The sequence below is a fragment of the Carassius carassius genome, chromosome 13 (assembly GCF_963082965.1).
Source record: "Carassius carassius chromosome 13, fCarCar2.1, whole genome shotgun sequence".
Lineage (NCBI taxonomy): Eukaryota > Metazoa > Chordata > Actinopteri > Cypriniformes > Cyprinidae > Carassius > Carassius carassius.
The window spans coordinates 7,860,538-8,004,716 of record NC_081767.1 but is presented as its reverse complement, the minus strand read 5'-3'; the positions used below and the strand labels follow the sequence as shown (position 1 = coordinate 8,004,716).

The following is a 144,179-nucleotide window of genomic DNA, read 5'->3' as shown; positions in this document are numbered from 1 at the left end:
TTATTGATAGAAAAAACATATAATTAAACTTTATATGAGGAGTTTTTTTTTTTTTTGCAAAAACAGACAACAGGAGACAAAACTTGCTCTTTGATAAAAATAATGTTTTTTATAATGCCATCATGTTTTTATTGTGTTAGTTAGCTGCACTGTATTTGTAGAATATTAGCTGTTAGCTGTAAATGTGTGAATATTTAGCATGAAATAATTATATTTCAAATACATTTTAGTACATGTATTTTTCACTACCAAAGATAAAGATCATTAATATAAGTTTGCATGACTTGGCCAGCCAAAAAAAATTATATTGTATATAAACATAGTGCTCATTACTCTAAAAGTAGCTGAAATGACTATAAACTGTTTCATTAAATTACAGCTTTTTTACAGTCTTCTCACACTTGCAGTGAGAAAAACATATTAATGACATGGATAATTGATAAGAGTCCAAATATATCTGGATGGCACACGATTTTAATGGAACTAATCCCACTGGAATATTTAACATGTTTAGTCAGTCAGGTCAGATTTATGATGTCTGGAAGCAGTTATCTAGGGACTGATTCATCAACTATCCTGTTGAAGAGGTTTCCTATTCATATTCGTCACGTGCATACGATTTTGAACTTGTATTGTACTACCACTATGTATTTAGTGTGTTTATCCACTTAATTTTTGAGTATCTAAATTTAGTTTTCCTTTTTAGTGCCCTAGGGAAAATCTGCTTATTCTTACTTTCGCAGACTCCCATTTTTTATGATTATGGTTTATAGTCATGTGAGTGTTGTTAAAGTTGGAAAATGTTCATAAATATATTGGGGGGATAAATGCAGCTTTTGATCTGATAACCGTGAATCAGATTTATTTCAATTGATTGTGCACCCCCATTTGCTCATTTTAATGCTACATTGATTTAATTAATCAGTAGCTTCTCTTCACTTCACAATCCTCAGCAGCTCCTTCACAAACCCTCAGAAGTGTGTGAACCCTTTTTGGGAAACCTGATTACTTATATAAATAGTAAGTCAGGAGACAAATGTCCCCATTGCCTCAGAAAGTGACACAAATGTCTGCATAATATAACAAAATGAGTTACTTTGAGGAAATTAGTTTGGTGTATGTGTATATATCTACCCAGAGTAGGTACATGTGTGTGTCCTACACAGCCCTGTGTGACACTATGATATTTCCTGTTTCTCCTCCACATTCTCTCTGTGGATGTGCTGTGTTGTCAACTTGATGTAATAGGAGTGCTAAGTATATTTGCTCAGGTGGTTTCAATGGAGGTTTTGCGTAAGTGAGGGAAACCAAGAGCCCATAAGAGCTCCTAGTGATTGTAGTGATAACTGTGTGAATATGCACAAGCATATCAAAACATATAGGCTGTATGAATATGTGTCTGTTGTGGACATTGCTAATTAATCACGTGCACACACACACACACACACACACACACAGACACATAAACGTATTAGGTTTAGAAAAACAGAAAAGTCTTAAAGAAGTCCTGTCTTGACTTTTTTTGGATAAAACTAGTCCTTGAGGATAAAATGAGTCCCTGAGGCACAATTAATTCAGCAATGACCTGTTATTGATAGAATGAATTAGGTGAAAGTAGACAAACTCGCATACACACCTGTGATAGATGTCGACCTGTTTTGATTCGCTGCCAGTTTTTGGCTGTTTTCAGCAGCTCAATGGCACCCACATACTTCAGCTCATTGCCATTGATGAATACCTTCTTAAATATTTGGATTGACCAATGAATGCATTTAATTTAACATTAAACTATTCTGTTATATGTGACTTTTAAAGATCAGAATAAGATGTCAGTGGTCCTTGTTCAGTACACACAGACAACGAATTTGACCCCTATTTATCAGAAAATGTTGATGAAAAATACGTTTATTTTCTTCTTTTCTCAATCTTAATGATTTGCAAGTAGGACAGCATTAAGACAGATGTTTAAATTGTTTATCATTTTAAATTAAACTGGTTAATCATTCTTACAAACCATCAGATTCAGTATTGAAACACTAGACGAAATACCCGTGTTTATGTGAACTGAATGAAACAATTAATGCATCACCTTGTTTCAGATGTTTCCTGAGCTACAAAAGCCCTCAAACATATTAGCTCAATCTCTTTTTTTATTCTCAGTTGATGAAATAGATTCTTGACAATACCCTGTGCACTTTGCATCCGAAACAATCTTCACTTGAACATTTCTAAAGTGTATTTTTTTCTACAGAACCTGCAGTTTTAGAGGCATTTTTCCTCAGAAAGCGCTGTCTTATGAAAATTACATCTTACAATGTGCTGATTTATGAGCAGCTTGTTCTCCAAAAGGTGCACTCAGGATGTCCATGTACTTTGAGATGATGTCTAAATTTCTGGGTGCCTGCAAACATTTACTTTATGCACACTCAGACTGCTCTAAGGAGAGTATTGAAGCTCAATGTGGATACGGTTAGAAGATCCACATGCCACATTAGTGTGATGGACAGCATGGATGGAAATAATCCCTTCCTGCCTTCCTTTACGAAAAATAAGTTTATTCAAGTGTGCTATTAGTATACTTCTTTTAAACTATAAAATAGGCAAGTATACTTTCAGTCTACTTTCATGCACTTCTCAGAAATGTGCTTTATGTACTTGTCAGAAATATACTTAAAATGACATTTAAGTATACTCAAAAAAGTTTAAATATATTGGAGCTATACTTGTGCTCTGGCAATCCATGTTTTCATTGTTATAATGAAGGGGGCGCTATTACATATCTACTGTACAGAATTTCCAAAATGAAAACGAAGAAGTCCGAAATAACAGATGCTTCCACAAGTAATCTAACATGATCATCAGACATAAAACAGCATAAAACTGTGTAATGTTATGGAATAAAATTTTGACCCATGAAGATTTAATGACTGTCAAGCTTTGGGCTGTTGATCGACTCTACGTTTTGATTGACTGTAGACTGAAAGTATACTTTCCTATTTTTAGTTTTAAAAAAGTTTACTAAAAGCACTCTTGAATAAACATATTTTTTTGTAAGGGTAGTCCTAAACGCTCACATGACTCTTTCCCCAGGCCATTCTCCTCTTTCATCTCCAGTTGTTTCCTGTCTCTATCTCTCTGTCTCTTTCCTATTGCAGAAAGGCAAAAAATATAGCTTAAAACAGATACTTGGGTGTACTACACTCAACAAATCAAATTAATTAAACCTTCAGAGGTGGTGCAACTGATATGGCAGGACAGAGGCATTTCTAGTAATTCTTGGAATGTGCAGACGAACTCTCTCAAACAGAGTGGAGCCGTGTCTATGCACAGAGTGGTGGAAAGTGTGTGGATGATCAAGTGGCCTGTCAAAAAAGCATTTCTTTAAGCCTACATAAGAGAGATCCTTGTAACTCATGTCCACTCATAAAACCCCCGTGGACCAGAAAGATGTTGTCAGCTGTAAGCAGTCATCAGCTGAAGCTCATATTCATGAATATATGATGTGATGAAATGTTTCTGCAGAAGCTGATGGATCCCAGGAGTCGCAGAGATTCATAGGTTAATGAGAAACATAAGCATCAGTGGTTGGAACAATCCGTACCTCACAAAACTGTTGGTGAGGAGTGAAGCTAGCAGAGCTCTGCTCCATGAACCCAAACCAATAACACAAACTCTCGGAAGATATTTGACTGGCCCCCAAACCTCCAGTCAGCAAACCTTTCAACCCATCCTGTCCCATGCTGAGAGAAAAACAGACAAGACAGACAGAGAAGAGAGGTGATTATTAAACCTTCAAAACCACACTGAAGATGACTGAAAAAAAATATTTAAATGGGAAAAACATACTTGCTGAAACTAGTGAAACAAAGTGATAAATATTTTCCAAAGTATACTCTAACTCGGTCAGTAGAATGGTATTGTAAGGAGCCATTCACACAAAACACATTCTTGTGGAAAAAAGTGGAAAAAAAATTGCAAGGTCCGGAGACATTTCTTTTAGGAATTCCTTTAACTTCTTTTAAAGTGATGCATTTTTATACCAGTGTATCAGGCGTGAGATGAGAGTTCAATGGTCAAACACGTCGGTCTATTTAATTTTTACATGCAACCAATGGAACACCAACACACTGAAATGCAAAAATACAAACCAGATTCCAAAAAAGTTGGGAAACTGTACAAATTGTGAATAAAAACAGAATGCAATGATGTGGAAGTTTCAAATTTCAATATTTTATTCAGAATACAGCATGTGACATTTCAAATGTTTAAACTGAGTAAATGTATAATTTTAAGGGAAAAATAAGTTGATTTTAAATTTCATGGCATCAACACAACTCAAAAAAGTTGGGACAAGGCCATGTTTACCACTGTGTGGCATCCCCTCTTCTTTTTATAACAGTCTGCAAATGTCTGGGGACTGAGGAGACAAGTTGCTCAAGTTTAGGAATATGAATGTTGTCCCATTCTTGTCTAATACAGGCTTCTAGTTGCTCAACTGTCTTAGGTCTTCTTTGTCACATCTTCCGCTTTATGATGCGCCAAATGTTTTCTATGGGTGAAAGATCTGGACTGCAGGTTGGCCATTTGAGTAACCGGATCCTTCTTCTACGCAGCCATGATGTTATAATTGATGCAGTATGTGGTCTGGCATTGACTTGTAGAAAAATGCAAGGTCTTTCCTGAAAGAGACGACGCCTGGATGGGAGCATATGTTGTTCTAGAACTCGGATATACCTTTCAGCATTGATGGTGCCTTTCCAGATGTGTAAGCTGCCTATGCCACATGCAACCTCATACCATCAGAGATGCAGGCTTCTGAACTGAGCGCTGATAACAACTTGGGTTGTCCTTGTCCTCTTTAGTCCGGATGACATGGCATCCCAGTTTTCCAAAAAGAACTTCAAATTTTGATTCGTCAGACCACAAAACAGTTTTCCACTTTGCCACAGTCCATTTTAAACGAGCCTTGGCCAAGAGAAAACGGCTGTGCTACTGTATCATGTTTAGATATGGCTTTTTTTGACCTATAGAGTTTTAGCCAGCAACGGTGAATGGCACGGTGGATTGTGTTCACCAACAATTTTTTCTGGAAGTATTCCTGAGCCCATGTTGTGATTTTTCTTTACAGTAGCATTCCTGTATGTGATGCAGTGATGTCTAAGGGCCGAAGATTACGGGCATCCAGTATGGTTTTCTGGCCTTGAATTGGTGATCCTCTGCCCATCTTGACTTCTGAGAGACATTGCCACTCTGAGAGGCTCTTCTCATACCCAATCATGTTGCCAATTGACCTTATAAGTTGCAAATTGGTCCTCCAGCTGTTCCTTATATGTACATATAACTTTTCCGGCCTCTTATTGCTACCTGTTCCAACTTTTTTGGAATGTGTAGCTCTCATGAAATCCAAAATGAGCAATTTTTGGCATAACATTTCAAAATGTCTCACTTTCAACATTTGATATGTTATCTATATTCCATTGTGAATAAAATATAAGTTTATGTGATTTGCAAATTTTTCCATTCCTTTTTTACTCACAATTTGTACAGTGTCCCAACTTTTTTGGAATCGGGTTTGTAAATACACAGAGATCAAAGCTGCAGTTCATGACAAAGCTGCTGTGTGTGATCTCTTTATAAATGTGATAAAAATAATAATTGCATACAGTTATCTATTAAAGCCTATATGAAGCTCTCCTTGAACGTCATTCCATAGATTAGTGATGATCTACAATAGAAAAACCTCCCAGAATCTCATCAACATCTTAAAAATGACAGAGGACCCCTTATAGAACTCCTAGGCACTTACTGTTATAACCATCTGACCGGCACATATAAATCTGTGTATGTGCCAAATGTATATGTTAGGATTGTCCTAACAGCATTCATGTGCAGAACTTCAATTGCATGCTTATCCACCATATTGTTATCCTTACATTCATTGTCTCCAAGTCAGTAGCATATGGCAATGATTTCCACATCAAAGCTGTTCTAGAAGTAAATTTATCCTTTAAACTGGACATATTTTTTCCAATTTATAAGATCTGAAGTGTGAACATGTTGACCCTGGAAGGAAATGAAAATGGGTGTGGAATGCAGGATAATAAAAGTATGTCAGTAACCATAACATATAACCAGCAGAAGCATGCATTGCCTGAAGAGGGTCTTTTCAGTGGTGGTTTAGGAAATGTAAAACTATGATATTACAGCATAATTTTGCTAAATTGCACACAATTTTTGGATACAGAAACATGGCCACTTCTATATATTTCCTAGACGTGAACAATAGTTGCATCCATGGTTGATTTGTTGGTTTTAAACCTAAAGTCTACTTCTAAAATATACTTCTCCATCAACTTAGAGATGATTGATTTGATGGATTTTTTAGTGTAACTTATTTATTATGAAGTTTAAGTGTGCTATTTGTATGAATTTTAGTAATGCTGTGCATTTTTTTTTATATTATCAGCACAAATTCAAGTGATGTACATACATCTATCTACATCTACTGCAGAAATTAAAATCTGAGGACCACTGTCCTCCAACTATGATCCAACACCTGAACAATTTACACTAATTTTTCATGTCCCAATTTCCAAGTGAAAATCTACAGGACAGTGGCTCTCCTGGAGCAGAGTTGATCTATTACCTGCTTGGCCTTGGTACTCAAAGCCCCCATTGGCTCAAAACAAGGATGTAAAACTGTAAGACCATGCAAGTAGGCTTCAAATTAAATGTTTGTTGATAGGCCTACATTCCTTACTGTATGTATCAGTTTTAAATAAAATGTTATGTTTATGATGTGATTTCATCTCACATGTTTTTCTTACAGAATTTACAAGTCTTATAGTGCTGGAAACATAATCAAAAATGTTGGCAGTATAGCTGAGTAAATCTCCTGATTTTAGTCAGGTCCTCATGGGTTTAACAACTCTGCCATAGCCTCAGAGGTATTGCGGTTCTTGTTGAAAATACAGACCAGTGGTAGGCAGCCAATCGCCTCACAAACTAAAAAGCACCACCACAGTGATAACAAGTCTTCAACTACTTCTAAGCAAAATTTCATTGATTTGGTCATCATTTACTCCAATTCCTTGTGTTCCTCGGTCCGTACTTGTGTGATTTTTTTTTCATGCAACACAAAAGGAGACTTATATATCATACTGATTTCTCTTTGCCATGCAGCTACAGTGAAAAAGGATGCCATAAAAGTATCATGAGTACATAGACGTAAATTAACAGGGACTTGGGGCAAAAATGGCACCAAAATAAACAAAAATGCCCATTGAAACAAAGTCGTGTTTAAAGTGAAATTGTGAAAAATGATTGAAAAGTGTCACTTAACCAATCACAACATGTTTCTGTTGAGCTTTTGAATGCAAAGGACAAACAGAGGTGTAAATTTAAGCTATTTAAATTATGCAACTGTCAGGTTAATACATGTATGCACCTTTAAGCAGTTGGTTTATAACATTTTATTGGTAATAGTTCATAGTATCCTGACTGATTACAGTAATTAGATAAATGTATGTATTTGACAAAAGACAACACAGATATGTTTAATAAGGTAATTATAAAAAATTGCACTTATGAAGGTAAAAAATGCCCTTCAAACAAGAAATCAATTGCAGTATGCAAATATTGTCCCAAAAGTATAAAATATTGATAATGGAAAATTTTTTTTTTAAAGACATTTAATTCTTTATTTATTTTTATCGGCTTTAATTATGTAACATTATGTGGAAATACACAGACAAAAAGAATATGAATGATTGAAAGGGAGAGAGAGACAGCAGGTGCATTTAACATGTAAAGCCAAAATGTTTTGCAACAAAATTTTGAGATGATAAAAAAATAAATCAATCTGGAACCTGAAATTGTTGTTTAATGCAGGACTCTTTCCAAAGCTAAACTGATCCAGTTTTAAGATAAAATGTTAACAGTTATGCCTCATTACCATTTACTGATGAAATAAAGGACACATATCTTACTGTGAAGAATGTGACTGAACAAACTTTTTTTTTTTGTTTGCACAGGAGGAATGTTTGGTTTGTATTGCAGCAGACTTGGCTGTCCTGGTGTACCCTTTCTCTCTCTTTTGTGCTGGAACAAACATCCTGAGGATAAATGATTTCCATAACTGCCAATCACAAAACTAGGATATACAGTGAAGTGGGATTGGTCCTCACCAGCTCAACTATATCTTTTTGCTTGAGAGACTGACTCCAGATGTGGAATTGACTGCTGTCAAAAAGCATCTTATTTGTTTAAAGTGTTTGCAAACCAAATGTTATTGGACTTTTGTTCATATAGCAGTACTTTTAAATGAAAAAAGTGCACAATACACTACTTTTGAATGCATTCTTATTATTGTGCATAACAATGAGATTAATTGCTGACAATCATGCGATTAATCACGTAAAAAAAAAAAAAATCGTTGCCCAGCACTAATATATATGTATGTATGTATGTGTGTGAAATGTTTTGAATCAAAATATTCACAACTTAAAAAATCAACTATGTTAGATCTTAAAAATGCAAACCCTGAAAAAAACAATGCATGAAAATGCAAGCACTGTTAATGCAATTCATTCTTTTTTCAGTTTTCATGCTTTTTTGTTTTAGACATTTGTCATTATTTTTCTTCCATATTATTGGCTTTTGTTGCACAGAAGAGCAATATGTTTGATAAACTAAGTACAATAATCTTTTTGGTGAGCTGTTTTATATCTTTTTTTTATAGTCACAGTTTTAAAGTTCAGATAGCCCCCAAATAATCCAGGCTATAGTCTGATGTAATCCATGATTGTAATAATTTCCATAGAAGTATTACAAAACCAAGTCAAATAGTCAAAATAGTAAGAAAAATTAGATTTTGCCTCAAATTCTGAAAAATATTATCACCATGGGCATCGCTATGCCATTTTTAGGGGGGCTGTAGCCCCTTAACACATAAATAAATACATATAAAACGATCATGTTGCCATTTTTATTTGAAAAAATTACCTTTAATATAAACCATATTAATTACAGTGCATGTTGCAAATAGGTTTGCATGCTTGAGCTAGAAATGCAAACAGTAAAATTTTGTGTTTGTACCGTAGACAGGTGTGTGTGTGTGTGTGTGTGTGTATGTGAGTGAGTGAGTGAGAGAGAGAGAGAGAGAGAGAGAGAGAGAGAGAGAGAGAGAGAGAGAGAGAGAGAGAGAGATCAGGATTCAGAAAGACTTGTATGGCTTATTCAGTACTCAAATGTTATACCTATCCATGCAGTAAAGTGGAATACAATAAATTGTATATATATATAAAATTTTATTATTACCCTCATTGGGGGCTGAGCTCCCCTAAAACGAAAATCTTAGAATCGCCCCTTAACACTACCAGGTCAGACGAGTTTCAGCTGAACTGTTCAGGCTCTAATTTTACGACCCTGAAATTCCCGGAGGGCGCGGACACGTGTATAAAAGCTCGTGCAGTCGTGGTGGCGCGCACAATCTGGATTTATACAGTGAGTGAGGTCTGTTGGATTATAAATATTCGGGAAAATGACAAACGCACAGGAAACGAGCCGGCGCAACGAAACCCCTTCACACGCTGCTACAGGTAAGTGAGAGAGAGGGGTTTGAGAGAGAATAATATATATATGGTGGACTATATAAAATGGACTATATATATATTGTCCATTTAGCGTAAATATATTTTAAAAATTAGAAAATTATAAAGTATTTTTGTATTTAAAATCTTATTATAAAAAAGGAAATAGAATAGTCTGCATTAACCTGCACTTCTCATTTTTACATGCGACACTGATAGAGATTATATACCGAGCGGCTCAGCTCAGGTAATGTGACTTCAGGAAAAGTGGAAGGAATTATTTGAAATATCAGTACAGTCAAAGGTACCCGATATATATTTGTCTTTTTAAAAATGTTTTCATTTGTCTGATCCTCAAAGTGGAAATGATCAAGCTTCAAGATATGGATAGCCTACGTGTTTTTATGGTGTTAAATTTATTTATTGTACCTTAGTAAATTAGATTAAGTGAGTATTAATTTGATACATTTTTTTTAGATAATAACAATCAAAAATATTGTACTATAATTGAAAAATAAATAAAAATGCTTTAAATTAAGATAAAAACTCCTGTCTATAATTGTCAAAGACAATTATACTCAAAGGTTTAGAATAGTGCTTCTCAAAGTCCGGACCCGCTTTCATTACGTATCTCAAAGAGCACTAATTATTTACTAGGCTACTTTAATAAACTCATGTTTAAATTTATTAATATTTTTTTTAAACGTTTTTTTTCGGAGATAGTCCGACATGAAATCGAAAGCGAGATATTGAAACTTTCCTTCATGACATTTGTTGTCATAACATCCAGTGAGCGTAAGACGTTAGATAATTACTGGGCGACATTTTACCGCTAAAATGAGGATTTTTTTAATTTTATTTTTGTCACTTAGATTATGGCCATTTGACTTATAGCAGCGTCGAGTGTTTCCCATACATTGAGTTATTTGTGGCGGCCAATAACAACATCAAAACTGACCCACAATAGATTTTCCAAAAGGAAACTGAGCACTGAACGTCTTAAAACTTAAATGTTTTATATGAATGTATCACTGAAAAGTAATTGTCATTTCGTCTTTCTTAGCGTTTGTGTAGACTCGTTACGGGGGAAACCGGTCCAACAGCGCCTTCTGCTGTCAGATAATCTATTTATATTGGCGAGTCTGTGAAAAACACTGTGTCTGTTAACAAACATAAACAAAAAGCATGCTTTAGAACTGTTTTGAGAAGGTGCTTTGAGCCATGTTTTATTACTATGAATTAGGCTACTAACTACTACTATTATCATCTTGTGCCCTGCAACAATCATTTACTCAAACTTGCTTTTATGTGATAGTCTACAAGTTCAATGCAGAAACAGCCAAGTTTTTTTTTTTTGCTCCTGTGGCAGATAATGCTTTCATACGTAAAATGAGTTTTATCAGTCAAGAGGGGAAACCCACATAATTTATTTAAGCAGATTTAAACTGTATTTATATTATTGATTTGCAATCATTTAAAAGTAGTTAACTCCTAAACTCTCTCTCTCTCTCTCTCTCTCTCTCTCTGGTAGACGCAGTGAGGATGAGGAGAAGAAAGGCTCAATGGCTGGTTTCATGCATGTTAAGTCTGTCTTTGCTTATTGTAGTGATGGGTATCTACACCAGCACACGCACTGAGAGCGTCAGCATCACAGGATACATGTCAGGAATTATTGTAAGTGTCATAATCACATTATGATTTGAATTTGATGTAAATGCAGAAAAATTTGGATTAAATTGGGGGGGGGGCTAATTTGTTGGCTTGTTTGTTATTTGTTGCTATGTATGTGACTATGAGACCCACTGACATTCTTGATCTTTTTGTACATACCCTGAGGAACTAGAGTTTATTCTGATCTCAATGAAGATTCCATTCCATCCAGCCGGATGAAAATGTACTTATATGTCTCATTCAGTCAAACCATAATCTGACAAGAAAGTAGTCATTTGAAACTAATCGTATGTCAAGAAGAACACAAATTTTGTGAAAAAAGTAATTCCCCCCACCCAAGCCAAATCCACTGCTCTGACTGTTTTTAAAACTCATAGAAGTTGCCAAAATAGACAGAGACCAATCAAACCTTTCCAAGTGAAATTTTCATGAGAAAACCAATGTATATGTGTCCTTTTATAAATGTATATACATAGGTTTGGAACAACATCAGTAAATAATGACAGAATTTCCACCCATTTTTGTTAACTACTCCTAGAAGTGTCAGTGGTTGTATCTTAATAATACTCAAACTTGAATTATTCCAGTAAATGACTTGCATTAGTGATTTCACCTGTGAGCTCAAGGCTTCTCAGACATTAATTAACAAGAGGCTTCTTGTTAATAAAATTCCAAATATTTTCTGACAGTGAGAAGTAAACCGCATACTGTGTTACCAGAACATCTCTTTTCCATCTTACCACAACTCCAGCAAATACCCTGCTGGAGACTTGAACTGTTATTGCTCCTGTGGCTGAGTGATAAAGCATTGCTATAGCAGCACCAAAGGTTGTGGGTTTGATACCCAGAGAACACACAAACTGGGAAAAAAAAAACATGAAATAAAAACATGTATAGCCTGAATGCACTGTAAGTTGCTTAAGCATCTGCTAAATGCATGAAGGTAAATGTAATATAAATCTTCCAATCAACTATTAGCAGGATGTTGAGAAGAAGGAAGGTTATGTGTTCCGCAACAGGATGTAATCTCACGATCCTTTAAAAACATAGAGTCAATGCCATAAATCATTTAGTTTCCCAGTGCTTGTACAGGCATGCTTATGTTCTCTAGAGTATTTTGCATAATTTGTTTCTCTTTTTTTCTTCATGTCTGTCTACTGATTGCAGTTGGCGTTTGGATCATTCTTGGGAGTTCTTGGTCTATGCCTGGAGGAAAACCGCAAACAGCTGGTAGATATCATCATAATGTAACATTTTCAGTCTTCCATCATCAGTAGTGTTTTGTCGTCCTGTTTTATGATCCTGCTCTGCATGATACCTTCTCATCCTGCCATGGTCATTTCTTATTATACGCTTCACAAAATATGTACCCCTTTTTATTTTATTTTTCCTTTACTCTGGTTAAGAAAACATTCTAATCTCATGCTTCCAACATGTAAATATGTGAAGCACAAGCATTTAAAAAAACAAGATATCTGTTTTTATACCACAGCACTGCTGAATGCTTGACTCTGAATGGTTGAAATATGTTTCAAGATGTTCATATTTTTGTTACTGATTGAATTACATGAAATCCGTATCAGTTGACAACAGTCTTTACTATGTGTTAACATTTTTTAAATATGGTATTTCAAAAAGCCAAAACTAGTATGCAAAATGATCAGAAAAAGTCATAAATGTCATAGAAAGAGGCTACTGTGTTTGTCATGTATATGACTGAGACCACACACAATTGTTCAGAATTTCACAGTGGTTTCAAGGAAATAATACTTCAATCAGGACCACTTCCGTCAAGTATATTTATGACAATTATAATTGCGTACAGTTAGTGTTGGCGGTATGGTTATGTTCTGGGAAACACTACACACGCCTGTCCATGCAGCCATGCTTGGACAGAGCGGGGAGAGCAGCAAGACAAACCCCCCTGGGGTTCAGAACATAACCATTATAAGCATATATAATTACAATTCTCAATTACATGAGTTGTAAACAAAATGTGATAGAGACTGCTTCCAATGAAGACACTGTAAAGAAAGAACAAAGTTAGATCGGATTAAGGCCCGTTCACACCAAGCACGATAACTATAAAGATAACGATAAAGATATAGTTCTAAAAATCGTTCTCAATATTAAAGAATAGCGGAGTCCACACCACAACTATAACGATAAAGGCAAAGAGAAACGATATCGTTGGAATCACTTTCATAACTATTTATTTTTTTGATGAACGATAAAAACATTGCCAACCAATCAGAATCAATCCTGCTGTAATGAGCTCGAGAATTTAAAGCATCAGACGCGCGTCCGCTTAGAATATACAGACAATATCGTTCGCTGGTGTGGATGCTAATATCGTTATCTTTATAGTTATCTTTATAGTTATCGTTCTTGGTGTGAACGGGCCTTTACAGGTTCAGTTGGTGGAGTTGGGGTTGGAGGAGGGAGTTAATTGCAAGCAGCGATGCGATGGAAGAGACACTGAAGATTGGGAATTTAAATAGACCGCAGGTGATAGGTGTCAAGACTGGATTGGTACACATCAGGAACAACTGACTGTCAGCTGATGCAAGCGTGACTAACGTGGCCTGACTGAACTATCTCTGATGATAGTGACCCAGTGAAACACAGGGAGAGAGAGATCCAATAGCAGGTATGTTTATTAAGGTAATCCAAATCGTAATCCAAGCAAGCCAGGGTCAAAACCAGAAACAATCCAAACAAACAAAACAAAGGAGGAACAGGAAAGGGAACAGGAACAGGAACTCAGAATACGAGGAACTCGGGAGACATGAAGACTGGGTACGGCAGGAAACGGAAGGTAAGGACTCCATGCAGACAACAGGAAAAGACTGGTTAATATAGGGAGGCTAATGACTAGTAAGTGAAGGCACCTGGTGCAATTAACAGGAGTGCAATTACTGTGATGAAGGGACAAGGCTAGTGGGAATTGTAGTGCCTACGGTGAGGTGCCTAAGGGGAAGTGAGCCCACTAGTGGACACCCAGGGAAACAGAGACCAGACAGCGTGACACTAACGCGATGCTCGATTTATATGGAGATGATGATATTAGCTAAAGACCAAACCTACTTTTAAACCTAACCCTCACACAAGCGTGTTATTAGGTTAATAAAAACATAATTTGGCCGATTTGTGAGCCCATCAACTTGTGTGGGCACATTAAATGTCCTCACAGTTGTGTTTCTGAAAAGTTTCTCTATATTTGTAAGGGCATTTTGAAAAATTTTGCCCTACATGCACACACACACATCTGGTTTGTGGTGGGAACTTTCCATCGACTTTTATTGTCTTTACACTGAAAAAAATATATTTTCCATTGCTTATCTCAACTCCAAAACCTAACCTTAACACAAACTTTTTTTGCATTTTAATTAACACATTATTAAGCCAATTTCCTTACGAGGACTGTTGATTTCTTCCAGTAATGTAAGTGAATTCAGGGTTACTGCAATTACTGCTTAGAAACAGCTCAAGATGCTGCTTAGTCTGGCTGAATTAAACCTTGTTCAGCCTGTCAGTCTATATCCAAATCTGATTTAAATGTTTGCCGGTATCTGACATGTTTATGTCTTATGTGCCATGAGAAAGTGCCATAAGCAAAAAGCTACACAAAATCCATTCTGAGACTGAAACAGATTTTCAGAAATTTGATTTAAAGGCACAATATGTAAGATTTGTTTATTAAAATACCCCAAAACCACTAGAACAGTGTCATATATTTTGCTGACTTGTGTACTAGTTGTGGACCCTCTCCATAGTGTCATTGTGTCACCTGCCAATGATGTCATATCCCCTCGATTTCCGATTTATTATACAGGTGAGGACTGGACAAAGTGTCATTATAACAGAATTTTCAAATGTATTTAGTATGATGAAACAGTGCTGCTTTTCCCCCTGACAAATGCATGACCAGAAGAAGCAGAAGCGGTTGACTGTGGCATAATAAAAGCTCTGCTGCTTTCAAGCTGTGTGTCATGTTCTTTCAGCGGCTTCGCTTTGCTTTAACGGCTTTCAGCCTCACCCTGTTTGTTACATTTACATTTATATTCACATTTACGCATTTGGCAGACACTTTTATCCAAAGTGACTTACAGTGCATTCAGGCTATATATATTTTTTAGCCAGTATGTGTGTTCCCTGGGAATTGGACCCACAACCTTTTGCGCTGCTAACGCAATGCTCGGCCACTGAGCCACAAAAACAATTGTAGACCACAACACCCATGATTCCACACTCAGTCACGGTGTCATCAAACATCTTTGTTTGTTTTGAAAATGTCCTTTAGCGGTAAAAAATTGCATATTGTGCCTTTAAATATGATTTTGATTGCATGTGTGTTTTAGCCATCCACACTGGATAAATATGATCGGATTCCAATCGAATATACACAAAAATCAGATTTGGACTGACTGTCTGAACAAGGCTTTAGTGATTTAACAGTGATATATATATATATTGGCCTTCCAAGATGTAGATAAGTTTGTTTATTCATCTGAACTGATTTGGAGAAAATTAGTATTGCAGTGAATGTGTGCCATTAGATTCAGAGTCCAAACAGTGGATGAAAGCATGTCAATGACCAACAAATAATCCACTGTACTCTATTACTTAACATTTTGTGAAGTGAAAAGTGCATAATTCATAAAAATTCATCCTTCAGTGAAAAAAATACATCATCTGTTCTGAAAATTAAAATCCGCTAACATATATGTTTGAAACTGTTTTCATTTATAAATGTTGCTCAATCTGTGCATATTTCTCCTGATTCAAACGTGACAAGTTTTTCTCTAGAGAAAGTGATATTATGGATAGAAGACCTGTTATATATTTAGCTAGAAGCAATGGTTGAAGTTAAAACATCTCTAATGAATGAATTTGTTTCTTATGACCATGCAGCTTTTCACTTCACAAGACATTAATCGATGGACTCGAGTCGTATAGATTACTTGTGGATTATTGTGATGTTTTTATCAACTGTTTGGACTCTTAATCTCATTGAACCCAGTCACTGCAGAGGATCCATTTGTGAGCAAGTGGTGTAATGCTACATTTCCCAAAATCTATTCTGATAAAGAAACAAGTGCATCAACATCTTGGAAAGCCTGCTTGGAAAAGTTATTGGAAAGTTCAAGGCAAGTTAAACTTTATCAGATGTTAAATCATATTACTGTTATAGGTTAAATTATATTACTTATTATGGAAATAATATACTTATGTGAAAAGAATATAGCGCAGTGCTGTGAGTACATAATTCCATGATAACTGCTAATCACTGAAAATGTATTACAGTTTAAATTTATATTAATTACAGTAAGCTGAACTTTAAAATTGCTTTCTTTTAAATCTTTTTTATTTATTTATTTTTATTTAATTTTTACATAATATTAATTTTTTTCCTGTGCACTTCACAAAATTGTGTTAAGAAACAGTCATGAAAGTGTACTCTCTTTTGACACTTAAGTGTCCTTTTATTTCACTGATATTACATTAGACACAAGTACTTTTTTATCACGGGTAGTAACATACTTATAATGTAAGCCAAGGCAAGGCATTCTGGAAGATTCTGTTTAGAAATATGCAGCTTGCAATTTTGTTGGAGCCTATTACATTTTCCATTTTGTATTGTTTGTGCTAAAAAAGTTGTTCCAAATTTTCCCTTCACCAGCATGATGAATTTAGTTATGTGTTATAAGACTACTGCTGTGCATTACATGTTTTTGCTTGTTTTTACAAAATGATGGACACAATTATTGTCCGTGGTAATCAGCAGCATTTCAGAGTTACTGTTAAAAGAGCATAACCAGAATATAATGGGTTCCTTTAATAATTCACAGCTGTATATTGTTTTGCAATGTAATACAATCCATTTTATTCTTAACCAAAATATTTTTTCCCATGCATTAACAGAAAACAACTTTCTTTAATAAAATAATGATGTTCAGGAAAATTCTTCAAAGTAACCAGACCACCCATATTTTAATTGATGGTACATTTGCAACCACCCAGAACATTTTATCTTTGTAGCTGTTAGTTAGGTTGTATATTCCGCTATTACCACTTTTAGCAGAACTTTAAAATTTCTTACATAAAAAAGATTAAAAGGGGTATAGTGGGACAGATACATATCCAAGCCACATGATTTGCTCCAAATTGGTGTTTCAGACAAATTTTGCATGCTTTATTTATGTCATTGCCTCCAGAACGTGTACTTTTGGAAATGGCAGAACCGTTTCTTCATGTATTTGAAGGGTCACTGTACTAAAAGGAGTGCGCACACAGCATGAGCTGATTTCCTGCGCAGTGTTTATGGCCCTGGTGTCAGGTCAACTGTACTCAGCTCCAGCATAACCTACATTTTACATCATTGACAAGACTTGATGTGTACTACAATGTAACTAGATAATTAATGTAAGTGGTGCTTCCCATGTAAAATGGCACCATTGCAGGGCATTGATGTGTGGTTCTGAGGGCACTACTAGATGGTTGGTAGGTTGTTCTGGGTGAAAGAGGCATGAGAATTAGCTGGAAAATTATGAAGAGAGTCAAAGGTCTGTCTCTACTCATCATGATCCAGTTTCAGTATCAGGCTGAGCATATCTGGAAAAGATGCTACAAACATAAAAGTCTTAAACCAGATACAGATTGTAACATGTCTTTGAAAAGAGGAAAACATAAATAATTGATGAGGTGAAGAGAAAAAGAACATTTTGTACGGCATTAAGTGTCCAGACAATTGAGAAGAATGTTTCACACAGGGAATTTCATAGCCCACAATTCCAATGTATTGGCGAGAAAGAGTTCATAGACCAGAAAACATTTGTTATCCCAGGGAGATTGTATTTAATCACTCCTATTCCTATTAAACTCCTATTCCACAAGAGCTTGGCTAAAGTTGAGAATATAGTCGCTTAGCTGTAACCTGGCAGACTGGCAGAACTTGTGTTTTTTGTACAAGCTGTTGAAGTACTGCAGTTTATGAAGAACATTAATGGGTATAGTTCATGCCAAAATGAATATTCTGTCAAATTTACTCCCCCTCATGTTGTTTCAAATCTGTATGACTTGGAACACAGACAGAAAAAACATATATTGAAGAATGTTGGTAACTAAACAATTGTGGTGACTATTTGGTGCCATTAATTGAGAAAAGTCACATTTTCTTTTCTTCATTTTCATTTATATGATGAAAGTCGGGTCAACTAACCGCTGATGATGTCATTACTGAACAAATAAGCCTGAACCTTGAGCTGAGACTCAAACACCTAGTGCACAGCTACACAGCACTGCTCACATGGCTGTTGCTCCTGTAACAGCTCATTTTTATCAGTTCTTTTGTCTTTGGGTTCATTATATTTCTCAAAGAATTCTACTCATTCTGAATCAGATACAGATGAAGCAGCACAGTAAAGACCGCATTTATATGAATGCATTAGTGAGATGGTGATTGTGTACGTGAATTAATTCTACATGGCAGCGTCTCTCTACTGATAGTGAAGATGTGAATTTTTGGTGGGTTTTCCCGTGCTATTGAATGATTCTGTGTGTTATGTATGGGCATTTGATTTTATTTGGTTTTAATTCAAGATTTAAAAAAGAGAGAAAGTTTAAGATGGGTAAAATGGGACATTCCTGAGAAATGCTTCTTTCTCAAATCAACATTTCGTTGTTTCTTCAGCTTTAGGAACTCTTATGTTCCAGAATCTTATCAATGTATTCTCTCTCTCTCTCTGTCTCTCTCTCTCTCTATAAAAATATAGTGAAAATTATTTATATTTTAAAATATATGACTGTCCACATCTGTGCCATCATTTGTACTCCTCCCTACAACAATACTGTAAATTTTTTTTTTTTTTTAGTTTTAGAGAGAAATAAGATGCGTCTGAAATGTGTAGATATCATTATCACTTCTGATAGCAATTTTTCTATCAAGCAGTAAATTTATCATCATATGAGTTAAAATATTAATTATGTAGGATACATACGATTATGGCTATGAAATTAGCCATAGCAAGACAAATTAGTTTTTTTTTATTATTATTATTGCTAAAATGTAATGCAATTTCCACCACAGGTGAAAATGCAATTTAAAACTTAAATGTTTTCGGCACTACCATCACCAATTGGAATTATTGTTAGGAAATATACACTGAACAGGGGTTAGATGAATCTAGACATCACTTCACTGGAGCAGAGGGCAGGATCAGGAGAGAACAAGTGAGTAGAATGACACAAAATGAATGAGTAGTGGCAAGATGATGAAGATAGCCATCCTGATATGTTTACAGGAGGCGAATGGGATGGAGAAGTACACACCTCAGCAACTGGATCAATGGGTCAGTATAGCAGGTAAATATCTTCGGGAACAGACGAGGGGAACCAGTAATGTATTCATGGGAATACATGGAGAGCAAGATATCATTTCTAGGTACAGAGAATATTTTTTCTGGGCCGTAATCCTCCCAGTCTACCAGATATTCCAATCGGCAACCACAGTGTCAGAAATACAGAATCTCCTTGACTGTGTACATCAATGATCTGTGATGGGGGGTTCATTAGGTCCTAAGGAAGCAGCTGATCTCCTGCACCTTCCTCTCCATCTGCCTATTGGATTGTGGATGGTACCCGGATGTTAGGCTGACAGTCACCCCTAGGAGTGAGAAGAACGCTTTCCAAACGTGAAATAAACACGGTCAGAAATAGTGTCCAAATTCCAAACTGCAATTCCAAATTGCAAAAAACCTGGTTAACAGGACCTCTGCAGTCTCCATGACTGTGGGGAGTCCTTTCAGAGGAATCATTTTGGAATCAGATATTTCCATCAGAAACAGGTAGGTCGGTGATGAAATCCACCCCTAGGTGTGACCATGGGCAATTGAGGGTTGGGCAGAGGAAAAAAATTGCCAGATGGTAGATGGCCTGGAACTTTGGAGATTGCACGCTGTTGACATCCTTGCTCGAACCCTTGATGTCATTAGCCATGCCAGGCCACAAGTAATGACGTTGTAGGAGTGAGAGGTTTTGTTTTGTCCTCTGGTGGCCAGTACACATTGAGCCAACTCAGTGAGAGAAATACAGTGATTTCTGGAAATGTACAGTCGTGGCCAAAAGTTTTGAGAATTACATAAATATTAGTTTTCAAAAAGTTTGCTGTTAAACTGCTTTTAGATCTTTGTTTCAGTTGTTTCTGTGATGTACTGAAATATAATTACAAGCACTTCATACATTTCAAAGGCTTTATCGACAATTACATGACATTTATTGCAAAGAGTCAGTATTTGCAGTGTTGGCCCTTCTTTTTCAGGACCTCTGCAATTCGACTGGGTATGCTCTCAATCAACTTCTGGGCCAAATCCTGACTGATAGCAACCCATTCTTTCATAATCACTTCTTGGAGTTTGTCAGAATTAGTGGGTTTTTGTTTGTCCACCCGCCTCTTGAGGATTGACCACAAGTTCTCAATGGGATTAAGATCTGGGGAGTTTCCAGGCCATGGACCCAAAATTTCAACATTCTGGTCCCAGAGCCACTTAGTTATCACTTTTGCCTTATGGCACGGTGCTCCATCGTGCTGGAAAATGCATTGTTCTTCACCAAACTGTCCAAAAAAGGAAAAGCCTTTTTCCAGATGCCCCAAACAATCGGAAAGGGGCTTCATCGGAGAATATGACTTTGCCCCAGTCCTCAGCAGTCCATTCACTATACTTTCTGCAGAAGATCAATCTGTCCCTGATGTTTTTTTTGGAGAGAAGTGGCTTCTTTGCTGCCCTTCTTGACACCAGGCCATCTTCCAAAAGTCTTCGCCTCACTGTGCGTGCAGATGCGCTCACACCTGCCTGCTGCCATTCCTGAGCAAGCTCTGCACTGGTGGCACTCTGATCCCGCAGCTGAATCCTCTTTAGGAGACGATCCTGGCGCTTGCTGGACTTTCTTGGACGCCCTGAAGCCTTCTTTACAAGAATTGAACCTCTTTCCTTGAAGTTCTTGATGATCCTATAAATTGTTGATTTAAGTGCATTCTTAGTAGCCACAATATCCTTGCCTGTGAAGCCATTTTTATGAAACGCAATGATGGCTGCACGCGTTTCTTTGCAGGTCACCATGGTTAACAATGGAAGAACAATGATTTCAAGCATCACCCTCCTTTTAACATGTCAAGTCTGCCATTCTAACCCAATCAGCCTGACATAATGATCTCCAGCCTTGTGCTCATCAACATTCTCACCTGAGTTAACAAGATGATTACTGAAATGATCTCAGCAGGTCCTTTAATGACAGCAATGAAATGCAGTGGAAAGGTTTTTTGGGATTAAGTTAATTTTCATGGCAAAGAAGGACTATGCAATTCATCTGATCACTCTTCATAACATTCTGGAGTATATGCAAATTGCTATTATAAAAACTTAAGCAGCAACCTTTCCAATTTCCAATATTTTTGTAATTCTCAAAACTTTTGGCCACGACTGTAGGTGCAATCTAGAGGGCACCCCTGCAGAGCAGGTTAACTTTTGGAGGTCTAAGAGATTTGTTCATCGATACTCTACTGGATGGGGTTGACAAAAAGTGTGGAGGGAAGCACTGGTTCGAGTTCTTCGTTGATGTCAGAGGGGGCATGAAGTAGGGATAATGCATTAGCTTGGGTGTTTCAGGAGCCAGGTTGATAGGAGATGCTGCATTGGAAACTGGTAAAGAATAATGCCCATCTGGCTTGTCTGGGGTTTTGTCTTTTTGCTTCTCTTATATACCGTAGATCTTCCCCCTCATCGATTTTGACCCCGTTTTTTCTTACTATGTGACTAAGAAAGCAGATAGCTGTGATGAAAGCTGAGTTGTACTATATGAAGTTGTACTATATGTTGGTGCACTAACCACAAGGTCACCAGCGCCAACACATTATTCAGCTTTGAATTACAGTTACAAATCAATTCTGGAAGTCCTGGAGCACCTCATTCATAAAGTCCTGGAATACGGATGGGGTGTTGACCAAGCTATAGGGCATAATGTGGTACTCATAGTGCCCAGATGGAGTAATTAAGGCAGTCTTCCACTCGTCCCCCTCATATAACCGGATGAGGTTGTAAGCACTTCGAACCAACTTGGTGAAGATGAAAGCTCAAAAGAAGACACACAAAGAAGAAACTATATGCAGCAGGAAAAGTTGCTTTGCTTGGAGCCCCATCGCAGAACATCCCCTGTAGTCCATGATAATTTAGGTTGATGTTGTATGAGCCAAGAATGTACTAAAATGACCGTGGTGGTGGTCTCCTCCAGAACCAGGTGGGTGAATACTTCCTCATGCAGGCAGCCAACTCGCAGTGTCACAGGTCACACTTGATATCTCCCTCTTCATTTTAATGCACTTCCCATTACTGATTGGACCTTGTACGGGGTCGCAATGCAAGTTTTCTTGAGCTGGAGCTTCCTGCAGAAGTTACCGGAAATTAAATTGACAGCTGACCCAGATGTCGAAGAGGGCAGAAACTGAAATGACAATATTGTCAATAATCAATCTCACAGTATTATACAGCTATCATAAGTTGAGAGTTTTACTGGAAACAGAACTTACCATGGGCATGGAGGACGAATGGGACAAGTGGCAATATAGTAATAATTGACAAGCATTAACCTACTCTTGGGGGGGGGGGGGGTGTTGCCGCTTGTTTTATCATTGGTGTACATGTAAGCCAATCACATAATGTTTGGTTATGACGTGTGTTATGCATCGGCTAAGAACCGCCTCGTACTTCCGCTGTAAACACATGTATTCTGTGAAAACAAAACCGTCGAGCAAAATACTGGAGTGAACATGGCTGTGAATGACTTTTGCAGATTATGTGAAGTAAATCTATGCATCCACGGTACAATCAGTGCATGTAAACTAATATTTGACAGTAGAGACAAACAAGAAAATATTTGCAGCCAACTGTCAAAGTTAGGATTAGTTCTGTTAAACACAGCTCTTCGTTCATTTCGAGACTGTCGGAAATGCTGCAACTTAACTGCAAAATTACAGCAAGACATGGCAATATTCAAGGACTGGAAAAGAAAGGAGACACTGACCTGTCAAAAGGGTGCCAGTTCGCCAGCATGCCAAGCTGTGCAGCACACAGACCGAGTTTTGCTGCCACCTTAACTTGATCCTCCATGAGAGCAACACAATCACAATTATCGCCTTACCGGACTTTGGCCTCCCCAGTTTCTCGCTGACGATTGGTAACAGTTGATAAATTAAACTTTTTCCAAAACCTGTCAGGAGCAGGGCCACAACATCACCTCCATTCAAAATGTGAAACAAACACTCTTCTTGTTTGGTGTTCAGTTGGCAAATGCCGGAAATATTCTCCACAACAGAGCGAATAGTATCGCGTGTCTCCATGTCCGCTGTCATTTTCGATTTACCTAACCTAAACTATAATCTTTAATTCGGCGCTTAGCATTTATGTCACGGCTCTCATCCTGCTGAGATTGGACGGCTGGTGCAGATCCAGAGAAAATCTGTGAGCTGGTTTGCTATCTCAGACTAAGTACAGAAGTGAACTGAGATTGAACGGAAGTAAGAAGTCTGATGAAGTCTGGCTTATATTATAAATGATGTCTGGGAAGAAAGCATCGCATTTCTGGGGAAAACATAACTTGCTGCCATCAGTCTGTTCCTTACCCTCATCCAGAAACAGTGAGTACAACGCAACGGCAGTGTAGGCAAACGATTGCCATCACATTTCTATGGCACCAAAAAAGCATGGAATACAACCGTGCTTTGCATTAGTCGTAAATAAATTAAAACAGCAGCCAGTAATACACCTGCTCTTTCTGAGTCCATCATTTGTGCTGTGCAGTGGGGTATGTGAATAATGGCAGTAAAAAAAAAAAACACAATTCTTAGCGAATGTTAATAATGGAAACTGCATGTAAACGCGAGGGACAAGCTTTGCTCTTGGCATGTAAAGATCATATTGCGATTAAGTTCTTACTCTGATTATTGGAAATAATCACATTATTCGTGTGCATGTAAACGTAGTCATTGTCTCAACCCATTGCACCAGATAAATAAGAAATCATAAAGGCAAATTTAGACCGTTCTGTATAAAATTGATGAAGCTGCTTTTCAAAATAGCAGTCCAATATGTTTACAGGAGGAGAAGGGGATGGGGAAGCACACACCTCAGTGACTGGACCAGTGGGTCAGTATAACAGATAAATATCTTTAGGAATAGACGAGGAGAACCAGGAATCTTCACGGGAATATGCAGAGACCAGGTAAGTGAGTCTTCAAGCTAGACTGAGGCTGAAGTGTGTGCTTAAGTAGTGTGCTGATGAGGGATTGATCGCTGAAAGGTGCAGGTGGTTAGTACTCAGATGACAGGGAACACTGGATGGTGGAAGTGAGAGAGCCTGGCAGATCTGTGACAATTACCAAAATAACGTTTTTTAAACAGGTTTCTGAACATTCCCCCATCTGCCATTGGTCAGAGAAACAGATAATTATGGCCCAAAGTGGGAAGCATTATGCAGATTTATTTGTAAGCAAAACATACAGTCATAGCAAAAGGCTACATTTGGTCAAAAATGTATGCTTGTGTATGTCTTGTTTAATCATATATTTAATACGTCTTCCTAATTCCCATCTTTGAACTGTGATTCACATCTGGTATAGATTTCACTGAAGTCCAGCTGTCCTAAGTATGGACCTTGTCCTTTTATCTTCTTTCCTGTTACTCTCCTCTCTGTTCCTCCGTTGACCTTTATATACAGTTTGTCCATTTACTGTCTCTGTTCACTTCCTCTCTTCTAGGCTGTCCTTTTCTTTTCATGTGCATCTATCTCTCTGTTGGTGGGTTCAGATTGTTTTGGTTGTCTATCTTTGATCAGTTGAGAAGAGATGTGTCCCTGTGGATATCACATTGCATTTTGAAATAAATACACTATGACATTTGGTTGAGTTACTGTCAGTAATGTGTAATTTATGGTTTGTTTCAAAGCAAGATAAGTTTTTATTGTGCCCCCAGGAATCACATCAAATTTATCGGATTTTGGACAAGGGCAAAGATTGTGTGTATGTGCACATAGTATAGTACATTTATTAGGAAAGGTATTTACTACAGTAGATTTCTTGTCAAATAAAGCTGTTTTATGTAATATTAGGCCTGTCATGATTATTTAAGATGACTATGATCATTTCCATGTAATAATATATTTATTGTGGTGCAGTAGTGCCTTATGTGAGAGGTGCATATTAACTCATTTGATATTTTATTAAAGCAATAATGTATTATAAATGTGATATGTTACATATATTGTAAATGTATTATTATCATTGTATATTTTGTTATATTATCTATATAATATCTTATGTATAGTAACGTCCTTCGTATGAGACGTTAAACCGAGGTCCTGACTCTCTGTGGTCATTAAAAATCTCAGGATGTCTTTCGAAAAGAGTAGAGGTGTGACCTCGGCATCCTGGCTAAATTCGCACATTGGCCTCTGACCATCATGGTCTCCTAACAATCACCATATCTACTGATTGGCTTCATCACTCTGTCTCCTCTCCACCAGTAAGCTGGTGTGTGGTGGGCGTTCTGGCGCAATATGGCTGCCGTCACATCATCCAGGTGGATGCTGCACACTGGTGGTGGATGAGGAGATACCCCCTGTCTATGTAAAGCGCTTTGAGTGCCTAGAAAAGCGCTATATAAATTTAATGAATTATTATTAATTAAATTATTGTAAAATATTATTTATGCCCTTCTATCCAGTTTGTTTATAAGGGGTACACATTTAACTGTATGACAGAAATAGAAAGTGAATAAATGACTTCTTAAGGTGTATGTGTATTAAGCTTGTAAATGACATCAACTTTGGTTATGGTGCTTGATTATAGTTCTATAAATTTATAGCAATTATATGTAGGACATCAAGCTAAATGAAATGGCCTAGACAACATCTTGTGTTTTATTACCGTATATCACAACTGAATTAATTAGCATAGGGTCAGTAATGCTCTATCTCAAGCCTGTATTTGAATAATGAAGTCAAACAGAGGTGATGTAAACGTGAGACTTTTAATAAAATTGTATTTATATTTTTATTATTTATTATAGTGTTTTATTTTGTACTATTTATATTTTATTAATTATTATCACATTATTTGTTTTCTTTTTTTATCAAAAGGAAAAAAAATATTCCAGGTAATTAATATCATTACATATTTCGGAAAATAGACCACATCTCTTTCGGTTGTCAACGCAGTTGTATGTGTAATCCATTTTTCTTTTTCTGTCCAGCTGATTGCAGCCATTGTGTTCCTGAGTTTTGGTATAATTTCCAGTTTCCTGTGTCTTGTGATTGATGGCGTTTTCATCCTACTCAACATTGTGAGTACATTAACCATGAAACATTTTTTACATAGAAACAACCTTAGCAACTGCCTAACCACCATTCAGAGCTTCTTATACATGCAACAGCAACCAAACAGAATACCTGAGCAACCACTAGGATACTATATTGGAGATCTAGAATAGTCTTACAATTTAGTCCTTTTTTTTTTTTTTTTGCTTTAAGACTGGTTACATACATAATGTAGATTGGTCTAATTTGATACTGAAAAGTACGATACATTTTACCCCCTGGCTAACTGTTTTTTGGTCATACAAGTCAAGTCACCTTTATTTATATAGTGCTTTAAACAAAATACATTGCGTCAAAGCAACTGAACAACATTCATTAGGAAAACAGTGTGTCAATAATGCAAAATGATAGTTAAAGGCATTTCATCATTGAATTCAGTGATGTCATCTCTGTTCAGTTAAATAGTGTCTGTGCATTTATTTGCAATCAAGTCAACGATATCGCTGTAGATGAAGTGACCCCAAGTTCCTAAGACACATTGTTGTTAACCTAATGACTATGCTTATGCAGCTGGCTACATAACATGTTCAGTTTTCAGTGTCAAAATCCAAGAGCTGCATTTGAAGGGATGAGGAGGTCCCTCAACTGTGCATGCTGGCACTCTTAAGTATTTGTGTAAAAATTCAGTGGTCAGATCATCTATCTTGACAGCACAAATGCGACCCATGAAGTTTGAGGAAAAACAGGTGTCATCTGTCCTCTTTGAGCTTCTAATTTACATTTATGAACACCGTAGAGTCTAGAGCACCAAAAAGGAGCTCCGTCTTCACAAGATTGAGCTGGAGATGGTATTAGTTCGACCAAACAGAGGTGTGTAAAAGGCAGGCAGAGATACAAATTGAGACAGAGATACAGATTGAAATGACAGATGGTGAGAGAAGCCTCTCCAAACATAGGTATTCTACTGTATCTCTATCTTATGTAATAAAGAAAAAACGTTGCAACACAATTCCAAGGAAAAAGCAAAACTGAGGACATTCTTACACTCTGCCAACAGGATATGCGTCCAGTGAAGGCAGGAAGATGTCAGTTCTACACAAGTGGAAATAGTTACATCTATGAGAACTACTATGCTACAGTAAGTCAAGTCAGCTTTGTAAAATACATTTGTATGCCTACCAGTATTTATTTAAAACATGCACACTTTAATAGATTAAATAACAAGGATAGAAGTCCCAATTTTAGGCCGACTTAGGTCCTTGATGAATGAACTGATGCAGTTATTAAGGGACGGAAGAATTGATTGATTTATTTAGCATCGTCATTTGTTATTATAATAGTAATTAATGTAAAGACAGTTGAATGAAGAAGAGATAGGTGGATGAAAATGTATTCACAAAAGTTTGTTTTTATATAAAAAAAGAGAGAGTTTTCTACATAATGTTTTATTTCTAAAATATGCTCAATTGTTTTGTAGGTTCCCTGTCAAGGACTTACAGAGTCCTGTAATATGAAAGTTCGCAGTGGAACATGTTACTGTTGTGATTTGTATGATTGTGCCAAGTAAGTCATTTAGATTTGTTTTTGCAAGTAACTCTTACTATTATTCATACTTTGAATTAAGGGTTCAAATATTATAAATGAAAGTTTTACAAATAGCACAACTAATTTCATAAAATTTGCACTACAGTCAGTGAGCTTTACACAGGCATGAACCACATACACTTTTTTCAAAATGGCAATAAGTTATTATTACGAAATAGCACATAGCCACCCTGTAGACATAAACATGTAATACCATGACAATGATTTGCCTGCTTGCTTTCTTTTGCAGTGGAGGATATCTGAATAATTACTATGAGTTTGTTGGTGTGCAGAGCTGTCAGGAGGTCTTCTCTCTGTATGTTCTTCTCTGGGTCTTAACCACACTTAACCTGCTTGCCTTCGTGTGTGGAATCTTGACCACTGCTGTACTGGGCAGTATCAAAGACATGGTGAGTCACTGGGTGAATCAGAGAGAGAGAGAGAGAGAGAGAGAAATACTACTCTGCTCTAGCATTGTGAGCCATTCAGAATTTGTTTTCAAACTTCTGCACATATCTCATACTTGCCGGATGGTAGTGTATATGATATTTTGACAAATTTACACTTTCCAAAATCCAAAAAGATCACTACTGATTTAATAAGCTGTTTTCATCCTATAAAAACTAAAACACCCTGACGAAGGCTTGCTTGGGCTGATATATGCTGGTGTCTTTTTAATATGTAGCCCTGTCTTAGAATAAAAGCTTTTTTGCCTTGCTGACTATGTGAGATCCACCTATTATTTTGGACATTTTGTTCCCTTTCTGGAGCACCCATAGTTCCGCCTGCATGTACCTAATGCGCCCTTGGTCAAGATTTTTTCTTTGATTATAAATATCTGTTTGGCAGATATTGAGTTTAATTTTCAATTTTGATTTTGGCTTCCAAAAATTATGACAACAAGACAAATCATTGTTTCCCATTTGCAATGATGCTATTGTTTTATCTCGTGTAAACACATTTACCTGACGCTTTTATCCAAACCAACTTACAATTGCTATATGTGTCAGAGGTCGCACGCCTCTGGAGCAACTAGGGGTTAAGTGTCTTGCTCAGGGACACATTGGTGTCTCACAGTGGATTCGAACCCAGGTCTCTCACGCCAAAGGCGTGTGTCTTATCCACTGCGCCAACACCACCCCACATTTACACATTTAGCAGATGCTTTTATGGAAAGTGATTTACTACAGAAAAGGAACAAAACAATTTGTCAATGAGCCAAGTGTGTAAGTGCATTGTTTTAAGAAGTGAAGTGAAGTTCTTGCAGAAGAGATACTGATTTTTGAAAGATGTGATGGTCTCAGCAGTTCAGATGGAGGTTTGAAGGTTTTGCAAAGTGACTTTTTGCCTCATTATGAAGGGACAACAAGGTGTCACTTATTCTGTGACCTGAGCTGGAGGAGTGAATATAAACTTGTAGGAGTGAATTGATATACTGTAGGGAGGTGCTGTTCCAGTGGTAGTCATGAACTCAAGCTTCAAAGCCTTAAATTTGATTTTGGCCAGTGGAGTGGGATCAGGAGGGGTGTGATGTGTAGTAGTGTAGTCAAAACACCAAAATAACAGTACAGTTTTAGAATTCCCTATATCATAGCAAAAACTGTTGGTACATACTTAAACTAACTATGTTATATAATAATTTGAAATAAAATACTAAATAAAAAAGTTAATTATTACTGCCAAACACAAGTAATAATTACAAGTGTTAAAATAAAAGTCAGAAAAAATTACAAAGAACAAAGGGTGTTTTTAATAATTCAGCCGACAATTATAGGTTTTCGGTTTCAATATTGCTGTGGCAGATCTTGCATTAAATTTTTGCAGTTGTTCTATTTTGACATATTAGGTTTCTGTCCAATCTGTTGCTATGATTGTCACTGTCACATTTAATCGCATTTAAATGCAAAAACACTGCAAATAGACATCTTTGACTCTTTTCAGAGTGTGCAAACAATTTTAGAACAGCTGCTTTGTTCCATACTTATAGAAAACAATGATTGGAAGACCTGGCTAAAATCACCACTCCCAAACTGGGTTCTATATTCGCAGGTGTCTGCATGTACCAGCAACTGAAACACTGTTGGAAACACAGAATGAAAACACTACATGGTACCAGGTTCCAGGTACCAATACATTTGAGGAAGAAGTATTTAGAAGTTTGGTGTCTATACAAGAGCTTGCATAGTTTTCTGTACCATTTTTTGAGTGAAATACCAAATTATTACTTGCTGTTCTATTACTTTGGGTTTCATCATTTGTAGAATGACTTCTGGTGTCCTAAGTTGGTGGTTCTTGGCCTTAATAAATTTTATTTCACATCCTGAGAACATGACCTTCCGTAACACCCACATTCAGACACCTCCACCCTGTTACATGGATTCCAATACTTTCAGAATCTGTACATGAAATGACAGATGAACTCCTACTTTGTTTTAAAAGCTACTCCCATTGGATTAGTTGTGAAGACATAGATGTTCTTCTGGAAACACTTCTGAAAAAGAAAGGAAAACAGTTACCTTTACTGGTTACAGTTACTGGTCCAATTATTCACAAAGGTCAAAATAGTTTTGCTATGAAGACTATAAGTGTCGGGTCTCGGGGCTAATCACCTGCCTTTTGGGGTGTGTGTGTGTGTTTGAATGGTTTGATAGCTCACCGTGTCTGCAACTTCACCCTCTCGTACCGGCCGGGATCTAAGAACACCAAACCCGATGCCCTCTTTCACCTGTTCGGTGCCCCAGGGAGGGAGTTTGCAGCCAAGGCCATCCTTTCTGAGGGGGTGGTGGTCGGGGCTCTTTCGTGGGGTATCGAGCAGCGAGTTGAGGAGGCCGGTCGAGGTGTGCAGGTGCCAGGCAAGTGCCCGGCGGGCAGGTTGCCGGTGCCGGCTGCGCTGCGCTCTGAGGTCCTTGAGTGGGGTCACGCATCCAGGTTAGTCTGCCATCCAGGTATTCAGAGAACGTTGTCTGCCATCCGACAACACTTCTGGTGGCCTACTATGGCAGCAGATGTTAGACAGTTTGTGTTGGCCTGCCCCACATGTGCCCAAAGTAAGCCTGTCAATCGCCCTCCTGATGGTCTACTGAATCCTCTCCCTATCCCTTCCCACCCTTGGTTACACATTGCCCTTGATTTTGTCTCTGGGCTTCCCCCGTCGGAGGGTAACACTGTAATTCTCAAGGTGGTGGATCGCTTTTCCAAAGCGGTTCATTTTATCCCCCTGCCCAAGCTGCCCTCCACCCGGGAGACCGCCCAACTGGTGGTGGATCACGTCTTCCATCTCCACGGGTTACCGGTGGATGTGGTTTCAGATAGGGGTCCCCAGTTCGTCTCCCGGTTCTGGAGGGAATTTTGTAGACAGATTGGGGACTCTGCAAGTCTGTCTTCAGGTTTTCATTCCCATACCAATGGGCAGTGTGAGCGGGCCAACCAGGATCTAGGAAGAATGCTCCGCTGTCTAGCATCCAACAATCCGAGTTCCTGGTGCCAGCAGCTCTCCTGGGCAGAATACGCTCATAACACCCTTCCTGTGGCCGCGTCAGGTATGTCTCCTTTTGAGTGTGCTGTTGGTTATAACCCACTTCTGTTCCCGTCACAGGAAGCCGACGCAGTGGTTCCATCCGCCCTGGCTTTCGTCCAGCGCTGCCATCGCACCTGGGAGAAAGTCAGGAGGATTTTGGTCCAAACCTCTGGCCGAACCAAGACTGCAGCCGATCGTCGCCGGTCCTCTCCTCCTGCCTATGTCGGTGGTCAGCAGGTTTGGCTTTCTACCAAGGATCTGCCTCTCCGGGCGCCTTCTCGTAAGCTGGCACCCAGATTCATTGGGCCATTCCGCATCACCAAGGTGGTTAGTCCGGTGGCGATCAGGCTCAAGCTCCCTCCTACTCTTGGTCGGGTTCACCCGGTGTTTCATGTTTCCAGGGTCAAGCCAGTGTTCTCTTCCCCCCTTAATCCTGCTTGTAGTCGTCCCACCCCCCCACCCCCTCATCTTGTGGATGGATCTCCTACCTATAAGGTTAAGAGATGACTCGATGAGTGGCACCGCGGCAGGGGGTTTCACTATCTTGTGGACTGGGAGGGGTATGGTCCAGAGGAGAGGTGCTGGGTGCCATCCCGGGACATTCTGGACCGCTCGTTGATTGAGGACTTCCGTCGGCATCGAGGTAGGCCCCTTCCTAAAGCGTCAGGTGACGCTCCTGGGAGGTGGGGGTACTGTCGGGTCTCGGGGCTAATCACCTGCCTTTTGGGGTGTGTGTGTGTGTGTTTGGATGGTTTGATGGCTCACCGCGTCTGCCTGTTTGAGTTTTCCCCGCCTTCCTTGTTTCTCTGTTGTTAACCTTAATTCCTCGCCACCTGTTCTCTACGTTCTCCTAATTTTTTCCCTTTATAATTCCCTGTGTTTCTCTGTCTATTGTCAGACTGTTGTTACTCGTACCAATAGCTTCCGATCTACTAGCTGGTCTTTGTACTCACCTTGTCGTGTCTTGTCCTCTGGCTCCAGTGTCTTTAGCTGTTTATCTGCCCCCTGTCCTCACAAACGCAGAGCTCCTAGAAGCTTCCAGCTGTCATTCCTCCGGTCTCGGCTGTCATACGAACTAAACTGAGGAACGTTACTCATCTGCTTTGACTCATCTGCTTCGACTTCTCATCCCCTCACTACGAGCTAAACTGTGTAACGTTACTCATCTGCTCTGTCTCCTCTGCTTAAGTAAAGCACTGTGTAAACCCGCAACTGAATCCAGCCTGCTTCTCCTGACAATAAGTGGGAAAAAATTGGACAGTGTGTCACATAGATCATTACAAATCTGTCAGACCACTGCAGTGCTATTAAATCGATCAGCAAAGTACAATGAAGATAAACGTCTGGGTTTATTTTTGACAAATTTTATCAACTGGAAAATTTGTGTGAAGACATTGTAAATGACATTTTTGTGCTGATTTAGCTAAATATCTCTTACACTTTGTCAGTATTGTCCGACTTCTTCAGTTCAATCTTTAATCCATCTCTCTGTCCGGCCTAAATTTACTAGGTTTCTAGGTTGTGCCATGTTTATTCTGTTTTCTCAATAGCCAATAAACACCAAGCTATGACTTTATAAGCCACAACTGTAAAGATAGGAAATTCCTGATATTTTATATGTACTTGTAGAAATGTACATTAAATTGACATGATATGGCAGATTCAAGCCTAATTCATTTCAGTGTCCTAAAAACATTCTAACTCTCTCATTTAAACAGATGTGTAATTCTTCCGACTTAAATCTTTTAAATAGCCTACCTTTTTAAGACCTTTCAAAATGTAAGGCCTGCATGTCACTTTAAGGACAATTGGCTTCTAAATAGATTGAGTGCATGCATATAATGGATTGTATGCATACATCCTTTGGCCTTTATGCAAACATACAAAATTACTCTGTGCAACAGAGATAAATAAACAATAGACCCTTTTCACATTTCCGGGATTGGAACGCAGAGGTAAATTATACTTTCAGGGGAAATTGTATATATAAACTTTTTTGGTAAATATTTTATTGGCATATGGCAGCCAGAGATGATGTGTCTGAAAGCCTGTCTTAGGAAGTTTAATAATTGTTTCCTGTATGTTCCATTATTGACGGTGAATACCGGTACAAGATGACTGTCAATCCTTGTTTATGCTGCAGGTTAATACTATATCACAGTTGCATACCTCAGATACATATTCAATAGAGATTGAAAATAAACGCCTCATCATCAAGAATCTCTTCTCCACTCCTGATATTCTAACCGAAATCTGATCAATATACGGCCAAACTCAGCCATTTTAAATCTTGGTTGTAGTGGGACTTCACTACATAATACTTTTTTTTTGTTCTCACCAGAAGATTGGGCTGGTCAGTTTTGATGTGTCCCAGTGGAGAGGTTCATCTCTGTTTGCTTTTGATGGGGCCAGCTGTTCTTCCCCCACTGCACCTCTGCTAATGGACCCTAACTCACATGCAGGACACCAGCTCTACCCGGTCAGTACATCACGCTTACACATGCACAAAGATTCTACTCATGGTCTTTTATGGGAGGATTCAGGTGTGGAGAATTTTATCAGCAGACTTTTTGTGTACCATAAAATTAATGTGAGACTCACTATCAAATCCTCTGGTTGTGCGGGGTGTACTCACAGAACGATCCCTATCCAAAATCCCACAGCTTTCCCTTAAAAAACTGTGCCTTACACTGACCCTTTGTCTTTACCTGATCACACCCCCGCCGTGCCGAGAATGCCAACCAGAAGTCCAACCGATCCAAGATCATGGATCTTCCAGCACTCTAACCCCTGTTGAGTGATCTGAAGTTGCATTTGGAAGCATCACCACAAAAGTTCCTCTTGCCAACTTAAACATTCATCACTAAGCATCAGATCAGCCATGTTTCTTTATTAGCATCAATGACTCCATGGAGAACATTTAACATTCAAGGAACCTTCCATTGCACAAAATTATCTTTATAGTGGAAAACGGTTCTTTAGATTCCCAAACTGTTCTTCCCACTATGAATTGAAATGTAAGCTTCTTTGGGAGAACCCAAAAAAATATTCTTCTTTAGCACTACAGTGAAAACCTCTTTAATTTTAACGTGTCTCTTTTATGCCATTTCTCAGGTTCCTAATATTGTTGCGCGAGGCTCCTAAAAAAGGTTTAAATGCTTGCAAGGTCAAAAAACATTTTCGTTTTCTCAAAATATGCATTTAATATCACCTCTGTAACCTGGTTCAATGTCAAGACTAAAAAGTCAGGGATGGCGAGTGAACAAAACTTTTATTAGCTGTTCAACAAAACAAAAGACAAGCAAATTCCTGTGAGACTCCCTCCCGTCTAGTCTCCCAAGCACCGCACTTTGTGGTCCAAAAGTCTCTCTCCTTCACCAATCACTAGAATTAAAGACAGGCATTAGTCATCATTCACTTGACCTCCTTATCACTGTTCGTCTCCACACTTGTTCTCCCAATGCAGACTCTGCTCTACAATGCCCCCTCGCCACAACCTCATTTTCCAAAGATTCCAAATTATTAGTTTGAAGCAGTTCCAAGATTCAGTCTCTCTAAACCCCTCCTATCAGTGAGCCTACTCTGCTCTGATTGGTCAGACTGCCCAGTCTGTTGTGCTTGGTCTACAGCATAGAGCGTTTCAGAAACGATACGCCCGTTGTCATAGCTCTGTATTTTGAATGCTCTGTAAAAATATAAACATCTATTATTTATCATACCTACTGGTTGTGTTCATGTCAACCACATGAACAAGCTACAGTGTTTGAGGTCAGGTCAAGTTGTTTGCAGCACGGCTGGCCAACGTAGAACATATAGGTGGACATTATGCAAATGTGGTTATAGAACAGAACTGAAGACAAAAGTCTGCTGAAAAATGAGCTGACAAAAATAAAGAAATAAATATTCAGCAATTTTTGCAATTAAAAGCTAACACAATTTTAACACGCATTCTTTTCTTCATCCTTCTTCCAGAGGGCATCACTTTGTGTTTCTCCAGCAGCACCTGCAGCAACAGGATCAAGTGTATCTCCAGGAGGGTCATCAGATACATCCCACGTACAGCCCAAGCCTCCTCCCTTTGCCCCCCTCTACAACCTGCTACCCTACAAGTCCTCCAGCTTCTCAGCTTAGAACATCTGAATCCAAACCAAAGACCTTGAGACTGCACTCCCATTAAATCAACATTAAATCAGAAAGTCAAAACCTGATGGATAAATGAAGCCCCACTCTATCTTGTTTTTCATTTATAGATAAGCCACATTATAGACATCTGCTAATGCCATTTCATGTTGTCTTAATTTCATGTTTGTAATATTAGGCAGCAATCTTGTTCTTGCTATGGCTGTAAAATATATAGTAAATATAAATCTAATGTATTACATTATAACATAGAGGACTAAATGAAATACAAGAAGAACAACACTAAAGACTAATTACAATCAGTTGTAGACTATGACACGTTTCGAACTAACTTCTCCAAACAATAATGTTAATTATCATCAAACTGTTTAATTCTGGCATACTTCAAAATCACAGCTGAAAATTTCATCAGAATTTCACAACTTGAGATTTTCTTGAAGCAATTTTTGAAAGCAAGGGCTAGAAACAGACCTTCAAAATGTAATCTAGATTTGTATATGATGTGTGAATATGTATCACTTGATGAAGACTTGTTTCTATGTATTTTTTTGTGTGTTTTTTATACTTAAAAGAATTACTTTAATTTCAATTATAGTGATATATTTTTGTTTTTGTACAAGTCTTGTTTTTGTACAAGCGCTGTTAAAAAAGTTCATATTTTATACCAAAGGCAATGTACATGGCAGTACAATAAAAACAAAGCATCATTCTCATAAGGCTAAATATAAAATTTCAGCCTTTTTTTTTATCTACACACTGTTTTGCTTCTGACTGACACAATCCCATATGACAGTAAAGCAATATAACTAATACTTTGAAACGTTACATGACTCAAAACTCCTGTACTGTATCAGCACTGAAACTCTACAGACTATTAGTAAATATTTGACATCAGTGCCTGGTTATAGACAATTAATCAAATAAGACGAAAAACGTTAAGCAGCAAAAGACTCCAAATAACTGCATTAAGAATATCTTATATTATGAGAGAGTGCATATACAGAAAACAGGACTCGTACATACTGAGCACAGAACAGTGCAGTGTTCAGTTAGAGGTTTCAGAGTCTGTCAGCCGGTCAGTGTTGTTCATTGTACTCCACGTATGGACATCATTTGCTGAGATCATGCATTTTGAAGCATTACCTGCTTCAATTAAAATCTTTCCATTAAAGTCAGTTTTTTTTAACATATTCAATGTGTCCACTAGTCTAAAAATATCCTAACATATGTTACAGTTATCGATACAGGACAGATTTCCATTAGACTGGATGTAGCTAGGCCATGTGTTATGAAAACCAAATGTTTTGTGTTAAAGCAATGTTCCAGGTGCAAAACAAGTGGACAATCTCTCCGTTATACTACAGAAAATAATGTAGGTCCTCAGTTTGCAAAACAAAACAAAACAAAAATCCCATTTACAGTGATGCAAGGTTTAGATTTAGAGTTTTCAAAAGTATATGCTCGAAGTCTGAAATATCATATGCATTAATATGAGACTAGAATTATAAAGTCACTTAGTAACCCTGTCTTGTGAAATAGCAATATTTCCACTTTTGACATGAGCACAAAATATGCAAACCAGGTCAGGTAAATTCCACCAGATTAGTGTTAATTTCGTCACCTATTTTTAATTTAGTCTTAGTCTTGTGCCAAATGTCCTTGTTAGTTTTAGTCATATTTAGTCATTCACATATCTTTTTTTGTCAGTCAAGTTTTCTTAGTCAAGGTATCTTCGTCGACTAAAAGTCTTTTAATTTTAGTCTAGTTTTAGTCAAAAATGTTTAGTGTTTTTTTAAAATAACACATTATTACTGATAAACATTTCAGTAAAAAAAGTGTTTCACATATCTCAAACATTGGTTAAATGTCATAATTACCTGACAAAATACACTTGTTGAATGATTTTTGTTGGATGCAAATGTTAAATGTGTCTGGTTTTCAAATTCTGATTTAGGAGACACATTCACAAATGATTAACCTGATCACAATTTTTTACTTTATTGATACTGCTTTTAATCGTAATGCAAAGACCGGTCATTGGGACATGAGCTGTCATATACAATAAAAAAGCCTGCGCAGCAACAGGAAATATAATTTAACACAAAAAGCCTGCCTAGACGGTGGACTTGCGCTCAGGAATTTTTTTTATTTTGTATTTTTTGAGCGGCGTGTAGACAAATTCTTTTTACGCACACACTATTTTATTTCTTGATAACAGACCGCTGCTAACTATAACACACAAATATCGAGCCTCTTCCTTCGACCTAGCATGTCGTCGTCGCTCGCTCATCACTCGTGTTCGCTTTGGGTGTTGTGCGTTCAGCAGTTTTGTGTTGCAGCCACAGGCTGGCAGCAACAGGAGTATGAGACCTGTAACTTGAGCAACAGCGTGAAGCCGCAAACTCATTCTGAATTTTTAAAGGCGTAACAGTTGATGAAAAAGCAGAGACGATTGTAGACGAAAATGAAGAGAGATTTTATCTTAGTTTTTATTTTATGCAAAACATTTCATCTCGTATTTTTTCGTCAACAATAATGCATGTTAATTTAGTCTTAGTCAGCGTTTTTGGACAGTGGTGCAGTCTTGTCATCGTCTCGTCTTAGTTATGAAAAAAAAGGTTGTTGACGAACATATTTCGTCTCGTCTCGTCTGACGAAATTAACACTACACCAGATTACATATTTTGACAGCTCCAGGGCTTTTGTTAAAACTACAGATCGTACTTGTGAATTTTTTTAATCACTGCCCATAGACAATCGGATCTAGCATTATGGGTGATGAGTGTTGAAGTTTCCCTACCGTCAGTCCTCTGGTTGTCTTATGGAAGGAGTTTTGGGCTTCCTCGACCCGTGGGAGGAAGCCCCACCTGCTGTGCTGTTAATGGTTACATTATTTGAGCAGGAAGCATCCTATCTCCCAAATATTACTGTCCATCTCCCTTTTGGAATGCAGGTGGTATCCAGATGACATGTTTACTGACACGCCTGGGAATGAGAAGACGGACCTGCAAACACGGGACAGCAGTCAGACACTATGTCTTCCTAGAGGCCATAATTCCTGTACACATGATGGAACAGTCAGAACCACAAGTTTCCCTTAAGGACTTCTTATTTAATTTTCTTTGGGGGACTATAGTACCCAAGCTCCAGTGGATGCTTGAGAATAATTGCCAATGTTATTGATCTACCTTTGAGCTCAGTGTGAGCAGCAAGCAGATCTGGTCCAGTTCAAGTCTGGGAGTGCCTCCTTTGTTTGACATAATATAGAACTAATATTGCCATTGTGTTTTGTCTAGCTTTGTTCATGAAACCACTGTTAGGTGAGTTTGTTCATGCTAAGTCTTGTCTCTGTTCATCTTGTTTTGTTTTTGGACTTCATTAAAACTACACATGGGTCCTACTTCAACTTGCCTCAGTGGATTCTTTACAGAATGTTATTACAGCCGTGACATTATTATTAGTATTGATAATATTATTATTATTATGCTACAGTATTTTGTTCAGTAATTTATCCACAGTTCCATAATAGAACTGTGGTGTTTTTTACTAGAGTGTCTGTAACAGTCACTGGTGTAGTAGCTGGTATAGGAGATGTATTCTCAGAAGGAACGCTTGCTCGAGGTTCACTAGACAGTGGTGTGGGCAAGATTTCAGGTATCACATGGTTGCGAGTACCCATTTTGCTCCCTTTCCATAATTACGAGCAAGTACGCTGTCGCCTCTGTTGAAACTTCTAAACTTCACCTTACATCGCCACTCCACCTGCATTTGCTGTTGTGACAAGACAATTTGCTTCCTGTTGGTTTCAGCAGGTCCAGTCTTCTGCGTAGTTTTCATTTCAGTAGTGCTGTAGCTGGAGAGACTTTAGTGAGAGCATGAGGTGTGTTCCTATAAGACAACAGAAAAGTTTTCAATCGCTGGTTTAAGTTTTCAATCGCTGGAACCCTTACCCTGCAATGTCTTGAGAATCCTCTTTAGAGTCTGGACAAATCTTTCAGCTAGGCCATTGGTGGATGGCTGATAAAATGCAAATCTAATGTGTTAAATTCCATTTACATGCAGGAACGACTGAAACTCTTCAGACACCAGTTGGAGGCTATTATCCCTACTGTGGTATCCCAAAACGACTGAACACAGACCTAAGCTCTTTAAAGTTTTTTTCTGAAAATTTACTGTTCATAACTGCTACCTCCGGCCATTTGCTGTGAGCATCGACAATCACCAGAAACATGTGGCTCTCCATTTGTCCTGCAAAGTCAATATGTATTCTTTGCCATGGCTCCTCTAGAATTTCCCATGGGTGCAAAGGGGTTATCAGTGGCATTTTTCTTACTTCCTGGCATTCTGATAACCCCTTTGCTTCCTCTTCAACCTCTGCATCTATGCCAGGCCACCAGAAGTAGCTGCAGGCCATTTCTTTCATCCTCACTACTCCCGCGTGGCCTGCATGAAGTTCTTTCAGCAAAAGGTTCCTCAAAGGCGGGGGTATGATGACACAATAATCCCATAGTAGGCAGCCAGATTGTACTGTGAGCTCGTTTAGATATTCAGATAAGATTTGAAGTTGTCTGTCATCTCTCCTCTCTTTCCATGAGAGATCCAGGCTAAAACTTCTGACAAAACTGGGTCAGTTCTTGTGAATTGTTTCACTTGAGCTGCAGTGACAGGTCCACTCTGACCATCAAAGCTAACAGATATGACGTGATAACTCAATTGTTTCCCTGTATATTCCACTTGATTTACACATTTATTTTTAGTTTTCCTGACATAACCTTTCCTTGGTTCCACAGGTTTAGTTGGATTTATTTTCTCAATTACGGTCAGCTTTTTGTTTTGACATGCATGTGAAATGTGCCCTTTTTTTCCACAGTTTCTGCAGTCTTTGTATTTGTACCAGAATTCCTGTGCTGGATGTCCACTCTTTCCACAGAGGTAACCTGCTTTCTTGCCATCCTGTTTTATATTCTCACTGTATACTTTGTGAACTTGACTGGATATACTCAACTCTTGTGCATATTTTGCAGCCTTTGCATGGATACACTGGTTTCTATTGCTCGCTTTTTGAATTGTCTCACTATGCAGTCCACAGACAAATCTGTCTCATTGTGTCATTCAGCGCTGTGCCAATTCAATGTGCTTTAATACGGTAACTAATTCTGCAATCAATTCTCTGAGTTTATGAAAGCGAAATCTTTCAGCAATGATAAGAGGTTTTGGTGCATAATGTTCTTGGAGCAATGCTACAATGTCCTTGATTAAACAATCACCAGGCTTCTTGGGCTGGACCAGGCTGTGCAGTAGATTATACATCTGTGATAAATGAGAGGGGTCCAGAGAAAAAAGTAGGTACAGTCTTGTTTAATGAGAAAATAGGATGTGCCGCACGGCTGAAAAACAGAACTAAGGATTCACAAAGTAACACAGGGTCCTTGACCACTTCTTCAAAGGGGAAACTCAGGATTTCAGCCGGAGGTCCGGGCGACTCTTTGAACGGCGAGACCAGAGGCACAGGTGAGAAGCGCAGTTCTCTCCAACCCTCTACGAAGACCGCTGGGTACAGCACAGAGGAGGTAAGCACAACTGCTACACTAAGGCTCTACAGGAAACACTGAATAAGACAGAGCTGGACTAGACTAGACAGGGAAAGACAAGACTATAATGGAGTAACGATTACTCTCAACTCCTTGCATCTAGTTTAAACAATAGTCCGACAACACAGACACGAAAAACAGAGCTAGATATAGCGAAGGTAAAGGAGGCAGATAGCGAACAGGTGTGACGATGAGAGAATGGATTTCAGCTGACTGTAATGAGGGGTAAGAGTGAGAGTAGGACAAAAAACAACCAGCAGAGGGAGGAGAGGAATGAAAAGAAAAGAGAAGGAAAGCCAGGATCATGACAGTACCTCATCCTCAAGGTGCGCCTCCTGGCGCACTAGAAGACGGGGACTGACGGGAGCGGTAAAAATCGCCGATAAGCGAGCGGTCCAGAATGTCCCGGGAGGGGATCCAGCATCTCTCCTCAGGACCATAACCCTCCCAATCTACCAGAAATTGATGACCCCTCCCCCTGGGGCGAACATCGAGCAACCTACGAACTCTGTAGACGGGGGAGCCCTCAACACGAACCGGGGACACGACAGGACGAGGGGGGGCACGAATAACAGGCTTCAAACAAGAGACATGACACACGGGATGAACACGACGGAGATAGGCCGGCAACCGGAGCCTGACAGAGACCGGACTAAGAATCTTAATAATGCGAAAAGGTCCAATGAATTTATGAGCCAGTTTACGCGAGGGGTACTGAAGGGGAAGGTTAGTGGTAGCGAGCCAAACCCTCTGTCCGCGGACATAACGGGGGCTTCTGACACGGCGTTTATTAGCGGAGCGGCACATAACGGAGCGCGATCTACAAAGGGCGGATCGGACCAATCTCCAAGTTCGTCTGCAACGTTGAATGAACGCTCGTACGGAAGGCACCTTGGATTCGGTGTTGGAAGGAAAGAGGGGGGGCTGGTAACCTAAACAACCCTGGAATGGCGACAGACCGGTAGCCGGCGCGGGGGCGGAATTGTATGCATACTCAGTCCAAGGAAGCTGTTCTACCCAAGACGCGGGGTTATGAAATGCAAGACTACGCAACAGCCGACCGATAGTTTGATTAGCGCATTCGGCCTGACCATTCGTCTGTGGGTGAAACCCGGAGGAGAGACTAGCTGAGGCACCAACGAGCCTGACGGGCATTAAGTCTCCTGGCTGACCGAATGTATTCAAGATTTTTATGGTCAGTCCAGACTACGAACGGGGCCGCAGCTCCCTCCAGCATGTGCCGCCACTCCCCTAACGTGAGACGAATGGCCAAAAGCTCTTGGTTACTGTGACTAGTGGGGCAGGGCCGAGAGATGTGGGAACAGGAGCGAGTCCCACAGAGATGGAAGGATATAAAACTGGAGCAACGACAGTGAAGGACGAGAGAGGACCAGGCCTGGACTTTATTTTGTGTTTGCTTTTTATTTGTGTGCAACAGTCGTCCGCGAGGGGCTGTTGTGCTGTTTTGTGTTTATTTTGATTATTAAAGTTTCATTTGACTGTCCGCCGGTTCCCGCCTCCTTCTTCCCGATCAATATGATGTTTGTATCGTTACAGTTACCTACATCATAATTCTGTTCAGCAGTAGTAAGGCGATGCGAAAAAAAGCGCAGGGATGAATCTGATCATCGGCCGAGGAGCGCTGAGAGAGGATGGCCCCAACACCCACCTCTGAAGCGTCGACCTCGATGATGAACTGTCTCTCTAAGTTGGGGGAGATAAGGATAGGAGCAGATGACAAGAGCAATTTGAGACGTTCGAATGCTGCCTGGGCGGCCTCCGTCCACGAGAATTGAGCCTTGACCGAAGTAAGCGCAGTTAGGGGGGCCGCTACCTGACTGAAATTTCAGATAAAACGTCGGTAAAAATTAGCAAAACCCAGAAAGCGTTGAAGAGCGACACGAGATTCTGGTCTGGGCCAGTCAGTGACAGCGCGAACCTTGACAGGGTCCATACTAATACCCTGGGAAGAGATAACGGAACCGAGAAACGTGACCGATTGAGCGTGAGTCTCTCTGTGGTTACCGGACACGGTGAGACTCACCGGTGCTGTAGAACTGTTCACCTGGGCAAGAATGCTACCATCTAGGGCGAAGATAGAAGTGGGGTCCCGAAGACTAACGAGAGGAATACCTTGTTCCAAAGCCCAGCTCCTGTCCATAAAGTTCCCCTCCGCTCCAGAGTCTATCAAGGCTGGACAAGATGCAGCGGATTCGACCCAGTGAAGAGAAACAGGGAAGGTGGTCCGGAAGTGCGGTTGAGGGTCCAGAGAAGAGGCGCTCACCAGTCGCCCTCTTACGACTGGTGAGCTCTGGCTTTTACCGAGCACGCCGCGGCGAAGTGCCCCTCCGCGCCACAGTAGAGGCAGAGGCGGTTGGTGATCTGACGCTGGCGCTCAACAGCTGAGATATTCCTCCCAGCTGCATCGGCTCAGGAGCGATAGAGACTGTAGGTGGAAAGCAACCAGTCGCTGATGGGGTGGGCGTGGTGTGAGCGCGGTTAGCCCATTGGCACAGCTCAAAGCGCTCCTCAACTCGTAAGGCGGAATCAATCAAAGTATCAAGGCGCGTCGGAACCTCTCGGGCCAATACCTCATCCCTTATCTCGACATCCAGCTGGCTCGTTCCATCTACAAGAAGTAGCGAGAGTGCGGAACTCCATGGAGAAGTCAGTGACAGTACGGTGTCCCTGCCGTAAGGAGGATAAGGTGCGAGAAGCCTCAGGGCCATGGACCGAACGGTCAAAGACACGTAACATCTCCTCTTTAAACCGGACATAACTGGCCAGACAATCTGCCTCTGCATTCCATACAGCCGTCCCCCACTCACGGGCTCTTCTCTTGAGGAGCGAGATGATATAGGCTATCCGTGAGTGTTCTCTGGAGTAGGAAGACGGCTGGAGTGAAAAAACACAACCTCACACTGAGTAAGGAACGGCAGACACTCCGTGGGTTTGCCAGAGTAACATGGGGGGTTATTGACCCACGGCTCGGGTGAATCCTGGAGGACGGGCTGGGAAGTCTCCCTCCGAAGTGTTAATTCAAGTTAATTCAAACACACCTTTGTAAAAGGTGAATATGATACTTAATGTATAAATTAATAAGACTAAGTTTGATACTTGCACGTCTCACCTGTTTGAAAGAGTCCTGATGCACTTTGTGGCTCCAGTTGGTCTCTGCTGAAGTGAGTTTATGAGAAAAACCAGTTTGAATCAGAGGATCTTGATGAATGGAAAATCAAGACTGGAGGCTTGGCGCAAGCGTAGCATGGTTTTTGAGTCTCTTAGCTCAGCAATTCTGCTGGAATTTCTGAATCTAAAAGAAAACGCCCTGATCGGGTGAGCAGTGATATATATAGGGGGACGATGTCACACCATCACGATTTTAGTGGGCCTGTTATGTCTTGTCTTGTCAGGTTCCTGTTTCCTTTTTACTCTGTCTCCCTCTTCTGGTCTTTTGGGTTACTTTCAGTTTTCCTTTCTCGTTTCCCAGCTGTTAATCATCTCCTCTGATTACCTCGTTTGCACTCTGCCCACCTGTTCCCTCTTTCCCTCTGATTATTCCTCTATTTCTTCCTCTGCTTTTGATTGCCTCCTTGTCAGATTCTCTTTGAGCTTTTCTCGTAGGAAGCATACTACTACCCTGTCAGAGTCAGTGCGAGTCCAGTCCTGTCCAGTCCTGTCTTGTCCTGGTGTGACCTGCCTGTTAACCCTTCCTGCTCTGTTTATCGCTTTCTCCATTATATCTGTCCAGTTTGCCTGATGCAGAGAGAGTTCCATCCCTCACGGCCAGCCCCTACTCCGCGTGCCCTCTGAGAGACCCACGGCGAGTCGCCGCTATATCCGCAGTCCCAGACTGCTGCCAAAGAGACCTTTTTTCAAGTCCGGCTGTTTTTTGTTTTTGTTTTTTTATCGCCCGCTCTGCGGGTTGTTCATTTGCCTTTTTTCCAGAAGATCTTTTTGAGTTTCATTGAAGTCTCTATTTTCTGTTGAACCGCATTTGGGTCACCACTCACCTACTTAACAGAAGAATCTGACCAGATATGGACCCAGTGACTCCGAAACCGATCCAGTCAGCTGTCGAGTTCCAGGGAGCGATGTTAGGCAGACACGAGGAGGAATTGTCTGCCGCTCGACATGCCGTTGAGACCCTGGCTGCCCAAGTCTCTGACCTCTCAAGACAGCTACAACATCTTCGCCTCGATCCACCGGCCGCCCCCAGGGCTCCAGAATCTCCTGAACCCCGAGTCAATAATCCTCCCTGCTATGCTGGTGAGCCCACCGAATGTCGCTCATTTCTCACTCAGTGTGATGTAGTTTTTTCTCTCCAGCCTACCACTTATGCTAAGAGCAAGGCTTGCATCGCCTACGTCATCTCTCTCCTTACCGGACGGGCCCGGGAGTGGGGAGCGGCAGTCTGGGAGGAGGAGGCTGAATGTACTAACCATTATCAGAGCTTCAAGGAGGAGATGATTCGGGTTTTTGACCGTTCTGTTTTTGGAGAGAAGGCTTCCCGGGTTTTGTCGTCTTTGTGTCAGGGAAAGCGATCTGTTACTGATTACTCCAATGAGTTTCGGACCCTTGCTGCCTCCTGCGACTGGAACCAGCCAGCTTTACTCGCACGCTTTCTACTGTATATACAGTATATAGTTTTATACTGTAGTATAGATCTTCTTCCGGGAACCACTCCGCCCCGGGGAAGACTATACTCGTTGTCAGCTCCCGAACATAAGGCTCTCGAAGATTATTTGTCCGAGGCTCTTAACGCAGGTACCATAGTTCCCTCCTCCTCCCCTGCCGGAGCGGGTTTTTTCTTTGTTCAAAAGAAAGACGGGTCCTTGCGTCCCTGTATAGATTACCGGGGGCTGAATGACATAACTATTAAGAATCGTTACCCGTTACCTCTTATGTCATCAGCCTTCGAGATCTTGCAGGGAGCCAAGTTTTTTACTAAATTGGACCTTCGTAATGCTTACCATCTCGTGCGGATCAAGGAGGGGGATGAGTGGAAGACGGCGTTTAACACTCCGTTAGGGCACTTTGAATATCGGGTCCTTCCTTTCGGTCTCGTTAACGCTCCAGCTGTCTTTCAGGCACTAATAAATGACGCCCTGAGAGACATGCTGAACATCTTTGTTTTCGTTTATCTTGGCGATATCTTGATTTTTTCGCCAACACTCCCTATTCATGTTCAGCACATCTGGCGCGTCCTCCAGCGCCTTTTAGAAAACCGTCTCTACGTAAAGGCTGAGAAGTGCACTTTTCATGCCTCCTCCGTCACTTTTCTTGGTTCAGTTATCTCTGCAGAGGGCGTTGGGATGGATCCCGCTAAGGTCAAGGCCGTCATTGATTTGCCCGTTCCTAAGTCACGCGTGCTCACCATCCACCTAGCCCTAGGCGAATTGCGACAGTGGTTGGAGGGTGCCTCTGCTCCTTTTGTCATTTGGACGGACCATAGGAACCTAGAGTACATTCGTTCTGCCAAACGACTTAATGCGCGCCAGGCTCGTTGGGCTTTGTTTTTCGCTCGTTTTGATTTTATTATTTCATTTCGTCCTGGCTCTACGAACACCAAGCCTGATGCCTTGTCTCGTCTCTTTAATTCTTCAGAAGTCTCTAAGGTCCCCGAGGGAATTGTCCCCGAGGGGCGTGTCATTGGAGTGACTGTCTGGGGAATTGAGAGGCAAGTTAAACGAGCTCTTGCTCACACTCCTTCACTGCGCGCTTGTCCGAGGAACCTTCTTTTCGTTCCCGCTCCTACGTGTCTGGCCGTTCTTCAGTGGGCACACTCTTCCAAATTAGCGGGCAAACCCGGCGTCCTGGTCAGAGCAGCTTCCCTGGGCCGAATACGCCCATAACTCGCTTCCCTCGTCAGCGACCGGTCTGTCTCCTTTTCAATGTACCCAGGGGTACCAGCCTCCTCTATTCACATCCCAGCTGCCCGATTCCTGTGTCCTGTCCGCTCAGGCTTTTGTCCAACGTTGCGAACGCACCTGGAGGAGTGTCAGGTCCGCTCTTTGCCGTCATAGGAAACAGACTATTAGAGCAGCCAAGAGCCCTAGATATGTTCGCGGTCAGAGAGTATGGCTCTCTACCCTCAATCTTCCCCTTAAATCTACTTCTCGTAAGTTGACCCCACGATTCATTGGCCCGTTCCATATTTTGCAGATCATTAGTCCTGTCGCGGTGTGACTTCTTCTCCCTCGTTATCTTCGGCGCATTCACCCAGTCTTCCACGTCTCTTGTATTAAGCCGGTTGTTCGCGACCCTGCTCGTTCCTTCTCCTCCCCCGCCATCCCTACCGAGGGCACCCCTGTTTATAGGGTCCGCAGGATACTGGACGTGCATCCTCGGGGGCGTGGTCATCATTACCTTGCGGATTGGAAGGGGTACGGTCCCGAGGAGAGAAGTTGGGTTCCCTCCCGGGACATACTGGACCACTCGCTGATCGATGATTTCCTCTGTAGCCACCAGGTTTCCTCCTCGGGAGCGCCAGGGGGCACTCGTTGAGGGAGGGGTACTGTTATGTCTTGTCTTGTCAGGTTCCTGTTTCCTTTTTACTCTGTCTCCCTCTTCTGGTCTTTTGGGTTACTTTCACTTGTCCTTTCTCGTTTCCCAGCTATTAATCATCTTCTCTGACTACCTCACTTGCACTCTGCCCAACTGTTCCCTCTTTCCCTCTGATTATTCCTCTATTTCTTCCTCTGCTTTTGTTTGTCTCCTTGTCAGATTCTCTTTGCGCTTTTCTCGTAGGAAGCAGTGCGAGTCCAGTCCTGTCTTGTCCTGGTGTGACCTGATGGTTAACCCTTCCTGCTCTGTTTATCGCTTTCTCTATTATATCTGTCCAGTTTGCCTGATGCAGAGAGAGTTCCATACCTCACGGTCAGCCCGTACTCCAAGTCCCCTCTGAGAGACCCGCAGCCAGTTGCCGCTATATCCGCAGCCCCAGACTGCTGCCAAAGAGACCTTTTTTCAAGTCCGGCTGTTTTTTGTTTTTGTTTTTTTATCGCCCGCTCTACGGGTTGTTCATTTGCCTTTTTCCCAGAAGATCTTTTTGAGTTTCATTAAAGCCTCTATTTTCTGTTGAACCGCATTTCTGTTCTCACTCACCTACTTAAACGTACAGTATGGGATTTTTGGCCACCACGGGTCACTCAATCAAAATAATAACACAGGACGTACTTTGATTACATCGGGAAAGAGCGTGGGCTCATGGGAGTTGTTGTCATTGGAACACACGCTCTGTCGCTCCCCACATTCTGCACTCATTCTAACTTAGTATTTTGACAATCAAGTCTTTTCGAACGGAGAGATATATGAATTATCAGACCCCTATCAAATCAATATTCCATCTAGCTAGTAGTAATATATGTTAAAAAAACACGGCCGCCTTTCGTTAATAATTATAATTACGTTTATACTACGATATCGAAGAAGATAGTGAACTGCATTTGAAGCTACTTTATCCAGCTAGATATAGAACAAATGTGGATTTACATTATACTATACATGAGAGCTAGTCCGTCTGCGTTTTACACAAGACATCATCGTTTCACAAAATATACGGATAGATACAGTTAGCTGAATGGATGCATACCTGTTTTTTAGAATGCAAGTAGAGTTTCGGCATCTCTCTGTAGTTTCAGCTTGTCACGAAGCTCTCTCCATCTTGGAAATGCAGCTCCAATATTTACCCGTGTCTTGTTTCTTCTCTTGTCCCAAAACCTTCTTGGGTCATTTATTTCACCCGTACGTTTGCGCTTCACAGAACGTGCAGGCAAAGCATAATCATGATCCATAACTAAGTTATTGATTGAGGTATAAATACTAATAAAAACAATATAAATATAAAATATAATAGTCTCGATCAAGGCTAGCTACTACTTTTTATTTTTCGTCTCTTCTTTGCTTCTGTTCACCTTTGTATTTGGCGTTCCGCCGGGTTCCGCAGGAAGTTAGATAAACTAGAGGGGTCAAAGGTTATATGATGCCATAGACGGGCGACAAAACGGAAATAAAGAAACGTGCGGTGTCTTCTAATTAAACTATAATTTTCTCCGAATTTGAAAGTTTGTGGAAACTGTTGGGATAATGTAAGTACACAACTAAAAATAATATATAACATAGATATAGTGATTTCTGCAATTTTTTTTTTTTTTGAACATTATATTTATTGAATTTTTAACAAAACAAACAAGTGATACATTGACATAAACTTAATATTTCACAACGTAATCCCCAAAGTAAATAGAAATACACAATAAAAAAAATAAAAAATAAAAAACATCCCACATAACAGAGTAACAAAGACAATGTTAATAAGGAGAGAAAGAAAAAAAAAAAAAAAAAAACTAACAAAAAAAAAAACACACACCTCGGCACTTTACTTTACTTTCTTAATTTCCTTCATAATGTCTCAGAAACTCAGTTAATGGTTTCCTTATTTCTTCAAAATTTCCTCCCTTTCCTCTAACAATATAAGTGAGTCGTTCCAATACAATACATGATGCCATCTCCTGCACCCACATATGATTTGAGGGTACATCCATTTTCTTCCAGTACAGAGATATTAACCGTCTGGCCTGCAGGAGTCCAAAGTCGATCAGTTTTATTTGTCTGGAGCTAAAAACACAGTTCTCAGGATATATGCCCAGCACACATATTTTTGCCTCAACAGGTATGTTTACTCCAGCAATCTTTGACAGAGTCTGCATGACTGACTTCCAATACTGATGTAATTTTGGACAATCCCATACACAGTGAAAAAGAGTACCCTTTCCATCTAAACATTTACTACAGCTATCTGGGATATTAGGTGACCAACGGTTCAGTTTGACCGGAGTTATGTAGGTTCTCATCAACCATTTATATTGGAGGAGTTTCATCCTGGTACTAATTGACTGTTTTTGGGCTTTTAAACATGCAGCTTCCCAGTCTGCCACCTTTATCTCCTCTTGAATGTCAGATCTCCATGCATCCAGCTTATCAACGGTGGATTCCTCATCATGTGTTAGTAAAGTCGCATAAAATAAAGAAATATGACCTCTCCTTTCAAGATTTTGCAATATAATATTCTCTAGGTTTGACAGTGTTGGTTCAGATTCAATCTGTTTATATTTTGACATAATAAAATGTTTAATTTGTAAGTGTTTATAGAAATGTTTCTTTGGAATGTTATATGTTTGGCATAACTGCTCAAATGTAAGAAGGTTGCCATCCTTATAAAGGTCTGCCAGCTTCTCTACACCTTTATCTGCCCAGATTTTGAAACCCCCATCAGCTCTTCCTGCCTTAAAACCTGTGTTGCCCCAAATAGGCGAAAAAGGAGAGATGGGAGGGATACCTCCCATATACTGATGAGCCCTATACCAAATATCAATTGTGTTTTTTAAAAAGGGGGTTTTTGTCATTTTTTCCAATTTTTGGGGGCATGCAGAATATAAATACAGATTCAAGTTAAGTTTTGTTTCTAATTGTTCAATTTTTGTCCATGCGGGGGGTGTTTCAGTTGCAAAGTAGAATATGGCTGAGCGCAGCTGTGCAGACCAGTAATATAATTTAAAATTAGGGAGTTGTAACCCCCCTCTCTCATATGGCAGGTACAGCAGGTGAAGCCTTAGTCTAGGTTTTTTATTATTCCAAATGAATCTATTAAGGACAGTGTTTAATTAATCAAAAAATTGTTTTGAGAGAGGCAAAGGGAGTGCCTGAAACAGATATAAAAATGTTGGTAATATGCTCATTTTGATCATGTTTATTCTGCCAATAATTGACACGGGCATTACTGCCCATTTATCTAAAGACTCCTTTACTTCACTAATCAAAGGATCATAATTCATTGGTACAATGGTTTTAATGTCTGGGGTGATTTTAACACCAAGGTACACAAATCCCTCTTTTGCATTGATAAACGGGGTCTGTATGACTGGATTTAGCCTCTCGTCCCTATTCAAAAATAGAATAGAGGATTTTGAATCATTTATTTCATAGCCAGAAAATCGACCAAATAGCTCTATTTGTTGCATTAAATTTGGGACACTGATGGACAACCTTGTCAAAAAAACTATCAGATCATCAGCATATAGGGCCAATCTATGCTCTTGATCTCCTAACTGGTTGCCAAATATATCATTTAGTTTTCTTATCATCATTGCCAAGGGTTCCATAGCCAAAATAAATAACATTGGAGATAACGGGCATCCCTGGCGAGTGGAACGTTCCAATGCGAAAGGTTTAGAGACTATGTTGTTTGTCAAGACACTGGCTTTAGGATCTGTATACAAAAGTTTAACCCATTTGAGAAAGTTAAATCCAAATCCATACCTCGGAAGAACGTTAAACAAATATGACCACTCTATTCTGTCAAAGGCCTGACGGGCATCAAGTGATAATAAAGCCGTATCTTTAGCATCAAATTTCTCATGAATTATATTCAAAACTCTTCTTATATTATGAAACCCTTGACGTTTTGGTACAAAGCCATTTTGATCGTTATGAACTAGATGTGAGATAAAGGGGTCTAATCTTTTTGCTAAAACTTTACAAAGTATTTTAGTGTCAACCCCCATCAGACTTATTGGTCTGAATGATGAGCATTCTGCAGGAGGTTTACCTGGTTTTAATATCAAAGTGATCATAGCCTGTCTTAGAGTGGGTGGGAGAACCTCATTTTTAAATGCTTCTTCATACATGTTAAAAAGTGGAACTATTAATTTTTCTTTGAAAGTTTTGTAAAATTCAATCGTAAATCCGTCTAACCCCGGAACTTTACCACTGTTAATGCTTTGTATGGCCTGTGATATCTCTTCAATACTTAAATTCCTGTCCAACTCTTGTTGTGTGTCTTCTGTGAGTGTCTGGAACTGAAGTTGGTCCAAGAATAGGTCTTGTTCTTCCGAGGTATGGTAACAATCAGACCTATACAAATTTTCATAAAATTGTCTAAAACTATCGTTAATTTCAGATGGGTCTACCGTTACCTCACCCGAGGATGTCTTTATGTTATTAATTGCTCTTTCACTCTGTGTTTTCTTTATTCTCCATGCCAAGAGCTTTCCAGCTTTCTCACCTTGGTCATAATAAGATTGCTTTAACCACATTAAACTTTTTGCTGCCGCATCAGAAGACAATTTATTATATTCAGTTCTCAATCGTAACAATTCACTTTGTTTTATTGGGTCATCACTAGCATTTGAGTCTAATTCCAAAGATTTAATTTGCTTATCCAAGATTTCCATTTGTTTTTGTTGTTGTTTATTCTTCGTACTCGTATAGCTAAGAATTTCACCTCGAATATATGCTTTAAATCCTTCCCATCTCATTGCGGCACAAGTTTGATCTGTATTTAACTCAAAGTAATTATCTATTTTCTCCCCTATAAATTTAACAAAGTTTGAATTCTGTAGCCATCTTGCTTGAAACCGCCAACGGAATTGTTTGTGGGTAAAGTTGTCCATGTAAACATTCAGTGAGATAGCTGCATGATCACTGATCACTATGCTATTATACTGACATCGTTTGATCCTTGATAAAAGTTCCCTTGAGACAAGAAAGTAATCTATACGTGAGCGGGATTTTTGTAAACCTGAGTAACAGGAAAATTCTATTTTATCAGGATTTTGTTCCCTCCACACTTCCACCAAGTTCATATCCAATATATATTGATTTATTAAATGTCTAGTTTGGGCTTTATAGATATCTGAGCCTGTTGAACGATCTATACTTGGATTCAAGGTACAGTTAAAGTCTCCTCCAATTATATAGAGTCCTTGCAGAGTGGATACGGTAAGAAATAGATCTTCAAAAAACTTTGGTTTGTTTTCATTTGGGCCATACACACTCACTAAATTCAAAGTGATTGAGAGAATGTTACCCTGTACAATTGCGTATCTACCCGCCGGGTCTTTTTTTATTTGTAGCATTTGGAATGGTATGCTCCTATGAATCATAATAATTATGCCTCTTGCATAATTACTGTATGATGAGTGTATCACCTGGCCAGGCCATCTGTTTTTTACAAATTTTAAATCACAATCTGTAAGATGCGTTTCTTGAAGAAAAATTATTTTCGATTTGAGTTGCTTAATCCTGTTGATAACCTGCTTTAGTTTAATTCTTTTCCTGAGTCCTCTGATATTCCAACTTGTGATTTTTATATCAGACATTATGAGTATTCACTTGTTCCATACTTTGTTGGTTTTTTCAGACATATTAATATAACAATACATTGTGCCGAGTTAGAATGAAATACAGATAACTTTTGAATAAAAAAAAACAAATAACTAAATGAAAAAAGAAAATTCTGAAAATGACACATAACACTTAAAATCCCCCCGCCCCCTCCCTTACTCAGATTAGTAAATGGGGGTTTGTGCTAATCCACTAATAAGGGGAGTAGCTAAACTATAAAACCCAACTTCAAAAAGCAGCAGTGGTGTCCGTAAACCATGCATACACCAAACTAAGAAATAAACACAGCAAACCCATATGAACATGTTAACAGTCCCTCAATGAAATGATTCAACAGCAATGCTTTTTATCTGCTCATATTGTCTCCTTTTCAAGAATAAAAGTTTAACCAAAGTATGTAGTATTAATGTGTTTAGAAAAAGAGAGAAAAAGAATATACACACATATACACACATATATATATACATATGCATACATATACATGTGTCTATAGTGGCGTTATGAAAGTATTATAGAAAATACCTTAAAGTGCAGTTATTAGGTGTCAGTGTGAACAGCTGATTTTTCTAGTTCGGGAACCGAATCGTTCACCATCATAGTCAGTCCTGTCCAGCGTGTCTGCGGAGAAAATCCCCAGCCTCCTTTGGGGATGAAAACAGCTGTAGCTTCCCATTGTGGAGGATCCTCATCTTACATGGATTATATTGGAACCCGCGGAAAATGCCTTTTTCAACGGACACTTTCCTGACGGTGTTGAACTCAGCTCGTAGTCGGACGGTCTCAGCTGAAAGATCCTGGGCGAAAAAAAGTTTGTTTCCTTCGTGTTCGATATTACGTTGTTTTGTGGAACGGAAAACAAACTCCCTGTCTTGGAAATTCAGGAATCGGATAAGGACTGCTCTGTGCTGGTTTGGCTTTGGAGGTGCCAGGGTTCGGTGAGCCCTCTCAATGACAAAGGATTTGTCGGTCTCAAGCCAGCGCGGCAGCGCCTCCCGAATGTACTCCAGTAGCGGCCGCTGACCCTCGGTGCCTTCCCGGAGGCCAAACAAGCGAAGGTTCTTCCTGCGGCCCCGGTTCTCCAGGTCGTCAGTCTTTGCCTCTAGGTAGGATATTCGCTTCATGGCGTTGTTAAGGTCGACCGTGCTCTTTTCCAGGAGCTCCTCCGCCGACATGATTCTATTCTCAGCTTCCTCCAGTCGAGTAACATTAGTGGCTACATTTTGCTTCACCTCCGTCATGTTTTTCTCCAAAGCAGCGATGGACTTACTCATTTCACCCATACGATTATCTATGCTGTCCAACTTGGTTCCAAATCCACTGAACTCCGACTGCAATGACCGAAGTTCAGCTAACACCGTGGTAAGATCACACATGCTATCCGTGCTAGCAGCCCCCACGTTGTCTTGATCTGCTGCCGAAATGTCAGTTTTAGCTGGTTTTTGGGAACCGCGTTTTCGTGTGAAAATATCACAATCCTTGAGAGTAGCAGATTTTGACATCTTCCGATTCAGTTTACGCTTCAAAGGCTGTTTTTTTTTTAGAATTTTTGATGCAGGCTACACGGAGCATTCACTTTAATCTGCCATCTTGGTTCACGGCTCTATAGCGCCCCCTTATTTCTGCTATTTTTAAAGCAGAAAAATTACATATTGTGCCTTTAACAGAGCCAAAGAGGAATGGTACATTTTGGAGGGAAGTTTTACAACTCTTTGCTTCTAGTATAGTGTGTTGCATATGAAATTAGATTGGGGGGTTCAAGATAAGAATCTTTAAGATTCTCATAAAACTAATGTGTTGCATAGGCATCAACATATAATTTACACTGTCATTTAGATCATGAAAATACAAACTCATAGATACCAAACATCATATAGATGAGGTTATATAAACTAATGATCCATCATAAGCATGTATAAAACATATACAATACACAAAACACAATATACAAGAACAGTAACAGCATACACAATGCCCTAAAGTATTTGTGAATAAATTCAAAGAAAGTTTTTTCTATTAATTAATTAGAGAAGAGTCACTTTTTGTGCATCATGTGTCTGTTTTTTGAGAGGCTTGAGTTAAGAGTTGCTTAGCAACATTCCTGGGCGCCATATCAGAGCCAATGCAAATAAGCAGCCCACTCAAGAACCTGGAACACAGCTAAGACCAAACGAGGCACACACTCCCATGAGTCTCTTCAAAATAAATTATTATTTTTTATTAATTTTTTTTATGTCCTTCAGAACAGATAAACAATATACACTTGGGAAATGCCAGGTATGTGTTGTCCTTTTATATATTTCAACATGACCCAATACCAGTCAAAAGCTTTTGAACAGTAAGATTTTTTCATGTTTTTGTAAAGAATTCTCTTCTGCTCACCAAGCCTGCATTTATTTGATCCAACAGCTGTTTGTTGTTGGCGCCCGTACTGCGTTTGAGCTCCATCACTATATTCTTTTTATAGACTATTTTTATCTTAAAAATCAATTGTATACACCATCGTTTCCGTTTATATAACGTGTGAATATATCCTCTATTGTATTCTACAACAAAGACAATCAGAGCGCCTCGTTATCACTAGTTTTATTTTGAGCTCCTGGGTCTGGTGCACCCAGGACGCGATCTTGCCAGATGTCCTTCACTACAGCGCCGTGACACCATGGACCCTGGGTGCATCCACAGCGGAGGATGCGAGCCAGGCCCCGGGCGACAACTTCTCCCCCTCCGGTCTTCGAGATCTCCACACGGAACCACTTCGCTCCCCTCCGCAAGACAGGATGCGACGCTGTGATCATCGGAGACTCCATTGTCCGACACGTCCGTGCTACGTTAGCCGAAGGCAAAGTGCACACTCATTGTTTCCCTGGTGCTCGTGTTCTCGATGTTTCTGTGCAAATACCCGCGATCCTGAAGGCCGACGAGAGCCCCAGAGTGGTCGTGCTTCACGCCGGGGTTAACTACACCACGCTGCGGCAGACAAAGACGCTGAAGAGGGAATTCAGCAGCCTGATCGAGATGGTTCGCAGCACGACACCCGCAGTGACGATCATCGTGTCAGGGCCACTGCCCACGTATCGACGAGGACACGAAAAGTTCAGTAGACTTTTTGCTTTAAATGAATGGTTGTTGTCATGGTGTAAAGAACAGAAACTGCTATTTGTTAATAACTGGAATCTTTTCTGGGAGCGTCCTTGGCTGTTTCGCGCTGATGGCTTGCACCCCAGCAGAGTCGGAGCAGAGCTGCTCTCTGACAACATCTCCAGGACACTTCGCTCCATGTGACTAGTAAGACAATTCTCAAATAACTATTATGATGACTTTAGTTCCACCCGCTTAAATGATAAAAGTACTTGTGCTGTACAATCTATTAAGACTGTATCTGTTCCCCGAATAGTGAGGTCAAAATATAAATTTAATGTAGGATCTAGAAAAAATCTTATCGTGATTAAACCAGAAACATGTAAAGTAAATAAACAAAAACAATCTCTAAAGTTTGGGCTCATAAATATTAGATCACTCACACCCAAAGCAGTTATTGTAAATGAAATGATCACAGATAATAGTTTTGATGTACTCTGCTTGACTGAAACCTGGCTAAAACCAAATGATTATTTTGGTCTAAATGAGTCGACTCCACCAAACTACTGTTATAAGCATTAGCCCCGTCAGACTGGTCGTGGTCACAGGTTTAACTCACTCGAAATACTTCTGCTTAATGTTACACTGTCAGACATGCAAAAGAAATCTAATGTATCTCTTGCTCTGGCTACTGTGTATAGACCACCAGGGCCGTATACAAAATTCCTAAAAGAATTTGCAGATTTCCTCTCAGACCTTCTGGTTACAGTTGATAAGGCACTAATCATGGGAGATGTTAATATTCACGTTGATAATACGAATGATGCATTAGGACTTGCGTTTACTGACCTAATAAACTCTTTTGGAGTCAAGCAAAATGTCACCAGGCCCACTCATCGTTTTAATCATACACTAGATTTAATTATATCGCATGGAATCGATCTTACTGCTATAGATATCGTACCTCAATGTGATGATATTACAGACCATTTCCTTGTATCGTGCATGCTGCATATAACTGATATTAACTATATGTCTCAGCGTTACCGTCTGGGCAGAACTATTGTTCCAGTCATCAAAGACAGATTTGCAAATAACCTGCCTGATCTATCTCAACTGCTATTTGTTCCCAAAAATACACATGAATTAGACGAAATGACTGACAACATGGGCACTATTTTCTCTAATACATTAGAAGCTGCTGCCCCCATCAAATTGAAAAAGGTTAGAGAAAAACGTACTGTGCCATGGTATAACAGTAATACTCACTCTCTCAAGAAAGTAACTCGTAGTCTTGAACGCAAATGGAGAAAAACGAACTTGGAAGTTTTTAGAATTGCATGGAAACACAGTATGTCCAGCTATAGACAGGCTCTAAAAACTGCTAGGGCAGAGCATATCCACAAACTCATAGAAAATAACCAAAACAATCCAAGGTTTTTATTTAGCACAGTGGCTAAATTAACAAATTACCAGACGCCACCGGATTCAAATATTCCACCAACGTTAAATAGTAATGACTTTATGAATTTCTTCACTGATAAAATAGATAACATTAGAAATACAATAGCGAATGTAGATTCAACAGCGTCTAACACTTCAGTTTCATCCATCGCACCCAAAGATAAACTGCAGTGTTTTACAAATATAGGACAGGAAGAGCTAAATAAACTTATCACTGTATCTAAACCAACAACATGTTTATTAGATCCTGTACCCAGAGGTGGAAAGTAACGAATTACATTTACTCGTGTTACTGTAATTGAGTAGCTTTTTTTGTGTACTAATACTTTTTAAAGTAATTTTTTAAATCTGTAATTTTACTTTTACTCAATTATATTTTGTTTAAAGTATTGTACTTCGCTACATTTTAAAACACATTAATTACTGAGTAAAAAAAAAAATCGCTCCCTGGAAACTACGTCAGTAAATAATGGGCAGGAGGGCAAACTGGCGCTAAAATCACAAGAAAGATGCAGACGGACAAAACAGGCGTTCGTGGTGCAGACACCGCTGAAAACGAAACCCCGTCATATTCTGAAGTTGAACTCGAAGGGAATGAAGTGTAAGCTGTACTTGTCTAGGAAGACCAAACTAGCAGCTTATAAAATCTCGACAAGACATCAACCCTTCGCATGAATGTAGAGGTAAGCTAAATAATTGCATCGTTGCATTGGTGGTTAAAATGAAGCTTTGACATTTTAGCAAGAGGTTTTGCACAAATTAGCCAAAAAGACAGTGGTGAGGAGTGTGCTATTTTTGTTTTAATGATGTGTGCGCGCATTTATAGTGCGTTCTTTCACTGTGTGATTCAGTCTCCTAAAATGCATTTAGAATGATCACAAAATTGAAGATATAGGGGCAGAAAATTCACATATTTATATAATTTCATATATTAAATCAAAATCACACAAAGAAGGCCGTCTTTTCCTCCAAAAATCATCATGAATATATACATATATATAACAGTAAACAGTATATATCAGTAAACAAGTTAATTAAGAGACTTGCGTTTTAGACACCATATTGCCTTTTTTAGCTCTATTTCTACAACAGAAAATAATTCCAAACACAGCCACCAAAGCACAGTTTTGCGTCTCTGAGCAACGTGACAGTGTTTCGTTCCTGAATGAATGAACCGTTTAAATGATTCGGTTCAGTCGCAATGACTCACTTATTAACAGTGACTTGCTGACACATATTGGCCATTTTAATTTCACATTTAATGTATCTTTTGATTTTTTTTAAATAATTAATTTCTTATCATTTCAAATGAGTATTCAACATTTTATGTCTTGTATATCAAAACATTATTCATGCATTTGTAACTGCAGGTTAAATGCATTCTTGTCCTGCACTAAACAGTGTAATACATCTAAATGCCACTTCCAATGAATCTTCTGCATTTCCTCTGCAGTAAAAGATGAGTTTGTTGATACTGATTTGCCTGGTAACAGCCCAAATGTTTTATTATTCTAAATAACTGATTCCTTTAATTAAAAACAACTAGTTTGAGATTAATAGACCTATCCCAGGGGTGTCAAACTCAGTTCCTGGAGGGCCATAGCCCTGCAGAGTTTAGTTCTAACCCTGCTCCAGCACACATATCATGTAGTTTTTAAATAAACCTAAATGATTAGATTAGCTGGATCAGGTGTGTTTAATTAGGGTTAAATCTAAACTGTGCAGGACTGTGGCCCTCCAGGAACTGAGTTTGACACCCTTGGCCTGTCCCATTTTTGACTCCCTCCCACTGTTAAAAGTAATTTTTACTCTGAGTAAATTTTAAATGAGCTACTTTTTACTTTTACTTGAGTAGATTTTTAGACTGGTACTTTTACTTGTACTTAAGTAAAATTTCATTAATGTAATGGTACTTTTACTTGAGTAGAATATTTTTGTACTCTTTCCACCTCTGCCTGTACCCACTAAATTACTGAAAGAGTTGTTACCTGTAGCCGAAGAACCGCTTCTCAAAATTATTAACTCGTCGTTATCTTTAGGTCACGTCCCAAAACTATTCAAGCTGGCGGTTATTAAGCCTCTTATTAAGAAACCAAAACTAGATCCTAGTGAACTGGCAAATTATAGGCCTATTTGAAATCTTCCATTTATGTCTAAAATTTTAGAAAAAGTTGTGTCTGCTCAATTGAGCACCTTCCTGCACAAAAATGATCTGTATGAAGAATTTCAGTCAGGTTTCAGGCCCCACCATAGCACAGAAACTGCACTTGTTAAAATTACATATGACCTGCTTCTTTGGTCAGATCAAGGCTGCATCTCATTTCTAGTTTTATTTGATCTTAGTGCTGTGTTCGACACCATAGATCATGACATACTCATAGATTGATTACAAAACTATACAGGTATTCAAGGGCAGGCTTTAAGATGGTTTAGATCCTACCTGTCCGATCGCTACCATTTTGTTTACTTAAATGGGGAGTCATCTCATTTATCATCAGTAAAATATGGAGTGCCACAAGGATCCGTCCTAGGTCCCCTTCTATTTTCAATATACATGTTGCCCCTTGGTAATATTATTAGAAAACACGGAATTAGCTTCCACTGTTATGCTGATGATACTCAGCTATATATCTTAACGAGACCAGATGAAACCTCTAAATTATCTAAGCTAACAGAGTGTGTTAAAAATGTAAAAGATTGGATGACCAATAATTTTCTCCAATTAAATTCAGATAAGACAGAGATATTAATTATTGGGAAAAAAACACTACACAGAATCTTGTAGATTACAATCTGCAACTAGACGGATGTACTGTTACTTCTTCTACAGTCAAAAATCTGGGTGTTATATTAGACAGCAACAAATCATATTTCCCATGTTACAAAAACATGTATTCTTCCTTAGAATCTTAGAAACATTGCCAAGCTACGAAACATGTTGTCTGTTTCTGATGCAGAAAAGCTAGTTCATGCATTCATGACCTCTAGACTGGACTATTGTAATGCACTTCTAGGTGGTTGTCCTGCTTCTTCAATAAACAAGCTACAGGTAGTCCAAAATGCAGCGGCTAGAGTCCTTACCAGGTCAAGAAAATATGATCATATTACCCCAATTTTACAGTCTTTGCACTGGCTACCTATTAAGTTCCGTATCAGTTACAAATTATCATTACTTGCTTATAAGGCCCTAAATGGTTTAGCTCCTGCGTACCTAACTAGCCTTCTACCACGCTACAACCCATCACGCACCCTAAGGTCACAAAACGCTGGACTTTTGGTAGTTCCTAGGATAGCAAAGTCCACTAAAGGAGGTAGAGCTTTTTCACATTTGGCTCCCAAACTCTGGAATAGCCTTCCTGATAATGTTCGGGGTTCAGACACACTCTCTCTGTTTAAATCTAGATTAAAAACACATCTCTTTCGCCAAGCATTTGAATAATGTATCTTAAATTGTGAGTATAGTTGTATCTGATCAAATGTGCATTCTTATTCTTTAGCTTGGGTTAAACTTATTAATTTTACTTTGTTGGAACAGCAGCTATGCTAATGATGTCTCTATTTGTTTCTATGTTTTGCCCAACTAGGATTTACACAAGCTCCAGTCTGGATCCAGAACACCTGAGAAGAGATGATGCTGACCCTCAGAGGACCCCAGATGATGCTAACCCTGAATCAACAACAGAATTAACAAATATTGCTACAAGTGTGACTGCATCATATAATAATTATTAATTATTAATAATATTAATAATGTTCATTATCTGGCTGACTACGACTTGTATAAATTTTTCTACAAATCCTGTCGTACGTGCACAAACTGACAGTCACCACTTATAAGCTATTACTAAATATTGTAGAAACATAATTTTCTGTAAAGTTGCTTTGTAACGATTTGTATTGTAAAAAGCGCTATACAAATAAACTTGAATTGAATAAAGTTGCATTTGCTAAAGCGGCTTTATTGTGAAATATTTGTACTATTTAAAAAAGCTGCTTTCTATTTGAATATTTTTTTTTACATTTAATTTATTCCTGTAATCAAAACTTAATTTTCAACATAATTAGTCAAGTCTTACTCCAAGTGTAACAATATACACTATACCATTCAAAAGCTTAGTCAGTATATATAAATATTAAAACTTTTATTTAGCACACAAGTGATGATAAATGCAATAATCATGTTACAAACTATGCTGTTCTTTTGAACTTTCTATTTATCAAAAAAACAAATAAATAAATACTGAAAAAAATGATTCTCAACTCTTTTCAACATTAATAATAATAATAAAAAATGTTTTTCTGGGAAGCAAATCAGAATATTAGAATGATTTCTGAAGGATCATGTGAATGGAGTAATGACATAAAAAATTCAGCTTTGTTAATAATAAACTGTTTAACTGCACTCGTAAGTGAATCTCAAGTTATTTTGTGGTATAATTAAATATATTCTAAATAAACTACAAACATAAAACATATATACATTTATTTTGTCCTCACATTCTATCTTGTAACTCTTTCCTGTCAGTCACACACCTGACTGAAAGGCTCATTATGCAGCTCATTACTGCAGGCCTGTCTTCTCAGGTGTGAATCACACTAATATTCATAGCCATTCATGCCTCCTCGCATTTGAAACAAAAAAGTGTCTTTGTAAATTTAAATCAGTCTATTGTTTTCTGTAAGTGAGTAAACGATTTTCACACCACTTTGAAGCAAAAATTCTAGGCTACAAGCTGGTTTGACAGTCTTGTGAACAAATGTTCTGTATGTGTTTTATGACCTTATTTAAGTGACTTGAAAAAAAAAAATTGTTTTTCACTAACCACGCATAAACATTGTTTTCTCAAAAACACAATCATGTAAATACAGTCGTGGCCAAAAGTTTTGAGAATTACATAAATATTAGTTTTCAAAAAGTTTGCTGTTAAACTGCTTTTAGATCTTTGTTTCAGTTGTTTCTGTGATGTACTGAAATATAATTACAAGCACTTCATACGTTTCAAAGGCTTTTATCGACAATTACATGACATTTATGCCAAGAATCAGTATTTGCAGTGTTGGCCCTTCTTTTTCAGGACCTCTGCAATTCGACTGGGCATGCTCTCAATCAACTTCTGGGCCAAATCCTGACTGATAGCAACCCATTCTTTCATAATCACTTCTTGGAGTTTGTCAGAATTAGTGGGGTTTTGTTTGTCCACCCGTCTCTTGAGGATTGACCACAAGTTCTCAATGGGATTATGGGATTCTGGTCCCCGAGCCACTTAGTTATCACTTTTGCCTTATGGCACAGTGCTCAATCATGTTGGAAAATGCATTGTTCTTCACCAAACTGTTGTTGGATTGTTGGAAGAAGTTGCTGTTGGAGGGTGTTTTGGTACCATTCTTTATTCATGGCTGTGTTTTTGGGCAGAATTGTGAGTGAGCCCACTCCCTTGGATGAGAAGCAACCCCACACATGAATGGTGTCAGGATGCTTTACTGTTGGAATGACACAGGACTGATGGTAGCGCTCACCTTTTCTTCTCCGGACAAGCCTTTTTCCAGATGCCCCAAACAATCGGAAAGGGGCTTCATCGGAGAATATGACTTTGCCCCAGTCCTCAGCAGTCCATTCACTATACTTTCTGCAGAAGATCAATCTGTCCCTGATGTTTTTTTTGGAGAGAAGTGGCTTCTTTGCTGCCCTTCTTGACACCAGACCATCTTCCAAAAGTCTTGGCCTCACTGTGCGTGCAGATGCGCTCACACCTGCCTGCTGCCATTCCTGAGCAAGCTCTGCACTGGTGGCACTCCGATCCCGCAGCTGAATCCTCTTTAGGAGACAATCCTGGCGCTTGCTGGACTTTCTTGGACGCACTGAAGCCTTCTTTACAAGAATTGAACCTCTTTCCTTGAAGTTCTTGATGATCCTATAAATTGTTGATTTAGGTGCAATCTTAGTAGCCACAATATCCTTGCCTGTGAAGCCATTTTTATGCAACGCAATGATGGCTGCACGCATTTCTTTGCAGGTCACCATGGTTAACAATGGAAGAACAATGATTTCAAGCATCACCCTCCTTTTAACATGTCAAGTCTGCCATTCTAACCCAATCAGCCTGACATAATAATCTCCAGCCTTGTGCTCGTCAACATTCTCACCTGAGTTAACAAGACGATTACTGAAATGATCTCAGCAGGTCCTTTAATGACAGCAATGAAATGCAGTGGAAAGGTTTTTTTGGGATTAAGTTAATTTTCATGGCAAAGAAAGACTATGCAATTCATCTGATCACTCTTCATAACATTCTGGAGTATATGCAAATTGCTATTATAAAAACTTAAGCAGCAACTTTTCCAATTTCCAATATTTATGTAATTCTCAAAACTTTTGGCCACGACTGTACATGCTATTTACATATTATTGCAGCCCAGTTTGTACTGAATACAGTGTTTTCAGACTTTAGCTACGTATGTGTTTATAAGCAACTGAAAACAGCATGAAAGTCAGGCCATGTCAAAACTTCTCCAGGCTCCCAAAACACCCTTAGACCCCAGAAGGTAAAATGACGACACTGACACAAGCCTTGTAAAACACAACTTTACTATCTGTTCACTGGTATAAAGGTGACATTCATCAGTGCATACTGCACATGTTCCATAACACATAGCACCAGTATGGCGTGTCGTAAGGACAAAATGAACAATGCTTAAAATGCAATACACAACACAGATATTATCATATTATAAAAATGTATTATATGATATTATTTATTGCATTGCTACCTTAAATATATACAGAATATACAGCAATCTAGTGGAAATGACAGACATGTTTCTAGTTCACTGAAAGTATTAAGAAAATTAAGTATTATATTAAAGCATTAATCATTAGCAGAATTTTGAAGATACACCTGAGGTACTTATTTAAAAATAAAATAAAAAATAAAAATAAAAAACACTAAAAAATGCTTGAGTGTCCTTCGCTTTTTGAATACTAACTGCTTTGCATTTACTTTTGTAGCTATTTTGCTAGTAAACTCCAGACGAGATGTCATTCATTGTACGCAGGGGCGAAAATCTCATCTAAATGTTGGGGGGGACAATAAACATAACATTTCTCACGAGCAAGTTTTGAAGGGGACACCAATAAAATAGGCAAAATTGTACTTAAGGATATGTGTACAGAGTGCATGGAGACCGTTCCATTATCCTTCTTCTCAAAGTTTCTTTCTGGTTCAATGAAAAAGCTGACTAAATTGACCAAAACATTCTTTAAAACATTTTTTTTTTGCAATGTTTTTGAAGTTGTTTACACAATCAAGCCACCAAAATACAATGGAATTTCAACCTAACTTCAACTTTTATTTATTTATATAGCAGATTTAATAGCAATGTTGTTGCTTCACAGTTATAATTAAAACATGCATATATAAAAACATTTGCCATGCCTAGCAAAATGAAGGCATACACACTCTGAGACATACACCCTCACACAACTGTAAATTGAGATCGGTATAGACGTGAAAGAGAGGGGAAAAACAAAAAAAATAATAATTTATTACGACAATGACTGATTTGTTCAAAAAGTGGATTCACTCAGTTAGGAAACACCTTCTCCGTGTGTTTCTCAAAATTAGTGCCGTTAGGCTACTGCTGTAGCTTAGTTTTCAACTTTTTTCATTGGTGAAATAGTGCTAAAACAGGCAATATGGTGCCTAAAATGCACTAAATATGAACCTCGTGTTTATTCATTTTTTTTTTATAAAAATCTAAATCACATTTGTTATGCTAATATCTGGAGAACAACTGAACTCTTAGTATGATGTTATATTAGATTAACTATATTAAATGAAATAAAGCGACCAGTGGCGGCTCTTGGATTTTAAAATAGAGGAGGCAAACTAATTGTATTGGTCTGGGGATCCCTGCCGATTGTTATTATTATTATTATTATTTGCTTAACCACTTTAAAATGCCTTTTTGGTGGCTTTTAGTCAGAAACCGTAAAGAAAATATATTCAATATCAATACTCATTATAAATACTTGGTTAATTATCAGCCCAGCCGCTCCGGGAGACGTTCAAACCATAAGACTGTATAAAAACAGGTTTAAACTTATAGCACGTAATTTACGACTCTATGATGGTTGGTTGATATACCAGAAGCATGACCAGAAGGGAGGCTAGCCTCCTCTATGATGTTACTTTTCTCAGCCCTCCTCAGCGCTGAAAGTGAACACTCGGTGCTGATTGGTTCCCCTGGCCTCCCCCTCCCCTTCCCCTTCTCTTTTACTTAGCGGTGTAATTACATCACCGCATTCGCGATGGAAAAGCGGAGCATTCATGTAATGGTATTACAACTGTGAAATTACAAACAAAATTATATACATTCTGAGACATGAACTGATATTAATAGTGAATTTTATTAACATTAAATCTTCCTCATTTTCACCTCAAAATTTGAGGGAAAACTGTGCCTCACCCGACGAGCCGCCACTGAAACCGAAATCAAAGTGTACGCGGGAAAATCTGAATGAGCACCCGCACCAATCTAATCTAACATACAAGACTTGTATATGCGTACAGTATGGGTGTGTGTAAGACGTTATTAAACAAGCTAGGTATACGCCTGTATACAACAAGGGTAAACGTTATTATCGCTAACAGCGCAGACTACATCGGAGACAAAAGTAAATTGGTACACAATAATATTTTTTGGACACTAATTATTAATGACTCAGCATCATCTATATTAAAGAAAAATAATCACGTCATACGATGTTTAATGTAAATAAAGTAAGCTTGACTTATGGAGTTCCATAACTACTGAAACATGTTATTTTCTCCCACCGGACGTTGTGTGTGTCGGTGGTGGTGAGATTAAAGGGGAGCAGGCAGTGGACCAAAGCAGGGGGAACTCGAGATGTTTAAAACTTTTTTTGTTGTTGCTCCGTTTGCATTTGTATTGTTTTACTACTTGCACAATTAGTTTAACTATATATCATTATATTATTTACAATACACATATTTCAATTATATTTTAGGGGGGGGGACAACCCTCAGATCAAAACGTCTGAGCTGCTTATTTCCAGTGTTTGGGAAAGTTACTTTGAAAAGTAATGCATTACAAAAAGAGAAAATGATGTTACTGACTTGAAAATGTAATATTTTCTTGTATATTAAATAATAAGGCCCCTATGCACCTTACTAATCTGTTGATCCCTTATAATTGCCTTAGAGCACTGCGGTCAAAAAATACAGTTTATGCATTGGACCTTGTTCTGAAACCAAATACTACATCGCCAATCTGGAGTCACCTCCATACATGTCACCCATCCATGTTTGAACAAGCGTATTCATGTTCCCGTGATCGAAAACGCCTGTCTGGTCAGGTTCGGTGAGGCTTACTTTCTCCAAACTGCCCAAATACAAACAAGACAGTGATAAATGAAAGATGTTTACACTAAATGTGGCAACTATTCCTATTTCAAAGAGAGTGCATCCAGACGAGTAGTTAATGCACCCGTGGGATTTATACTTTTAACTCTGTGTCAGTACCTCATAAATAGGACGAGGCAGTTTAAAGATTTGTCATGTCGTGTAGTGCTGTATCCAGTGTAGCATCACCGATTGATTATAATGAATTCTATAGTATTTTGTCATGTCGCGCCCATAGTCGCACCACGCCACTCGTGTCCTGCAGACAGGGTGTATTTAAATTTCTTATTTAGGCTACTTTCTTGTTTAACTACTATTTCTTTGATATTTATTTTAGTGTTTTGCAGGCTGCGTATTCACTGATGGAAGTGCTAAAATAAACATTTTCACGTTTGTTAATAGATGATTGAGTCTCATTTATTATTAGTTTTATTTAAAATATGATTATATATATATATTAATTATATTAATAATATATGCATCAACACCATGCCAACGGGCAGGTGTTGGTCCATTACCACTGCTGTGGTAAAAATGTGCCACCGTCACAACCCTACAAATACCAAATATCCCAATGTCCAGCTTTGAGGGTCATATTTGTCCTGGCATGATCGTCACCCTTTTAATCGGTTTCTCTTTTATTCCCTCATTCATTTTTAACTAATTTCTTCTCAATGTTCTTTGCTCTTGACATCTATGTTGTGTCTGTCTCAAAATTTCTCAAGGCCTGTTCTCTCCATTGCCATTTTCATTGTCTCTGCTGCTCAGAAGCCAATTCCAAATCGAACAGCCAGTAAAAGACTGCCAAAAATAAAGATGATGGTGTGCAACTCAGAGAAACAGTGTTTGGATAGATGCTCACCAAATCCGAGGTTAAAACTTTCTGTATATCCACACATAAACATCATCCAAACAACAGAGAACACACGCACTTCCTATTAATCTAAAAGCAACATTGAAACATGCTGCAGACAAAGTGAGACAACTGATTTCAGATAGAGTATATTTATTGGAGTTGGCTGGTATGTAATCACACATTTTGAACATTGCCAATATGTATTACTGTAGTTCATTAAACTCATGTTCCATGTCTCCTTCCAGGAGTTTCTCTGTTACTCGTTTCCTGACTCAAGATCAATGAATCTGCTGTACACAGGGACACTCACCATGGCAGGAGTCCCAGTTTTAGAGTAGAAAGTTTCAGTTAACATTGTATCATGGTTTGTGTTTGTGGCTGTTGCTTGGTTTTAATGTTACATTATTTTTATTACTTATTTTGCATTAAATGCATTCTTTCACACTTACATCATTACAAATCCATATGATTTTCTTGCTTGAGAGCAACACGAAAGAAGATGTTTTACGGAATGTCCGGTTTGTTCTTTCGCACACAATTAAATCGCATCCCTCTGGAAGTGGAACAAATGGAAGCGGAGCCTAGACATCTTGACTCATCACAATGAGTTCCTAGCACGTGTTCTTCACCAAGACAATACCACAAAAGCAGAATATTCCCTCGAGTGTTAGAATACAAACGCAGAGGCACACATTCCTTAAGGCACACTCAACTCAATATAGCGATATCCACGGGATTCCAATAGTCTTAAAAAGAGCGCCTGAATTGCGAGTGCTTAAGATGGCAGCAGAAGCTTTCAAAAGTTTCATACCCCTCTCAAACTTCTCTACCAGCTCGATTCTTGAGTCGAGCTTGAGTTGCCTTAGCAGCAGTGGGACCTGAATGGTGAGACGCAGATGCTTGTCACAGATCTCTCGAGAAGAGGGACAAACACAAATGGAGCTTTCTCATTTGAAACACTCACAATGACCAAGACACATGATACATAGATAGTGTGTGTCCTCGGGCATGGAGGCACATTCTTTCTACAATACTTACCTACCTTGGTCTTTCATACACACTACAAACAGACGGCTCCTGAAGACAACAAAAGTTGGTGAGGTATTCAATAGGTGCCCTTTTCATCACAGACCACGTGAACCAATAGGTTTGGCTTTTTTTCATACTTGCTTCAGACACCGGTCATGCTGCCAGAATTCCTCATAGTGTTCACCAAAGGATGCAGCACAAGTTCCCTAAAAGGGGAAACATTTTACCATAAAGTGCATTATTTGTGAAATAATACATTATGACGTTTGCATCACATAACCAGCTCAATATGTGTCTTTTCTGACAAAGACCTACTAAACTTGCATGGTGGTGATCAAAGACATGTGGAAGCTAGCTAAAATGCCATAATTAATTCAGCAATGCATTTTTCTTCCCATCTTTTATAATATAGGTCATATGGGCTACTGTTTGTGTGCCAGGGTGTGTTCTGTTGTCAATGTGATTGAGTGCAAATAAGCAGTTTTGGGGGTAATGCAAGCTGCGTAATCAGATTACTTTTTTCAAGTACCTAGTGTAAGGATAAAAGAAACTCAGATACTTTGATCTCCTGAGAAACAGAAAATACAAACATACATGGGCATCTTCAAGACACCCCACAGATTGGAGGTGCAGGAGATCTCCTTCCCTTCTGTCCATTTGTTTCATTTTAAGTCCCGTCACCCATGCTTCCTTCTACTCAATCTGCTGAAAATTATTACATGAAAATATCAATGCAAGTGAACTAACAGTCATGGCTGGTATCATTTGAAATGTCTCAGTGCAACTGGTACAATGGTCTCAATCTTACAAAAGTGGACAAAAAGTTAATAAATATCCTAAGAGTTGAGAGATATTTTGCTTACTGTAATGCAGGGGTGGGGAACGTTGATCCTGGAGGGCCTGTGTCCCTGCAGAGTTTGTACACACTTAAAACCCTTTCAAGGTTTGATTCACATTTAATAAGAAAGGTTTATTTTTTGCTAAAAGACGCAGATAATAAAAGCAGGCATGCATCAACGAATTGATTTTTGTCATTGATTATGAAACCTATCAATTGTGTAAAAATCCCATACCTAGGTCTAAATCACCTGCACAGGTGCTTTCCCTTTACCTCTCTATATAAACTGCATCCGGACTTTTGCATTTTATGAATTTTATGAACATTTCCAAGCGTTTATCCATCTTGTTGATTTCCTGGTATCTGACATTAGACTGTTTATTGACTGTTTATTGATTGTTCGTCTGCCGTCTGCCCCGACCTCTGCCTGGTAACCGATTATGATTCTGGATATCCTGTTACATACTTGATGTTGTTGTTTGGTTTCAGCCTGTCTGACCTTCCGCTAATAAATACTGCAAATGAATCTGAACATCTCGGACTCTGCATCACAGAAGACTTCGCCAACACATGATCCAGAAGCCATGTATCGTCTCACTTCTGAGGTATTATCTCAAACCTCAATGCTGGCCACCCACCAGCAACAACTGGTTAAATTAACCTTGCTGACCCAGGAGTTAGTGAGATCCATGCAGGGACTTACCACACAGGCAGCTGCCTTAGCCCCTCCTGCTGCATCTCCAGTTCAGCCGGTTCAGAGTATGAGCTCGCCCACTAGCAATCCTCATCTGTCTCTCCCTGACAAATATGACGGTTCATCAGCAAAGTGTGTGTGTGTGTGTGTGTGTGTGTGGATGGGTTAAATGCAGAGCACGAATTCTGAGTATGGGTCTCCATACTTGGCTGAATGTCACTTCATAATCTTTCTTTTCTTCCATGCAAATCCCGGGTGGCAGTGGCAGTGTTAGACGGACGCCCTTTGGGTATCGCCAAGATCAATTGCATCTCTCAAGTCGTCACCTAAGCATGAGCACCCTGCTCACTGAGATCCTTCAATTGTTTGCCATAGAATCTCCATGACACCCCATAATTCTAGGTCTGCCCTGGCTTGAGAAACACAATCCCATGATATCATGGACTGAAAAACAGATTCATTCCCTTGGCCAAACTACCCACAGCTTTGGAAACAGCAGAGGCTTTAATACAACAGGTCTTCCGGCTTTATGGGTTACCTTGCAGGCATTCTGTGGTCAACTCAATATCAATGTCAGTTTAACCTCCGAATATCATCCACAGGCTAACGATAGGTTGAGAGGCTCAATCAGGAACTCACATACTTTCTGCGCACCTACTGTCATCAGATCCAGCAGGACTGGAGCCATTTCCTCATGTGGGCAGAATACGCCCAGAACTCACTACTCAAACCCTCTACTGGCCTCACCCTGTTCCAATGTGTGCTAGGATATCAAACCCCTCTGTTTTCCTGGTCCGGGGAGCCTACAGATCTCCTGTCCGTTAATGCCTGGCTACAGAGAAGTGAGGAGACATGGAACAATGCTCACATACACCTACAACGAGCAGTTCGCAGAGTCAGAGAACAGGCTGATCATCATAGGAGAAGAGGACCTGAGTACGCTCCTGGACAGTGGGTGTGGCTATCATCCAGAGACCTTCGTCTTCAACTTCCCAGCAAGAAACTAAGCCTTAGGTACGTGGGTCCTTTTCAGATTCTCAGACAAAGAACCCCTTTATCATATTGTCTGGCCTTGCCATCCACTTATCACATTTCTCCTACCTTTCATGCTTCCTTGCTCAAACCAGCCACTGGAGAGAGGAGAGAGGGACCAGGGTGAGGTCAAGGAGGAGAGCTCCCTTCCCATCATCATCAACGGTGAGAAGGCCTACCGATTAAGAGAGATTCTTGACTCAAGATGCAGAGGCAGGGAGTTACATTACTTAATTGACTGGGAGGGGTATGGACCCAAGGAGAGATCCTGGGTGAAATCACAGGACATCATGGATCCCGCACTCACCACTGAGTTCCATCATAAAAACCCTGAAAGACCTGTCCCCAGACCCCATGGAAGACATTGGCGTCACGCTGGTCCTCGCTTAAGGAGCCACTCAAAGGGAGGGGGCTCTGTCTTAGAATACACCTCTGTGGCTCTCTGTAATCACCAAAGAACACCGTTGCTTGAGTAATAAATTCCATGAACTACATTTCCCATCAGCCCTGTACCTAGGTCTAATCACCTGCACAGGTGTTTGCCCTTTACCTCTCTATATAAACTGCTTCCAGACTTGCGAAGTCTTGTTCTGCCCAAGCTAACATTTACAAGCTTTATCTATCTTGTTGATTTCCTGGTATCTAACCTTAGACTGTTTATTGGCTCCTGAGTGTTCGTCTGCCGCCTGCCTGGTAACAGTATCTGATTCTGGATATCCTGTTACATACTTGACGCTGTTGTTTGATTTCTGCCTGTCTGACCTACTGCTAATAAATACTGCAATCTCTTACATCACATTACATCTCTTACTCTGCATCACAGACACTGCCATAGTCAATTGACTGTCCAAATACAATGACCTCTGATTTGTCCTCATTTAACAAAAAAAAATTGCCATCCAGTTTTTCGTTTAATATAATTTAGGCAAGCTAATAGAGAATCCAAAGATTTTGTTGGGTGCTTAGTAGTAAATACAGTTGAGTATCATCGGCGAAGCAATGGAATGATACTCCAAGCTTTCTAAAAATGCTACCCAATGGGAGCAAATACAAAGAAAAAAGCGTGGCAGATAAAATAGACCCATGTGGCACAACCCATAAAAGGTGCTTTTTGGTGGAAGTCGAATTTCCTCAATTGACTGAAAAATTTCTGTCACTGACAAAGGATTTAAAACATTTCAGCACCCTGCTCCTGAGAACGAAGACCCTTCCTCAGGGGACCAGTAAGTTGCAACCAGAAACCTTCATGACCTTACACAATGTCTGTTTCAAGAAGGCTCACTGGGGGAAAAGCATACTTGCGTAGGTCCCGGGACAAGCTGTGTGCTTGTGCATCTGTGCCAAACAAGGCCTTGGTCAGGAAATAGTACAACTGGCAGTGGGAGGATGGGCGGGAAGCAAACAGGTCCACCTGAGCTTCCCTGAATCAACTCCAAAACAGCTGGACCACCTGGGGGATGGAGTTGCCATTCTCCAGGGTGAGTGAGCTGCCTTGAGAGCACGTCGACTGCATGGTTGAGCTTCACCGGAATGTGGATGGCACGCAGTGACTTGAGCGGTGTCTGAGGAGGAGATGGCAGGTGAGCTGCAACATACAACGTGATCATAGACCTCCCTGACGGTTGATGTACAACACAGCCGTAGTGTTGTTCGTGCAGACCAACACGTGCTTGCACTGCAGCAGCAGTCGGAACCACCACAGAGCTAGAGCAGCAACTCTGTCAGCAACTCTAGGCAGTTGATGCACCAAACCAGTTGAGGCCCCTTCATCATCCTCAGAGGACAATAGCCAATCTGCATGGGACAATCACCATGAGAGGAGTTAGAGGTCTGTGGGGTCTGGTCTGGCAGATTTGCTCTAACTGTAACTCTCAGATCTCTCAGAGCACTAGCTGGTGATCGTCTGCTTGGAGCAGTGAAACCGGGACGGGTAGTGACAGAAGGGTCTCATCCTTTCCTCAGAAAGGAGAGATGCAATCACAGCGTTGCCATGGTCATGCACTCGCAGTATGGGCATGAACCATCCAAAAACACATCTTCAGCATGCTGTATCCCTAGACATGGAAGACAGCGATCATGTCCATCATCAGAAGGCAGGAAATGACTGCAACCAAGAGGACACCGACTGAATGGCATCTTTAAAAAGACATATGAGTGGATGCACGCTGCAATCTTATATACCTGTATGTACAGGGGTGTGGCTGAGCATGCAAAATCCACTTGTATATTTTCATTTGCCTTTTCTCTTAAACTCAGAGGTGATTTGGGCTCCCAAGTAAGACCACATTTTCTTCACAATATAACTCGTTGTGATTGACATATAGGGAAGATTACAGATTATAGATAGACATATATAATTTTTTCAGCTCTAATCTGCTCTAAAATGGGACTATAAGGCATGAAGATATTATAGACATTACCATCAAAATATTTCTGTAAATTTGTCTTTAAACAATGTGTATGTGTGGACTATATTTGACTTAACTATTATCCAAAGACTAAATAAATAAATATATAAATAAATACATAAAGTTACAGTAATTTAGCCTCAGAAATGTTCAGATGAGAACTCTGCATCTGCAGTGGCTTGACATCTGACAGGAAAGCCCTGTAAAAAATTGTGAAGAGAACATAGTTGCAATGGAAAACATTTTCTCTGAATGAAACCACCTTTGAACACCTCTGAACAATTAAACTGAACTGTTTTGGGGGGAAAAACATGAAAACTTGTGTTGGTTTAATTTTGGCAAACGACTGTGAATTTCTATATTAAGACTCCAGCTTTATACAGCTCCCTAAAGGTCTAAGTATTTTAATCAAATAGGGTCAGAAACTGGAGGTCAGAATAAATTATTAACAATTAGAAACTTGACAAACATTAGAAATAAATACTTTTTTAACAAACTAAATATTGATAGTTTGAGACGAAATATTGGTTTATAGTTATTATTATTATATAGCATATATAATAATTATATAGTTTTGTAATATAAAATTTATATAATTATCCCCTGTAATGCTGTGGAATGGCTGTAAAGAATGTTACATGATGTAATAAGGTTTTTTTTTTTTATTATAGCAGATGCCAAAATGACGTTATGTGAATTTGTGGGAGACAGTCGAGAAGGTCAAGATCTCTGCAGTGGGACAGACCAAAATCAACATATGGTTTTACAATCAATGAGACTTTATAATTATTCTATGCAATGTTTAAAGTTTACTGATATCACTCAAATTATTCTTGAAATCAAATGTTTGAGATGAAAACGTTACTCTTCCGTATGTTTTCATTTGCCCTGGAGCAGATCCCAGTCTCTGATAACACACTATCACAGTTCATGTAAGGAGAAGCGGCCATTAAGTACAGAATTCCCATAGATTGAAAGCCGTGGGAAAAGGTTGAGTCATCTACAGAAGTCTGGTATTTGGAAGTTTGGGCACATCTCCAATTCAGTGCATGCACTGAAATCCGCATGCAACCTCCACGTGCATAGTAAAGACAATTACCACAGCAATTCTGTGAGAAGCTTTTGTGATAACGATCTTGGTCTTTGCAATGTACTTTCTTTTAAACCTAAATCAACTGATTTTACACATTTTATTCATTCTAAGATTAGTTGGTCAGGTGTGATATTATTTACTTTTCTTTATATATATTTCTTTTTAAATTATGACTGACGTGTCCAAATATTTTGGGGTTTCATTTGTCGCATATTTCTAAATTAACAACAGTAATTCAAAAGTTATTACAGTATAAACGAGCTATTACAATAATAGTGTGCCACAACAGCTCAATGTGCTATTCATCTGAACTGTGAAAATCATTGTATTTAAATCTACATTTTGGTACAGAACTACTGATATCACACACACACACACACAAAACAGATTCACACAAACAATATATTTATTGTAAATTAAACACCACAGAACTAATAACAGAGGAATTATGTGAGCTTGTACTGTGAAAATAATGGTATAAAAACATTTAAATAACAAAATGAAGCAAACATGTCCAGTACAATTAGTAATACATTGGAAGATGAATGGGAATCGGCAGAAAAAAAGTCATCAAATTTGTGCAAATATTTATAGCAGTTTTACAGACCTACATTGAGGTTCTAAAAATATAATAATTTAAGAAATGCATTACTTAAACTACAAGGTTTTCTAAAGGTGGCTTGCAGACCCAGTTATGGCAATGGGATGGAATTCAAACACAAACATCATAACAGGAGCACATAATGGTTTTTGAAACGTTCTTATGATATGGTGATTGTCTGCATTGTTCCTTAGACTCAAAGATAAGTGCTAAATTGGGAATGTTGAAGAATATTTAGTTCTGGTGGGGATAGGTGCTTTCTAAAAGGCCACTGGATGCTGGTTGTAACGGTTTCTGTATGTTGACACTAGATGAGAATATGCCCCAGTTCAATGATGGGTGGGTTGGGGGTATTAAACGATTACACAGAAACCACTTAATTTGATCCGACAAGTCCAATGAATGGAGGAGGTCTGCGGTATCACCACAATGCTAAGCAAGGCCACAAGGCTCTTTGTTCTACCACAGTTATGAAAGGAGGATGATCAGTACCACATTTCTACTGAAGCTCACTGGAGCCGCAGAGTACCAGATGAACATCAATGTACCATTCAATCAATGCATCAACATATCATGCCAACACTCAGTTCACAGTGTGCTACAAACATCTACACATCACACATGAGAAAAGATAAATACACATTAATTACACACATCTGACAGACCTAATTCAAATATATATGAAAGTGACGTGACATTCAGCCAAGTATGGTGACCCATACTCAGAATTTGTGCTCTGCATTTAACCCATCCGAAGTGCACACACACAGAGCAGTGAACACACACACACTGTGAACACACACCCGGAGCAGTGGGCAGCCATTTATGCTGCGGCGCCCGGGGAGCAGTTGGGGTTCGATGCCTTGCTCAAGGACACCTAAGTCGTGGTATTGAGGGTGGAGAGAGAACTGTACATGCACTCCCCCCACCTACAATTCCTGCCGGCCCGAGACTCGAACTCACAACCTTTTGATTGCGAGTCCGACTCTCTAACCATTAGGCCATGACTTCCCCGACTCCCCAGAATATATATATATATATATATATTCTGACACCATAACTGGAAGGTGAATGTTGCATAATTGTTTGTGCTGAAATGGCAAATTGTATTTCAGGCCTCTTCATCAATGCTGAATACAATCTTTCAGCTTTCAAAATTTCCTGATTACAAAAATATATATCTGGTTGAGAGGCACATCACTTAAAATTCACAAATGTAGACTGACGTCCTGTAGTCTTACTTGTGTTTGTTTCGAAATGGAATGTTCTGACATCGAAAAACCTCACAATGGAGTTTGAGGTATGACAGAAATCGATTTGCTTTCTCTGTTATGCCAAATTCAAAGAAAGCAACACTTGCTGGTTCCTGCATTCCCCATTTATTTTTCACATATTCTTCTCTCATAGTGCTAAGTTGTCTTTTTAAAAGAATGTAAAATGGTCATGCTAAGTACACTTTAATTTGATGTCAGATATCAACGGGTTAGATTTTTTAAGTTTATCTAGATCAGTGGTTCTCAAGTGGTTTTGCTTTATGACCCAGAGTTTATACTGGACAACAGCTGGTGACCCAACATGGTACCAAAATTGTGTATTGTACAAAACTGCATTGGCTTCATGCTCTCAGCAGCCAATAATTCTCAGAAACACTGTGGTTTCGACAAACCATGTCCTCACTGCAACACATATTCAATGTTTCTAGGAGTTTTTTTCTCAACCCATCTACGCTGGCATCTGCCTGATTTGGTGAGCTTCTGTCAAATGATAGACGTTACCACCAAAAGATATGGAAAGCATTTTCTCCTCGCATTTAAGGAGTAATATATCCATATCCAGACCAGACAAAGCCATTTCTGGACAAGATAACTATTTGAGAGATCTGTAATGTAACAGAAAACTATAGGAGCAGTGCTCCGTGAAAATCATTCACGCAGGTTTGCGTACTTATAGAAAACAATGTCTGAAAAAGTTCATCAGTTTTATACACTGCTGCTGTGATGATGTATTTTCGTAATCCAAAACCCAGAAATGAGTTAGCATTTTAGCACCTTTCATTGAATTTAATACATTAATAAAAATGTATTTAATACATTAATCATTTTTTTACTTGTCTTGAGAAAGGCAGTTAGTAACAGTTGAGTTTGAATGGGAACATTGAAGTCATGTGACTGATTTTGGTGTAGTGCAATTATAGCCTACATTAAGCCTTTTACTTCAGGAAACTGTATGTAGGGTCCAAAATTGAGAAGAACATGATGAACAAAATGTGCAAGCATCATATATTTTCTGCAATAATCCAAAAGCCAAGAGAATAATCCTATATGGATTTTGTTCAGGGAACCAGGCCTCACTGTAGTACTCTATTGGTACTAAGGCAATCAAAGGCTTGTGATTTTGCGCTACCACATAAACATCTTTTTCTTGCAGAAATTGGTCTCAGAAGGGAATTTGTGGACAAAATCGTTCAGTGTGCACTGGGCACACAATGACACATAGACAGAATGAACAGATCTGTAGCACACTCAAAAGAGATGATATTGTGAATAGTTCCAAGTTAAAAAAAAAAATATATATATATATATATTTTTTGAATGTTCTTCATAATTACAGAAAAATAGAAGTGAACTTTTAAAATATTCAATCCTATGTATTTGTTATATCATTACAAAGGGTGATATTTTTTATGTTTAGAATTAAGCCTCTTTTCTACCTGAACTTATTCATTGTTATATGGTTAGTGCATCTTATTGTGGAACATTTTTAACCTTCCAGATAAGAACCGCTGATCTAGACTAAAATATATGCAAAACACAAGCATACCAAGTAGAACATAACAGTCTCCAATATTATAGCAAAGACACAGAAAACCCCTTCAGTAGTTGAGAATAGGGTCATTAAAAAAAAAAAAAAAAAAACGTAAGCGTGTAGACCTGTAAAAAAACAGTTGGTGATTATCAGGAAATGACATGACAATTTCAACACAACACAACTGCGACACAACAAACATGATGCAGATGGTTGTTACTTGTCAAGCTAAATTCATACCAAACAATCTGTTTATAGCTCCATTACTATAAAATATCCAACCACTTGTTACTGTTTGTATGGGATAAAACTACAAAGATTGACTAAGTGAAATCTTCTTCGTGTTTAGCAAAATGTTTAATGCTCCCAAAATGTACATCCATGAAATATTGATAGCCATTATCCTTTTTTAAAAGTTCTGTATTAAAAAAACTATATGTATACCATTTTCAAGTCAAGAAAACCTACAAAACAACATCTTTGGCGTAAGAAAAATAGCTAGTAAAAATCTACAGGATATGAACATTATCTACAGAACATTACACAGGAGTTGATCATGTAACTGATCAATATCAGGAAAAAAAGGTTGATACGATGTATCTAAAACAATCTCATCTGGAATATTCCAAATATCTAAAGTGCTTCTGCATTAGTCCCTAATTCATACACAAGTGTTGCACTGTAAGTACCTCCACAGAATTTATGAGGCAGATTAATTCTATCCACTACAGAAAGAAAACCATGCACACATTCAAAGGGATGGCTGAGAGGGATGATACTACAAATATAAAGAACGATGGAAGATTCCCTTTGACATGGTTATTTTACTTATTAAAACATCAGACGTCCAGTAGCCTGAAAAACTGATGCTTTGTAAAGAAAAAAGTGAAGGTTGAGTTCTTTCAAAGACTATTTTAGCAGCTATAATTTCTCAGACAAACTCTTGGTGTCTGGACTTTCACAGCCTGTTTAGGAATGGATAAGAGGTGACTGGAATCTTTTCTTACTGTGCGGACTGGCGATTGAGGTTACTAAATGATCTTAAAATCTGATATAAAACAGAGACCGAACATTGCTAACACAATGATAGCAACTCACGAACACACCACTCGACTCTTGACTGGCCAAATTCTTCCAAGTACATGGCTACTCCAGACAGGCCATTGCTGGAGAGGTAAACCTCAGTCACATGGTGAATCAGAGTGCTGTTATTCTCCTCTATGTCGACAAACACAGCGCCCTCTGCTTGTGTGGATGTGTAAGTACCACCTGGTCTTGCAGTCACAATGTTACGCTGTCTTTCCAACGATAGGATTTTCACTAAAAATAAGAAATACAAAGATTTTCTGAATATTTTACTCCACATGCTCACACAAGACAACATTTTGTTGAAAAATGTTTGCTGAAAATGTACTTTTTATTTATTTTCCATCCAAGATGTAGATGAGTTTGTCTCTTACATTTTAGTGCCACCAAAAACAAAAAAACTTGTATATTGTGTGAAAGCTGAATAATGTGAAATTTCCACCTATTCTGAAAAAAAACAAAAAAACATCTGTAACTCAAACCTCATGTCAAAATAGTAATATAATATTGAAATAGACTCCAACTTGGTTAACTGACTGATTTAAGAGAATAATAATAATAAAAAAATGTTGGCTAAATGGTATATGTGTACCATTGTTTCTTTTGTGTGTATTTTAAATTCATCCCAGCTCCTTTTCATCTGTTCTAGAAGAAAGCCATTGAGGCCCAGTGGCCAACCACCTTATATGGCCAAATACAAGAGAATAATCTTAATAATTTACTTTTATTTTACAACCTTTTCTTTTTCTTCTTGATATCCAGAGCTGTTCTTGCCAACGCTGCAGTGTTGGGCAGCATTGCTGTCATCACTATCTCTTTGATTACTTCGCTTGACTGGTGAATGTCCCTGAAGCAAGCTAAATATAATTAAACAATCTTTCAAATTTAGGAAAAAATCTTTGACCAGATAAATGTCAAGTATTTTTAATATTACAACAACAAAATTTGAGTCCATAACGACGCTTCCTCCAGTGAAAAAGTCCATCCTCTGTTATTCTCTCACATCCAAAAATTCTTGGACTGTTTTTGCTTGTAAATGGTACTTGATCTGTGCATATTACTCTCCTGATTCAGACAAGAAGACTTTTTCACGGGAGAAAGCAAAACTATGGATAGAGGATGGTTTAAAGTTAAAAATGTCTTGATGATGGAACCGTTTGTTACAAACATGCAGCTTTTCTCTTCACAAGACATTAATTGATGGACTGGAGTCATGTGGATTACTTGTGATGTTTTTATCAGCCTCATTCTGACGGCACCCATTCACTGCAGAGCATCTACTGGTGAGCAAGTGGTGTAATACTAATTTTCTCCAAATCTGTTTCAATGAAGAAACAAACTCATCAACTCAAACTAATCTTGAATGGCCTGAAGACGAGTACATTTTCAGCAAATGTTGGTTTTGGGTGAACTATTCCTTTAATAAGTGGATTAAAAGTAATAATAAAATTAATTCATTTTAAAGATCTATATTACAATTTACATTTTGCACTTTGTATAAAAATGGGATTTCTTAATTCTCTGCCAATTCTAACAGATTTTGGGTGTCTTACATAGTGCCTGGTTCATCAGTTAGCGCTCCCTTTGAGTCGTGATGAGCCTGAAGAACGTCCAGTACTTCTCCGAGCTCTTTAATAGTACGGAAGGTCTCTTTAGGGTCCTGTATAGTAAAGGCTGAACACTCCTCCTGCTGCCCAAGATATACCGACATACCAGCACAGGCATCTGTAGACAAATCATTATTTTTTTTTTTTTATAATTATACACTTAGACAAGAGTCATTGAATGAAATCATGGGAAATCATGGGACATTAAAAGCATGAATTGGTTGAGAGAATAAACAGAGCGTGCAGAAATCTAAGATTTATGATGAAAACATACACGTGTATTATTAAGAAAGTACACCAGTTTTGACTTCATACTGTCTAAGGCTATACACACCCTCCATCTTCTGTAGTCTGGAGCGGTTGGAGGAGAAGAAGGAGAAGATTCGTTCTGTTTCTCTGTCACAGTCGATGTCCAGTTGAATATTAGCCAACAGTGTCCTACAAGAAAAAGTCAGACATCAAAAACAAGAACGTGTACACATTTGATAAAGCCATAAAATGTAAATGTATTAATAAGATGTCTTACGTAGTGCAGGGTTTGCAGCCAGGGGTGCTCTCAATGGTTTCCTTACAGCATAACCAGAATCCACTCACGTAAGCGGATGGGTGAAACGTGCTGAGCCGTCCCGGGTTACAGCGGCTGAACTGACTCAGTACCTCGATCCAGCTGTTGGTCTCCACGCAGTTCCCCGCCTGCACGTACAGAGGCTTCTCTGAATGGATTACCTGAAACATCTGCAAAACAAGTAGTGGTAAAGGAGCATGTTACATATACGCTACAAGTCATACATATTGAATAATTAAATGTTTTATAGTTTTCAAAAAAAGATTTAGTTTGGAGAAACTTTCATCCAAAGCAACATTCAAAATTTTACATTTCATTTGTATTTTTGTCCCCTGGGAATCAAACTAATGACCTCTGCATTGCTAGCACCATGTTATACAGGAACACAAAAACTCACAAATACGACTGAGCTACTCACGTTTTTGCGGTTAAAGGCACTTTCTTCCAGTTTCTCGACACTGAGGATGTTTTTCACAGGAATGACACACAGTGCTTCTTTCCCTGTACACAAATACACAGATACATTTATCTATGGCATTTAAATAGAGAAATAAATAAATAAAATCACACTTTTCCATATGTAACACTTGTGTAAGCACACTGATGAATGATATGCATAATTAAATAAATCTGCAATAAATGTAAATACAGAGCGCAGACCGATGGGACTGTTTGGGAATGTTTTTGCATTCACACATCAACAAAACATCTGGGGACTGTGGTTCAGACGGACACTAAATCTCACACAATATTCTGTAATGACCCGTGACTCAGTGTAGTCGGGCCAGGCCCGTGGAGCTGATAGCACACCACCTTGCTGCGCCAGTACAAACACACAGCTGTCTCTCAAGCACATTCTACACATTTGATAAATTCCTATTTTCATCTCCTCCGCTGATGTTCAACATTTTGACCACAGAACAGCCAAAGTACACAGATGCTTGAGAACTAGAGCCCCACACACCACCTCAGCCCATCCGGTTCTCTTTTTCTTCTTCCCCAATATATCTCCATATATTCCTAAACAGTATGTTGTTTTTTCCAGTTAGAACACTTAAATTAGTCTTAAAATAAGTTAAATGGAGATATTTCTGGTCGGAGACAACTCAAGTTTCAGCCATGCTAAAAATACACATGAAGCAAATTATTATTAATTATATTTACCAGCTTCTGTTTATATCACTGAACAACACCCATAGAGACCAACTATTAACCTTAGTTTATGTATAAAGCGCACTGACTCTAAAACGACTTAATTGAGCTGGATAATGACACTATTACTTGTAACATCGACACTGTTATTGTAACGAAATTGAACGGACATTGACTGACCTCAATACTGCCTCCTGTAGAGCTGCTTAATGTACTGAAATGTACTTGTTTAATAACTGAAGAGCATTGCAACATTGACAGTTATTGAACTGAACTGAAACAACATTAAATGGAGCTAAATACAGACAATATTATCTTCTGTAGAGCTGCTTTACGGCTGAAATTTTTTCAAATAATTATACAATATTAACACTGTTACTTTCCTGTTAATCAGTGTGAAGCTGCTTTAAATTTACAGTATAAAGCACTATATACAGGGCTCGTATACATTTTTACCAATACATTTCCATGACTTTTGAGAAAATATTCATGACCTAATGTACCATTATGTAAAATATTAATAAAAATCTGTTATGTTATCTAAAATTAATGACTATTAATGATTATTTGCTTTCTATTTGTTTTAATAATAAGTACAAGCTGTGACCATGCCAGACATTACTCCACGCAGAGAACATATCAAATTACTGAATATTATTAGTTATTTAACCAATATTAATCAACTAAACTCAGGACCTGAATTTCATTTAGGAAACAGTTTAGATCTAACAGTAGTATTCAGCAGCAAGCAGCAAGGGTTGTCTTCAATGAGCCAAAAAAAAAGCTCACGTTACTCCTCTCCTCATCAGGTTACACTGGCTACCAGTAGCCGCTTGCATCAAATGCAAGGTACTGATGCTAGCCTACAAGACGACCACTGGCACGGCACCAACATACCTAAACTCACTGGTTAAATCTTATGTGCCATCCAGAAGTTTGCGCTCTGCAAGTGAACGACGCCTTGTGGTGCCATCCCAAAGAAGTTCAAAATCACTCTCACGGACCTTTTCCTGGACTGTGCCGAGCTGGTGGAATGACCTCCCGATCTCAATTCGTACAGCTGAATCTTTACTCATTTTCAAGAAACATCTAAAGACTCATCTTTTTCGACAGCACTTAACCAACTAATACTAGCACTTTTCCTTTTCTTGTCTTTTCATTTATAAAAAAAAAAAAAAAAAAAAAAAACCTGGCTATGCTTTCTATACTAGAGTCTAGACTAACTGAGACTTGTCATGGCACTAGTATACTGTTGTTGTTCTCTTGTTGACCTGACTGCTTCTATTGTTCTCATTTGTAAGTCGCTTTGGATAAAAGCGTCTACTAAATGATTAAATGTAAATGTATTCAGCTACAAAAATATACAGAAATGGAATAAACTGTAAATTAAAAACAGATTAATCCTAAAAATTTAAGTTACAAAGGTTATTTAGTTAAGAGCAGTGCAAAAGATGTGCAAATGATACAGTTTTGTGACGATGCAAAAGTGACCCAATTAGGCAAGCGACAATTCTATCAATTGTCCCGAAAATCTCATAATGCAGATGAGATGAGCTGATGTAAAGCTGTTTTGAGAGAATGAGAGAGAGAAGACGAGGTACTGCGGAATCACTCATGCTTGTTTTCAGATGACGGATCGGGAAATAAAGTTCAGATTATTCCTGCATCAAAATGGCAAATAACGCAGTGGCTCCTAACTGGTTTTTACTGTATGAAGTCAGTTCTCCTCAAGTTGACAGCTAGTGTCCTAGCAAAGTAGGCAAAGATGTGGAGAATCACATCCACTGCGGTTTATTACAATACTTTTTATCTTCATTTTGTCTCCAAAGTGTTCTTGTACTACATTTCCAATGTTGATATTTTGTTTTCTAATGCATTTTGTTTTCCAAATACTTTCGGGGGCAAATATGATGCAGTCACTAAATAAAAATACAGGTACTGTACAGAAACTGTTACAGTCCACAAAACTCTAAGTAAAACAAATATTACTCAGAAAATCCCTTTATGGGAAAAATTATGAGAATAGATGGTTGTTACCAAAAATGAGCTACGAAAAGTCATATATTTTAACCAGAAACAAAACTAATGTTCAAACATTATAATTATTGCCATGTACATGTATGAACACACACAAACATACACACAAAAAATGCTGAAGACTGGAGTAATTGCTGATGAAAATGTAGCCTATCCATGACAGGAATAAATTATGTTTGAAAATATATTCATATACATCAGTTTGATGAAACTAACACTGTAAAAAATTTCTTGTTCCTTTCATGTCATGTCATGATTCATAAGTGTGACAGTATTAAAGGAGGTATTTGTAACAGTGTCCTAATTCAAACCTCAATAAAAAAAACGGAAACAGATGGGAAGTTTGATTCATGTCTGGAAATCATGAAACATTTAAAGGGGACATATGTTGCGATTTCAAGTTTTCCTTTCTCTTTGGAGTGTCACAAGCTCTTGATGCATAAAGAAGATCTTTAAAGTTGCAAAGACTAAAGTCTCAAATCCAAAGAAATATTCATTATCAAAGTTAAGACTTTGCCACGCTCCCCTAAAACGGCTCACGCCCCCACATGTCTATGTCACCATGTGGAAATATTTGCGTAATGCTGCCTAAATGTTTACGCTAAGAAAGAAGACATGGTTTCAGTAACAGCAGTTAGTGTTGAAGCAGCCATGTCAGGGAGATGCTGTGTATCTAGGCGAAAGCAAAGGAACTTTATTTGGCCTTTGGAAGTAAATGCATTTAGGAATCATTAAGATTACTTACAACAGAACAGCAACACATTTTGTGGACGTCTGTTTCGTAAACCTAGGAGAGGAGGTCATTCTGACTTTGCTATGACAATCTGGTGTTTCTGGATCAGCTACTTTAAGTGTGTTTTGTTATTAGGTAAAGTATTTGTATTTGTGTAGCGTGTGTCTGTGTGTGCGTGTGCGTGAGAGAGAGAGAGAGAGAGAGAGAGAGAGAGAGAGAGAGAGAGAGAGAGGGTCACAGTGTAGTCAGCTGTCTTAACCGTCCGTGGCTTGTGTTCTGCAAACACATACAAGCTTCATCACTTTGTCTGTTACGCCACTGGGCTTGAACTGATGGTAAAACTGAGGACATTATTAACTGTCTGTACATTCATTTATTTTGAAAGATGAAGCTCGTGATTATGGAAAGGGGCGTTACATTTACAAGTGCTTGAGGTGATCGTCCAATTACAATGCACTGGGTCAGTTGGCCAATCAGAGCAGAAGGAGGGACTTTGTTAAAACGACGCGTTTGAGAGAGGCAGGGCATAGAGGACCTACAATAATGTACAGTATTTGAAAAATGATTTGTTTTTTGAACATTAAAGCATGTCAACATATTCTGTTACACCAAATACACAAAATAATGATCTTTAATAAAGCATCATATGACCCCTTTAATAAGAATGATTCAGGGATTCATCATCACTCCACTCAAAAATGTGGAAATGTATAAAACTGAAAAACGGAAAGGTATGTATATTGTATTACTGTAAACTTACTGTACAAACACTTATGATTAGGACTAGTGTTGTCACAGTACCAAAATTTCAGTATTCGGTACCGATACCAATGAAAATCCACGGTTCTCGGTACCAATTTCGGTACCAAAGCAAAACACAAAAATATTCTAATAAAAATTTTAAAAAAACTTTTTATCACTAAAAATAAAACCAATACCATTCTTTATACTTATTTACAATTATGTTTAAAGTTTTTCTACAAGCAATATAATTATGAAAAACAGTAAAGTGAAAGTGAAAGTGGTGTCACATTCAGCCAAGTATGGTGACCCATACTCAGAATTTGTGCTCTGCATTTAACCCATCCGAAGTGCACACAAACAGAGCAGTGAACACACACACACACACACACACTGTGAACACACATCCGGAGCAGTGGGTAGCCATTTATGCTGCGGCGCCCAGGGAGCAGTTGGGGTTCGGTGCCTTGCTCAAGGGCACCTAAGTCGTGGTATTGAGGGTGGAAACAATGTTGTTGTTGGGTAAACAAGTTTCACCCAAATTTAATTTGTCTTTTAATTAATGCAATGTAAACATTTAAATTTTAAACATGGAAAAAAATGTTGTGATTTATTTCTTTAAAAAATAAAGTTTAATTCATTTTTTCCACAGTAGTAGCAGTATCACATACATTCTACTAAATAAGGGTGTACTCACACTAGGCACGGTTGCCATGAACCGGGCCCGAGTACGATTGTCCCCCCTCCCCACTCCCCCTCTGGCCTGCACTCACATAGGAGGGTTTCAGCATTCGTGCCGGAGCACGCTTACGTCATTATGGTGCGCGGCGGTTTCGGGATAAACAGGAAGAGCGGCGCTCTCTGAACACAATGGAGTCCATCGCTCTGTTTTCTTTGTGGATAATTTTGTGTCGTTTGGTCCACGGTGGTCCACAGCCCTCTCACAGCCTGTTGTTAAACAGATGTGTCGCCTTAGTGGCGCGAAAATTTTCACGTAATCGTGCTGCTCGTATGAGGAGGTTTGTAAGGTACCAGCTGAGCTTTTGGAGCGTCGCAAAACCGTGACGCCACGCGTCCTGTTCCGTGCTCCAGCACGGTTAGCGCTCACACTGCATGCGAACCGCGCCCGAGTCCAACTGAACCGTGCTCTGGCCCACCTCTTCCAAGCGGGTCAGGGCCGGCCAATCGAGCCGCGCCCGGGCACGGTACGGAGCACTCACACTAGTCAAATGAACCGCGCTTTGGTGGTCAAACGCACTCGGGCACGGTTCAAACTGGCTAGTGTGAGTACACCCTAATAGTAATATCTAGCACAATGCCTTTGTGTAAAAATGAACTTTTATTTTGACGGGCTACTTTTATTTTGACACTGGTTTTACTCAGATGAAACGGTAAAATGCTTGTGAAGTGACTCAGAACAGTTCTAGTGATGTTGTTTATGTCTTTATATCATTGAGACGGCAGATGCCGAAATTACTGCAAGCGTCACGCGCTTCAGTCTATGTAGTGAACAAACCATTCATTCATTCACACAAAGATGCGCAGAACATGCAGGATTCATATTTCAACCAACTTTTGCGGCTTAACATTTAAAGATAATGGTCCATATGGAGATTTGATTTGATTAATTTATGCTAACTTTGACACATTCCGTGATTGTTACTCCAGCCATTACTCTAGTCTTTCATGCTGACTTGGTACTCAAGACATAGAAATAGAAAGTTCAAAAGAAGAGAATTATTTGAAACAAATATTTTGTAACATTGCATGTTTCTTTGCTGTCACTTTTAGTCAATTCAATGTATCCTTGCTAAATAAAAGCAGTATTATTATTTTAATCTTACCCACCCCAAACTTTTTAACAGAATTGTGTTTGTAGGTAAAAATTGCAGTTTAAATTTTTTTAATAAATATATGAAAAACGAAATGCCTTTGATTATTCTAATGCATCAATATATAAATTGAAAGACCTTACTGTTACTATATAATTTTAAGAAATAATTCCCTTTTTTTGTCCAGAATCTACTGACAGCCTCATCAATGCATAACACAGCTTTTTCCATTTATTTATCAGAAAATATTGTGTAAAATAATTAATTTCAGCAATTCATTTGACATTTGACTGGTTTTAACTATTAATTTAATTGTATCACATCCATTTTATCAGCATAATATATATATGCCACTGTCCATTCTATTTTCGGCAATGGCCACTAATTTAAAACACAGCATTACAAAATGAACATATACATATTCAGTACTCATACACATTGCTAAATCCATGGACATCTGTAAACACAAGTGCACACCCATGACATGAATCCAACTGCATAAATCAAAAAGGGGAAAAATACGTTTTTACATCCAGAACTGGCTGACCGTACACACTTCATGTACAGGAGCTTCACAAACAAGAATGAGAAACAGGACAAGCTACAAGTATCCATGGATACTTTTCATGTTATTTCAACTCCATTACCATATTAAAACACTGCCAGCAAAAACAACTGTCTGGACACCCACATTTTACCCCTGAACCAGATGACTGCTCACAAAGAAAGTTCTTCGGATCATAGACCAAACTGGTCTGCAGGAGAACACATCAGAGCCGGGATCACTCACCTTTCTGCTTGTGATAGGACAGCTCTTGATTGGTCACTCGTAACCAGCGTTTCTTAAAGTTCTTCTTTCCTATTCGCTTTCTGCCTTGGGCCCGCTTATGTACCTCTCTGTTAAAAATCATATGTACAAATCTAACTGTTAGGCATCCTGGATATAATTTGCCACAGCCACGCTGAACTTTTAAATCTTTGAGTAGCTCAAATAACTAAAGACCTCAACTAATCAATTGAATCAGACTCATTTGAGAAGTGTGGTGTCTTTTACTCACCCCTCCTTCAGCACAAAAGAGTCCTCCACTCCACTGGACTCCTTACTTACATTAGAGGAGATCTCATCTAAGAACTAATGGGGCAAAGAAGACGGAAGAAAAATGAAGCCCAAATTTAAGACACAAATGCTTTATATGCCAGCATCTTCATGACATCATACACAATATTGCAATAAGAAATGCTGCGTGCGCTTGTATGCTAAGTTCTTAGACATGTTCTTCCTTTCTATTCATGTTGGTTTCATTTGGTTTTGAAAAGATCAAATGTAACCATCAAGGAAAAGGTAATAACACATTTTGTCTACACCTTGAATGTGTGATGAAAATATTAGTTTTTTTATATTTTTAACTAAAAAAGGACTTTGTAAAAAAAAAAAAAAAAAATGTTTTTCAATAATATTCATTACGCTGACATTTTTGTATTATGCACTCGTAAAAAAAACTTTTCATATATATATATATATATATATATATATATAAATCATTTTTTGAAAAAACACTCATTACAAAACTGCATTTAAGAGTGTTTCTGGATAAATTAATACATCTGAATAAAAAATAAAAAAGAGCATCATGTCATTGACCCACAAGCATCTAGTATCAGTCCAATCTATTCAGAATCTGAAACAATCAGAATATTAAGAAATATTATCGTATCGGCAGCTCAAATTGTTAGTTAGAAATACTTACCTTTTTAACTTTTTCTATACATTCATCTTCTTGGAATAACTTGAAGAAATCGTACATATAGGTTTCTTTAAAGCTAGCCTGAAAAAAATAAATAAATCCAAACCATCACAACAGAAACAAGAGCAGGAATTTAAAACATCTTCTGCTTTGGCTCTATATCTAGGGGAAAACTTTTCAAAAGTTGGTTCCCTGAGCACACAGTATGACTAACAGCTCACGTACCAGTTTGTTCTTGGAAAGGCTGCCCCAGCTGCCCAAAGACTGGATGGTTTTAGAGATAAGAGTAAGTGTGCGGGAAATTTCAGGCTCCTGAGAGTAAGAAAGAAAGTAGAAGTGAGGCGACAACTCATTTTTAATTCAAAACACTTTCATTTACTGGTAATTACTTTATGCTCTTACAAATAACACATGTATTGTTGTCAGCAGAGACTGGAGTGTCTCAACGGGTCTTTCCTGGCATAAATCAATTAGTCACATGCTTAAAAAAGGAAGTAAATCATGTTTGTTATGACTATGTAGTTTGTTCGAGCTGTGGTGTGATGTGGCTGTTTTTGTTGCACACTCACAGGATGATGGGATCTCAGCTGGAAGGTGTGTGGAGAGAGAACAGCCACCGCAAAGAACCTCAGAAATATGAAACTGCTGACCGCTGAGTACTGCACATGAGGATCCGCTGTGGTGACACACACACACACACACACACACACGCACACGCACACACACACACACACACACACACACACACAGATTATTAGTCATGACTGAGTATCTGGCTCCTCCTAGTGGTGAATCAACACAGTCCTTCATGAATGCACACAGACACATCAGTGTGATGTCATTAAAAAAAGAATAAAACTGAAACATTGCTGAACAAAATACATGCTCAGGTAAATGAGAGTGATGAGAGCGTGTTTGTGTGTGATCATGTGCTGTCTGACCTGGAAAGCGTTTAGATGCGAGCTGTCTGAGTGACCTGAAGACGTCACACATGAGGGGAGAACAACTGGAGCTGGACTGTGTTATAGACGTAAATACCTTCTGCACATAACCCTGAAGGTTCTCCTGAGCACACCCAAACACATGCGCATGAGAAAGTACTTTTAGTTATGGCAGACTTTTTTTTTTTTTCCATGAGAATTTAACCTCTAAAGTTAAAGCAACATGAGCTTATTTATACTTGGACATATATTTGCAAATTCTGAACTATTATCAGATGGTACAAATTTAACCCACACATTTTTAATTTCAAGGACATTCCCTTTAAGTATACGGCCAAATTATGTACATAGATTCTACCAAAAAAATAAACACATCATCTCACCTTGTTGACTTCCACATTATCGCCCTCTTTTAGTTTGACAGGATCGATCTCACAGGTTTTGTTTGATTCGAAGATCTGGAAAAGCAGAATGAAAACAACAAACCATTTTTGCCACACATTTGAATGCAGCTATAAACATTCAGTCCAGTTAACATAAAAAAAAAATTAATAGTAATACTGTTTCTCACTTCATTTAAAACAGGTTTGAGAGTGACGGTCAAGTAACTTCTGCCCACAATCTTCATCATGTCATCTATGCAGCGGGTTGCCAGAGAGTTCCCTCTGAATATGGTGTTGGCCTCTCTGCACAGGAAGACAGAGAAAAAAAAATGTTTTAATTTTATTTATTTTTTTAAATGCATATTAATAAAACTAAAAGAAATAGTAAAATGCATACAAAAAACTATATGCATATTAACAGATACAAAACTAAACAAACATTAACAAACTTAAAGCTATATGCATATTAACAAAAAACCAATATAAATGTTTGTGTGTGAATGTGATACTGAACTGTGTATTCTCCAGCTCCAGAGCAGCAACAGAGGTGAGAAAGGGCAGCAGTCTGTTGTGATGGAGCAGCAGTCTGACCACAGGAAGAAGTGCTTCATACCCCACACTCTCTCTGCAGATATCTCCCAGAACATGAGCCGCTGACGCTGAGATCGGCTAGAGATACACACAAAATTAAGAAATGAAAAGAAGTTATGCTTGTTAAACGGTTCACCCAAAATGAAAATTCTGTCATCATTTGCTCATCCTCAAGTTGTTCCAAACCTATATAGATTTCTTTTTTCCTGCTGACCACAAAAGAAGATATTTTGAAAAATGTGGGTAACCAAACAGTTTCTGGTGCCCAATGACTTCCATAGTATTGGAACAACGTAAAAAAAATGACAATTTTCATGTTTGGGTGAAGGCTTGAGTCAAAGTGCATAAGGTCTTCCAGATAATAGGGGGCACTATTGTACCTTGACATCGGGGGATTTGAGCATTAGGTTGCGGAGGGCCGTGTAGCAGGCAGAGGGCAGGACGTTGTCCTCCGTGTATGTTACCTTCAGACGTAAAGAACCCAGATCATCTGGCTTAGACTTTGTACCGTTTCCTTTTGGCTGCAGCAAGTACCTAGGAAACACAAGGCAAAAGCAATTTCCCCTTTTTAATGAGCTATTTTACAGTGTAACACAGCTTCATCATTCAATATGCTGTATTGTTAGATTGTTAGATGACTATATATGAAATATTCACAATACATTCACGATGATTTATTTACTCATTACGTTGTTGTCATTCAATGTGTCATTACACTCAAACAGGTGTTGAGAAAGTGACATTTCAAAAGCAAAAACATTGGATTTGCTAAGTTTCCATGAATCGGTTCCAACTATTTTTATGATTTGACTGGAAACATTGCATCAGAAAATTCTGGTTAATCATCATGTCATCAGTCAGGATTCAGATTCATCAGTTCAGAAAATTATTTTTCATATAGTAAAATTGTTTTAGTTCTATTATATATATGTAGGTGAATCTTGCATATATATACAAACATGTACACACCCTACTGGTCCAAATATTTGGAATCATAAGATTTTTTAATGTTTTTGAAATAAATCTCTTTCGCTCACCAAGCCTTTCTTTCGGGACTATTTGATGAATAGAAAGTTCAAAAGAACAGTAATTATTTGAAATAAAAATATTTTGTAACATTATACAACCAAACCTGTATCATTTCACACATTATCACATTTATTCGCTATAGTTTAGAAAATGGTAATAAAATATGACAAATATGAAAAATATATATAATAAAATATGATTTTTGGTCCCATTTTTGTTTTTTTATTTTACTGGTAGTCCACTGTGGGAATAATTTTTGGGTATAATATATTTAATATTACTTTATTTTGCTATCTTCACTTGTATAAATGAACTTTAGTGTGCTGCACCCACTAGTAATATATATATATATATCTGTGGTTTGATTGTATTTATGAATGTAATGTATTTATTGTACTTTTGATCATTTTATTCAGTATGAATGCAATAAACTGATCAAAAGTTTCTTTTTCATTTCTTTTTTCTTTTAATTTTTTAAATCGTATTACCCCAAACTTTTGAATGGTAGTTTATCACTATTTCTACCAAAATATTAAGCAACTGTTTTCAACATTGATAAAAATAAGAAATGTAAAGTCGCGATTCAGCATATTAGAATGATTTCTGAAGGATCATGTGACACTGAAGACTGAAATAATGGCAGCTGAAAATTCAGCTTTATCGTCACAGGAATAAAATGACTTTTTTAAATATATTCAAATATAAAACATAAGAAAAATAGGGGGGGGGGGGTTATTGTGATATTATTTCACATTATTACTTGTTTTACCGTATTTTTCTAAAATAAATGCAGCCTTAGTGAGCATAAAAGACTTCTTTCATAAACAACTGCATTGAGATTTATTAAATAGTGAATAGTGTTAAAAAGCTGAACATTTTGACATGTCATTTATCCTTTGTGTCATTTGCATTGCTCAAACTACGAAGAACAGGAATTACTGTGGCAAGATTGTATTTAAGAGTGTCAGTATGTGAGCTTGTTCTATGCTAGGTTCATGCAAAAGCTCACCCACGCAGTAGACTCACTGCCCTCATTCAAAACATGCAGATCAGTATCAACAAGTTCCCTCTCAGTCCACACACACACACACACACAGAAATGCACGCACATACAATGTTTACACAACACTACTGGTAGGACCCTGTGATCCACAGTCTGAGGACACAAGGGAAGCGGGCAACGGAAGCAATCCGCCCAAAACACACACCTAAAGTCTGTCAAATTTTTCTCGACAAAAACTAGCAGAGATAAGACACAATTGCAGCTGAAATTTATATTATGGATGCTGCAGTCAGTGGTCATCACAAATGACAATGCGTGGCCTTCAGGAATGGCCTCTAAAGTCAGTAAAGTAATGCTGAAGTATGTTGTTTTAAGCTCTGACGTCAGAGAGGTGGTGCGCTCATGCCTGATTGGGCAGATAAGGACAGTGCAGAGCTGGGATTGGCTGTTATCTTCCTTCCTCATCTGTTCATCAGTATACCTCACTCACACACTGAGATCAGCAGAACTGCATTAAAGTGTGTGCATACCCACCTTTATAAACCTTTTTTATACTGTTTGTCTATTATGTGTATTACAATTTGACAAAAAAATTTGTAACACTTTACAATAGGATTTCATTTGTTAATATTAGATAATTAATTTAAAAAAAAAAAAAACTTCTAAAACTTCTTAAGCACTTTGTCTTCAAACCAGCAAGTCAGTCATTAACAAATGCATGTAAAAAAAATCTAAGTAAAAAAAAAAAAAAAAAAAAGTGTGTTTTGCAAGAAAATACTTCAAAAAGTTAATGTTTGATTCTATGTTAGTAAGTGTGAGTTCTTACCATGCTCTGTGAATATGGTCATTTCTCAGGATTTTCACAGATACCCGTGTCTCTCCGAGGAACACATCCTGTGCCAAGTTACCATTATTCCACAGCTCCACCCTGCATGGAAGAATACAAGAGTACGCATTAGCTAAATGTTCATTTACGAACACACATACACAAACAGAGCTCTGTTTCGATGTATTTAACACACGTTTGAACTTCTCCCATTCAAACTGAATCTGAAATTCAGCACGCAGAGCACAGATGCAGTTGCATCAAAGTGGATTAGTCATTTTCCTCTGCACTACTGAAAGAAGCTTTTTTCTTACATCAAACATGCACACAAATAAATTGCCTTTGAGTGGAAAATAAAAACCAACAACACACCAAAACCATGCATAAACACCCACCCGTACACACACATACACACATTAGTGTCATGAACTAATGTGCCGTCTGGTGGTTTCACTTACTCTTACCTGTCAGCTACTGCAGAGGGCTATATGGGACAATTCAGAGTGGCACATTACGCGTCAAATCAGATCAAAGCCACATTCATCAAAACATTTGTGACAGAACATACATGCGTCCAATCAAATAAGCACTCGCTTCCGATTATCATAATCATCCACAAACAGTCAATATGTGCAGTTATACGCGGTTTATAAAAAGACTTTAAACAAAAACAAAAGTCTGCATCCAGGAAAATCCGTGTTTTCATTCGTTCATTCGTTTTTTGATTTAATATTAAAAGTAGAAAAAAGGGTCCTTTTTCGTTTTCTTTTTTTTCCGCTTCATTTTTCATTTTTCGTTCAGGGTTGGAAAAATAAATAACCAGCTTAAACATTTGATTTCTACATGTGGGCGGGGTTTAAAAGCCCCTTTCTGCTGATTGGTCAGCCGAAGATCAAACCGTGCCATCTGAATGTATGCTGTAGGGTTTGGTGAGAAACACACCAAAGTGACATGTTTTAGAAAATATTGCGTTTGCGCAGCTACTCGCTCCATGCACAAGCGCATGTTCTTTTGAGATATAAATTTTAATCAGTTTTAATAAAATAAAAGACTACATTATAAAACTCAGAAGAGTATGTATTTTAATATCTCTGTTCCCCGGTTGTTCTTGCGGGAACGTTAGAGGCCTATCATTATATTCAATGCATTATTCTTTACTTTTTACATTAGTGTTTAAAATATTTAATTTAAAAGTAATTAATTAATTAAACAAACTTACTGGGTGACCAGGGAAGCTATGACAGCCATCATATCATACTCTGCCATCACCAGCTTTTGATGCAAAGCATATCTACACAGAAGAGAGCCCTGTAGGATCTGCCCTTGTACGGATTGTGTCAAGCTATTTGTTAGTCTGGTTGTTTGATGAGAAAAATATTAAAGGTAGTTGCAATAAATGCGTAAAGGAGCTGTTTTCTCAATTTTTTTATTTCAATATTAAAAAAAAAAAATGAATGAACAAATGATAAACGGATTCAGGAAAGCAAAAGGACAGGCAAAGATGGAACAATGACAACATAATAATGGAGAAGAGAAGAGAAGAGAAGAGAAGAGAAGAGAAGAGAACTCACTTGATCTCTAGTTTCTCTATGTCCTCCTCCTCCACGTGAAAATGTGACTTCCCTTTGTAACTGCTCGACCTTGTGACCTGCCATGACATTGTGAATTGTGAATATATGGCTAATGCTGTAGATGCATATGACAACATACTTTATTAAGTTGTTAAGGGGGGTTCAGAAACATCATTTGGATGCACATAACTAATATTCAATAAATGGATGAGGTCGTACCTCGAAATGAAAGGTCTCCTCAAACTGAGGGTCACTGGTTTTCTTCTTCACTTTAGTTTTTTTTTGGTCAGACCTGAGAGAGAGAGAGAGAGGGAGAGAGAGAGAGAGAGAGAGAGAGAGAGATAGAGAGAGAGAGAGAGAGAGAGAGAGAGATAGAGATAGAGAGAGAGAGAGAGAGAGAGAGAGAGAGAGAGAGAGAGAAACAGAAAGACACAGAACAGGATGTTATTATTGAATCAGAGCGGATGTTGTGTACTCATTTCTGCCTAGATCAGAAACAGAGGCTGAAACTGCTTTATGACTGACTGATTTAGAAAAAAAGAAAAGAAAAAAAAAACACAATAGAGCATTTTGACTGTTTTCAGTACTTCATTAGAAACCATCATATTTTATGCAAGCTTCTGTTCCTTTACTGTAAACCTTGTGATTTAAGTGCACCATCAATATGACTTCAAATGTTTATAAACTTACCTGGCGGGCCCTACAAGTGTTACTGTGGCGTACGGATCGCAGTTCTGCCCACTTATCAACGGCAAACCCTGACATGCAATTATCCTGCAACAAACACACAGATGTCTTAATGAGATTGTTTAAAAACATACATTCAAGTCAATATGAAACCGCATTCTTAATCCATTTGATTAATTCCAAGTGAAACAGGATACTTAGGCTACTGTTTTAGGCTATAGTCTAAATAATGCCTAAATATATATTTTGCCTTTCCCATAAAATACAAAGTACCAGTATCACGGACTCATTCACATGAGCATGTATTAATATAGCAAATGGGGCAGTTTTGATTTTATGTTTGCCAGTCTGCCCAGTACGGCATGCATGCATACATTCATTCATTCATTCCTGTCTGTTTTGATCAAATTAAACACACACACAAGCTGGATTTCCATCACCCTGCTTTTATGCAGACTTTAAGTATCTTATTAGAATCGAGTGATGGAAACGCTGAATTTCGAATAAAAATACCTTAATTCGCAAAAAAGTTTTTACACTCGCTTGAGGTGTTTTGTGACTTGTGCGCAAAAAGGACTGATGTGAATAATTGGAGATGGAAATGAATTTTCCAAACAAATTCCTTCAAGCGCATAAAAAAAGTAATGTGACTTTGTGCTATGGAATGACAAAACCTGACTAACCAGCGGACCAATCTCATTCCACAGCATCTGAAATGTTGTTATGGTCATTCGAAAATCCACTAGCAAAGTCTGTCATTAAAGTATAATTGCCTCCAAGAAAAGTCTTACACGACTGCATTCCCAAACATCAGCATCCACCTCCGAAAGCAATGAACGCATTCATTGTGTTTCGTCTGCTCACTCTGAGGCACAAGTAATTTATTATATATGAAAATTATTATATTCTCCTACTTTTCTTAGTGATTTATAGTGGAAGTTTATCGGGAAGTGCTATTTGTTCTCTATGACTTGCTGGATGGAATCTAAGCTTATTCGCAAATGTTTTATGCGATGTTCCAGTTTTGCGCATAAGTTAAATTCGCAACTTTGGATGGAAACCCGGCTACAGACACACATATATTAAACTGATCAAAACTGACAGTAAAGACATTTACACCGATTTACATTTACAGTTTTCAACTGTTTTCAAGATTGACGAAAATGTTTATTTTTCCAAGTTATTTTAAAATGTAATCTCACAAAATGCAATGCAACATTAATTGGATTGTTATTGTTCTTATTCAATTAACTGCATAATAAAAATATAGCCTATTTTGTTTCACTTAAAAAAAAAAACGACTTATAATTTATTAGGTATTTAATTTGAAATCACAGCAAACATGACAAAAATATCAACTATTACGTGAATAATTTAAACACTTTGCTGGAAATCATTGGCACACTGCGAAAAAACATGACTGACTTCAAGTCATTCTTGAAATTTGATCAAATCTGAACTATTTTAAATGGCATTACATTGGTGACATTAAAACCAGCAGGTTTTTCAACAATGTTCAATTCATCACAGAAAAACAAATGTTGTCAGCAATAAACACAGGTACATAAATCAACAAATGTGTTATGCTGTGGCCCAATAGGGCAAGTGACTGAAATTCTCTCACACTGGCCCTCTTCCTTATTGTTGAGCAGCACCGATGTTGACTCTTTCAGAGGTTCCTCTGCGTCACATGTTCAAATGTGAATGAATGAAAGAATAAGACGATGAAAGAAGAACGAGCATAAATGAAAGTGTCAGATAAGAATGCTTAAAACAGAAGCACTGCTATCCGAGACAGGAAGTAATTCACACTTGTAGTTGTCATGGTGACAGCCATGATGCAGCGAATGGAAGGTGAGAAAGAACTACAAAGAGTGAGAGAGCATGAAAGAGAGAAAAAAGCAGTGTGACAGCAAAACAAAACCACAGGAACAGCGCAGTACGAACTTCCTGCCGTCACGCCATCACTTCCTCTTTCGTCAACCGGCTCTGTGGGAGAGTGTGAATGAACAGCGATGGCCAGCATTAAACACAGTGACGAGTCAAACCATTTTTCACACCGTTACAGAGAACACATAGACCCTGTAGAGGTGTGAACATGACTTTCACAGGTTTTCTCCCCAAACCAGACAACACACACTTCTGAAGTTATCAACACAGTATCCAGAGCATACCATATGTAGTATTTCACAGGAAACACCAGGAAACCACAACAGTAAACCAAATAAGGACCATTTCAAACCATGCTTATTTTATATACAGACAATTTGCATGAATAATTAAGCATATAACCCGGCTTCCCCGTAATCTCAGTGGTAGTCGTCTAGATCAGGGATTCCCAAACCTTTTTGTCAGCATAAAATACTCTTTTTGAAACAGTTTCCATATTTCATATTTCATTTAACAACACATTTGTTCACGGTTCTCTAGATATTGGTTAATAGTCACACGACTTGCAGAAAAATCGAATAAATATTTTGATTGTTTTTAAAAAAAAAATCATTTTATAATTATGTATTGACAGTATAAGGCTGTACAATTTGGTTAAAAAAGAAATTGCGATTAATTTGTCATGGACTGCGATATGATAAACATTTCATCTTATAAGAAAATGTCTCATGCTACTGCTGAAGAAACATCCAGGCAAAAAGAACAAGGAGACCACGCTGTGATGAAAATAAGTCTTCAAGAGAATCAACTAAGTATTCACAAGACCTCATTCATTGTAATAATAATAATAATAGCTCATTATTTCTAATTCTAATTCTGTAAAAAAAAAAAAACATAAAAATAAATAAATACATCAAAATATAATATTATTGTAATAATATAATTTTGCTTCAATGAAAAAATTATTTTAGAAAGAGAGAGACAGTGACAGAAAGACAGATAGATACTTCAACTAAACAAATAGATTCTAAATATTCTAAATTCTAAATACAATTTATAATACAAATACAATAAAAATGTCTTAAAAGTTTGAGAGTTTACGTTTCAAAGAATTTAAGAAGAAAAATGTAGGGTGAACTTAAGGTCTATAAACAGGTTTATAAAAGCTTTTTGTTACAAATCTACTTAAAAAAAAAAAAAAATCTATGCCAATGTGAAAATAAATGTACAGCATGCAGAGATGGAACCCCCATTTGTCAAACCTTGGACCTCGGTCAAAGGAAAGTGATCATGAAGTCTGACGACGCAACATGAATGTCCCAGTTACACACTATCACTAGTGACTACATTGAACTGCGATGGCAGGGCAAAAAATAAATAAAAAATATTCCATTTCACACTTTTAAAGGTCTTTTTAAAAAGACACTGGACACTACAATGGATATGGATATTGTACTGGATATTGAAACAACTACTAGAATATAATGAAATATAAGTGGCATAGCCTATATGTTTTTGACATACATTTTAATTTGAATACTATTAGGACACACCGTTACTTATGGATTGACAGCAATGGAGAAAGATTTTTAGAACCACATGGTATAGTTAAGACATCTATCAGCAAGGAATAAAGAGGCCCTTCTGACTAGCCCGACCTTGAATTTTAATTTGATATCCTGTTTCACTTTAAAGTTTTTAACTTTACAAAAGTATAATGGGTTCTGAATGGCAATTCATATTGAGCTCAAATACACTGAACTCATGTAGAAACACACAAACACATGCGTTGACCGACAAGCATCACTTACTGAACCACAAGCTGTTGGCAGATGGAGCCATTCTCTGTGATCAGTTCATTCAGCTTCATCTCTAAATGAACCTTCCCCTGCAAAAGTAAAAAGACTTATTTCACCAAATCCAACACATGTAGTTACACTTCATTCAGTTGAGATACCTACAGGGTAACAAGCAAACAGACTTTAGAATTCAGTGTGCTTTATTTTTCAGTCATGCTGTCTTTAGATGGGACACTGCTTCTTTGTCTTTGTGCACTGACCCATTTATCAGCATTCACAAATTACATTAAAGAAAAACTATAATAAATATATGTTTAATATAGATTTAATGGTTTGATATCTTCTTGAATGCAATGACATTCAGACATTTTAAATGTTTAAGTTCAGAAATACGTTTTGGGGCCACTGTATGAAATTCAGATGATTGGACCTGTCCCACAAACCCACATTCAGACATCTGCTTAAAACAAAAAAAGTCATCTGAAATCCAGAATGTGATTTGAATGCCGTGGAACTGAAGATCAACTACTGACATGTTTATGATATTATATAGATGTTGAAATAATCTATCCAGCCTGTCAAATTAGTTGAGGCTGATAATGTTGGAATGAGAAAGAGCGAGGTGAGGAGGAAAAGACAGGGAGGGAGACAGATAGAAAAGAAAAAGACTAAAGAAAAACACCCACATACTCCTACGCAATATTTTGTGCAAGTTCCTTTCAGAAATGACACCGAGCATGCACCAGTAATTCAATGTTAACAGATGTCCAAAGAAGATAAATACTACTTTTTAAAATAAAACTTCAAAATGCAACATGAAGTGCCAATCCTCAAAGAAGCCAAAATATATTCATAGAATCGAATCATTTTACCCTGAAGAAGAAGTAGATGTTGAGTAGATCTATTTGCAAGATACAGTACATCTACATAATCGTAGCGCAATTAATTTCATACGTATGTGGAAATAAAAAACTTGTGTTGTGTAAATAAGTCGTTTAAGTTTTTTGGAGTGCGTAAGGCCTTTTTTGAACACAGCAATGGAGGAACTTCTTGTGATTTCAGCCAGTTCTGGGCGGCTCTGAACATTATCTGACGGAACTGCCACCCACCTTTTTCTCATCCTCAGAGTTAAACACATACACAACAGTGTTTAACCGCTGTCATAAAGTAACACTGCAACATAGACTCTAGGGCCATATGAAATCTATCAATATTTGTCAATACAATTTTCCTTTCTTTTTTTTCATGATATTTGTGTTTTTACTCTGAAATTAATCCGTTTTAGCTAAAAACACAGGTGATTGTTGAGTTGGGATTGTTAAGAACTTGCAGTACAACAAAAATCAAAAGTTTAAAATAAAATTTTCCACAGCATTTTACTAAATGAAAACTGATATGAATAATCTCTTTTATTTATATGCACCAAAACCCTATAATAATCAGCAATATTTTTACAAAAATATTTTCATTTATATATATATATATATATATATATATATATATATATATATATATATATATATATATATATATATATATATATATACAGAGAGAGAGAGAGAGAGAGAGAGAGAGAGAGAGAGAGAGAGAGAGAGAGAGAGAGAGAGAGCATTGTGTTAGCAAGCGCAAGGTTGGGGGTTCGAATCCCAAGGAACACATGTTAGGAAAAGTTGTTAGCCTGAATGCAATGTAAGTCGCTTTGGATAAAAGCGTCTGCTAAATGCATAAATATAAAATATGAAAAACGTTACACAGAGACTTTCCAAGAACATTTCTGTGCGACTGCAAACAAATCACTGAATCAGAGTCTGAACCTACGAAATGAAAAAGTAATAATCTGTTTCTTTCTACTAAAAAAGTAAGTGAAGTCGCAAGGCAGGAAGAAGGAAGGATTGCGAAACTAGTCTGTAAACATGGCTGCTTTGTGGAAAGCTATGCAAAGCCGAAATGTGATGATCAACAATTTTATAATGAAATAGTCTAGTTTATTAAGGCTTTTTCATTTTTGACCATGCGAGTGCCTTGGAGTATTACATTGTTTCACTAGTCTGTAAAAATGCTCTGTATTTCAGGTGACTTTGTGGGACACATCTTGTCATCATACACAGTGGCCCTAAAAAGTATTTAGGCACTTAAGAAACACAGTTTACAAATAAAACAAATACAAAGGCAACTAAAATATTCAAAAGGGTCCTCATAAGGGTACATTTTTCGAAATTGAGATTTATACATCATATGAAAGCTGAATAAATAAGCTTTCCATTAATGCAACTATTTTGATCATTTGGAATCTGAGGGTGCAAAAAAATATAAATATTGAGAAAATCACCTTAAAAATGGCCAAATGAATTTCTTAGCAATGCATATTACTAATCAAAAATTAAGGTTTGATATATTTACTGCAGGACATTTACAAAGTATCTTCATGGAACATGATCTTTCCATTATGTCCTAATGATTTATGGCATTAAAGAAAAATCAATAATTTTGACTCATACACTGTATTTTTTTGGCTATTGTTACAAATACACCCAAGTGACTTAAGACTGGTTTTGTGGTCCAGGGTCAGATATTATCAATACAAATATTAAACAGAAACACTTATGCAGAAGCTTGCTTTCTAGGTTTACTTTCCTCAGTAGGAAAAGTGGCAAATCGATATTTGTAATTATCTTTCCATTTTTTTGTTGTTATTGTTTTTTACAAATACATTGCAAAAATATTTTTTCACAAATACTTTGCACTTTTTCTAAATATGTCTAAAGTCCAATTAAAACCGATGTTATCAATACACGTATGTAGAAACTCTTCTTGCTAGTTTTACTTTCCTTGGTTGGAAAAGTGGAAATCTGCTATTAGTAATTGGATTACCACAGTTTTTTTTTCTTTTAAAAGTTGCAAAAATATTTGTAAAAATTACAATCGCAAGTATTCCAAATGTTGCCAATTAAAACCATTGTTGTTGGCCATATGCATGCAAAATGTAAAAACTCTTGCTTGTTAGGTTTACTTTTCTCATTAATTTTCAAAAGTGGCTAACCGCTATTTGTCTTTCCGTTGTGTGTGTGTTTGTGTTTTTCGAAACAGACTTTTTACGAAAGCAAATGCGTTTACATAAACACTTTTTGTGTCTGATACGGTCCACACCCCCAGCTCTGCTGAATAGTGAATCATACTTGTGTACAAAACAGATCCGTGCATACACCATACACAAAAACAGGATGTGGAGTTGGGCCTGCATCTGTTTTCAAGTCACTGGACCACATATAAGAGCTGACTAATCATACATTGATCTCATTGGGTACGGTGAGGCAATGAGTAATCATAAACTCACCCGATTGGTCCAAACCACGGCTGAAGACTAACCACAGAAGGGAAGTAAGGCTGTGTATTCATGTATTGCTCTGTTGGGTGTGTGTTTGTGTGTTAAATGATAACTTCTATGCCATCTAACCGTTCACTCACCTGAACTTCTGAGTGTGGATCCACAGGCTGTAACTGAAACCAGTTCTCTTTCCCGCAGTACTTACACAGATCTTCCTTCCTGATGGCTACTTTCCCTACAAACGAACACGCAAGCTTCAGTTGACATGTACACTGTTTATTAGTCTTGACAATGAGACAAAACAAGGGCGAAAGATACTGACCTATAGGTAGATCCCTTATTTGGAACATGCCCTTGGCGTACACGTAGAAAGACAGGCATTGAAATGGCCGTGGAATTTCGAAGTAAAAGTCCTCGCTATAGAACGGACTAAAGCACAGGAAAGAGCGTGTTAAATACAAGTGCTGTAACTCCATATACAAAACGTCTATTTCCAATTGAATATAATAAATATCACCAATTTAAGTTCAAAATGAAAAGCATGGCTCTGGCGTCTCAATGGGTTTGATAAAATGTGTGGTCACTTTGAATAAAATAGTCCGCCACATACATATGTAACTGTAAACATTATTTGTTTTGCAGTACAGTAATGAGAATGTGGCCACTATCTATTATACTAATATGAATTTGACATTTATTTTACCTATACATTTACATTTTGCACTTCATTGCATTGTGTTATACTTGCATTGTCCTAGCAGACAATCTCTAGTACATTTTACAGTTATTTTTTGACAGCGTTATCCGATTCCAAACACAGTCAGTTTCTCCTAGTCTATGATTGATGTTTATAATACATGTGGAACGCTACTTTGGTCCAATAAGCTTTTCAGCAGTACAACACAGAAACACAGATATTAATAGAAAAAAATTAGTCACTTTAACGAGTCACACTTGGTTAGGATGAAGTAAGACTAGGTCATGAGAATTTGATGCATTGTCATAAAAACATTTGTCACGATACAAACAAAATCTCAGTTTTAATGAAACAATCTGTGAGATTCAACAAATGATCAAACAGAATGACACTGGTTTTAAATAAAGACGGCACAAGCACATATTTCACCCAAAGCATTTCTCAAAAATTAGGTTTAAATTTATAAACAAAAACGACCTTAAAAAAAGTTAAAATATATAAATGTAAAATACAATTTTAATAATACAATTACATTAAAAAGTTCTGTCACTTAGTGGTTGTCAAATGTTAGTGGATCATGTTTATAACTAAATGTGATGGACTACATTTGGTTACTCTGCTTAAGTGTCCAAACACTTTTGGGGTCAATGTATGCACAGAATTTAAAAAAATGTGTATCATCAAAAATGCATTCAAAAAACGACAGATTAAAAAGGTTCAATGTGCAAAAAATGATTTCAAGCTGTGTGACTGCAACAGTCAAATACCTCAGCTGAGACTTGAGAGGAGAACGCTCATCCACCCACACACACTCCAGCTCTCTTACACACACACACACACACACACACACACAAATTACACACTCATAGCCCACGCACTCAAGAGCGCATGTGCTGGCTCCACCATAGATTCACACAAACAGATTCTGACCAGGTAAAACTACTCGACTCGAAATACTGAAAACATGGCGACGTGGCACACCCGAATGATTCAAAAGTGTTTAATAAGAAGCCAAATGAGAGGAAGAAAGATTAGGAGAGGTGATGAGGAAAAACTTCACGCTCTGAGAGAGGCTGATTGCAAACGAGTGTGTGAAGGACAGACAGGGAGTGACTGATAGCAAGTGTGAGAGAAAAAAGTGAGGGAACGCGTAGGTGGACACCCTTCCTTAGACACAGCAAACAGAGCCCTTTGAACTGAGGAAAAAAAAACAGTTGTGAAATACCACGAGAGGAAAAGCCTTCAGAAAGAGAGTAAGATAAAGAAAATGTGCTTCTTTCAATGACTAGACGCTTTTGCAACTGAAAGTGTACACTGTAATATCGTCAAACACAGTGCTGTATGTCCCGATATCAAGATAAAGATATCAAGACAAGGCAAATCCGGTCCACAGTGGAAGCTCTACTATAATGAGTATAATGAATGAGTGAATAGTAAAAAAAAGAAAATAAAAATAATAATAATAATATATGTGTGTGTGTTTTTTAAAAATTACAATTTAAGCTCTCCACACTATTTATATGATCACAAATCTCGCATAGAATTACATAGAAAAATGTCTTGGAGAACTAACTTTGGAAACTGGGTTTGCTTACAAGTAGGGGTGTAATGATTCACTCGTTTTCTCGATGCATCGATTACAAACCCTGACGATTCATATGCATCGATCTTGAAACATGATTTTTGAATCGTGAATCGCCGATCTCGGACAGTAATTAATTTAAAACACTAAGAATCGAAAGAATCGCGATTTCTATAGTGATTCAGTGCTTTCAAAATATATACAAATTAAATTACTACACGCAAAATTAATGGAGAACTTGAAGAGTGTTTGTGAATCGTGCCTCTAATCTGTCCTTCACGCGCTCCACTGTTTACCGACTGAGACTGTCACAGGATTGCGCTCACGCTCCGTTCGTCTCTGATGCAGCAGACCTGCGATCTATAGAACTCATGGACCGTAATACTAAAGTGAAGTAGTTTTACTTTTCTGTAGTTTGTTAATGGCTCTCTGCATACTGACGACATTACCTGAGCAGTCGAAAGCTGCATATTTATTGCATGGACGGAGCAGAAAGTGTCTAAATCACATGCACAGTTCCTGTGAATGATAAATGTGTTTTAACAATACTGATGAACCGAAAATATGAGGGAAACACTTAAAATAACCACATCATTAACAAGAGCGCAAGGTTTATCTGATAATCAGATGCATGAAAGTAGCGTTTGTTGCTATAGAAACAGACATCGAGCACGTTTTCTCTCAGAATAATTCGATGATGGAGAGGAAAAGTTACAACAGCTACTATACCATTTTATTCTGTATAAATGAGATAAAGAAGTTTACACACTTAAAGAGAAGTTATCTCGCTCTCATAGACGTGCCAGGCTATATCTGCAGCTAAACTGAATAAAAGCAGAATGAACTGATGAAACATTAAGAAAAAAAAACACAATAAATAAAATTTATGAATGATGCAGTGCTCATTGACATATCATTTATTACAGTACAGAAACTATAAAGTTTATTTTCTGTGCAGAAAATTAAAATAATAGATAAATGTAGTAGCCTATATAAAACAATCATAAAATTGCAATTAGGAAAAAATTATCGATTACAAAGTATTATTGTCGAGCAGTGTATTTGATTTCTTAAAGCAAATTAAAAGTAATAAAAAAAGAAGAGAATTAATTTAAAAAAAAAAAATTATGAAAATACATAGGCTACATACATAAAATTATTTTATTTGACATTTTTCACTTCAGAAATGATGGCTACGCCCCTGGTGTGACAAAATGTTAGTTGATACATAATACTTTTAAAGCTCTTTTTTAAAATCTTGGCTTACATACATTTTTACTTATGCCATGTCATGCCATAGCACCATTAAACTAGCATTTAACAAATGGACAAAAGTTTTTTTTTTTCTTTTTTTTTTAAGGCTGCTGTGTAATTTGCCCCCTGACTAAGCATTTAAAGAATTTAGGGGAAGCATTGAAATGATCCTGTGAATGCACTTAAAGAACGCAGAATCGAATCATTATAATTGAGTCGAATTTAATTTAATTGTGAATCGAATCGAATCGTTCTAAATTTGCAAAAATTGTTCTTGAATCGAAAACCTATGAATCGTGAATAGAATCGAATCGCTGCCAACCCAAAGATTCACAGCCCTAATAATAATAATAAAATATACAATATTATTAACATCCCCAAAACAATTGTGGGTTGCCATGTTCTATGGCATCGCACATTTTGAGTGGTTATTAAGTTCTACTCACATTTTCTTCAGAAAATGTTTACTATTTTGGAAAATGTTTCTATTTGTATATTATAATTTATTATATTTTGAGCAACTATTGTGAAAGATGAAAAAAATGACATAAAAGGGCAGTGTTTCCGCTCTTGTTCGAATTACGTGTCCATGGCAGACAGAAAAAAATATGTGCCTGCATTTTTGTGAAGCAGCATGAAAACCACATATATGAGAAGTGCTGTAAGATAAATATCATCAGCATCAGCATGTCGTTTGCATGTGATGTTTGTGTGCTTATGTGTACAGGACTGTGTTGATCATCTCACCTTACACTCTTCTCATAGACTTTTGTGCGATATACTTCCTCCTGGTCCAAACTGATTGTACAGAAGGTGCAGAGGTCACGGAGACGGTTCGGCCCTGAGCTCGGACCCAGATTTTTTGCTTCGCCTGCCCAGAGAAGCATAACAGGGATGTAAGACGACACACACCTCACACATTACTATTCACATTATTGCAGAGAATATTTCAGAAATACTCCCAAAAGTTAAAATCTCAATGGATTGAAAAGCTGCCTTAGGACATTCTGTATAAGAACAAGAGAAAATAACAAAAATTCACTTTTTCTTCAAATATTTTTTTTTTTTTTTTGGTATCTAAACACTGCATTTGAATTAGAGCTTTGTCAGTTGTGGGGTCGGCAATATACAGCCACTAACACACACTATTGCACACACACACACACACACTTGCAGGAGAGCTGTGGTGGTGCAGAGGCTTGAGGCGGATGTGGCCGCTCTACGTGGAGCTCATCTAAGATGTGGTTACAGACGAGAAGCATTAACTTCCTCCCAGCATGCACTGGGGCTTCCAGGAGAGCGCTGATTCAAAAGATCAAATTCAAAAACACACACATACACAACCACACATACTAATGTGTCAGAGGGTCGATGTAGCCAACTGATCCAGACCACATCGAACCAGGACAAAACAGCTAGAGATCTCTTCTGAATGTAAGAACAATTATAAATAAAAACAAACACGCACCTTATAATGTTTTATGACAAATTTACAATATCAGATAATCTGGCTTCTTTATTGTGGTTCACAGCTTTCAGTTTTAGGTCTCCTCTAATATCACCACAAATGTTGCCTTATATATATATATACATCAAAATTCAAAGATCTAAGACTTTTTCTATGTAAAAAAGGCCTATTTCTCTCAAATATTGTTCACAAATCTGTCTAAATCTGTGTTCGTGAGCACTTCTCCTTTGCCGAGATAATCCATCCACCTCACAGGTGTGGCATATCAAGATGCTGATTAGACAGCATAATTATTCCACTGGTGTGCCTTAGGCTGGCCACAATAAAATGGCACTCTAAAATGTGCAGGTGTACTGAATTGAGGGGTCAGGGGTCCGAAAAACAGTTAGTATCTGTGTGACCACCATTTGCCTCACACAGTGCAACACATCTCCTTTGCATAGAGTTGATCAGGTTGTTGATTGTAGCCTGTAGAATATTAGTATGCTAGTCATGATGATCAAATGTAAATGAATTGCAATTAATGTAATTTTTGCTTATTTTAATTAAAATCATGTCAAAACAGGATGGTTTTCATTGATTTGTTAGAGCAAGATTTTTTGTCTGCTGGGGTAATATGCTTAAAATAACATGCATTACATATCAAAAGTCTTAAAAATAACCCCCATTTTCTGTATGCAAAATATATTTTAATTTTATCTTTTGGGCTGATATATGACTCCATAATGCATTGATGAGCATATATTCTACGTCTTGTATTAATTTTTCTGAAAAATCCTGTCATACGCGCACAAACTGACAGTCACCACTTATAAGCTACTAAACGTAATTTTCTGTAAAGTTGCTTTGTAATGATTTGTATTGTAAAAAGCGCTATACAAATAAACTTGAATTGAATTGAATTTAATTCTCATTAGGGATCAAAGACTGAATGCACAAAGTCTGCAACTTACACCTTTACCAATTACAAAGTCTCTGTTTCCGGCACACACCTCTTCCCCTGAACCATTCAGAAAACAACAGCAAATGCAACCCTGAGCAGCTCATAACGATGCTCACAGTTGACACAGATAAAGACTCAGAGGAAACTAAACTCCAAAGAGCACACTGCCGCAGGGAGCAGTGATGGCAGCCAATGCCCTAAAGTTAACCCTCTCTTCTCGCACACATACACACAGGTGTGATGAAGAGAAGCGAATGTGTATAGCACTGTACACTTAGCAACGGAAGTGAATACAAACCACAACTGTGAGGCCTGGACAAACAAGCTCCACAAGGCTTCACATACATGCAGATAGAAAACTCTGGAGTTCCCTACATGCAAACACACACACACACACACATATGCACTCACACTCACATTCATAAACATAAACAAACATGTAAAAAAAATGCAACTATACCAGAAATATGTTTAACCCATATAATCATGAGCTGAAGCAGTCGATGCACATTTGACTGCTTTGTCGAACCGTGGTTACACAGGATTCGAACCAGAGCTCCAAGCCACTAAAGTACATCTCTGTACTAGTGTTGTCACGGTACCAAAATTTCAGTATTCGGTACCGATACCAGTGAAAATCTACGGTTCTCGGTAACAATTTCGGTAGCAAAGTAAAACACAAAAATATGCTAATGAAAAAAAACACTTTTTTTATCACTAAAAATAAAACCAATGCTATTCTTTATACTTATTTACAATTGTGTTTAAAGTTTTTCTACAAGTAATATAATTATGAAAAACAGTAAACAAGTTTCATCCAAATTTAATTAGTCTTTTAATGAATTAAATTTAAACATTTTTATTTTTTGCTAAATAAAGCCAATTTGCTATTAAAATTAAAACACGGAAAAAATATTGTGCGATTTATTTCTTTAAAAAATTAAGTTTTATTAATTTTTTCAACAGTAGTAGCAGTATCACATACATTCTACTAAATAATAGTTATATTTATAGCACAGTGCCTTTATGTAAAGTTTTTATTTTGACGGGCTTCTTTTATTTTGACACTGGTTTTACTCAAAGAAACGGTAAAATGCTTGTGAAGTGACTCAGAACAGTTCTAGTGATGTTGTTTATGTCTTTATATCATTGAGACGGCAGATGCCGAAATTACTGCAAGCGTCACGCGCTTCAGTCTATGTAGTAAACAAACCATTCATTCACACAGAGATGCGCAGAACATGCAGGATTCATATTTCAACCAACTTTTGCGACTTAACATTTACAGATACTGGTCCATATGGAGATTTGATTTGATTCATTTATGCTAACTTTGACAAATTCCGTGACTGTCCATATTAAAATGTAAGTTTAATTTTCATGACTGGATTTTGAGATTCCGTCCGCCTTTTCTGCTTCGCGAAAATCAAAGCGCTGTATGGGTCAAGAACTGGGTTGACCGGGTACTCGGTACCACCGATACTTAAAAAAACCTGGTACAGTCACATTTTCATTTTTTTAATGGTACATGGTACCAAAGTACCGGGTCTTTTGACAACACTACTCTGTGAGCTACCGAACAAACCTACCGCCAATGAAAACCCATAGATATGAAGCTGGATATGTGCGATGCTAACATTCAACAGCATAAGTTTTCAAATCTCCAAGCACATTAATATTTTGTATTGATGTCATAACATGATATTCTTCAAGTAATTGTGCGAAAATTACGCTTTATTAATCAAAAATTTGTGTGGAAAGGAATAAAAGGTGTCAAGAGTTTTACTGCCTCTAGTGTTCACTTATTTTTGAAACTGTAGTGATATGTACTAATTGGTACGTATTTTTGGTCTCACTAAAAAGTGCACCCAGGTTAATTTATGCCATAAGACCAGGTAGAAAATGCCACTAGACTTTGGGTCTAAACAAGACCAAGAGACAAAATAAAACAAAACAAAACATTCACTATTGTCACAATTGATGAGACAGGATGTGACAAACCAAAAGACAAGACATAAACAAAACAAAAGCCACAGGACACATGCCTACAAGGAAAACTGAACTGCTAATTTAACCAAAAGAACAAAGTAAACACACACACACACACACACAATTTGTTATTATTAAGCTTATATATATTCACAACCTCTTGATCCCCACGAGGGTTAATTTTATGCAGAAACACTCTGATGGCAACTTGCTGATACAAGTTAAATCAATATTCATTAATATTTTTAGGACACAATATAATCTTGTGAGTGTCATTGCCTACACAACAGTTAGTTAATATCACATTCACTCTTGAAGAGTGTTGCATCACATCATTAAACTGTGCTTGGTGGTAAAATCAGAGACTGGTTAGTGTTAGCTGTGTAAGCACAACGCACTGCTAAGGGTGTGTGAGGTGACAGCGTCAATCTGCTTCCACTCTTTAAAGAACTATTAATATCTAATCCCAGTGCCTCTGACTGTGAAAACTAAAGCGACTTTCGAGCTCTGCGCTAAACCCTCCTGCCCTGATTCGCTCAGAACCAGCCCCAGAGACCCGTGTGACACCATGCCTAACTGCTTTTAGAAGATCTTAACAGACCCACCGGATAGACCGGAAGGGGAAACTCTGAGTTGGTTAGTTTTTAACCCCATCTTTGACCCTAATTTAGCCAGGCTCATAATAATTTAACTTTGCTAAGCTCTTGTAAAAAAAAAAAAACTGAAGCTCCTCAGAAAAAATAATGAACAGGCAGAAAAGCTAACTTAAGAACTAATACAGGCAGTATTTGAATCTAGCCTACAGTTTAACAGCATTCGGACTATTTTTAACAGCATGTGCTATTCAACCAAAAACATCAGCATGTCCAGTTATTAGCTACCTCAGAAATAATACAGTTATTACACAGCTCTCTGGAATACTTGTTTCTGACTGGTGAATCGTGACATTCAGCGGTCAAATATTTATATACATTGACTGATATTCTATATAGGCGAACTGATCTTTGTCCCAAGCAACTAGTTTCATTTAGACACATAACTGATATTTGTGCAAGTTTCATGTGTAATGTCACTCTGTAGTCTCTTTATTTTTATTAAAGTTTAATATATTATATATATATAATATTATATATATATAATATATATATATATATATATATACACATACACACACATATATAGGCTATATAAAGGAAAAAACTAACACTTCTTTACTGATATGTTCAGAATCATTCTGGTATGATTTTATGGATAGTTTTTTAATGTGTTGCTCAAAACTATTTGTAACAAAATAGCTCTTGCGAAAGAAGTATGAAGGCACAAGAGAAGGATGAGGTTTGAGAGTGAATGAAGTAAGCGGTCAGAAGGTTATGAGTCAATGAGTGTGAGCCACAAGTTTTAAACACCAACCTCAGCTTGTTTGCTACTAGGGCTGTAGCTATCGAATATTTTAGTAATCGAGTATTCTACCAAAAATTCCATCGATTAATCGAGTAATCGGATAAAATTAGTTTTTGCTTAATTAAAGTGTTATATTAATTATGCAAGAGAAAATAAGACTCCTGGGTCTCTTAAAATGAACAGCTAAGTTTCCTTTTTAGAAAAAATATATTTTTATTTTTTAAATGCATAGAATGCAATGCATACATCCAAAATAAACATTTAATTATTACCCATTGTTTCTCTGTCTGTACTTGTACTGTGAACAATGACAAGAAAGTTGACAGATGAATTAAGTGCATTTAAGTGCCATTCAGTTGGGGTTTTAAATAAAGCATTTTCTGAGATGCACATTAAACATTAAACCCATAAAATATTAATTTACTTTATCTTTTAATTATTGAATATTAACTTAACTTTTTGGTAAACAAAGGGGATTTACTTTTTAAAAATAAAATATGGAAGAAATGTTGTGAGATTAAACCTTAAAAAAATTATGATAGATTTTTTCAGTAGTAGGCTATGTACATTCTGCAGAACAATAGTCTTTAACCGGAATTTTATTTTGATGGGTTGACGTACCTTTACAGTTCTGTGTATGTGATGTGACGCTGGTTTTACTCAAATCAAATGGTCAGATGCTCATGAAGTGACTGTCAGTGCAGTTCTGGAGATGTTGTTCATGTGTTCACGTCTTATTTAGTGAGACAGCAGACGCTGAAATTACCGGAGCGTCATGCGCGCTTCTGTGTGTTTAATGAATGAAGATGCACTTCTGCTCCATTCATTAACACAGACACACAGAACATGCAGGATTCATATTTAAATAGACTGTTCCGGCTTAATATTTACAGATATTAGTCCATATCGTGATTTGATGTAAGTGCAATGACCTATTTTTGATTAATTCATTCAAAATTTGTCAAATTCCGTGCCATTCCGCGTTGAACTGTAAATTCCGTTTTTATGACTGGATTCCGCGATTCCCTCCGCGTTTTCTGCATCGCGGAAATCATAGGGCCCTAGTTGTGGTATGCCAGCTCTATCTTGCAATCAGAGGTGGGTAGTAACGAGTTACATTTACTTCGTTACATTTACTTGAGTAATTTATTTGGGTAACTAATACTTTTGGGAGTATATTTAAAGATGGGTACTTTTACTCTTACTTGAGTAAATTTTTTGAGAAAAATCTGTACTTTTACTTCGTTACTGTGGGCGACGCTCCTCTCGTTACTTTATCTTAATGCAATAAATGTTATAAAATGCTTCAGTTTATTCCAAACGCGATGTCCACTTTTCTCTGGACAATGAGCGATGCTCATTCGCGAATGATTCATTCTTTTGAGTCAACTCAATCAACTTGATCAAACCAGTTGGCAAACGAGTGAATTGGTTCATGAATCAGTTTGAATGATTCGTTCAGTTCCCTGCCGCGTGCGCTGAGCGACTGAAGCGGTTCACTCAGAGTTGTAACGTTTAACATCAGCAGCGTTGAAAACGTGGCTATGAAACTGCACTGAATTGAAAGCAAATCTGCAAAGGCTATTATTTGCTAGCGATGAAGATCCTTATTAGATGAACACCACGTGCGCTGTTCAACGGGTAATAACTTGGGCTACGTTCGATTACAGTACACGATACCACTGTGACATTAGATTGTTGTACGTGTGACTTATAACAGAAGGGAACCAAGTTGAATGCAGCTTCCAAAAGACAAAAAATAGCCGATTAATATTTACTTAATTTTAATACAATCACACCGGCGTGAGAACGTTCAGCGAGTCATTTCATCAGCTGCTAAATTCAGATCTGTGATCGCTGGCTGGCGCTGAGCCAGAGATAGATGCGTTTTTACAGCGCTGCGCATTATAACCAATCACACACGATTCTGTTGAGCTTTTGAATGCAATGGCCAATCAGAGGCGTTCAGATGAGTCATCGCTAAAATGCCGGTTCTTTTTTCACTCGCTCGCTGACTGAATACCTCTTTCTGGCGAGTTTTCTCGTCAGAAACAACAAAGTGCAGATGTGTGTACGAATCGGTAAATAAGATATTGATTTCACAGTGTTAACAGTTTCAGTGATTTTAATGGGAGTTTTTGAGAGTGATTGAACTCTAGACTGTCAGTGAAAATGATCTTTGATAATGTAAATGTTATTTGCTCTCTTTCTGAACAATGAAAGATTAGTAGCAGTTTTTATATCAAATTAACTTTCAATGTTAAATTCATATTTAATATAAAGTCCTATTAAAAATATGTTATGACATGACACCTATATCTGTTACTTAAGTAAACAGACAGGGTTTTATAATAAATTACATAATTAGGCTACTTTGACCATCGCATATTATCATTATTAACAATCTATGAAATGTGAGAATCGATATATTTCATTATATAGTTCATGCGTCTGGGAATGTTTCTAATAAAAATGAAAAAAATAATAATAATAATAATGCTTAATAATAATTTGCCAATATGCTGTTGTGGCTGCTGTGTGTCACATGACGACCCCCCATGCCTAGACACAATTAATTAAGATATTTCCACAATATTTACGCTTGCAGAAATATACTTCTGCGTGCAGACAGAGGAAGATCCGTCAATGTGCATTTGGTTCGTTATGTTCAGATGTCCGGTAACTTAGGCGTGATGTGAGGAGTTTTCTCTCTTCTCTGTGTCAGAGGTTATTTATACATATATAATACATACTTTAAAATATAATTTATTTTGTGGTGCAAATCCGAATTTTCATCAGCTGTTACTCCAGTTTTCAGAGTTATGATCCTTCAAAATATAATTCTAATATATTGATTTATTACCAGTGCTGGAAACAGTTTTGTTGCTTAATATTTTTTTGGAACCTCTGACATTTTGTTTGGGATTATTTGATGAATAGAAAGATAAAAAGAACATCACTGATAGTAAATCAACATATTGGAATGATTTCTGAAGGATTATGTGACACTGAAGACTGGAGTAAAGGCTGATGAAATATATATATATTTATACACACATACATTACATACATTTTATCTATATATCTAAATAAAAATAGGCTCAGTATAAATGACCCAAAGTAACTAGTAACTAACTACTTGAGTAGATTTTTTATCTGATACTCTTTTACTCTTACTCAAGTAACTATTCAGACTAGTACTTTTACTTTTACTTGAGTAAATATTTATATAAGTAATTTTACTTTTACTTGAGTACAGTTTTTGGGTACTCCACCCACCTCTACTTGCAATGGACACGTTTGCCTGCGCCCTAAAAATCAAAACACTGCTGACTCCTTGCAGTATGAGATCTCGGACGCAGCGCTTGTGTCTCCTTCCGCTTTGTGGGTGACGTAAACGCGTTGTCACATTAAAAAAATCATTGCGAAAGAACCTGACGTGAGATTTAAAATAAATTAAAAGAGGCTTCAAGGCAGAGGAATTTGCCTCGATCATTTTTTGTAATCGAGTTACTCGAGGAATCGTTTCAGCCCTATTTGCTACATTTAAAGGCTCCATGAAATCACTTTACAGACACACTTGATGCAGGACTTTTGGACAAAACATATCAAAGAGCTTGTTTTCGGTTTCAAAACAGCCAACAGACTTCACATCAATCAATAGTTCTTTCATCGGTATTTCATAAATACATCAATAGAACAATATTTCTGTCTGTTTTCTATAAAACAGAACCCACCAAACTCGGAAACTGATTTAATACTCACTATAGTATAGTATAGTATAGTGGTTTAAATATAATAGACTAGCATGTTTGTCTATAGTGAAATGTTCTAATAAGGGCATCGGAATTGGTTGACACCGGAACATTGTGGCCAGTATTAAGTCGTAAGAGTGTGTTGTAAGACGGTCCTCATAGATCCAGCCCTTAGTTCAGTTCCTCTTTGTCGGCTGTTATTAGTATACTACTGAACGCTTCACAGTTCTCCAACACATCACAGCAGGAAAACATTTCCTCCTACTGTTTGTATATGTGCACGCACACCTGCTGATAGCCTGCTGTTTGTGCGCAAAAAAGAGGGGTAAAGAAAAGAAAAAGATAACATCGGAGTGAGTAAATAAGTCTTTTAGTACATAAGGGTACCAACATACACTTTCCAATGGAAACGACTCACAAAAAAAAAAAAAAAACATTGCTAAGGTGTTCAGAATAGTTTTTTTTTTTTTTTGCACGTTTATGGTGTTCTGAGAGGATTTTCAAATGTTTTATGAGTGGTTTTAGCATTAAAGCTAGGAATAAAACAAGAAATAACAAATTAAATGACAGAGAATCAATTAAATCATTATATTATAATTTCTCTGCAAAACTATAAACTACAATACTTGGTCTTGGTACATTTATCTTAAGCATGTTTTTGATCAGATAACACTTAAGATTGGGAAACATATTAACTATTAACTGAGCTTTCCATTAATAAACTCCTCATTTGCTGCTTAATTGATAGGAAGTAGCCTATAAGGTAGTTGTAGTAGATTTTATGTTTAGACATTGGGGTAGGGTTAGAATATGGACATATGGAATATGGTTATGAAAAATAAGGCATTCATATGTGCCTTATAAGTACTAATAAACAGCCAATATGCTTGTTATATGCATGCTAATAAGCAATTTTGGCCAATATCTTAATTAATACCAGATTTGTTTTTGTTTTTTTTAAGCAAATATTACTGTAGGAAAAAATATTATTGTAGGAAAAAATTAACAACATCATAAATGGTGCATGCACAGAACAGTTTATGTGTTTTTTTTTTGAGGCCATAACCCAATTTGTGGTTATGTGTGGTGTTGACATACGTCCCAATTAGGACACTAACATGGACAAAGACATCACTGCAGTGTGACGCACTGAACGCAGTGGCCTACATACTCATAACAGTCATTCTGAAACCTTGGTGTGCTTTTGTGAATGAAAAAGCCTTTGAGCTATATTCAAAAACCTCACGGACCAATGGGCAGTAGCCATTATTAGACATCACAGTTGTTGTCAACCAAAATACTAGTAAGCAAATTAATGCCCTTATCCTTTCATAAAAATAGCTGATGACTAAAGCCAAATACACTATGCATTTAACACAGTTTTTTTTTATATAGAGCCCAACTAACTGCACAAATAAAACAGTTAGCTTGCCACTGATAAACTTTTCAGTGTCACGTCTGTTACACTGTCCCGTTTGAGAGTTTCAGATATGCTAGAAAATTTGATTTTATAGCACATGACTGATGTCATGAGACATGTCTCTAGTTACAGTGTATCATTCAGTTTGTATCGCCCTGATTGACCCTGAACCTAATCTTTCCGGTCAGGGCAAGCAAAAGACTGTGTAGGAAGTGGCTGACCAAAGACTTTAGTTAAATGTAATTTAAAAAAAAATATGTTTTTCAGGATTTTTTTTTTACATTGTTTATTAAAAAATCTTCAAATTACTGGAAATTTATGTAGATGCAGTAAAAGTCAAGAGTACCTGGTTTCTTCCCTAAGCGTTTACAAAGAAGAAAGCAATTACATAACAGTACCCTGTAATTTCCTAAGAAATTTCCCAGTTCTTCCTATAGGCACCTGTACCTTTTTTGACGCACTAAACATGTTATACTCTGTTAGTATAACTACTATAATACAACTATCCTACACTCTCAGGGAAAAGAAAGGTACAATAGCTGTGACTGGGGTGACCGCTTTTCAAAAGGTATGCCTAAAGAGCTTTTCTTTCTGAGAGTGTAATTCTGTCAGATCATATGAAACTAAATTTTATGATTCTACAAATATACTGTCACTCAAAACTCTATCTAATTCACACAATGGCATGCTATTCACTTTTATTGTTTATTAGTATTATGACTGTACTGCACTACACGTTATTGGAATTGACCTGAGGTAGGGACTTTCAAGTCATCCAAATGCCATAAAAGCCCCACTTACACACCGACTTCCAAAAACTCCCTGTTTCTGAATCCCCCCACATCCCCAGTGCAGACAGCAGTTTTAGTACAGTGGCAAAAGCAGGTTACTGAGTGGTAACGGTAATCAGAAAAGCCTACCCTCATCCAGGTGGAAAGATAAAAGCGATGACTTTCACACAATCATACGCATGCACACATAGTTGGGCATCAAGAGTTGTACAGAAGACTAATACTGACAGATCTAGACAGAGATTTTAAGGTACTATACTTATATCAGGGTTATTATTATTTAATTTTTTTACAGAAATTTGCTGAAATAATACTTTAGAATTTCAACTTGTACCAAAGGACATCTTTTTCATTATATTATCATTTTTTTTCTATATGCCAGTAAAATGATGAGCTACTCCACTTGACATGAATTATGCAACATCATGTGGATATGAGGCTTCCAGTGAGCTTTCCAGAGAGTGATGATTTACCACGAACTCACTTGCAACACAAGGTTTCGGTTCAATTTTTTTTTTTTTTTTGTATTTTGGTGGGTGAGGGGTGGGAGACAGTAAAAACATTAGCACCAATCACCAAAATTAAGAAAAAATCCCAAACAAATTGAGTTTAAATTGAAATCAGCTCAATCTATTCAAAACACCTGACATGTCAAAATCTTATTAGACACGGAGCGATCTTTCATTTGCCCTGATAGTGTCAATATCAGCTGTCATGTCATATCCTTTACAAAAATGTGCCATGTACCAAAAGTACAATTTTACATTAATTGTATCAAAAGGTAATATCACATTACACTTTAAGAACGTGCAATTGTCTTTCTAATAAGTTAATTTAAATGCTATTACATTAAGAACATGTTTAGGTTACTAAACACAACAATATTTTACAGTGTACTGTGAAATGTGATGAATGCGACGATACTCATTTATAATGGAATTTAAGTTATTCTTTTAAAGAATAACATTACTGTGGAAGAATGGCAAAAATAATATAGTAATACCATGTTATTATGTCCACAAATGGCACTTTATTGTGATTCCATGGTAGAAGTGGGCAATACATCTTACAATTTATATAACTAAACTAAACCTATACTGGGATATACAAATCAATGTATTAAGGGACAGATTGAATATGGTTTTTGAGTATGACCTAACAGAAACTATAACGTTACCGTAGTTAACTTAGTGCAAGTCATAATACATTTAATATGATGTTCTGCAAAGAGTGTAAAAAGCTTTCTGTCATGTTAACTTCTTTTTTAGATGACAGAAGCTGCTAATACTAACGTTAAGTTACCACAGTAATATATATGATTTTTAATCAATGGAAAGTAAACTGGGCACGTAAATTACTAAGTAAATGAATCTGTCATTTGACGTCTATGCTATACTTCAGTACGATTGCGTTACAGAATATACCAAAATACGGGTTTTCAAAATCTTTTGAAGAAATTCATAAATATTATAATTATCTGTGGCAATGTTTGAGTATTTAAAGCGATGCAAGAACTTCCGTCCAGCTCAGAATTGGTCAAATTTCGGCGAGGATCCCACCGACTGTTTCACACCGTCAGTCCGGTTAAGAATGAATCAACCAACCGTCAACTCCAGTGACATGAAGACGGTGTTAGTAAAACCAGAACACTATTTTACTCTTGTACAAACATTAAAGTGAATAAATACGACGGTTGTGGGGGGGAACCAGGCTATGGAACACGTTAGCACCACTGCTAACTCAGATAATGGGCAAACGCCTGAGCTATATCTGTCACTGGTGATGTAAACATGATTTAAACGTAAAATATCCCAAATTAAGTGACCTACATATCCAAACTGTGTGCAGTTTGGCAAACAACGCTGGTTTCACAGAGCCCCATCCAGTAGCGCCGAGTGTGTGTGTGTGTGTGTGTGTGTGTGTCCGTGTGTTGCTCCTACCGCGCCCCTCTTTCCCCCGTGCTGATCCTTTTCTTTCGTTCCCAAAGCCATCTAAACACACTCTTCCACACACACACATCTAACTCAGTGTCCAAGCAGCGTGTCGCACTTACATATTTTCCCTCGGAGGCTCTGTAAAATCCGGATTTTCGTGTCGTCTTCTTCCGCCATGGTCCAAGTTTCGTCTCTGTACAGTACATTCAACACTTATCACATCCGTTTATGAATGCAGGCTCACGGACGGACGGCCCTCCGAAGCGTCACCGGTTCAGCGCGATTGGTCGCCACGGCAAACCGGGATTTGTGTGAATCAACTCACACAGGCAACATCATGTAGTCAAAACAAACGGAAGCCCTAGTGGAGGACGAGCGACAGAGCAGATGAACGGGGCCCTCGACAGAAGCCTCGTGTTTTAAAACTAGAGAGCTGCCTACCGAGAGAGCCTAAAAAGTCTTGTCAAGTTCCACCGCTCACTAGGTTTGGAAACAATCTGTGCGGGTAGTTTTGAAAGCAGCACAAATCTGTTTGCTAGTGGTTTTGTCTTTCCTTAAAGGGACATTTTTCCCCCTAATGATTGTTACTAATAAATAAACTTAACAAATAGTATCATGGTATGCACCATCCATGGTCTGTGTGTACCTGTGTTACAGATATTTTTAAAGACATACTGTTTTTTTTTTTTTTACTTTTATTACCCAGTATAAAAATAAAATTGTTTAATGTGATAATAATAAACATATTATAATACAGTAGTATTGCCAATAATCAGACTAAATACCCTTTTTGGACTGTGAATGTGCATTTCCAGAAAGCTTAACATCCTAAATCTAACATCCAAAATCAAATTATAATATAATATATAATATAGGCTATAATATTTATTAAAATATATTTTCATTATTTAAATAATAATAATAAGAAGAAGAATATGCATTTATATTGTGCTATATTAGCCTGGTATTAAATTAGAAAATACTAGTCAACATAACTGCCACACTTCCTCTCTTCCTCTCTTCTGACTGTCATAATTTATCTGTTTGTTTTATTATTTTGGATAGTTGTAGAAATGCAGTTGTGGATGTTTTTTTTTTTTTTTTTGCTGATGAAGAAAATGGGAACGTCAGATTTTTTTCAATGTTTTTAGGATTATATGCTATATTTTACTTCCACATTCCAAACCCAGAAATGTGAAAATCGTCCATTCCGTTGATGTTAATCAAATTACGTATTTTATGTTGTTCTGCTCTGATTTCTTAGCCCATCAAGCATGACCGCAATTTCAGTGTCAGTGTTATCGCCAATGTCTCAAGTTTTGTTTTTGCTCAGAAAAAACTTTCTGTACAGCAGGCATCTTATCCCATGTTACTGTTACTGTTAACTTCTTTATTGGTATATTTGTTAGGGCATTTTATACTGTATATATGATCGGCGTCAGATTAATAAAATAAAATAAAAATCTATAAAGTGTTGCACCTTCATCAATGACTCAACTTTTGGACCCATTGTGCTTTTGCAAACTTTTTGTAGACCTCAAAGCGCAGTCACAGCATTGTGTTGAAATATTTGTAACATATATGTAATGTTATTGTATTACAATCTCAACTTGAATGTTCACATTAGTTAGATAGAAACATTCGCCTAATATTTGAGTAGACTGGCAGATGTTTTCTGAAGGATTAGGCATGCAAAACAGATAAGTATGTGATAGGCTGTCTGGTTGAGTTTTTGAAAAATGTAAAACAAAGTTCCAGTACACATGAAAGAAGTACCAGACATTCCCTGATGCTGACTGCTAGGCTTTCGATTTTGGCCACAAACCTGCTATATCTCCAGAGAGTGGAGTTGACGGTGGTGGAGAGTTCAGAGCATCTGGCACTGATGTCACGTGGGCCCAGACAGGACACTGTGAATGCGGCATTGTGTGGAGGACCGACAGAGAAATGGGAATGAGCTTCTCAGATGGGGCATCACGGAGGCCCACAGACAGAGTGCGAGAGACAATCTAAATGAATAAACAGAATTCCCACTTACAAGTCCGCAGTTTCAGGAGGAAGAGGATCTCTGGGCTCTGTTTCACTCGTGCTCTTTCTAGCTCTCTCAGGCGTCCTCTCCATGTTGTATTTATTATTTATGGATTGTAATATGACATTTTAAAATGTTAATGTGATAAAATATACTTGTGTTGCAATTGAAGAAAACTGGCATTTGATATTGAGGAAACCCAACCAATATTGCAATAGACCTTAGTCAACTGTAAGTGACATTTTTAATGTGTCACAAATGAAAACAAGGCAACTGTGTCACACGGTGTGAAAAATGATATGACCTATTTGTAATATAAAATAGGAAAAAATGAATAAATCCTATTGCATGACAGTCCATCAATCTCTTACAGCCATTTAACGTCATCAAAACATTACAACAATTTTAACAAGATATTCTGATGTGTTATTTTTGCTATTTTTTATTTCATTATTTGTTGTAAGTATTTCACATAATTCCTATAAATGAAAGGTAAAACATTTGGTATATTCTGGAAAATCATTGTTAGCATTTATCAGTATTATCAACAGAGATGTTAATGCATTTTGTGCAACAGATTGAAATGGTGGTAACAGTGTTATGTTACAATAAAAGTACAATCACTTGCAGTTATCTTTACTGTAAGGTGCTGCTAGTCGTTCACTTTACTTGATGCATAGAGTACAACACAATGAGCAATGGAATAGGGAAGATCCACTTAGTCAAATAAAAACATATAAAAATAAAACCACTTCTTTTCTCATAGAAAAAAAATTGGAAAACTACCAATAATATTTCATGTGAACAACCAAAAATACTCTATATTTACATCTCACAAATTCTCTTGCAATGCAAAGTCACTAACGCCAACCTCCTCATACTTTCATGTGCGTTTTTTCCCCCATTTTTCAAATGTTTTAAGGCCTGCCCTGTCACTTACATTATTATTCTATGTGACATCAGCAAGAGATGTATTTCCTTCCTGTCGTGGGTGTGAAAACAAGGTTCCTCTTTGCAGAAATGCTGTTCTGACTTGATCAACTGTAGGCTGTTGGGAAGTTCCTTTGGTTACAGGCACTCTCGGCTGACAGTCTGGAAAGAGTCAGCACTTGACTTGGTTGTACCTGTGTTGGGAGGTCAATCATGTTTTCCCCATATCACAGAGTCCTGTCTGTGTCCCTCAAATCCAAATCCTTTAAAGCGTTCCAAAATGCTTTTTTTCTTGGATGTCTTCCTCTTTAAATCTGAGGAAAGGGGAGTAAAAGACCCATCTTCTGCATAAGGAAATGATAAAGGTGTTTTCTTGTAAACACTGGTGATTCTAGGATAATTCCCCTCGCTTTCTGTGTCCATAGGTTCCCCCATCTTTGACTTGACTTCAGAGCTGGTATACATTTTTTCCCAAGGCTCAGGTTTGATCTGACTTTTGCGCTCTTTACCTGTTGAGAGTGAACTGGTTATTTTACATGTCATGTCTGGATCTTCTCCATCTTCTGTCTTGAAGTGCTTGCTCTCGTGCACACTCAACAGCTCTGCTGATTTACACACTTTTGAGCAATACCTGCAATTGTGTCCTTTACCTGACTTTTCTTGATGTTTTTTCTCATGACTTTTCTTGGTGGCAAGGTAAAGGAACCGCTGAGGGCAGTAAGAACATCTATAACGCTTTTCCATGCTCAGGCTGTGGGACGCCACATCTGAGCTGAAACAGGAGCCATCCTCAGTGCAGCTCTTGCAGATAAAGTCACCACTATCCTCTCCAGTGGGCCCCGCTGTGCTGGATGTGTCTTCAGGAGGACATTGTTTACCACATATTCTGCAGTGTGGCTGATGGCAGCTGATGATGTGCATGCTGAGGGTGGTCTGACTAGGAAAAGAGCTCTCGCAACTGTGGCAAGGGAAAGCTTCCTTTTGGCTGCTATGCCTTGGCTCCCTCCGAACCCCGTAGTTGTCAGCTGAGATCCTCTCCTCTGGACAGAATGGTGTTTCTCTGAAGTCATCATTGGCTTGAGGTGACAAGGGCCAAGTGTAGAATTTCAGATGTTTCATCCGTTTTCGTTTTCCTTTCACTTTCTTACACTTCTTTTTAGGTTTATATGTGTAATAGGGACGCCATAGTTTGTCGGTTTCAGGATCATTTAGGTCATCATATGATTCCTTTTCTGTAACTGAGGTTGTAACTTCGGCCCTCACCCTCAAACTCGGACTTCCAATATTCTCCTCTGCAGGGCTTTTTTGACCTATGCCCTCTTGTCTCCAGCTTTTCATTTTCCTCTTCTTTGGAAATAGCTTTGAGCCTTTTATTTTTCGTCGAACAATTGCCTCGTTGCCAATTTTCACTGTTATTTGGCAGAGGGGGAGGACTTGGCTATCAATAGATGGGCCTGGACATGCAGGCTTAGCAATGTATGTTTCTGTCTTTCCACTAGGTAGTTGATCTGCTGTTTTGCTCTCAGGTCTTGCTTGCAGCAGCTGATTAGCCATGTCCTCGATGGTCTGTGCTGCTGCTGATAGTTCACTCAGCTTGCTCAACCCTTCGAAGGAGCACACAGATGGAATGTTGAGGAATGGAAGAATGTCTGTGCTGTTTTCTGTGTTTTTCTCGGTTGAATCCCTGTCACTTCCATGCGTAATCAGAGAGGACCCTGTGTTTTTCTCTATTGCTTTTGAAGAATCTGTAAACCTGTAGCTGAAGAGCGGTGACCCTTTTCCATCAAATCCAGACTTTTTCTTGAAACCAGTAGAGAGGTGTTTCAGGGGTTGGTCTATCTCAGATGGCACAGGAAATCCTATGTTTTGGTCACACGGTTTGTCAAAGCTGATGCGAGGCTTTTCTGAGGCCATCATTTTCGGAGTGGCCATGAATGTCACTGGCATTGAAAATAACGACTGACCAATAACAACATCTGAATTAGTTGTGTGGGGGGAACAGCTGTCCAGTGGTGCACTGCAGGACTCATCATTGCCCTCGATCTCTTCAGAGTATGTCTGACTGTATGACTTGTAATGTTTCTTTCTAAACTTCATTGGGAGAAGCCTGTAAAGCTTTATGGGGTAGACACTACTCTTGAATCCACCATTTGCTGATTTTTTATTGACAGCCAGCTGTGGATCAATGCCATGGAAGGTCTTCTGGTGATTCTTGAGGATGTAATAAGTCAAGAAGGTCTCCAAGCAGAAAATGCACTGGTACCGGCGTTCCCCGGTGTGCCAGATCTCATGTTTGGTGCGGTATTCAGCCAGAGCAAAAACTTTGTTGCAGTAGTGGCAAGGATAGGCTCTATGCCACGAGTGTACATTCTCGTGTCTTTTTAGGCTGGAAAGGGTCACATAAGCTCGTTTACATACAGAACATTTGTAAGTCCTTGAAGTGCTATTTGTTTTTAAGGTCCCATTAACTTGATCCTGAGACATCTCAAAGGGACTAGTCAATGTGGGGTCTAAATTTAAAGAGATATGGAGATCTGGTGGAGGTAAAGAATGTTGTGTGGTATTTGCATTAGATGTATCGTTAGAGACTGGGGCTCTCAAAGAGTCTTTATTATTTGTCTCTAACTCTGACGGACCTTTTAGAGATTTCACACAAACCTGCTCATGATTGCGCAGTCTTTTCAGATGCATAAACTTCTTATGGCAGTACTTGCAAAACAAATGACTGACAAATCTCTTGTGCACTTGCATGTGGATGGTGAGAAGCGCTGAGTCGCTAAAGGTCTCAGTGCATTGCTGACAGCTGAAGGTGGAGACATCGGGTGTATTCTGAGGACTGAGGCAGGGTGGCTCTGCATCCTGAGAGGGTGTGATGTCAAGTGGTGACAACAGATCGAGGCTGGAATGTATCTCTGGTGCTGCATCTGCGGACAACTGGGAGGAAGATAATGGAGCAACAGTAGACTTTTCCACTGCAGATGTGCCTGTTACAGTGGGCACAGCTGCAACAGGCTCACTTGAGAGAGGTGGCATTCCATTACCATGTACACGACGCTTCTTTATAGGTCCAAGTCTATGGGTAACCAAAGTCTTAGCTGGAGGCATGGCAGGCGTGATGGTTCTGTTATCATTCTCCTGGTTAACCTCTTTAGATTCTTGCCCCTGGCTCACTGCATATGAGTGCTCAGTTAGGGCATTGGCAGGCTCACTCTCTATGGGTGATATGCGTGTCTCTTGGGAGCTAAAAGGAGGTTGCCCTTCCTCAAGTCCCTCAATAACTTTGTTACTGGGATCCAGTGTAGAGAATGGGTTGTTTACTGCCTCAACCTCAGTAATGGAAAAAGCATTGGTGATCCTTGGGCCCTTAGAGCAGTCTAACTCCTCAGGCTTGAGGGTTTCTTTTTTCAGTGTGCATGTGTCTGCCAACTTTGACTGACTGTTTGATCTTCTAGAGGCTTGGCCTTGCAAGAGACCAGAGCTCTGCCTTTCAGAGTCTAGCAATTTCTCCAGAAAGGGAATTCCTAAACGCTTTCCAGCTGCAACCAAAGACCTGTTGTCCTCTGTACTACTTGACTCCACTCTGGCATTGTAGATGAAGTTTAGGATGCTAGCAAAGACTTCAGATTTTAGGTCTGTTAGCTCCAGCACCTGACTGGATGTGTAGACCTCAGGCGTTTTAAAAGCATTACGAAAATATCCACTTGTAGCAGCCAGTATGTTGCGATGAGCCCGGAATTTGACATCCTCCACAACGATTATTACATCACAGAACAGGCCTTGTGAACGCTGTTCACTAAGATGACTGAGGACAGCTTGGGGGTGGGAACTGTCCGCCAGACAGAGAGTGCTGGGGTTGACCACAGTCATCTGCAGAGGAGAAACAAAAAGTAAAATAAAATAAATAATTATAATAATTTAAATCTGGGTAAAAAACAACATACTTTGATATAACAGCATAACACTGTTGTCTCTGAACACCGATAAATTGTTTTACTGAGAGAAAAGGGAAAATAACTGGCTGAGATTTTCAGTATACTTAGTCACTCTTCAGTAACAAGTCAATAACATTCAATAATAACAAGACTTTGTTCATGGATGATGACAACTTAAAGGTATAGTTCACCTAAAAATGTTAATTAATTTTCCCACCATCATGTTGTGTTCTTCTAAACCTGTATGACACGTTTCCTTCTGTGTTCCATGGAAAAATTAAATGCATTAAGGTTTGGAACAATATTATAGAACAAAATTAGGTTGAGTACATGGTTAATTTAAAACTATGTAAAAAAAATACATATTTTACCACAAAACATGACATTTAACCATTAATAAAAGGACAGCAAGGAGACAATTTAAACCACAGAATGAGAACAAACGTGTAATTATTACATGACTCTAATCAAATCACATCAGACCACTAGATGGCAGCATGACTCAACTCTTAGGCCACTTGGTTCACCATCATAACATGTCTATAACGCAGTAATCAGATGAAGCCAGTGAAGTTATTATAACATACACTGGTTGGCAGATGTGGTTAACTCATAACATCAACAACCAACTCACAAATTGATAATGACCACATAAGGTATTTTACATAGTGCAAAGACAGATGCAGATGCATAGATGCTTAGATGCATATTTCATCGTGCATTTGATGTTGTTGTGATGCAAGGAAATGAGGTAAAGATGAAGCCAGTAGAGATTACTGAGGATGTTTGCGTACTGCAATGGCAGTCCTCATACTACCCTCACATCATCTCCTCATCTTGCTACCTTGATCTGAGCTCCCTAGAAAGCTCTTGTTTATTTATTTTTGTAAAAACACATAGATACATGCACATAGATAGAGCATAAAACCGAAACTACTGCAAAGAAAAACAAGGAAAAGCACTTAAAGTAAAGCAACAATATGCATAAATAGGTTACAGTCCTTCTATTTTAATATTTTAAATAAAATTCTTTTTTTTCTGACAGGTTAAAGAAGACAAAAAAAATTCTGATAACCCTATCATCAACCAATTTCATCAACCTGCTAGGACCTGGCAAAGTCATCAGTAAGAGTCTTGACTGAGCAAGGGTGAGATGTTCCATACATGATGACTCATTTAGAATGCTCCTTTTGTCTGCTAGGGGAGCTAACACCTGGGCTGTATAATCCATTATCTGTGATATACAGAAATATATTAACATGAATAAACATTTGGTTAAAATAAGTATATGAGGTAGGTATTGACATTAATTTATATTTGTTGAACGTGTGTCTAAACAGTTTTGACCTGCTGTATACAACTGTAAAACTAAAACAACTGTAATCAGAGCTAGAGACACAAAAGGATTGTGCCATGGTTCCTGTCTTGTTTACCTGGCTTTCGTGTGGACTTTCAGTTTGTAGTTTTGCTTGGTTCTGGTTCCTGTTTCACCTAGTCATTAGGGACTTTCCTAGAACTATTGGCAGAAGGAACAGCGGCGTGTTCGCATCACAGGAACTAGGAATGGTTTTAGTTCTAGGAACTCTTGTTTGGGGGAACTAAATTAGCTCCTACTGTAGAGTAGGGTCTAAAACAGTTCTATAGGAACTACCAGTGACATAAGTGTACGCTGATTGGCCAAATGCATACGAAACACCTGCTACCCGGCATTTTTAAAAAGCAATGTAAAAATACTTACTCCATAAACATGGAAACATGGAAAACAGCAATAACGGCATCTACCTAATGTCTGCAGTGTTGTGTTCTTCTTTTTAGCCTTGATATGTAACACTGCAAGTTGTCAGATTTCCTTTTTGCTCTTTCAGTTGCATAAATTGTGCATTCACATTCCATCTCCGTTGTTCCCAGCTGTGTCTTGTTTGTTCTTTACCCTCTGTGTGTACTTAAGCCCTTGTCTTTTCTATGTTTTTTGTCTGGTGTTGTCCTCTGTAGATGTACTGTGAGATGTTTTCAGTTGTTTTGCCTGTGTTGCCCTTTGTTTTGTATTACTCTCTGTTGGATTTTATAACTGTTGCCTGAATTTTCCCTTGTTGCCTTGTTTTATTAAACTTATATACTGCACTTGGATCCTCATCATTGTTTCTGAAACACTCAGTCTTAAAGAAGACCAGACCACAGTTGAATCCAGCAGTGAGACTTATGCGTGTCGGTCAGGGAGAACGGCTGCCTGAAGACTATGTAATGGATTTAATTGATCTGGCACATTTAACTTCAATGGACACTGTATGCCTTATGATATTTTTTCGAGGGGAGCTATCTGAACCACTTAGCTCGATCATAACATTAAACTAATCTTACTGGAATTTTTTACTGATCTAACCTTGCAATTAAGTTGTTCTCAATTTACTGTGTGTGCTATGTAGGAGGAATGCAGCACTCCCACTTTGGCCCAATCCCAATTCTATTTTATACCCCTACCTCTCCGCCTACCCCTTCGCCTTGTCCCTTGAAACAGAGTATCATAGGGTAGGGATGAAAATATTCCCCTAAAGATTGGGACACCACTACTATGCCGTCACACATCATCATACAGTACGTCGTCTAACTCTGCAATGCACACATATAGAGGTGTGCTGTTATGCATTAGAGCCTTTTAAATATCGTTATGTATTAATGCGCTGCTTACTGACAAACACACACACACACGCACACACAAACACATATCGGAAATCGTGCAGCTCACACATCCAGGAGAAAAGAAACTTGTCAACGCTGCCCCACGACTTTTATTAAATCCATTTTAAATACTGAATTGCTACATTATATTTTCCAGCAACGAGAGGAGAAAATCGTTTTTAAATAGACGCGCATACACACAACTTCCATCTCTCCCTCTCTCGCTCAATCTCTCTCTCTCTTTCTCTCTCAAATTGGCAATATTTGAGGAAAGGGTTAAGCGATTTCTAATTATTGAGGAGACTAACCCCCCGTCAATGTCTACAGTGGTTATTACCCTGATCAGACATGAAAATATGTTGTTGTTAATATGAACTCACGATTGAATGTAACATAAAACAAATGATTACGTTTCATTAAAATCTTTAATAATGCCAAAAAAGCTTACATTTATGTGTCTTTTTGTTTGCTCAGACAGCCATGTTGCCGAAATAATTAATACCCCTTTGTTTGAAGTGTGGTCCCGAAAAATCTTCATTTGAAGGGCTGTCTGGCCCTTCCCCTACCCCTCCAACCAAAAGAGAATCGGGACATCCCTACCCCTTCGTGTAAATGCACAAAACGGAGGGGTAGGGGAAAGGGGAAGGGCTATGGGGTAGAATTGGGATTGGGCTAGTGTCCACCACTCCAGAGTTTCACCACAACATGGCCGCCACTTCTGAGTCTCATCTCTTCATGGCCGTCAATACAGACCCTCATTCCGTCATGGCCGCCACTCCTGAGCCTCATCACAGCACGCCCAGCATTCCAGAGTCTCATCCCATCATAGCTACCACTCTAGAGCCTTGACTTGTTATGCTTGCCATGCCAGAGTCCCCAGTCTTCATGGCCACCAAGCTAGAGTCCTCAGTCATCATGGCCACAATGCCAGAGTCTTCAGGCATCATGGACACCATGCCAGAATCTCCAGCCATCATAGGTGCCATGTCAGAGTCTATCTTATGATATTTTTTCGAGGGGAGCTATCTGAGCCACTTAGCTCGATCATAACATTAAACTAATCTTACTGGAATTTTTTACTGATCTAACCTTGCAATTAAGTTGTTCTCAATTTACTGTGTGTGCCATGTAGGAGGAATGCAGCACTCCCACTTTGGACCAATCCCAATTCTATTTTATACCCCTACCCCTCAGCCTACCCCTTCCCCTTGTCCATTGAAACAGTGTCATGGGGTAGGGGTGAAAATATTCACCTAAAGATTGGGACACCACTACTATGTCGTCACACATCATCATACGTCGTCTAACTCCACAATGCACACATATACAGGTGTGCTGTTATGCATTAGAACCTTTAATTATCGTTATGTATTAATGCGCTGCCTACTGACACAAACACACACACACACACACACACACACACACACAAACAAACACATATCAGAAATCGTGCAGCTCACACATCCTGGAGAAAAGAAACTTGTCAACGCTGCCCCACGACTTTTATTAAATACATTTTAATTACTGAATTACTACATTATATTTTCCATTCAACTTCCATCTCTCCCTTTCGCTCAATCTCTCTCTCTTTCTGTCTCTCTCAAATTGGCAATATTTGAGGAAAGGGTTTAGGTATTTCTAATTATTGGGGGGACTAGCCTCCCTCAATGTCTGGGGGGGGGGCGGGGTCTGCCATGATTCCTGTCTTATTTACCTTGTATTTGTGTGGACTTGGACTTTTAGTTTGTAGTTATGCTTGGTTCCGGTTGCTGTTTCAATCAGTCATTGGTTTGATTGTTCACAGCTGTGTCTTGTTTCTTAAATACCCTCTGTACTTTAAACCTTTGTCTTTTCTGTGATCTTTGTCTGGTCTTGTCCTCTGTGGATGTACTGTGAGTTATTTTCAGTTCTGTTTTACCTGTGTTGCCCTTGGTTTTGGATTGCCCTGTGTTGGATTTTTCCTGTTGCCTGGATTTTCCCTTGTTACCCTCTTTTAATAAACTTATATACTGCACTTGGATCCTCCTCCTTGTTTCTGAAACACTCTCCATTACAGATTGACATGCAGAAAGTGTATTGAAGTCTTTTTGACACATCAAAGAATATAACCATATTCTGACAGTATACAAGCCCAAAGCAGTCACAGAGACAAGTGTTTCAGGACATCAATTAATCAAATCTGTCAGGTTAAAGGGCTGTTTTTCTCATTACCATTAAAAATTGTGAACTGCGGTATAGCTCAAGAATTGGACTGACCATTCTCTAGTGACTAGCCTACACAGCAGACTTCCAGTTCTACAGCATCTTCCCCACCCTTCTATATCCTATCGTCTTTGACTAGCATTAAAGGTTGCTTGATTAATATCCTATAAATATGCTAAGATGATAGCAAGATTCAAATTGGTGATGCACAACAGAAGCAGAAAATCTGATCTACCAGCAGACAGTTTAGTACCTACAAAAGACAGAAGTGCCTCAAATCGTTTGGCTATGACCTATGCAATTTCATCTCCATTTGGTGTTTATTTTTAGGGCAGCTTGGTTCACTGGATAATGACTTATGTTTGGAATGATGACATTTTGCTTATCACTTTTGCATCAATGCCTATGCTGAAAGACACAGTAATCCCCTTTGTTTAGAAGTGGAACTGAACAAGAATCCATGGCTAGGAAAGTGCTGTCCTCTACCAGCACTTCCACTGTGTAAAATATATTGCTCAAAATCATGGCATAATTAATGAATTGCTGCCAGGGCCACATTATACGAATTAGAAATCTAGGTTGTAAACCAGCACTCCAAGCACTAGTGGGGCATGGGAACATGTGGAACCAGTAGCACTAAATGGAGCTGATGTAGGTTATTTTTGTACGCATGTTTTCTTGTTTTAATCTACATGACATACTTCCTATTAATCTAACTTTCATACCATATTTATGCACTTCATGGACTTTTTAATCCAAAGTGACATACAGTGTATATTTCATCAGTTCATATTTCCCCAGGAATCAAACCCATTAGCACATAAACTGTTTTAGCTACAGAAATGCTCAGTGGTCAACCATACTAATGGATATTCAAGGGATGATGTATTTACCAAATGGATTTACTTTGCAGTTCCTGACTAGACAAGCTTCAGCATGTTTTCCATTAGTCAGTTTGCTGTGCTTCTGTTAGCATTGTTTCTATGGAAACATGATGGCACTTATGGCCTAACTCATGAATATTAAAGTTCATGCTGACTTTGCTTAACCTTAATAGAGAGCTCGTCCATATGATCGAATTAATATTAATAAGTCAAACCGGTAAGGTTTTAGTGTTAGGCTTAACTTAACAAGAGTCATAGTGGTTTGGAACAACATGAGGGTGAGTAAATGATGACAGACTTTATTTTGGTCTAAATTATCCCTTTTAAGCAAAGAATAGAGAAAACATAAATCCAAAAAAATACATAACTATAATATGACCTGTTTGACTTTACAGATAATAATAAAATAACCTGTACTACAGACAAATCCAGACAAAAATAATGGCAGACAAATCCAGACTTCAGCTGCAGTTGGATACATCATAATTTCAAGTCATTTCCTGGATTTAGGCCATCAGGAAAATATCAAGGATTGTTTCTTTCTTTTGTTTTATTATTATTATTATTATTATTATTATTATTATTATATTGTTATTTATTATAACTTCTAAAGATATGCAATAAATGTGCTTTCTACATAAAGCTCTATAATTTTAAAATGTTAAATGTCACCTAATAACTTGTATTTTACTTTATTTATTTATGGCTATATCTATATTTTATTTCTAACAACAGCAGACTTAAACACAGTACATGACATGCCATAATTATGATTTCCTTACTCTGAAGTTAAGTTCATAGCAGGTGCATTCAAAGGCAACTACAGACAAACACAGGGGTTAAATACAGTACAAACAAAAACTAATGAGGGAGACAAACACAGCTGAACACAATTAGGTCATGGGAGGGAAACATTTGACAGAGACAAAAGACTTTACAAGATGACTTTAAAATAAAGGACGTGGATAAGCAAAAAAAAAAGAAAAATGCAATAAAACAGAATAATAACAGATACTGTCTTTTATTGGCAGTATTTGTACATAGCATATGCATATGAGTTTTTTATTGTCCTTTGAAATTTGTCTTCTGTCAGCAAGTGCATGACACTTGTTTGACTCTTTAGCTGACTAATGTACATAGTAGCACTATAAGGAAATGAACAAAGGTCAGATTCTGCACCTTCGTGGTGATACAGGAACACAGAATCTTTTGTAAATCCATCCTAGCAAACTGACCCATTTCTGCTTCTCTCTATCTATTTCAAATTTGTTGCACCCCAGGAGGAAGACTGACCTTCCACTGCAAAGTGGAACTATGTCAGATGCAGCAGCACTCATGGCTAATGCACCAAAGTATAACAAATACCATGTGGAGGAGGCACAATTCTCAAAGCAAATGCAGTTTTTCAAATTGATTGTTTGTCATTTGTCTATAATTTGCACTACTTTCTCTTCCGATTTGCTCTTTTTGTGAACAATGCCCCATTTTCTGTGCAATGGAATCTCTACATTATTATTCAAATGAGTCTCTGCAATGTGATCAATAGGCATTTTCAGGGCCCCTTGTGTGGGAGCATCTGCCTCCTAAAATGAAACATTTAGGCATTAAACCACATTTTTAGACTTTTGTTTTAGATTGTTAGACTCTTGTTCAGACATCAGCCATGTTAACCTTACATTTTCTGTTTGAATTTTGAAGATCTAATCCAGCAGTTGTAGGTCCAAGGTGAACAGAACCATCATTTGTATAAAAAATAAAAATAAAAACTTTTTTAGCCATTATTAGTAGCTCAATTTCCAGTGAAGCATTTGCAGTAAACTGAAAGTGCGCATTTAGAATAAATCCTCTGCAATATGCCTTTTGTTTTTTGTTTTTTTTTCGGTAATGTATGCCAGTCTGCTGATAAGGTAAATGTTTTTGTCTTTGTTGAGAGATTGTTGTCTTTTAAAAGAGCAGCCATTTTGAAACCACGACAAAATGCATCTTGGTGTAAAGTAAAATGGCCGCCTGAAATGTTCTATTAGACTGTACAGGTTGATCTTGTTTGCACTTGCAGTTGTAGATTTTAAGAGTCTAAATTCAGAGAACATTATTAAATATTAATATTAACAGTGCTGCAGTTTCTGAACAGATAGACTAGTTTAGAAGAACATTTCCTAAGGCTGTTCTGTGGTCGCCCCGATGCATAATGTGTTGCTCAAAATGAGAAAGGAAACAACCAAACCACAAAGAATACATCTACTTAGAATACATCTGCTTCTGATCATCGAAAACATCATGACACAGCATTATTGTTCATCCTGTACCTTTAGTGAGCAGTAACAGCGTCTCAGATTAATTCATATGATGCTGCCGGGGATCTATTTTAATCTGTACTGTTTGTGTTTGATTGGACTAAATGGGAGAGGCAGACCTCTCTTAATCGCTGGGAAAACATCCGCCTGCTCCCTGTCTGACAGGCCTCCGTTGTCATGGCAACACGCTGTGGCGCAGCACTTATTGGGATTTGTATGAATGGCGGCTGAGCAGGCAGTTGTGTATTCCGTCCAGAGAAAAACGGATCGTTTTTACAGCACCATGTTGGAAAGCCCCAATATTATTTAGGAGAAGCTGTGGACAATCGCCAGGGATCACTGTTATCTATATCGGTGTGTGTGTGGGTGTGCAAGTGTGTGTGTTTCGTACACTAGTAAGCAGTCAAAATTACATCCCTTAGACTCGCAGAGCTGGATGGCAATGCTAATTTAAGTTGAAGGGCCCTTTTATGTAAAATAAAATTAAAATACCAACAAAATTTTGAAGTGCTATTTGTTATTTTCTGCTGGCAAAGCTTAGATTTACTGCTGTAAGGTATTTCATATAGGCGTAAAATAACATTTGTTGTGTGTGGTTCTATCAACCTGCCACACCCTCAACATGACTTACCGTACCTAATGAGCGAAATGGCGGAAAAATAAAATTCCCCTGCCTTCCCTCAAACTATTCAGTACAAACTGATTCGCCTACGAGTTTGAAATGTCCAGTCAGACAAAGAACGAAACTTTGACTTTCATTTTGACTGATAAAACCACAAGTCTTGATGCGCTGCCCTGCAAAAATGCGCTCGACTGTGTCTGTTTGAAACTGGAGGGAAAAGCATGCTGAACGTACCTTTTTTATTTCAGTTAATCAGAGAAAGCGCTTCAGTGGACGGAGAGCGGAAATCATCGCTCACACCTTCCCCGTTCCTGCAATCCACTGTTGACTGGAAAGAGATGTTTCGTTTGCAGGCGAAAGTGTTACAGCTTTTTTTTGTTTTGTTTTTTAGATTCAACTCGTCACTTGCTGCTCTCTGCTGCGATCTCAGTCTCTCCTATAAGTCTATCCTGCTCGCTCTCTCTCTCTCTCACACACACATTCTCTCTCTTTTTCGTTCACCCTAGTCCCAGTGCCCTCTCTGAGTGAGACGCCCAGTCCAGAGGTGGCAGGGGGCATCAGTCTGCTCCACTGCAAGCTGCTATAGGTCTAGTTCCTCCTGTACGCTCGCTAGCTAGCCACCAGGTTTTTTTCGGCCACTGTGGAGTTTATAAATAGTGGGGCAGGGCTCTGCATTATTAGCAGCGGAAAAGAGATGCACCGTGCTAGCAAGCACTGCAACATCATTAACCACTGCAAAAGGGTATCCGGAATAAGAGAGCACGGGGGAAACGGATCAGCGTGCTAACACGTGAGAAGCGCTTGCATGCCGCGTGAGGTGGATGCAGCAATGCAACCACTGGTGTCAAACAAAAAACAAAGAATAAAGAATGGTGGTCCGGGTGGTGCTATTTCAGATGAGCCCCCCTCACTCCTCCAAAAAAAGATTATGAACAGCTATGAATTTAAATGCACAGGTGCACACATGCTCGTGTTCTCCATCTGCTCCTTGCCCAGCTAATGAAACATGCTTTTCTCTGGTCCAGATCGTATTTATGCACATCTGAATGCTGCTGTTTGCTGTTATGGCTAAGCTGCACCGTTACCGCTGCAGCTGCATCTTTATGCGTGCATCTTAGTAGTTGGCGGGTGAGTGGGTATGAGAGACAGAATGAGAGAGAGAGAGAGAGAGAGAGAGTGAGACTGCACAGCCTGCTGCTCCATCGCGCATTTCTGATATCAAACAGAAGAAGGGTGAGCAGGCGAGGAGAAAGAGAGGATGAGAGAGTAAATGAGCAAGCAGAAATGGTGGTTTGAGACAAGGACAGGAAGACGTGGGGATGAGAACATGGCGGACAGCTAGAATGAGGTTACAGCAAAAGGTTAAGAAGATAAGACATTGAACTGACAAACATATGCTGACAGAGAGCGAGTGCGCAAGAATACTGAAGAGAGAACGAGTGCTCAGGAGGAAGTGGAAAGGTGGTGGAGGACTGTAGGTTCACCTTCATCGTGGCTGCTGATTGATGCAAGGGATGCGGCTGTTCTGCAGAGAGCACGAGAGAGGGAGGAGACGGATGGGAGGGAATGGGAGAAAGAGGACAGGGAGGCGCTACTTCACATTCCATCTGCAGGTCATTATATTTCATGGCCCAAACTGGGTATGTCTTTCTTTATTCAGGGTGAAGACTGCAAATAAATACTGCACACAAATCCTGTGAATACTTACAGTAATTTATTTTTCTTCACAGTATTTATTTTTCTGTCAATTTCCCAGCATATCTTAATCACACTAATATTAATAAATGCAATATTATAAATATTACTAAAATTAATATCAGTGTTTCAAGATTTTTTTCTCCTTAAGACTACATACTTCAACTTTAATGAATCTCATTAAAATCTGACATTAAAATAGAACATCTTATAGGACATCTTATATAAATTCCTTTTAAAAAGAGATCCAAGACCACTGGTCTGTGCATTTTGTAATTTAATGCAGTATTTTCATTATAATTTACATCATAAGCATAACAAAAACAATGAAAAACTAAATGAACTTGTGAACTTGCAATGTCTTGTACTTGTTTTGTCCCTCTTTTGCTGTAATGACAGCAACACTTGAGCAGAACAAAATCTGATGATCATGTTCTCCAGCATGATTTGACCACAGCCAAAAAAAAACTTTTGTGCTTCAATGGAAGCAATCTAATTTGACTTAATTAAAAATTAAAACTTTTCTGTTTTATTTATTTATTTCCACATTTAAAAGATAACACAAATCCCTGATTTTAAAAGTGACCAGCTTCAATAAATTTCACTATATTTAAGCTGTATTTATTTTGTTTTCCATCAAATAAGCTCTTGTTTACACCTGAGTTAATGTGCTAGGCCAGCGTTTAAAGTCGACGAAGTGTCTCTTTAAAGCTTGCAGAAGGCCGCCTCCTTCAGCTCATGGTGGAGCATGTGAACCTAATGCCCAGATACCAGCGGTTATTTCTGGAAACAGGGCTGAGTGCTGATTACCTGGGTGCCATGAAGACAAGCTGCTGTAACAAAGGCTGCATTCACTAGTGGCCTGGCCTGTGTTCAGCTCCCAGTTTATTTTATAAGTGAAACACTGATGGTGAAATAAGAACCAAAGAGTAGATTGACCGCTGAACTATCCAGCCCACAACCTCTTTCCTTATGCATGTCTAGGAATTGAATAAATTGCCCTTTTATGTCTAAAATTTCATATCAATGTTCCCACAATTGTTAAAAACCATGAAAACACTAGAGCCCAATCGATATGTTTTCTTTTCTTTTTTTTTTCTTTTTTTTTGAGGGCCAATGCCAATACCGATATTAGGTAGTAAAAAAAGCAGATATCGATATATCGGCCAATATTCTTCATGTGTAAATTACAGTACAGCACAGTATCAGTCAAAGGTTTGGACACTTTCCCATTTGTGTGTCCAAAACTTTGACTGGTACTTATATAGAATGCATGATATACATAAACAGAATATATATACACAAACACATTTTTTGCAATGATCACTCAAATGTGGTGATCAAACACATGGCAAAGATATGTAATGGAGGCAGGGAATTCATCAATTTAACAATAAACTTTATTATCCAAAATGAGTCTGAAATCAGTGCACTAAACAGTAAAGTTGAAGTTTATTCAACTTTATTTCAATTAAATTCCATTCATCTTCCGTTAAAGTTTAAAGTTTATAGTTTCACTTTGGCACATTCATTCACAGACTTCAAACACAGACGAAACTTACTAGAGAAGTGTGGAGTCTGATATAACATACCGTGAGAACAGCCCGTCCTTGACTTGACCTCCTGTAACTCCCTGACCCCAGGGGCTATCAACGCGGGGGTTGTCTCATTCGAAAGGGGTCTTTGAGACATGCACTTGATTCAGCGTTCAAGAGGGCACCTCTTGTTATCTCCTATTACCCGTTACGGAGATATGGCTGTTCAAATTTTCATTGGTATTCCATTTACTTAAGCTTTAAAGCGTTTCATCCAGATCGCCAGTAGCAAACAATGGAGCACACTCGGCTGGACAAACGTAATAACACCATTTACAAGCAACTACTAAATATATTTTAGAAAATGTATTTTCTGTAAAGCTGCTTTGCAATGATTTGTATCGTGAAAAGCACTGTACAAATAAACTTTAATTGAATTAAAAATATATATTTTATCTTCATATCGGTGGCGTACTGGCGGCATATACGCTGATACCGATAAATCTGCCACAGGCTCATAAACGATATATCGGTCGGGCTCTAGAAAACACTGGGAATTAAAAGAAAAGCTTTCAGGCTTTCAGGCCTGGACTAGTCATTAACCAGCTTATCTATACAGAATCTATATTTTGCACAATACTGTCTGTGATAAAATAGCAGTGATGGTAAAGACCTGTGTAGCTCATTGGGCAGAAAATGCTAATAACTTGTTCCGATGTGACAATACCTAGACCTCAAAGGAATAAAAAGCCAAATCATCCATTAAGCCACATTCCAAAGATTTTTTTTGTTATACTGGATATTTATATACACTAAAATGTGAATATATTGACATGTAAGAAATATAAATATATTATATATTTTCTAATTATATAAATATATTAACTGAAAGTACTATATGTTAAGTTCCTTCAAATTAATTGCATTGGGCCATATTTTTACAGACTTTACTAAGAGTGTATGAATAAACCATATATTATTCACTATTAATACCATGATGATAAATACAGCAATAAAATACTGCTGTTGCTATTCACTTGTTATATTATTGTGATATTACTCGTTTTTGTGAACTGATTTCTCATTGTGTAAAATAATGGCATCTATTTCAATGGTTTAAAAAAATGTATGTATTATATATTTTAATATATGCTATTTAAAATAAACAAAGAATGTTATAAGTGTTTTCTTTGTCAAAGCTGGCAGGGCTCCCCTGAGGGACAGCACACTTTTTAACAGTGTATTCTAGAACTATTTACATGAGAGGCTGGGAAGTTCATGGAGAACATTTCTATTTCAGTTTAGGGCACTTCCTTCTAGTTTTGCCCTACCTCCTAATAAAAACTAAAGTTTAAGGGTGCTTTCACACTATCACGTCTGGTGCGCACCCTGGTTTGATTGACTGCAGAGTTCAGTACAATTGGTTAGCGTGAAAGCTGTCATGCAAATGTGGGTGCGCAGTTGCACTCAGGTTCAAATCACACCAAACGAGCCCAGTGTGAAAGCCACCTAATATGTTTACGCTGTAGCGAGAGATTTCCTCCTGAAAAGAAATTAATTTTTGCAATGAATTTTTCTGCAATGTGTCAAACTGCTTCTAAATAACCTCGGGGTGTAAGAAGTTCTGCCATGCCAGCCACAGCACCGTCATCACTGAGTCATATAAATTATGCAGTGAAGCGTTAGCAGGCCATGAAAGCATTAAAGATGCTAACACATCTGAGGCCTGTCAAAGAGAGGCCTACAGTAAACCACAGTACAAATGAGCTCATTGCATGAAACTTCCACTCAAGGCCAACACAGCCTTAAGTATAACGTAAAAAAGTGAAAGAAAACAAACTGAGCACTATGATAAATCCCTCTGATAATTAAGATGAGGCCTAGCTCAATATGTGGGCCGCTGTGTTTCTTACTAAATTTTGTAATGATGGACTCTCATGAAACCAAATTCTATCAGTGAGCTATTCAGCTCAAATGTGAAAACATGAAAGTATCACATAAATATCACATACGTATCACCACAATAATATCGTACTCTTGCTGGAGCAAAAGCAAGTAGGCAGGCTACAGTTTTACATTTCCTGCTATCAAGTGCCTGGAACTCCTTAAATATCACAGTAAGATCAAAATCCCTTTACCAACCTGACGTTTGTTCATACCGCTCCTCATAATCGAGATCGTCTTTCCTCTGGTCCCTGGTGGTGCGATTAAATGTGCGTCAGGAACTACACTGATGTGCCCTCTTGTGGTCATCATGCAGGAGAACTCAATACGTGATCCAGTCCTGTAATTTGTAGTATGCATGTTTTGTTTTTTTGGTTGACTATTTTACAATATTTCATGTTGTAACTACTGAAAAGTCCCATAGTTATATACACATATATGTATATATAACAGGTTGTAGTGCAGCTTTATGCTATATGCTGTTATAGCTTTCAGCTGTTTACATGGTTATGTCAGTAAGGTCCGCCTTTATTGGAAAGTAATCAACAGAAACGCACTCAAACGACTGTCTCCAGAACGTCTATCTGGATGGATTCCCACAGTATATATTCAAAACAATCTTACACACACAAACACACTCATTACGCTCATGGCCACTCGATCATCTCACCAGTCCCACAGCGTAACACTTTGAACGCCTCTTTTTAGTAACATTAATGGACAACGGCTCACAATCTCTCGGTGTGTTAGTAGAGTAAGTAAGACAGTGAAAAAGAGAGTTTCGGGTGAGAGGGGCTGATATATACCTGATCTATTCCTCCTCCTCTTCCATATTTGAGCAGCTGTAGATGTAAACAGTCTGGCCCAGGGTGAGATCAGTTTGTTCTGCCATAGTTGAGAGAAAAGTGAAGGATAGAGCCTCTGCAGCACAGTTTCTCCTTCAGGTCCAGATCAGCTGCTCTCTCTCAGCAGTACTTCCTTTGTGGCGTTGTGTGTGTGTGTGTGTGTGTGTGTGTGTGTGTGTGTGTCTTTGATTGCCAAGGCTGGGCCAAAGCAGCGCCTCTCTGTTATTCTCTCAGCCCAGCAATCGTTCCACAGGCCTCTGTTGCTGCAGCGTCATCGAGTTGCTGTACTGGCTCTAGAGAGAGAGAGAGATGGGAGGGAGGGGTTGGAAAAGGGAGGGAGAAGCAACGGAGAGAAAAAGAGGGAAAGCTGCCTCTCAAACGGTTATAAGCCCTGCAAACTGTTGATAATTCTGTCAGGATGTGCACAGATGAATAATTTAATTCTGTTGTGGGTGTTTGCTGAGCCAAGTATCACTATTACTGTAGTAAAAATGAGTTGGCAATAAGTGGAAATTCACAGTAAGACACATTTAGAAAGTAAAATATTATCTGTTTTCTAAATGCATCTTATTGACAGCGCTGGGTAGTAATTGATTATATGTGATCAGGATTACGTAAGTACTTGTAATTAGAGTATAATAAATATTGAAATGCTCACAATCAGATTACAGTAACTTTTTTTTATGGATTACATAATTACATATTATTTACACAATGGCAGTAAATTATTCATAATTTATTGATTCTCCCTAATTGTTCTTTTGTCTCTTTTAAATTTTCCTTTTAAAAAATCCTAACGTGTGTAATTTCATTTTGCTTTGACTATATTCACAAATGGAAATATATTTGCAA

The 144,179-nt window shown here is 38.2% G+C and overlaps 3 protein-coding genes across 4 annotated transcripts; 1 reads left to right on the top strand and 2 right to left on the bottom strand.

Annotated features, from left to right (window-relative positions):
• The first annotated feature begins 9,456 nt into the window (after positions 1 to 9,456).
• On the top strand, positions 9,457 to 36,229 carry LOC132155916 (transmembrane protein 255B-like). The gene is made up of 9 exons (XM_059564688.1): positions 9,457 to 9,599; positions 11,122 to 11,264; positions 12,429 to 12,491; positions 26,561 to 26,650; positions 27,682 to 27,762; positions 28,102 to 28,187; positions 28,459 to 28,618; positions 34,067 to 34,204; positions 35,698 to 36,229. Exons 1-9 carry the CDS (start codon positions 9,542 to 9,544, stop codon positions 35,854 to 35,856), a joined length of 978 nt encoding a protein of 325 aa, XP_059420671.1. The 5' UTR covers positions 9,457 to 9,541; the 3' UTR covers positions 35,857 to 36,229.
• Positions 36,230 to 80,043: 43,814 nt separating this feature from the next.
• Positions 80,044 to 122,173, bottom strand: LOC132155914 (ras GTPase-activating protein 2-like). The gene is made up of 24 exons (XM_059564686.1): positions 121,859 to 122,173; positions 108,786 to 108,909; positions 104,828 to 104,934; positions 104,646 to 104,740; positions 101,193 to 101,269; positions 97,495 to 97,578; positions 97,024 to 97,096; positions 96,805 to 96,881; positions 95,234 to 95,335; positions 92,756 to 92,909; positions 92,299 to 92,453; positions 91,973 to 92,087; positions 91,785 to 91,859; positions 91,402 to 91,525; positions 91,030 to 91,136; positions 90,686 to 90,772; positions 90,464 to 90,541; positions 89,774 to 89,847; positions 89,506 to 89,612; positions 82,639 to 82,721; positions 82,182 to 82,390; positions 81,990 to 82,093; positions 81,602 to 81,773; positions 80,044 to 80,282 (listed from the first exon to the last, which is right to left on the bottom strand). Exons 1-24 carry the CDS (start codon positions 121,914 to 121,916, stop codon positions 80,252 to 80,254), a joined length of 2,472 nt encoding a protein of 823 aa, XP_059420669.1. The 5' UTR covers positions 121,917 to 122,173; the 3' UTR covers positions 80,044 to 80,251.
• A 2,019-nt stretch (positions 122,174 to 124,192) lies between these two features.
• On the bottom strand, positions 124,193 to 143,619 carry LOC132155913 (zinc finger and BTB domain-containing protein 4-like). Of its 2 annotated transcripts, XM_059564684.1 has the most exons (3): positions 143,289 to 143,619; positions 142,681 to 142,822; positions 124,193 to 128,565 (listed from the first exon to the last, which is right to left on the bottom strand). In XM_059564684.1, exons 2-3 carry the CDS (start codon positions 142,792 to 142,794, stop codon positions 124,906 to 124,908), a joined length of 3,774 nt encoding a protein of 1,257 aa, XP_059420667.1. In that variant the 5' UTR covers positions 142,795 to 142,822; positions 143,289 to 143,619; the 3' UTR covers positions 124,193 to 124,905. The 2 variants fall into 2 exon arrangements, with proteins under 2 accessions (XP_059420667.1, XP_059420668.1); XM_059564685.1 differs by lacking the exon at positions 142,681 to 142,822.
• Positions 143,620 to 144,179: the final 560 nt, after the last annotated feature.

Excerpts from the sequence above, each read along its gene's own strand:
- LOC132155913 (XM_059564684.1), bottom strand. The coding sequence starts at position 142,794 with ATGATGACCACAAGAGGGCACATCAGTGTAGTTCCTGACGCACATTTA. Across the intron at positions 128,566-142,680 it reads GCGGTATGAACAAACGTCAG|ATGACTGTGGTCAACCCCAG; the intron begins GTTGGTAAAGGG and ends TCTCCTCTGCAG.
- LOC132155914 (XM_059564686.1), bottom strand. The coding sequence starts at position 121,916 with ATGGCGGAAGAAGACGACACGAAAATCCGGATTTTACAGAGCCTCCGA. Across the intron at positions 90,773-91,029 it reads AGCTGAGATCCCATCATCCT|GAGCCTGAAATTTCCCGCAC; the intron begins GTGAGTGTGCAA and ends TCTTACTCTCAG. Across the intron at positions 90,542-90,685 it reads GCCTTTCCAAGAACAAACTG|GCTAGCTTTAAAGAAACCTA; the intron begins GTACGTGAGCTG and ends TATTTTTTTCAG.
- LOC132155916 (XM_059564688.1), top strand. The coding sequence starts at position 9,542 with ATGACAAACGCACAGGAAACGAGCCGGCGCAACGAAACCCCTTCACAC. Across the intron at positions 27,763-28,101 it reads ATGAGAACTACTATGCTACA|GTTCCCTGTCAAGGACTTAC; the intron begins GTAAGTCAAGTC and ends ATTGTTTTGTAG. Across the intron at positions 28,188-28,458 it reads GATTTGTATGATTGTGCCAA|TGGAGGATATCTGAATAATT; the intron begins GTAAGTCATTTA and ends TTTCTTTTGCAG.